Here is a 144179-nt window from a genome sequence, read left to right as displayed (position 1 = left end):
CAGGTATGACCTAAATCAAATCCCTTATGATTATACAGTGGAAGGGAGAAATAGATTTAAGGGCCTAGATCTGATAGATAGAGTGCCTGCTGAACTATGGACTGAGGTTCATGACATTGTATAGGAGACAGGGATCAAGACCATCCCCATGGAAAAGAAATGCAAAAAGCAAAATGCCTGTCTGAGGAGGCCTTACAAATAGCTGTGAAAAGAAGAGAAGCAAAAAGCAAAGGAGAAAAGGAAAGATATAAGCATCTGAATGCAGAGTTCCAAAGAATAGCAAGAAGAGATAAGAAAGGCTTCCTCAGTGATCAATGCAAAGAAATAGAGGAAAACAACAGAATGGGAAAGACTAGAGATCTCTTCAAGAAAATTAGAGATACCAAGGGAACATTTCATGCAAAGAGGGTCCCGATAAATGACCAAAATGGTATGGACCTAACAGAAGCAGAAGATATTAAGAAGAGGTGGCAAGAATACACAGAAGAACTGTACAAAAAAGATCTTCACGACCAAGATAATCACGATGGTGTGATCACTCACCTAGAGCCAGACATCCTGGAATGTGAAGTCAAGTGGGCCTTAGAAAGCATCTCTATGAACAAAGCTAGTGGAGGTGATGGAATTCCAGTTGAGCTATTTCAAATCCTAAAAGATGATGCGGTGAAAGTGCTGCACTCAATATGCCAGCAAATTTGGAAAACTCAGCAGTGGCCACAGGACTGGAAAAGGTCCGTTTTCATTCCAATCTCAAAGAAAGGCAATGCCAAAGAATGCTCAAATTACCGCACAATTGCACTCATCTCACACGCTAGTAAAGTAGTGCTCAAAATTCTCCAAGTCAGGCTTCAGCAATACATGAACGATGAACTTCCAGATGTTCAAGCTGGTTTTAGAAAAGGCAGAGGAACCAGAGATCAAATTGCCAACATTCGCTGGATCCTTGAAAAAGGAAGAGAATTCCAGAAAAACATCTATTTCTGCTTTATTGACTATGCCAAAGCCTTTGACTGTGTGGATCACAATAAACTGTGGAAAATTCTGAAAGAGATGGGAATACCAGACCACCTGACCTGCCTCTTGAGAAACGTATATGTCGGTCAGGAAGCAACAGTTAGAACTGGACATGGAACAACAGACTGGTTCCAAATAGGAAAAGGAGTTCGTCAAGGCTGTATATTGTCACCCTGCTTATTTAGCTTCTATGCAGAGTACATCATGAGAAACGCTGGGCTGGAAGAAGCACAAGCTGGAACCAAGATTGCCGGGAGAAATATCAATAACCTCAGGTATGCAGATGACACCACCCTTATGGCAGAAAGTGAAGAGGAACTAAAGAGCCTCTTGATGAAAGTGAAAGAGGAGAGTGAAAAAGTTGGCTTAAAGCTCAGCATTCAGAAAACAAAGATCATGGCATCTGGTCCCATCACTTCATGGGAAATAGATGGGGAAACATCGGAAACGGTGTCAGACTTTATTTTTTGGGGCTCCAAAATCACTGCAGATGGTGACTGTAGCCATGAAATTAAAAGACGCTTACTCCTTGGAAGGAAAGTTATGACCAACCTAGATAGCATATTCAAAAGCAGAGACATTACTTTGCCAACAAAGGTCCATCTAGTCAAGGCTATGGTTTTTCCAGTGGTCATGTATGGATGTGAGAGTTGGACTGTGAAGAAAGCTGAGCGCCGAAGAATTGATGCTTTTGAACTGTGATGTTGGAGAAGACTCTTGAGAGTCCTTTGGGCTGCAAGGAGATCCAATCAGTCCATTCTGAAGGAGATCAGCCCTGGGATTTCTTTGGAAGGAATGATGCTAAAGCTGAAACTCCAATACTTTGGCCACCTCATGTGAAGAGTTGACTCATTGGAAAAGACTCTGATGCTGGGAGGGATTGGGGGCAGGAGGAGAAGGGGACGCCCGAGGATGAGATGGCTGGATGGCATCACTGACTCAATGGATGTGCGTCTGAGTGAACTCCGGGAGTTGGTGATGGACAGGGAGGCCTGGCGTGCTGCAATTCATGGGGTCGCAAAGAGTCGGACACGACTGAGCTACTGAACGGAACTAAACTGAACTGAAGACCTAGTATTCGGGACCTGGTGGTGGACAAGACAACTTGCCAGTCCTCCTAGGAAATCAGCTTCTAGAGGAGGCAGGCAGACCCCTTGGGGCCAAAAGCTTCCAGTTAGAGAACTTACAGCTGGGCCCTCTTAGGGTGCTGCTTTGCCTGGGGCAGCCTGCCTCCAGTGAGTGGTCCACGAAGAGTGGACATGGTCTCCTTGCCTCCATTTGGGGCAATCCAGGCCATTCCAGAGTGCCCCATGGGACCGGCAGAGGCTTCTGTTACCACTAACCCTCTGTCCCACCCTGCCTGCTTGTCTCCTTCCAGCAATTGATCCCAATAACCCTCCTGCATGCAAACCTTCATCATAGTTTCTCAGGGAACTCTCCCCAAGGCTGCGATGGACACTAGGGTGGCAGTTGTGGAGGTGGGCCAGGAGGAGAGGTTGAAGATGTTGGAGGTAGAGCTATGAGACTTGGTGATGGATTAAACGTAAGTGGGGAGACAAGGCAGGGAATCAAGGATCCTCCTGGGTTTGGAGCCAGAGAAACTGGGCAGGTGATGCTGACAATTTCCTGAGACTCTGAGGAGAAACACTTGCTGTCGAAATTTTGCTGTGTGCCAAAAATAAGGGCTTCCAACTACAGTTTGTAAATTATTAAACACTTCCTTCATAATAACTATTAGTTTTTTGTGTTCTAAGCAGTTTAGATACATTAGGTATCTTAACTCATTTAATTCTCACAGCAGCGATGGAGCGTGAGTTTTATTTTCCTGTTCCTGAAATCCCTCAGATCTTTGTGTGGCAGCTTTCTCTCCCTCCAGCTCTGATCAACAGGCTGCACTGACCTTCTCTCCCTTCTTTGCATGACCTCAGGCCCTTTGCATGTGCTGCTCTCCGCCTGAAGTCCCCTTCCTCCCCCTCCCCCACCCTTCTGGCTATGACCTTCTTCAGATATTACTTCCTTAGTGCAGCTTCTCTTGTCCTCCGAGGTTAATGAAGCCATATTGTCCTGATTTCTTGGTACCCTAATACATTCCTATATTGATTAACTCTACGGTTTCCCTTTATTGAATAGCCCTATGATATTTAATGGGGCTTCCCTGCTGGCTCAGTTGATAAAGAATCTGCCTACAATACAGGAGATGTGGATTCAATCCTTGGGTCGGGAAGATCCCTTAGAGTAGAAAATGGCTACCCACTCCAGTATTCTTGCCTGGAAAATCCCATGGATAGAGGAGCCTGGTGGGCTACAGTCCATGGGGTTGCAAGCGTTGGACACAACTTAGCAACTAAACCACCACCACCACCATGATATTTATTTCTTTCTGGCTAACCCAGTAGTATCTTTTTGATGATTCGGTACAATTATAGTTAAATGACCATTTGTGTGAGGAATCTCTTCCCTGGTATATTTAAGCACCAGGAGAGCAGGTACTCCTTGCTCCAGTTCTGACCCCAGCACAGTGCTTGGCACATAATGGGCTCTCAAGAAATACTTGCTGAATGAGGCTATGAGATTCTGGTTTGTCCCAAGAGTTCAGGTCATTTTGTTGTAGAGCTGGGGGTGTGAATCCAGGACTGTTTGACTCCAGAGATCAAAATATGTCATCATTTGCTGACTGAAGTTGGGTGGGCTGTGCAATCCACCTGGTCAGTAATATCTGGACCAATCCAATCAGAACTCAGGAAGTCTTCCCAGGAACTGGATTAAAACTCGGGTTCCTGCAGAACCGCAGGAGAGTGATCATGTTCCCTTTACCCAGACAATTCTAAAGCAGGTTCCAATGTGGGGCTAAAGAACAGGGGTGGGATGGGGGAGACAGGAGGTGATAGAAACATATAGTCTCCCGATGTTGTTATTTAGTTGCTTAGTTGTGTCCGACTCTTTACGACCTCATGGACTGTAGCCCACCAGGCTCCTCTGTCCGTGGAATTCCTAGGCAAGAATACTGGAGTGGGTTGCCATTTCCTTCTCCTGGGGATCTTCCTGACCCAGGGCTCAAACCAGTGTCTCCTGGATTGGCAGGCAAATTCTTTACCGCTGAGTCACCAGGGAACCCCGAGACTGAGATGGGCTGGCTTTAATTGATGAGGTGTTTTCTCATGGATGAAGTATTTACTAGAAGGCCTTTTTATTTCAACCCTGATGGCAAATCTTTCTAAAATGGATTAGTCCACTTTCCTGCAATAATAAATATTAGTTACTAAATGAGATCTCATCTTTTAGTGATGAGAGAATCCTTTGTGGTCACTGAGACAATGTCTCTGCCCAAAAGTGAGATGGAGAGAGCCAGGTCCACAGAAGAGAATGCTCTGGGTCAATGAGCTGAGGATGAGCTCACTTTTATTTAATTAAAATAAAATTTTAATTAAATTTATTAAAAATAAATATAATAATTTATTTATTAAATAAATAAATATTAATTTATTTATTTTTGGCTGTGCTGGGTCTCTGTGGTTCTGCAGGCTTTCCTCTAGTTGCAGTGTGCAGGCTTCTCAGTGCGGTGGTTTCTCCCAGGCTCTAGAGCACAGGCTCAGTGGCTGTGGTGCACGGGCTTAGTTGCCCCATGGCATGTGGGGTCTTCCCGGAACAGGGATCGAACCTGTGTCTCCTACAGCGTCAGGCAGATTCTTTACCACTGAGCCACCAGGAAAGCCCTGTATTTTCTGCTTTGAATATTAAATGTCATCTTATTTTTGTCATTTGCCTCATTCTTATAAAAATTCAATGGAAAAAAACCCAAAACGCTTTCTGAGTAAGAGAGAATACTGGCACGGTGGTAATTCTGGTTGATTGAGATTATTTAAGACTCACTGAGGCCCCCTAGGGGGCTTCCTGCATAGCTCAGTGGTAAAGAATCCGCCTACAATGCAGGAGACTCAGAAGACATGGGTTTGATCCCTGGGTGGGGAAGATCCCCTGGAGGAAGGCATGACAACCCACTCCAGTATTCTTGCCTGGAAAATCCCACGGACAGCTACGGTCCTTGGGGTCGAAAAGAGTCGGACACAACTGAGCAACTAACATTTTCACTTCCACTTTCAAGTGAGGGACAAGAATCTGGGTCTTCTGGTTTGTTCCTGGCCCAGCTCTCTGGTACTTCATCCTCATGTCTGGGTGAAGGAGCCTTACAGGCATGATGACAACATCTTAGTAATGACCACGTCTTGAGCATCTGCTGTGTACCTGTGCCAAGGGCTTCACGTGCGTTCATTAGCTTCATTTCAGAAAACAAATTCTATGAAACCAGTACCATTTTATCCCTGTTTCCAGCTAAATTGATTAAAGATAGCAAGAGGTGGCAGGGGGCATGTCTTCAGTTCCGCCAGGCCTAGAGGGACCTTCAAATTCCAAGTTAGGGAGCCTGGAACTGGGTGCATCTCACTGAAGGAAACCAAGATGGCCTTTGCCCAGACTCCTTCAAGTCACGGATAAGTATACTCCAGAAGGAAATGAATTCAATTGAGCTAATTCAGATTTCATGCCATTTAATTTTAATAGGATGAATATTAGCCCATCAATAACACTTTTAAATGGCTGGACTATGAATATGTGCAATTTGATGTTGAACTGGGGATATTATTTCAACATCATTTAATCTGGTTCATCTCAGGGAAAATGAAGAAGGCATTTTTAGTGGTCACAGAGGTGGCTGACTGAAATAATAATAAACGTGGGGATGGATGAATAAAACACTGTCCGGAAACCAACAACCAGAACTTAAGCATATGTGAAGCGTCTAGAGGCTCAGCCCAAGGCAGGCATGTGACCCCTCCTCTTTTGCATCATTAACATCCCCGGGGCCAGACACAGAGCATGTATATTGGGGTTCTTGCCATAGGTCACCTTGCTGCTATTACAGCTCACTCTGCTTTCTCCCTCAGTACCCCATGGTCCCTGGGAGGGCAGGAGTCGCATCCCCACATCCTCTGGTGTCTTGTAGCCTCTCCTCCAGTGCCTTTGGATGAATTATTAATGCTGATGGCCAGTACTGCCACATGCAGCCCCTGCCTCTGCCCTCACATACATTCCTCCACCAGAGTCTCCATCAACCTGCAGGTCTGCCCAGACCTCACCCGCAACCCCCCTTCCCCAAGCAACAATCATACATAAACCAACTACATGCACACCCAGCTTTCACCAACCCTACACAGCATTTCCAGATAAATTCTGGGAGGTGTTCTAGGGCATTCCAAGGCGGTTAAGAAAGTTTGTGAAGTCCTGGGTTAAACTCAGTGAAATGTTTCTTTAGGGAAGACTTCTAGGAGCCTCTAACATGCTACCAAGTGCTGTAATTTTCCTAGAAGGACTTATGGCATTCAGCTTTTCTGTCCTAGTTTGGGTTCCCCGGAAACAGACGAAGATTTTCTGAGACAAAGATTTGGTAATTCATTCTGGATGTGATCCCAGGGAACATTGGTGGGGATAGAGGAGTCGAGATAGGAGAGAGAAGAAGGCAGTGAAAATAGGACTTCCCTGGTGGGAACTTCCCTGGTGGTCCAGTGGTTAAGGATTCACTTCCAATGCAGGATCCCCTGGAGGAGGGTATGGCAACCCACTCCAGTGTTCTTGCCTGGAGAATCCCATGGACAGGGGAGCCTAGTGGGCTACAGTCCATGGGGTCACAAAGAGTTGGACATGACTGAAGCTACTCAGCACTCATGCAGGGGACATGGGTTCGATCCCTGTTTGGGGAATTAATATTCCACATGCCACAGCAACAAAAGCTCCTGCATACTGCAACTAAGACCCGACACGAGTGAAGAAATAAATAAAGTCAAATTAATTCTAAAATAACAAAATAAATCAAATTACCTGTAATGGACTGAATGTCTGTATCCCCCAATGTATTTTTTGAAGCCCTAGCCCCTGTGTGGCTGTGTTAGGAGATAGGACCTTTATGGAAGTAATTAAGGTTAAATGAAGTCACAAGGGTGGGGTCCTGATCCAGTAGAATTAGTGCCCTTATAAGAAGAGACATCAGATGTACAGAAGACCTGAATACACATCTCTTCAAAGACAACAGACAGATGACCAGAAAGCACATGAAAAGATACTCACCATCACTAATTATCAGATAAATGCAAATCAAAACTACAGTTAGGTATCACCTTTCACACCAGTTGGAATGGCCATCATCAAAAAGTCTAAACAATAAATGCTCGAGGAGGTATGAAGAAAAGTAAACCCTTTTGCATTGTTGGTGGGAATGTAAATTGGTGCAACCACTGTGGAGAACAGTGTTTAAAACAAAAATAAAGAAGAGAGCAGACAGCCTGCTTGCTCTTTCCCTTGCACAGGTGTACTCGGTGGGGAAAGCCATGGGGGGTTTAGTAAGAAGGTCATGCAAGCCAGAAAGAGGGTCCTCACCAGAAACTGACCTCCGCCAGAACCTTGATCTTCCAGCCTCCAGAACTGTGGTGAGAAGAGATAACACTTTGCGGTTTCAGCCCCTGGTCCACGGCCACCTGAGCTAGTAGTATTACATTCCAGAGAGTACTGAGCTTAAATCTGCTGAGAGTCAGAGACAGACACGTACAGGAGACTTGGATAAACCACAAGGAGACAAACTGGGGAGGCTGAGTTTGTCACCTCTGAACACCAAGAGGATATAAAGTCAGCTTTGCATGCCGCAGGGCTCGGCATGCCTGGAACTGAGTGGGCGGCTTGGCCAGAGCAATTCCCACCTTCTCCCAGCTGTCACATGGTTTTTCCTCTTGCGGTGTGAGTCTGTGCCCTCATCTCCTCTTCTTATAAGGACACTAGCTGTATTGGATTAGAGTCCACCCTAATAACCTCATTAAAAAAAATCATTTATTTATTTTTGGATGCACTGGGTCTTTGCTGCTGCTCATTGGCTTTCTCTAGTTCCAGCGAGCGGGGCTACTCTCTAGTTGTGGTGCTCGGGCTTTTCTTGTTGCAGAGCACGGGCTCTAGGTGCAGGGGCTCAGTAGTGTGGCTCACTGGCTTAGCTGCCACGAGGCATGTGGGATCTTCCCCAGCTAGGGATCGAACCCGTGTCCCCTGCATTGGCAGGTGGACTCTTAACCACTAGACCATCAGGGAAGCACGAGAGCGTCTTTCTTTTTAGCACTGAGGGTACTCCATTATCTGGATAGACCACAGTTTACTTTTCCATTCACACATGGTAGGGGATCTTGGCTACTTCGAAGTTTGGGCAGTTATGGATTCTGGGTGTATTTCAATGGGAGAGTCAACAGAATTTCCTGACAGTCCGGGTGTTTGTGAGTGATAGCCCCAAAGAGGATGCTGAGGCACTTGGTCAATCCGGCTGCGAGAACAGGATTCCCGTGGATCCCCATTCACAAAGGGTGTCAGGGAGACGATGGAAAACAGTGGCCACAACTGTTAGTAACGGTAGCTGTCACTGACAGACCGTAGCTTTCTGCCAGGCTGGGATAAGCATACCGTGCGGTTTACACCAGCCCTAGGAATAGATGCTGTTAACACCCTCAGTTTTACAAATAGGGAACAAAGGCAAGTTGTTTACTGCTCCAGGGCGCACAAGTCTGCTCACACCTGGCTTCTGAGACTGTAAATATTTATATGATAGTTGGCCTTTTGACTGAATGCATCAGCCTGGTTAATATGTACCTGCGTGCTAAGCTGCTTCATTCATGTCCGATTTTTTGCAACCCCATGGATTATAGCCCACCAGGCTTCTTTGTCCATGGGATTCTCCAGGCAAGAATACTGGAGTGGGTTGCCATGCCCTTCTTCAGGGGATCTTCTGACCCAGGGATCGAACCTGTGTCTCCTGCAGCTCCTCCATTGTAGGCAGATTCTCTTCCGCTGAGCCACTGGGGAAGCCCCCTGGTTAATATAAATCTCCCCAAACCAGGGTGCATCTGCAGAGGAGTGACTGTCACTCTGTGAGGGTCATGGCTGGCTAGTCACTTCCCCTGAAGACAAGCTCCAACATGCTGGCAGCAGGGTTCTCTACTTCCTCTGAAGAGCTCGTGGTTCAGAGCCCGGCACAGAGTGGGTGTTCCATGAGCACAGGCCATCAGCTTGGAGAGGAGAGTAACAAAGCTTGGTAACCTGGGTGCCTAAATGAAAACTTGTACCTTCTGAAACTTGACCTGTACATTTTCCCTACTGAGTTGACAAAAAGTATTCAATCTCTTCTAGGCTCCCTTTGAGTGGATACAAAATTATCACATCCCTCAGTGCTTCTTAAGAGTTATCCTCAGGGGACTTCCTTGGTGGTCCAGTGGCTAAGACTCTGCACTTCCAATTCAGGGGGCCTGGGTTTGATCCCTGGTCAGGGAACTAGATCCCATATCCTGCAACTGAGTTCACAGGCCTCAACCAGAAAATTTTGCATGCTGTAAGGAAGATCAAAGATCCCATGCCCGCAGTGAAGACCCAGCATAGCCAAATAAATAAATAAGTGTTTTTTAAAAAGAGTCATCCTCCTAGATGTCCATCAGCAGATGAATGGATAAGAAAGCTGTGGTACATATACACAATGGAGTACTACTCAGCCATTAAAAAGAACACATTTGAATCAGTTCTAATGAGGTGGATGAAACTGGAACCTATAATACAGAGTGAAGTAAGCCAGAAAGAAAAACACCAATACAGTATACTAACGCATATATATGGAATTTAGAAAGATGGTAACAATAACCCTGTGTACGAGACAGCAAAAGAGACACTGATGTATAGAACAGTCTTATGGACTCTGTAGGAGAGGGAGAGGGTGGGAAGATTTGGGAGAATGGCATTGAAACATGTGTAATATCATGTATGAAACGAGTTGCCAGTCCAGGTTCGATGCACGATACTGGATGCTTGGGGCTGGTGCACTGGGACGACCCAGAGGGATGGTGTGGGGAGGGAGGAGGGAGGAGGGTTCAGGATGGGGAGCACATGTATACCTGTGGCAGATTCATTTTGATGTTTGGCAAAACTAATACAGTGTTTCAGGTTTAAAAATAAAATAAAATAAAAAGAGTCATCCTCCAACCAAATCTGTGCTCTGGCAGTTTCCACCCAGCTAGTGGAAATGAGAAAATTTAGAACACTGTGTTGAGTTTTCATAAAACAAGATGTATTTCATGTAAAAGCACAATCCTTAAAAAGAAAAAAAAAAAGCACTACCCTTTTGTTTGAGATATGTCCTTTTTCGAATGCCTAAAATTGTCTCTCTCTCCTTTTGAAATAATAATTAAAGTAATTAGAAGTGCACTTGCTTAAATGAACTTATGGAACAAAATAAAAGTCCCCAGGTCAGTCACTCTTTTTTGTTGTTGCTTCAGCCGGTGGGGAAACTTACCAACCCACGAAATGCCAGTTTCTGGGTATCACTGATTTTACATAATCGACGTAAACTCGGTTGACTATGAAGCAATCAGAAACGTAAGCCTTAGATAATCAAGGGTTAGGACAGGTCTAGTCTACTGCCAAGCAAAGTAAGCATTGATTACCTGCCCATACATGCCTGTGGGTTAGGCAGGCATCGTCCAGGGACGAAAACATAGAGCTGGTCATCCTCCTTTACTGTTAGCAAGACCACTGCTAGAGCACTTCCAGCCACATGTTGTCACATCCCATGTACACACCTTGCAGAATTTGGGGTGTAAATTGAGCATCCCCCATCTCTTTGACTTGCTGAAGGAGTCAAGGAGCGGCAAGATGCTTTACCTCCTACACAATCTCTTGCCGAAGTTATAGAAAAAAAAATGACCAAGAAGATAAGGAGTGAGAAGAAAGTAAATGTCACACACTGAGGGTGTCTGCTGCAGTGTCCCGTAACGGGGGTGAGGCGAACTGAGAACACAGCCTTGCGCGTTACTGAAGGCTGGGCCAGAGTGTGCGGCAATCTCTCTTGCCAGCTGGGAAGACGGTCTCAGTGTGCCAGCCTGGGGCTGCCTGAGGCCACGTTCATGGCTGCGCGGGAGATGCTGGTCTAGGAAAGGACAGTTCGAGGCTGGCAGAGATGGGCTGATGAAGGAACTCGGCACACAGGTCGGATCCTGTTCCTGGAGCTTCTCCTCCACTCTGAGTCTCTCAGGACCTTCCCCAGCCGTGCCAGACAGCAGCATCCATTTTAAATCAAGTTGGTCTGAATTGCATGTCTGCCCCCTGGCAACAGAAGTCCTGACAAATACACTGATAAACATAGAAATCTGGTCATGTTTAAATTCTTCTTTGTGTTACAAGCAGCCTTCCAAGGGGAAGGAGTAACAGCAGGACGGTGAATGCACGGCTGACCTTGGCCATTGGAGGAGCTGCCCTGGCCCCTGGCGCCCAGGTTTCACCATTGAGCTGTATCCAAGCCCCACATGAGTCTTCTGTTTCTTCCTTTAATGCTTTCCAGGTCTCAAAACTGCATAAACCTGCACATCTCTGCCACCCATCTATTACCCTTTCTCTTCTCAATCTTCCATTCTTTATTTTATTTATTTATTTATTTTATCTTTTTGTTGTTGTTGTTGTTGTTGTTGTTGCACCATGTGGCATCCTGGATCCTAGTTCCCCCACCAGGAACCGAACCCACATCCGCTGCATTGGGAGCGTGGAGTCTTAACCACTGGACCGCCAGGGAAGTCCTGCAAGCCTCCATTCTTTTTTCTTATTTCCTAAACACATTAAAGAGGGCGTGAAATCCCACGGCTGTAAGCCCTGTAGGTCAGGGCCAGACTCTGTATTATTGATGAGAGCAGTGGCTGGCTGGTGCTGTCACTCACTTTCCCTAAACCGCTCTGCTGAAGCGAGGCTCCTAAAATGTTGGCAGGTGGTTTGAACTGTGTCATACTGAAACAGCTATCTGTATGTTTAAGTGACTGTTCCTCGCCTTTTTCTAAAAACGCTTTGATTCACCGCCTAACAGTTGAGAGGAAGATGCATATCCCTACATTACCTCATTTGCTACCTGGTATTACTTCTGCTTTTTATGTGTCCGTCACCACCAGACTGTACCTGCCTGTGAGCAGAGACCACGGCTTACTGGATTTGCATGCCCAGCCCTCATCGTGCTTCTCCATGAGATACAAGCCATTCTTAAAATGCCACAGAACCTTGCTTCTTGATCCATGGGCCAGCAGCATCCGGATCACTGGCAAAGAGGACTGCCAATGCAGAATCTGGGCTCCGCCCCAGAACCACTGGTTTGCAGTTGAGACCTGGGGTGCAGAGAGAGCTGGGGTGATCTTGCAGAGGCAGGGGTTGATTGACAGGAGAGGGGAGGAGCGGGGAGGAGGGAGAATCCTGGTGGGTGAGCCTGAAGGGCAGGAGTAAGGAATGACAGTGAGTTCAGAGGGAAGATGGGGCGGCCAGAGGAGGATGCGTGTGCAGGAAGGAGTTAGTTCTAGGGTCCTATGCCCTGAAGACCACCTTTATTCACACAGAAACTATTCCCCCCACCTCAGGGTAGAGAAAGGTAGCTGGGGAAACCTTCACTGCTGATGGGGAAAGACCAGAGTATCATGCCTTTTCCTTCTCCCATTTTGAAAGAGAGACCATCTTTAAACTTAGGATCTCCCAGGTGCTCTGAATTTTACATCCAGAGGAGACAGGCTCATAAGAGCAAATAGCCATCAGGTTCTCAATCTTAGAAACTATTGAATGTGTTCAAATGAAAAGATAAACTAACATTACCACTTCAGTGCATCAATGAATTGGGTTTTGGCCGGCATCTGCTTCTGCAGGAAGTCTGTAAATGATTTCCATTGGAAAACACAGCTTGGGGAACACTTAATAAGTGCAATTTGATGATAATGATGATGATTCACGTAGCAGCACCCTATATCCTGTGAAGCAAATATTCCCAAGAAATAGTGATTAAAAAAAAAAAAGCTAGGTCCAGGACGCACCTAAGGAAGGGGGTCCCTTGGGGATCAGAACTGCAGTGTGGTCAACTGCAATTCCGAAAACAGCTGGCTGAATCAAAGACCCTGCTTCCCTAAACCTGCTCACCCCCGCCCCATCCCACCTGACCATCCTGAGTACCACCCTAGGCAGTTCTTTTGGGCGTGAAGGTAGCAGTTTAGGGAAAGGCATGGAGAAGCGGGCCCTGGAGACCGGGACGCCCCAGGGGGACCTCGGGAACGAAACGGGTCACGGGGCTCCGGGGCGGCGCTGTCCCGCCCCCGCGCCGTGAGAGCCCCGAGTGGGATGCGGGGCGGCGGCGGCCACCGTGACACTGCAGTTCCTGGAGTCCGGCTCCTCTCGCCCGCACCCGGCGGTGGGGGGCTCTCCCCGCCCGCGCGCCCAGCGCAGCCCCGACCCGTTGGGCGCGCGCCGGCCTCCCGGGGCTCCGGCGGCGGCGCGCGCGGGGGCGGTGGCGCGCGCGGGCGGGGAGAGCGAGCGGCCGGGCGGGGAGAGCCGGGCGCGCGAGCCGAGCCCGTCGCTCACCTGCCGCCGCTGCTCACCTGGCGCGGAACGCGCCCCCGCCCTCCCGGCCAGGCCCCGCGAGCGGCCACCGCCCCTCGCCCCGCGGGTCGGGCGCCGACATGCGACCCGGGTAGCGCTTTGGGAGCAGCGGAGGAGCCCTCCCCCCCGGCCTGGGCGCGCCAAGGTGACCCCCGCGATGTACCCGCGCCCTGTGGGTCCCCTCGCGTCCCCTCGCGTCCGCCGCGGTGCCTGGGCATCTGTCTGTCCGTCCGTGTCCACATCTCCATCGCGCGCGCCTTCCTTTGGTGGCTCTGCGGCGACTGCCCCGTGCGCACGGGGCGGCGGGGCGGGGTGAGGGGGAGCGGCCGGGACCCCCTTTGTTCTGGCTGGGGTGTGAATGTGCGCGCGCACCGGGCGCCTGGAGGGTGGGAGTTTTGAACGTTCCAGCGAGGATGGCAGCCCGACCCGGCTGGAGAGCTGTCGCCGCGGCGCGGTTCCCCCCCCCACCCCTCGCGGCAGCCCCGGTGCCAGGCGGCCGCTCGTTGGCGGCACGCGAGACACATTTTCACGTGTGTCCTCAGTACTTGAGCAAACAGACCGCCGCTGTCCCGCGTGTGCCTGCCCCGCTCGCGCACCTGTGTGCAAGTCCCTTCCCGGGTGTCCCCCAGCGCCAAAACGGCATTTTTGTTGTGGTGGTGATGGGTTTTAAGCCACGGAGACTTTGGCTTTTGTCGTATTTCTTACCACGTTGTGATTTGGGAAGCTTGTGGCATTTGGGGGCAGTGTCTAAGTAGGGCTGGCTCGCTGTTGGTGTGGTTTTTGCATGATGTGGGATTGTCGCCCTGCCCTATCTCAACACTAAACAGCCTGTCTTTTCGTTGAAGAGGACAGGGGTTAAAATGAATGAAGACCCGAAAGTCAATGTAAGCGGGCTGCCTCGGGAGTTTGTAGATGCCGGTGCCTCCGGGAACATCTCGGCGGAGGTCTCCTCCCAGGTCCCTGTCCTGCAGCCGGAGCCGGAGCTGGTGGTTAACCCCTGGGACATTGTCTTATGTACCTCGGGAACCCTCATCTCCTGCGAAAATGCCATCGTGGTCCTTATCATCTTCCATAACCCCAGCTTGCGGGCACCCATGTTTCTGCTGATAGGCAGCCTGGCGCTTGCAGACCTGCTGGCTGGCATCGGACTCATTGTCAATTTCGTGTTTGCCTACCTGCTTCAGTCAGAGGCCACCAAGCTGGTCACCATCGGACTCATCGTGGCCTCTTTCTCTGCCTCCGTCTGCAGCTTGCTGGCCATCACAGTTGACCGCTACCTCTCCCTGTATTACGCCCTGACCTACCACTCAGAGAGGACGGTCACGTTTACCTACGTCATGCTCTTCATGCTCTGGGGGACCTCCATCTGCCTGGGCCTGCTGCCGGTCCTGGGCTGGAACTGCCTGCGGGACGAGTCCACCTGCAGTGTGGTCAGGCCTCTCACCAAGAACAACGCTGCCATCCTGTCCGTCTCCTTCCTCTTCACCTTCGCACTCATGCTGCAGCTCTACATCCAGATCTGTAAGATCGTCATGCGGCACGCCCATCAGATCGCCCTGCAGCACCACTTCCTGGCCACCTCGCACTACGTGACCACCCGGAAGGGGATCTCCACCCTGGCCATCATCCTGGGGACCTTCGCTGCTTGCTGGATGCCTTTCACCCTCTACTCCTTGATCGCTGATTACACGTACCCCTCCATCTACACCTACGCCACCCTCCTGCCCGCCACCTACAACTCCATCATCAACCCCGTCATATATGCTTTCAGAAACCAGGAGATCCAGAAGGCCCTCTGCCTCGTGTGCTGTGGCTGCGTCCCGCCCAGCCTGTCCCAGAGAGCTCGGTCTCCCAGCGACGTGTAGCGGGCTTTCCACCTAGGAGGAGCCTGCGGGAATTTACCAAGCACTCCCACTGCCTGGCCGGACCGTTGAGACGCACTCCTTCCATCCTTTCTGCTGGAGTCTCTCTCGAGCCACAGGAGCACTCTGAAGCATTCACTTAGATGAGTTAAGTGATTGAAGTGAAAATAATGTCACCAGTGTTTTCACCTTTTTAAAAGCAATTGAGTTCTTTGCTCAATATTATTTTGTTTTATTTGGGATGGGGTTTTTTTTAAAGTATTTTATTTGAAGGCGGGGCTTATGCTTTTTTATTGTTTGGAGGATTGATATTGTCAGGGGAAAGGAAGGGGTGTAACATGGCCATGAAATTATAAAAGGTAAACTGGTCCCAGAGTTTTTACCTGGACTTTAAAATAAAACTGAATTATTGAGGAAATTGGAGAAAGTACTTTTTCCTGACCTTCTTTTTTAAAATGTCAAGGTAGATTTTTTTTAATGCCGCATGTATCAAATAGAATACAATCACTCTGAAGCCAATAGTCTATGTGATTATCTTATGGATTTTATTAACACAAACTGATTTTATTCACGTGAACTCAGTAGTGAATTACCAACACTGAAACGATAAACTCATTTTTACTCATTCTTTCTTTACTTTCAGCAGTTGCTGTTCACAAGAATTATTTTGGTATTTCTATGCCTGTTGTTAACTCTTTCTGCATGGCTCCCTATGTCAGCTAGACCACTAGTTTCAAATGTTGCCATGTAAATCCAGAACCAGATGAGTCACTTTTCAATACAGTTTTTCAATATGACCTTCTAAAATGAAATATGAAATGTGTTGTGGTTTACGTACAAAGTAGGATTGATTAGGTATAACACGGTGGTTTCCTAAGCTACAGTCTGTGTTCAGGAAACAAAAGAAAAAAATTAGCATGTTCAAATTAGATTAAATTGATTTTAGTATATTCTGAAAAAATGAATCAATGTGAAGCTATCACAAAATATAAAAAGCATCACTTTTCCTATCTAAGAATGTATTAATAGTTTTTCTTGGTTGAACCAAATAGAATGAAATACTGTAGGCCAAGTATTTCTGATTCATACACTGTCTGTGGTGTCAGTGCATTTGAAACAGGTGGTCTTCTATTTTACCAATTAAGCTTGTGAATAAATAACATGCATATCTGATTGTGATGTGTATCAGCTATATTCTGTACGTTTACAAGCAGAATGACCACGTGTCTGTTTATGAAAAGCTGAATTTGAATTCCTTTTCTTTTCACCAAAAAACAACTTAAATTCAATAAAAACTATATTTCCTGTTTTAAGAGAGCCAGGATTTAGTCCTGGAAATGACACAGAAAGATTCATTTTAAATATATCGTAAAACCGTTGTGTTTGACTGTCTTGTGTTAGCTCAGAGGATGCTTTGGACACAGAAAACCTTGCCTCCAGTTGCAGTGTGTTTGTAGTTGTGGCTGTACAACCAGTGGGAGAATTTCTGGACAGCCCATCAATGTAGCCCATTCAGAGGGTGGAAGACCAGTATTTCAGGGTCCCTGGGGAATCATTTGTAGTAAATTAACCTCTTTCATCTGTCCCAAACGTTATGTTCACAGTGGTCTGAGGCCCTTCTAGCAGCCTGCAGGGCTGATACCATCTCTCCAGGGCCCCTTCTAATGCAGCCCAGGTGTGGATCAATCCTGCCTGAGTCCATGTAAAGGAGAGGGGTGGAAACATTGCAGAAATGGGAAAGGATTTTCAATACACATCGCTGGATGACACATCTTAGCCTTTAAAAATCCAACACGTGACAGAGTTGGTAGGTTGAATGTGATGAGTCTGTTTTTCGTCACTTGAAAGTTAATCTCATCTCCATGGGAGAAGTGACTAAGGTAAGTTGGTTTCGACGTGGGCTGGGAAATATCCATAAAGAGGTTTGAAAGCAAAAAATGGTGTTTTTGTAGAAATAGTGTTTGCCATTTTCATATCTCTAAGAGTAATTATAACGATCATAATAAGTACTGTTTTTCACCACATTAAAATGTGCCGGGCCTCATGCTGGGTGCTTTACCTGCTCTGCTAGCTTCACAAAAACACACATTTACAGTTAAAGAAAATAGAGGCTCAGAGAGGCGAATAAATTTGTCTAAGGCCACAGAGCTTCAAGGGTAAAGCTGGGATCTGAATCCAGGTTTTCCAGAGTCCATGCCTGTCTCCCTTCTGCATGGGGCCGCCCTGATGCTGCCCTGAATACGAGGGAAATGATTTACAACATGTGTTATTGTTTAGTTGCTCAGTTGTGTCTAACTCTTTGCAACCCCATGGACTGTAGCCTGCCAGGCTGCTCTGTCCATGGGGATTCTCCAAGCAAGAACACTGGAGTGGGTTGTCATGCCCTTCTTCAGGGGATCTTCCTGACCCAGGGATCGAACCTGGGTCTCCTGCATTGCAGCTGGGTTCTTTACCGTCTGAGCCACCAAGGAAGCCACCTATGTTACTGTCACTAAAGTTTTAGTTCTATAGTTAAGACATAAAGCTTCCCTTTTAAAATTACATGGGATGGACTATCAATGTGGTCCTACCTAGGTGAAAGAGGCCTGTTTGTCTTTAGGTCTCTTCTTTCCTGAGCTTTTTTCCCATTTAGAGCCAAGTCCCCCACCTCCCCAGCGCCACCCCTTGCCCAGAGGCACACTGCAATGTTTTAATGCAAAGAGATAAGGGTACTCTTATTATACAGAGATTTCCCCTTCATTTACTATTTTAATCCTCCTATTATACCCTTACATCAGTACGTAATGGTCTTCTAAATACTAGTTAAGTGGCTGCTTTTGCCTCCTGTTTTTAAAATACCTGATTTCAGCTGAGATTTTTTTCAATCAACTGTAATATGTTCTTACGATTCATTTTCAGTTGTGAAGACTTCTGGATATTTATGTGGGGGGGCGTCTTCCCTCCTGGTACCTGGAGGCAGGGGGTGGGGTGATGGGGAGAGCACCTTTTTCAGAAACCTAAATGGAACGGCCTCATTCACGAAGGGAAAATTCCTCTGCTGACTTGGCAGGCAGGATTGATCTTGGAGTCCTGCAAAATTTAAAGCAGGATTTAAATATGTTTAAAAGAGAAAATGTCCCTCAAAGTTCAGTTGGTAAAGAATCTGCCTGCAATGCAGGAGACCCTTGTTCAATCCCTGGGTTGGGAAGATCTGCTGGAGAAGGGATAGGCTACCCACTTCAGTATTCTTAGGCTTCCCCTGAGGCTCAGCGGGTAAAGAATCTGCCTGCAATATGGGAGACCTGGTTTCAATTCCTGGGTTGGGAAGATCCCCTGGAGAAGAGAAAGGCTACCCACCCCAGTACTCTAGCCTGCAGAATTCTGCAGAGTTGGGCATGACTTTCACTTTCAGTGCCAATAAAAGTATTTTGGAGCCATAGTAAATGTTTTGTTTTTAGAGAATTGCTGAATTCATTATTAAAATAATGATTGATTTTATTTCTTGATAGCATATAGATCATTTATTAGGACAACTTATGATTTCAAATTTAAAATACATATTAAATAAGTGACTATGATGGTATTGTATTGAACATTTATGTTTCCACTTTGATCAAAGCCCAGTGTAATAAAGGAACAGATGGCCTTCTTGTCCCTTTTGAAGAATGGGATGATTATCAGATGGTTTTGCTATCTGATTGGAATCTTAAAATCTGATAAGGACTTTTAGAATCATCAAATTTAGTTTATATACATCAAGAAAGTAAAAACATAGTTTGAATTAGCAGACAGATATACTGTCCTCTGGCAGACAATGCAGAAAAAATCCTGATAATTTTGACTAGGGTGGCGCTAGTGGTAAAGAAGCCACCTGCCAATTCAGGGGACATAAGAGACGTGGGTTCAATCCCTGAGTAAGGGAGATGCCCTGGAGGAGGGCATGGCAACCCACTCCGGTATTCTTGCCTGGAGAATCCCATGGACAAAGGAGCCTGGAGGGCTACGACCCATAGGGTCGCAAAGAGTCAGACGCTACTGAAGCGACTTAGCACGCTCGCAATTTTGACTAGGGATCTTCAAATTTTAAATATTTGAAAGACATACAAATTATCTGAGACTTGTTAAAATGCAACTTCTCCTTCAATAGGTCTGGGCCATCACCCAATTTCCAGCAAGTTCCCAGGTGATACTGATGGTGATGCTGACGGTCTGCAGTCAATGCTTTGAGTCACAAGGATAACTGTCCCATCTCTAGCATCCTTTCAAAAAGTCTATAAACTTCTGATAAGAATGAATGCTTTAAAATATACATCAGTTCAGTTCAGTTCAGTCATTCAGTCGTATCCGAGTCTTTGTGACCCCATGAACCACAGCATGCCAGGCCTCCCTGTCCATCACCAACTCCTGGAGTCCACCCAAACCCATGTCCATTGAGTTGGTGATGCCATCCAGCCATCTCATCCTCTGTCATCCCCTTCTCCTCCTACCCTCAATCTTTCCCAGCATCAGTGTCTTTTCCAATGAGTCAGCTCTTAGCATCAGGCGGCCAAAGTATTGGAGTTTCAGCCTCAGCATCAGTCCTTCCAATGAACACCCAGGACTGATCTTTAGGATGGACTGGTTGGATCTGCTTGCAGTCCAAGGGACTCTCAAGAGTCTTCTCCAACACCACAGTTCAAAAGCATAAAATATACATACTTAAATATATATATAATTTATAGAAATGTATATAATAAAATATAAATATTAAATATAAATGCATAATATATTTTAATATTGTCAGAAGTTAATAATTAAGTAGTCTGTGTTTAATGCATATGAACTTTGAACTTTTTCTAGAATTTCTCAGTTCCTAGTAAAGATCTATAAGTATTTTTTCCATGCTAATGTTCTCACTTTTTAAAATTCAGATTATCATTACCTTAAGGTAATTCTTTCACAATCCTTATATAACAATGCAATGTGTGTGTGTACATATATGTGTGTGTATGTGTATATATATATATATATGATTATACACACCACAACCAAGGTTGTCACTGCCATTTATCCAAGGACAGCTTTCCCCATGACGTATGTGATTTGTGTTTGGGAGGCTATGGGTGCTTGCATGATTTCATTTTGAAATAACTGAGATGAAAACTTTTGTCCTCTGGGTTCTAAAATTCAACCAAACTCATCCTAAGGCATCCTTTTTCCAGCCAAGATAAATCGGAGAAATTGAAAAATATCTCACTGTGATTTTTGACATTTATCTGTAATCTTTTGTATCAAAAATGCTATAATGTTAATAGTGATGATGGTCCTTACATCCACTGTGCTACATTTCTGCCCAAGGAGGTAAGAACATTTTTTTTTAATCCAACAGAAGTATGTTAAAGTACAAAGTTGAAGTGGAATTTAATATATAACTTAAATATCTTCATTGTATTTATTTACAGAAGAAACCTAGGAATTTTTTACTCATAAAAGTTCAAATAATAGCATCAAAACACCAGTGAACAAACTTTGCATTGAAAGTAAGTTTGGAGCAGAAATGAAAACCCTAGTGCACAGAGTCCCTGGTAATTGACTGTCTGAACAGACAACTACAAGGAGTGTATTTTAAAAGGAAAAAAAACATCTTAACGGCATCCTCTGAAAGGTAACAGAAGTCAAGGTTACTGACTTGGGAAACTGAAAGGAAAAAACCTAAGGGAAAATTGGTTTGTTCCAACTACATCCTTACTCCTTCCAGAATCCTTTTGAAATAGGAACACATTTATTCTTGGGTACTATAGAGTCTAACAGCTGGAAGGAAATTTACAGAGTGGAATTTTCTATATGGAATCTAAACCATCTAAGTCAAGGTAGCTTTGGAAACTGAAGTGCCACACTTTTCGCTCAAAGCTTAGTGTGTTTTAGTATTCCTAATCACAGTCGGCCTTATGATGCTGTAATTTTGTTTACCATGGCCCAGCCCTGGAGATGTAGAGAATGCCTTCGTCACAGTCAACATTTATATATTGAAAATATTGATTAAACAGTATTCTCTTCTTCAAATGACATTATCCCAAAGAATTAAATCATTTTTCCTGGTTGATTTTATTTTATACCCTTTTGATTATTTTCCTGATCCTTTCCCCCACATCATCTACCATTTCTCTGCAGCCTCTTGTAGTCATCAAAACTGGGCTCCAGTGTCCCACTAAATTTGGAACTTCCTGGGGCAGAGTGATTAATTACCCTCTGCGTCTGCTGGCTCTGTAGCTGTGGGCTTTCAAGCATAGACCCCAGCCAGCAGCCTCAGCGTCTCCTGGGAACCTGTTAAAAACGCAGAGTCTCAGGCCTCACCCCAGAACTACTGACTCAGACACTTGGGGCATGAGACCCTGCAGTCGGACCTTTAACAAGCCCACCGCCCCCACCCCTGCCCCCACCTGGTGCACGTGACTAGAGTTAACTGAAAACACTAGTTTTGCAGTCCAGGTGCTACTCTAGGAACCCAGGGACCTCCCTCCCTCTGGATGTCCTCCCCCACCCCACAGGGGCTTCCGCTCTGCCCTACCACCCATCCCTCTCCCCGCAGCCCCCAGCAAACTCAGCCTTGTAAACAGGCACCGTGCATGCTTGGCGCGTGCCTGACAAGTCGCTTCAGTCGTGTCCGACTCTGTGACCCCATGGACTGTAGCCCGCCAGGCTCCTCTATCCACGGGATTCTCCAGGCAAGAATACTAGAGTGGGTTGCCATTTCCTTCTCCAGGGGGTCTTCCCGACCCAGGGATCAAACCTGCATCTCCTGCTTTGCAGGCAGATTCTTTACCAGTGAAATACCTGGGAAGACCAAAGGAGATATACTTCTTTGGTTAAGTTTAAAAAAAAAAAGAAAAAAAACTGCCAAACTCCTCATTAGGTAATTGCTTTAGTTCTGGAACAGGTGACAAATGCTGAGGAATCTCACACAGTACAGAAATAAGCTTCAGAAAAGCTTATTTCACTGTACCCAGCCCTTCTGTTTCTGTAAAGATGGTTTCTTCCATCTCTCAGAGTAGGTTTCTCCTCTAGCTACCAGCAGGCTCCTACTGATTTCCTCCAGGAAGCCCCCCTGGGTTGCAGAGGTTTGGGAAAGAAAACCTACCACTCAGGGTGCCCGCCTCTACCTGCAGACCTGCCAGAGTGACAGGGCTTGAGTCGGCAACACTGATCATAGATGTCGTTTCTATTGGAGTAAAAATAGGTGTATGATTGTAAGAGGGAAAGATGTCAATCAATGGTTATGTAGTCTTCCTGAATAAAATGGGAACACGGGCTCTGAACACACGCCACCTGGGTTCACATCACTTCCGATTACTGGCTTTGGGGTGTGTTGCTTAACCTCCCTGAACCTCCATCTCCTGCTTTTATGAAATGAGCATGACCCAAGGACCCACCACGCAGCACTGCAGGAGATGGGACACTGGAAGGGTCTAGCATACAGCGCTTTGCACAGACCTACTTGGGTGTTACTTTGCCTTAGTGTTTTTATTAGCACTGCTGCTAATAAAATGAGACTCACTCATTTTTCATCCCTTGAAGGTAGTATTTGAAAACTAGCCTAAAGCGGGGGTGGGGGGCTGTTTGCACCGGCAGATTCAGAGCCAATCCTACAAGCCTCCTTCTTCCATAGCCCCCGGTGCTCTACTCTGCACGTCTGGGAGTTCAACACATTTCTGAGCTCAAATCATCTGATGATTTACTGGCTTAATAAGCAACATTGCATTTCAGAAGTCATTGCATTTTCAACACAGGTTATATGATGTTTGCATGCCCCAGATATGAGCACAAAACAACTGGGCAATGCGATGCTTTGTCACAGCAGGGCCGGCAAGCTCAGAAGAAGGATTTGCAAAATGGAAATTGCAGAAATACAGTTAAATTGAAGAAACCTTCAAAATAAGCTAGCCAATAAAAACAGGATTTAAAAAAAAAAAAAAAAAAAACTGGGACAGCTGCTTTCTTAGTTCTCCTGAGGGAGAAAAGCACAGACTGGCTATTTTCCAGTCTGCAAAGTTTACAGGCTTTCTAAGAAGATGGTCTATATATTGGATAAGAGATTTCACTGAAAATGATGGATTTGGCAGTTCATTTCAGGATAGAAATCAGCTGCTTCACAGAACTTGAGACCCAAGAATAATAATCTTTGCCTCAACCAACATTGGGCTTCCTGGTGGCTCAGGGGTAAATAGTCTGCCTGCAACGCAAGAGATGTAGGAAATAGTCACTGGGTTGGGAAGATCCCCTGGAGGAGGAAATGGCAACCCACTCCAGTATTCTTCCCGGGATAATCCCATGGACAGAGGAGCCTAACGGGCTACAGTCCATAGAGACACAAAGAATCGGACTCAACTGAGCACACCCCAGCAAGCAACATCTAATAGAAGTATATTCAGTGGAGTGTGTGTGTGCATTAGGATGGACTGTAACCTATGTATTCTCATTTTAGGTTTTGAAACAGTTTGAAAAACAGTTGAGGATATATAAAACCAAGCTTGATTTTTCTGCATGAAATATGAAATAAAAAGGGATAGGACAAAGCTGACGCCTTCAACACATACTCAGTTTTTCCAAACATGTTTTTATATACTTTTAAAAGCATACAATTCAGTCATTAGTGAGTTATTCTTAATGTTTAATGTCAGTGGTACATATTTTGGATTGTATAATTTTGTTTGGTAAATATTTAGTATGAAACTATCAAATCTAGACAGTTACTATTAAAAGCTGTGTCAATGGTTACTTAAGAAAAGTAAAATAAGATAACCACCAGCTCTACTCGTGTTTATTTCTATGTAAATCTATTTTGATAGAAAAACTCTGGAGCAGGGCTGTCTGAGGGAAGTTTCTGTGATGATGGGAAAGTTGTGTGTGTGCTATTATTAGATACAGGAACTTGCAGCCTTGTGTGGCAACTGAGATTGGAAATGTGGCTAGTGAGACTGAGGAACTGATTTTTTTTTTTCATTTCATTTCAATTGATTTAAATTTTAAAAGCCATTTCTTGCTGCTAGCTACTGCACTGCACAGCAAATATACAGGTATGCACTGCTTTAGTCATGGAGACAACTACAGAAAAGCCTGGCTCCTGTCGGTCTGTGTGACTAAGGACTCAGGGCAGGAGATGCCCTGGATCCCAGGATGGACGTGGAGAAGGGTCACCTGGAAAGCTTCCTAGAGCACTTGGTGTCGGGGGCATGGGGTCGGCTTTACTGAGAGCCATTTCCTATGGGTCAGTCCCAAGGAGACCGATCGCATCTCACGGAGCCCAGACACACACCCCACACCAGCCCCAGACCACCAAGCCCAGCTTCCTGCCCCGTGTGATCCAGTTGCTGTGCCTAGCAGCGTTGCAGACCCTCTGTGTGGGGCCATCCTCCCGCCTCACCCCTTTGCAGGTGTGGATGCTGTGGTCTGGGTCAGAACTGAGCCCCAGGTTTGCCGGCTGCCACTCCGTCTCAGGCCACAGCCTGGGTCCACCACGCCGCCCCATCCTCAGCTTTCTCTTTAGACCGTGGTGGTGGATGTCAGGACCTTGAGCTGGTTGCTGGAAACACCCCCCGGGGCCAGGCGTCCTGTACGAAGGTGGTGGGCTGGTGCCTGCAGTGGGGGATGTGTGTCCGTGTCCTGGGGCTCCCACCTTGGGTGAGTCACTTCACTTCTCTAAGCCCACATGTCCTCTGTGAGAAGCTGTCCACGAGATCATGGGCATAGAGCCGTGTCCCTGTGGACTCACAAGGGGAGCTATCTTTATTATTCTGCAGGAAAATTCTGCTGAGCATTCGCATAAGCAAGTACCCTCTAACCTAATAAAAGTCAGATATTATTTCCCAAACAGGTAAACCAAGTCTACCAAGGGGAGGGGAGGGGTCCATGATCACAGGACATGGAGTGGGCTGGTCCAGTCCCGCTTTATTTTCCTCCATTATTCATGAATGCTTGTCTAAGTCCTCGCTCATATTGCTAACGGTGATGGTTGCCAACACTTACAGACCCAGCACGGTGCTAAGAGCTTCGCCTGCATTCTGTCTGACACCATGATTTTTTAATCTGCTGTTTTGTCACTTCATGTATGGCAAACACATTTCCTCAGGCAGGGCCTGGTTTATGACCATGTATATACTCTTTAATGACTATAGGTTTATATCAGATGAAAATACAGTTGTTATTTAACCAATCCTCTTTATATTGATTATCTGGCCAATTTCCAATTTTGTTACCGGAAACATGCTGCAAGGATTAGCCCTGAACGCACATTTGCCCACACCTACGATTTTTCTCTAAAATTCCTAGAAGATAGGTGTTCCCTCCTGGCCCAGTGGTTAGGACTTGATGCTTTCACTACCATGACCTGGGTTCAGTCCCTGGATGGGAAGCTGAGATCCCACAGCCACATGGCACAGCCAGAAATAAATAAATGAATAAAAATAACCACTGCCTAACTTATTATTGTTTTCCTTTCATTTGTATAAAATATAGTATGATGCTATTTGCAGCCTTAAATTAAAAATGAAAACTCTAGAAGAGGAATTACTGCATCAAAGTTCCAAACTGGCCTCCAGGTGAAAGTGTTAGTCGTTTAGTCTTGTCCAACTCTTTGCAACCCCATAGATTGTAGCCCGCCAGGCTCCTCTGTCCATGGGATCCTCCAGGCAAGAATACTGGAGTGGATAGCCATCCTCTTCTCCAGGGGACCTTCCTGACCCAGGGATCAAATCCGGGTCTCCTTGGTTGCAGGCAGATTCTTTACTGTCTGAGCCACCAGGGAAGCCCTCAGTAGTGATTCACAATCCAACCAGCATCACATGCAAACATCCTCAGTAGATGTGGTTCTATCCTAGGTGTGTCTGCGCAGACGGGGGAGGGCAGGATGCCCGGATGATTCTGCCTCGTGAGTGATGGCCTTGCAGGTGTGCCCTGATGGCACGATGGGCTCCATCTCAACTCAGAGGCACAGAGAGGAGAGATGTGAGGGGGCAGGCTCCACGAGGCAGGAGAGCTGGGACCACCTCCTCTCCCTTCTGTGCTGATTGCACTTCTATTAGTCCCTGCGCCCATCCGGGGACATCATCTTTGGAAATGGTTACAGATACAGTGAAATAAATTCAGTTTACAGTGTGATTAAAGGGTCAGGAAATGGAGTCAATGAGGAAAGAAGAAAAGAACTGGATTCTCTGTCCTGGAGGAAAGGAGGCCAGTTCATGACCTAATTACTACCTTGAGGTTATAAAGAACTTGAAAGAGAGTGTTTTGTTTTGTTTTTTTTTTCAGAATGGGTGGAGTATTGAATAAGGAGAATAGATCACATTAAAGTGGGATATTTTCCAGTTGGATATAACGGAAATGCTTTCTATGCATCATCTCACTGAATCTGATGATGACCTTTTGCTGAAGGCAAATCTCTACACGTATCATTGGTGCCTCGAGTCTACATTAAGGTGCTTGAAGAAATCACGTAACTTGCTAAAGGCCCACAGGTGCTCTTCCACTCTCCGGTGGATGCCCAAGCCCCTGGCACTATGCCTGGAAAGGGGTTTGTATTTACTGACCGTTGACTTGAGTGCTTGAACGCACTCCTACTGGATTCCTTGTCTGTAACCACTGGGATACAAGGTCCCCGATGTGCAGTCAACAGGTGATGCTCTCTAAAGCATCTCTGTAGCCCAGATATCTTGGTCCTGTCATCAGCTGTCTTCTAAGCATTCGCTTTCCCCATCATAAAGAGTGCCATCTCACTGCCAAGTCCCCCTGGGCAGGCCTCTTCTCCAAACCTAACCTCTGTCCTCCCCTGCCCCAACAGAGGGGGCTTCCCCGGCTCCTTCCCCCAGAGACGGCCTGCTCTCATCCTCTGTCTTGGCAGCTTTCAGCTCTGCCAGCGTGTCTCTGTCACAGGCAGTAGCTGGCACATAGGCCCGGGAGCCCAGTCTCTATCCCAAATCCTGATGAGCTTAAGGAAACTTTCACCCTCCCGCATGCAGGTCTCAGGCAGGGTAAAGTCTCCCAGCGACTGCTGAGACAATGATGTTTACTCCCAGTCATCTCATTTAATCACAGGTACTACTTGGTATGAGGCTTCCCAGGCGGCACTAGTGGTAAAGAACCCACCTGGCAATGCAGGAGACATAACAGACACGGATTCGATCCCTGGGTCGGGAAGATCCCCTGGAGGAGGGCATGGCAACCGACTCCAGCATTCTGGCCTGGAAAATCCCATGGACAGAGGAGCCTGGCGGGCTGCAGTCGATGGGGTCACAGAGAGTCTGACACGGCTAACGTGACTTAGCACGCACGCATGCACCTGGTATGAAGGTATAAGAACATTTCCTTCCCATGAGCCCACACCAACCTCCTGGCAAAACTCCTCTGGCCTCCCACAGTTGCGGGGACCCCAGCTCCACACCCCCACCCGGCGCAGCTCTAACCACCAGCCCAGCACTGGCCAGTAGGAGCCCTGGACCTCTAGCCTCTGACTATCTGCCAGTTTGTCCAAGAAGCACACGTGGTGGCCTGCCTGGAGCTGGGAGACCCTTCAAGCTCAGGAACCGCCTCCTTGGCTAGAAACAGGCCAACGAGCTACAAACAGTTTTGGGAGGAAGCGAAGGACTGGTGGGCAAGCAGCTGTCACATCACAACTTGCCTCTTCATCAGCAAGGACCAGCAGTTCTATTTTCTAAGGCATCTGCTTTGGCTGAAATTCAGGTGAGGGTGCGGGCTAGAACGTGGGCACACAGAAGTGCACGTGGGTGAGTAGTACACAGCATGTCCGCCGCCCTCACATCTCCCGGTGGAGATTTCCCTTGAGAGGACACACACTCGGGGAGCTCCCTGCCACCAAATCACACAGGACATGGTTGCACAGGCCCCCAGAGGCCCTCAGCCCACACTTGTTCCTGCTTTTCCTTTCTTTAATTTCTCTGGCAAAACCAAGGTTACCTGGGCTGAAGAGTCATATATTTTCTATGGTTTCTAAGAAGCGCCATATGAGATATGTCTTGAGATAACAATGGAATAGGGGTGGCTGATACTTGGGGTAGGACGTACTCTGGAGCCCTGCCACCCACAGGGAGGCTGCGACTCCTTCCGTGTCCATTTCACTCCAGGAAACACACCAGGATGCAAAGGAGGATGATAGCCACCCTGGAGATAACCTTGATTCTGTTTTAAAAGGGTTTGAAAGAGTAAATAATTCCAGCTGTAGCTCTTTCTTGTCAGTAACACTTGGCGGAGGACACACAGGGGGATGTTATGCTGTAACTAAGGATGTCTGAAAGATTCTCGACTACTCAGAGGGACAGAATCCACACGTCAGTGGGAACGAGACCATTTCAGGATGAAATGTGGGCTGGTGGTAGGCTGAGGCCAGAGGGGTGGGCACCTGCGGGTCAGACCCAGAGGCAGAAAAGCGAGCGGAGTTTCGGGAAAGGTGTGGGCTCATCGTGGTGGATGTCGACCCCTGTGCTGTCTCAAGCCCCACGTCCAGGAGGATGGGCGATGACGCTTTGCACTGAGGCACTGTCGGTGAGACCCTGTGCGTGTGAAAGTAAAACTGCTCGGGATGCTGTGACAAGGTTTATCCTCCAGTATCAGTTTTCTCCCTCTCTTAGTATTATACCCAAATTTTGTCTGCGATACAAGCCTGCCCAGAAGAAAAACTATACCTGCTTTCCTTGCACCTGGGGTGGCTCCTGGGATACAAGCAGGATTGGGGTCCACAACTACCTAGAAATGTCCTTAAAAGTAAGAAATACACCTTCCCCACCTTCTCTCTTCTAGCCAGCTGAATGCATATGCGATGGCTGGAGCTACAGCAGTTAACTTAGCTGAAATAGGAAATCCTTGTGCTGAGGATCAAGGTGGAAGGATCTGGATCTGCAACATGTGACATCCTATTCCAGTCTGTGCCAACTATACCCATTATACAGATTCCCCAGTTTACTGACAAACCACCCTCTGTTGATGGAGGAGGTGTTCAGGGGCAAGGGGATACACAAAGCCAGATATTTGGAGATGACTTCCAAATAGTAGGTCCTCAGTATGGTGCTGCATTATGTGAATTGGGGGAAAAAAGAAAACTGCATAGAATGAGCATTTGGGAAACAGCAAATATCCCTGACTCTTGGACAGATGAAAATAAAAGCGCAGGGCTGTGCAGGCAAACCAACTGCAGCTAAGGTAGGCTGGATGGTCTATTTAGGGGAAAATAAAGCAGAGTCAAAAATAGTCTCCTCCATCAGCAGGTCCCTGGCAGCGCAATCAGCCACCCACCCTTCCTTGACGGCCAGCTCCCCATAGCCCCAGGCGAGTGGTCCCTTGTTCAATCGTAATCGCTCACTGTCCCTTGGAACTGGGACTGCTCTGAGGTTTGTTTTTGCACAACAGGGAGCAGTCGCTGCCCTGCACATGCCCTCTGGGGAAACACTCTGCAGTGCCTTCACTCTGCCAGCCAGCCTTGCTTGAGGGCCAATAGCCAGTCCCTGGAGCCTTCTGAAGCGCCACGAGGGGCCCTGGCGGGGGCTGTGTGCAATCAGCACACAGTCTGGAGGCGCGCAGAGCCCTCAAACAGCTGAAGGGACCAAAGCCAGCAGGTGCCTCCCGGGCAGGCCTTCCCAGTAGCTCAGCCAAGGTGGCTGGCCTGGCCGGGTAAACTGAGGCAGAAGCTGGTGTGAGCAGGATGCATGCAGAAGGACCATGCTCCAGAGCCCCCTTTTGACCACTCAGGAGTGAGGATGCTCCTCCAGCCTTCCAGACTCCCAGGACCCTGTCAGACGGCATCCCTCCAACCAGCTGGATTTGGTACAAAAACTGACCTCTCTAAAGCACTTGGGTCTGGAGTGTAGCCGCAGACCAGCGACCCTCATGGGCAGCATGTCATGGTCTTGGGCTTTAGTAAAGACTGCAAGGCCCATGGCCTGGCTTCAGGACTTGGTCCATTTCACCTGCATTTTCAAATGTATTGGTGTAATTGCTTATTACCTTTTTGATGATTGGTGGGACTTTTAGAAAAATCCCCTTTGTACATTTTGACGTTGATTTTGTTACTTCCTTTTTCTTTAAACTGGGGTTGTAATTTTTGCCTTCTCAAAGAACCAGCCTTTGGCTTTCTCAGTCCTCTTTTGTATGCTTATTTTTCGACGTCTTTTCCTTGGCCTTTATCCTTATTATAAATGATACTTTCTTTGGCTTTATTTTCCTGTTCGTTTTCAAACTTGTTGAGATATACTCTTGGTGCTTTAATTTTTAGCATTTATTCTTGTCTAATAAATTCATTTGGGCTTCACAGGTATCTCAGTGGTAAAGAATCTGCCTGCCAACTAGGAGATGGGGGTTTGATCCCTGGGTCAGGAAGATCCCCTGGAGGAGGAAGTGGCAATCCACTCCAGTATTCTTGCCTGGAGAATCTCATGGACAGAGGAGCCTGGCCGGCTACGGTCCATGGGGTCGCAAAGAACTGGACACGGCTGAGGGACTAAACTGCAGCAACAGCAACAGAGTCATTGAAGGCCATAAATTTTCCTTCAGCCATGGCTTTGGCTGCATCCCAAATATTTTGATATGTAGTGTTTAAGAATAATTTAATTCAAAAATATTTTCTATTTTTTATTATGATTTATTCTTTGTCCCATATAGTATAATAATTTAATTCAAAAGTATTTTCTAATTTTTATTATTATTCTTCTTTGTCCCATATAGTTCCTTAGAAAAAATACTGCTTAATTGCCCATCAAATCCACTTATCTTTTTGTTATTGATTTTTAACCTAGTTGCATTGAAGTGAAAAAATATTCTCATCTTCCTTCTATTTTAGATGTGTCTCTTGTAAACGGCATATTGCTGGGTTGTGTTTATCCCATCTGGCAAACTTTGTATTAATTAGAACATTTATCATGTTTACAATTAATGATGTTGTGTATTATAGATTACTTTTATTATTTCATCCTATTATCTCATTATACAGTTTTTCATATTCTAGTGGTTACCATGGAGATTACAATAACACTCCAGACGTGCCAAAGTCCAGCATGAATTGGTTGTCTGCTTCTTTCTGCTGTGTCCTGCTTTCTGTCCCTTCTTCTGCCTTGGATTGTTGAATGCATTTTTTAAATTAATTTTCATTAGAGTACAGTTGCTTTACAATGTTGAGTCAGTGTCTTCTGTACAGCAAAGTGAATCAGCTATACATGTACATATAATGCCTTTTTTATGGATTTCCTTCCCATTTAGGTCACCACAGAGCACTGAGCAGAGTTCCCTGCGCTCTATGTCAGTTCTCAATAGTTAGCTAATTTATACATAGTATCAATAGTGTCTGTATGTCCCTCCCAATCTCCCAACCCATCCCACCGCCCTTCCCCCTTGGTGTCCATATGTTTGTTCTCTATGTCTGTACCGGTGTCCCGGCTGGGCCAGAGCTCAGGCTCAAAACACAGACTCCACTTGTCCAGCAAACGGAGTCTGTTTCCTCAAGACTGTCTTTGTTTACAATGACACCCGGACGTCTGCAGGCCCATGTGACATGTGTGGTGGGGGTGGCAGGTGGAGGTCAAGGTTCACTGAGCGATATCAAGCCTCCGGAGAGAAAATGCACCCTGGGGAGGAGGAGATGGGGCAGAACACAGAGCCCCTCTCCAGGTCAGGCCTCTCTAGGGAGCTGACACTTAGACCCCTGTCCTCTGCAAGACACCAGGCCACATGCATGGCCCCACCTGGGTGGGTGCGGGCTGAAGAGCTGGACTACTGGAGTCTCGGATGGGGGTCCCCTCCCCGAGGCGCCACCAGGGTGGTGGGGTCTCTTCTATCTGGGTGTCACTGACTGGGGGGAAATTGTAGGGCCTGACATGCAGACAGAAGAGAGTCTGACCCACCAGGTGGAACACTGGAGACCCTTCCAGTGCTCCACGGAAGGGGGGCCGCCCCTGGCCTCCTGTGTGCGGTACCAGAATCACCCAGGGCTGCAGCCCGAGGCCTGGAGTCAGCGTTTGTGTGATCGCTTTCTTACTCCCCAGCAGAGACTCCAGATCCCTGGGTGGTCTGTTTAAAAAAAAAAATCATCATCTAAACTAAAAGAAAAACCCATGTGGGGAGAGCTCATCCTCTAAGTGTGAAAGATAAGGGGATGGAAACTGCCAAGTCTAAGCTCCTCCACTTGATGCCACAGACATGCGGCGAGGTTCCAGCCAGACCTTCTGGGGAATCTGATCACGACCACGCTGAACGCCCTTCAGTCATTTTTCTGAAAGTCTCTGCCTCTTGCTCAGCTGCGACGGCTCTCAACGTGCCTGTGTAGTGGTCGCCCTGGTGAAGCTCGTTTCTGGAGAAGAAGATCCCCCTATGCTGCCCCTAGGTCATCCGCTCCCAGACTCCCCCACAGCTGTCCCCGGAATCTCACTGAGCGACCTGGGGACCCAGGGTACGTGTCTGTGGCACCTCAGAGATGCCAGCTCCTCCCAGAGGCCACAACCAGCCTGGGGTGAGGGGACAAAGAAGCCTATGGGTCCTGAGCCTAGGTGCTGGGAGGAGAGACCTTTCCCCCGGGGGAGGGGGTGAACGGACCCCAGATGTGGGGCTCGCAGGCTGACCTGGGGCCTCCCCCAGGCCTCTGTCCAGGGCCATCTCACCTCTGCTGCCTCTAGGCCTTCAGATCACAGGACCCTCGTCCTGGCCCCCTTCCTGTCCCACTCACCAGCTTCTAGAAGCTCAGGACACTGGTGAGCCTGCTTGCAAAGCCTGCCCACTCTCCCCAGGATGCTGGCTCGTGTGCCCGAAGAACCTTCCCCACTCCCTTGACCTGTGGGCCCATCGCAGACACCCGGGCCGGGCTTCAGACGAGAAGCGTCCAGCAGCTCGTGATTGTTACCTAAATGAAACACAACTGCAACGGGCGTGGAGCTGGGGGGCGCAGGGAGGCCCTCATGGAGTGTGCGTCCCCTGCTCAACGGAGTGAAAGAGTTTGCAGCCAGGCCACCCTGTGCTCTGCAGGGTGTCCATCCTCATCTCTGAGGAGGTCTGACGGGAAGGCCTGCCCTTGGCACTCCCCGGCTCTGCTGGGCACCAGGGGCTCCAGGACGGACAGAAGACCCCCCAGGACCCTCCAAGGAAGCTGCCAGTGTGCAGGCTTCTCCACTGAATTTGACCCCGGGTTTAGGGAACAGCACAGTGGAACCCCAGCTCTGGTCCCGCATGCCTGGCAGCTCGGGGCCGGTGGGACCCTAAGGACCTGGAATCCTCCTCCTGCATCTCAGCAGCGACGAGAGCGAGACTTCCACAGACTTCTGAACACGACTACGGTAGGGAACGTGACACGCCACCACCTCCACACGCTAGTTATTCCGTTTCTTTCTGCCAGCGCTGTTTATGACCCAGCAAATTGATTTCATGTCTTTGAATTGATTTCCAACGCACATTTCGAAAAGACTAGATTAAGGAACCCATACATCAGGAATCTGTTCATTCTTTCAGTGAATAATTTTGAGTCCCTCCCCGGTGGCGTGTGGGCTGGACACCTAATACGTAGTGCTGAGCTAAGGAGATAATGCCTGGCCTGGGGAAGTACACATGTTACAAGACTATGGGTGCTCAGTGCACAAGTACATTTATAACTGTGAATCGTATCAAGGGCTGTGAGAGGAAAGAGCAGGAGGACGGAATGACTTGGATGAAGTGGGCGGTGGGTGTGCTCTCCGGACAGAGGGAGCTCTGTGCACAAAGACCCTAAGAGAGAACTCCAGGAGCTCAAGGCTGAAAACCGAACACCAGTGGGCCCGAGGGCAGGGAGCCTGGCGGACACTGCAGATGACCAGTGACCACGGGCAGCAGGGGCGCCCCGTCCAGTGAGGAAGCCGCAGTCATGGGTGCCCTCGAGCGCTGGAACGTGTACTGAGATGTGTCCCACACGGAAAATATACTAGGATTTCTAAGACTCAGGGGGAAATAACCATGTCAACTAACTCAGCAACTTTTTAATTTCATTTTGAAATGATATTATGTTGAATATTCTGTATTGGGTTAACTAAAGTATATTATTCCTGGAGAAGGGAAACGCTACCTACTCTAGTATTCTTGCCTGGAAATCCCCATGGACAGAGGAGTCTGGCAGACTTTGGTCTATGGGGTCACAAACAGTTGGACACCACTGAGCAACTAGGCTCGAAATATATTATTAAAATTAATTTCAGTTTTTCAAAATTTGCAGTATGGCTATGAGAAACAGAAAGTTATACCTGTGGTTCACATCTGTGGTTTTCATTAGAATCTGCTGGAAGGTGCTGCAAATCACAGAGGTTTAATCAGGGCAGTTAGGAAGTTACTTGGCTGCTCTGCGAGAGCCAGATACAGGGCACAGGGTGACAAGGAGAGATGGTGGGAAGGGGTTGTCTCACCTGAGAAAGAGGGAGGGAGAGCATTGACCTGGATAAGGGGGGTGGTCCTGAGGATGGGCAGAAGGGGATGATGTCAGATGTGTTCGCAGGGCCCCCCACCAACCCACATACTCCTGAGCATCGAGAAAGAAGCCTTGGCCATTTCCTTCATCTTATGTTAAAATAGAGTTAAAGAGTTAGTCCCTCAGGTGTACCCGACTCTTTGTGACCCCATGGACTGAAGCCTGCCAGGCTCCCCTGTCCATGGGATTCTCCAGGCAAGGATACTGGAATGGGTTGCCATGCCCTCCCCCAGGGGATCTTCCCGACCCGGGGATGGAACCCAGGTCTCCTGCACTGCAGGCGGGTTCTTTACCATCCGGGCCATCACGTGTGTTGCACATAAGTGTTTGCCTACGCCCCTTAGTGGCATCATTAGCAGCTTCATTGTGTGTGTGTTTAGTCGCTTAGTTACGTCCGATTCTTTGCAAACCCATGAACTCTGACCCCCCAGGCTCCTCTGTCCAGGGGATTCTCCAGGCAAGAATACTGGAGTGGATTACCACTTCCTCCTCCAGGGGATCTGTTTGACCCAGGGATTGAACCTAAGTTCAAGCCACCTGTATTGCCGGCGGATTCTTTACCCCACTGAGCCATAGGGGAAGCCCAACATTATTAGTAGTATTATTTGTGTGTGTGTGTGATTAAAAGGCTACTTTATTTTCTTTCCCATCATCTCTTTGTGACTTATTTGGTGAACACAAACTTCCTGCCCTTGATAAAAACATTGAAGGCCCATGACTTTTTTGCAAGCACACGGCTGAAATCAAAAGCTGCCACCAATATTATGAGAGGAATACTGTACCAATTTCATTATTTTTTAAAAAAGATTTAAAAATCCAGTAAAACATTTTAAAGGGGTCCTTAAGGGCTTCCCTATGGCTCAGCTGGTAAAGAATCTGCCTGTGATGTGGGAGACCTGGGTTCAATCTCTGGGTTGGGAAGATCCCCTGGAGAAGGGAAAGACTACCCACTCCAGTATTCTGGCCTGGAAAATTCCATGGGGTCCCAAAGAGTCAGACATGACTGAGCGACTTTCACTAACTGTCCACAAGTTGGTATCATATTAGCAATATGAAGTGGTTTAACACTAGGACATCAAAAGATGTAATTCACCGCACTGATAGAATATGGAGAAAAATGAATGATCAGCCGAACACATGCAGAAAAAGCACTTTTAAGAATTCAGTATTCATTCTTGATAAAACATTTAGGAAACAGGACTACAGGGGATCGTCCTAATCTCACAGGATATCTTAGCAGCATTCTTAGAGGTATCATTACCATGTCCCTTTTGGCCCCCATGCCAACTAGAGCCAGTGCCTGTAAGATGTGGACAAATCCCTCATTCTAGCATTTTTATCAATAATGGGAACATTTATATTTTGAGCCAGAGGGCCAGGGAATCTAATATCCGATATCTTGATCATTCCTTCCAGAGTTGAGTTCATTGCACATGATCAATATCTAACATAACTTCGTCGGTTATTAAAGGTCTGCTTCTTTAAAAGCAACAATTGACCCTCTCCTGCAATGGATTCATGACGCCGGGGCCCTGGGAGCCCTGGGATGCTGGTCATTCTCTGATGATGATGGATTCCCTTCCCCTGCAGGTATATTCTTCTCTCTATAAAATTGCGATTCTTCTCTCTATAAAATGTGATTGGGACAAACACACGGATAATGTTTTGAAAAATGACCAAAGTTCAGCTTTCACAAGAGAATAAGATCTCAGTATAGCCAGTCTTTGTAAAGAAGAGACACAGACAGTGGTGTGGCTCAAAAGAACACCAGGGGTTAGGGCCAAGGAGGGGCCAGGCGCCCCGAAGACGAGTCTTGTTCCGTTGACAGTGCTGTTGAGGGGGCCACCTTTTCATATGGCCCCAGGAGTCACAACGCTGAGGTTCTCATCCACCTCCCACCCTGTGACACAGGCAGGTGAACTCAGGCCTCAAAACAACGTCCTCAGCCCCGTGCTACAGGTGGGAAAACCAAGTCCCCAAGACGTGGACTCACGCAGAGAACCTAGAAGATGGTTCCATATGCAGAGAGTCCAGTATAAACGGTAGTTATTCGAAAACTGGCAGCTGTCTAAGCGTGACACTTGAAATTAATTGGGCTGACTTCCGAAACTATCAGCAACGGTAGCAGGATACAAGGTTAACAGACAAAGTCAACCACTTTCCTATTTACCAGCACAACCTGGACACTGGGACTTTCAAAATCGTCTCCAGATGGCTCTTACATGCAGCCAGTGTTGGGAAGCCCGGCCCCAGGCCACTGAGGCACCCCCGAGCCACCGACCGAGGCCTGATGAGCAGGCGGCTTTAAATGATCATAGTATCAACTTTGCATGATGCTAAGAACAGTCAGCTCCCTTGCCACGCTGCCATCCTAATCATCATAAAATTGTAGTGCGTTGGCATAATTTGGAATCTTAATGAGAACCGCTTTCTTCATCTTAATTGGATTCCAAGTTACATTAATTCTTTATAAAAATCTCTCAATACATTATGCTTACTAAGTCAGAAATATTTTGTTAGCGCTGCATTTTAATCATGAGAGAAAGAGAGGGGGAAAAAAAAAAGAACAGAGCAGATAGCTCATTTTAAAATACTCTAAAAGGCGAGAGCAGTCCTGGCACACACCAGCACTGCAGACGTGAATTCAGCCCCAGCTCGTGTTGTAGAACAGAAACAAGACTTTTCAGCACAGCCACCCAGGAAGCAGCATGACTCGGACCACGACCTGCCCCATCAGGAGACATGCTCCTGCCCTGGCCACCTGAACCCTTTGAGCCTATGTCCTCAGATTTAAAAGAGAAGAAACCACTCTCACTACCTGTGTGTGGCAAGGAACTGGGTCAGGCGCCTGTGTTTGCAACTTGATGAGATAAATGATGAGACTTTCTTAACTCAGGCAAAACAGAGGCCCAAGCACACACATTGTGCAAAATTACACAACCAGGAGAGGCAGAGACAGGATTCAAAACACTGGGTACCTCTGAGTACAAAGTCTTCTTTCTTTTTTTTTTAATGTATAGAAACACAATATTTGGGCTTCCCAGGTGATGCTTAGTAAGCAGTGGTAAAGAACCTATCTGTCAATGCAGACGACAGTTTCGATCCCTGGGTTGGGAAGATCCCCTGGAGGAGGGCACGGCAACCCACTTCAGTATTCTTGCCTGGAGAACCCCATGGACAGAGGAGACTGGCGGGCTACAGTCCATGGGGTAGTAAAGAGTCGGACACGACTGAGCAACTGAGCACGCACACACAAGCTAACGTAAGCAAAATAAATAAATAAATAAATTGCATTCTCTAACAATGTAAAACTATCTCGGAATGAAAGAAATGTAGAAACAGACTACATTTGCTTTATTTAATTATCATAAAGATGAGATAAATAACAGTAAAATTTTTAAGTGTATAATACACTATTGACTCTAGGCACAAAGTCTTTCTGTTTACGCCACTCTGGTCTAATAATTCTGACTGAGATAAAAAGCCAGTTTAGACTCAAAGGCATCATGCTAGTTGAAATAGACCTGCCCATAGATTCCACTGATGTGAGGCTCAGGAAGATTATGGTGAATGAAGAGGCTTCTTAGACCTAAATCCATAACACGTGAGGGTGGGAACCAATTTCTTATTTTACTCGAACTGCCTTGGGTCACTCAACAGTAGGAGTCTAGGAGAGCCCAGGGGTGCCCTGCTCAGAGTACCCTCTCTTCCACAGTGTAACCTATCCCCCTGTGCCCCTTCCAGCTCTTCCTCCCTCCCTCTCTGGCTCCCAGGAGGGCCTTCAGGGTCTCAGAGCACAAATGCAGTGAAGTGATTTCCATCTCTTGCACCCAGCCTCCAACCCAGCCTGGTCCATGAGCCGAGGCAGCCTGAGCAGGCTGATCCAGCCTCCTCTGCTGGCCTTGGTTTCTCTGTTACAACGGCCTGGCAGCTCCAAACAGGGAACTTAGTGTACTTTTTGCAACTTCTTTTTCTGAGTCAGTGGCTCTCCCCCAGCTCCCTGGAGCAGAGAGGATGCTGAGGAGAAAGCTTCCAGGCCAGAGAGGTGCTCCCCCCAACCCCCGCCCCGGCTGTCTGGTTTGATGTTACAGCCACCTCCACTTACCATGAAGCTAGGTCCAAACCCCACTCCCCTCCAGGTCTCCTGAAGGATCCTTCACGCCCATCAGAGAGCAGACAGGGCCACCTCTTGACTCAGCATCCCGCCTCTGGGGTCCCACCCACGTCCAGGACTGACAGGAGGGGACAACTCAACCCCGGCTTCTTCCAGCAGGAGTGAGGACCTGGGCAGGACGCCCGCACCACCCTCCTCTCCCCGGATCCATCCAGGGCACTTCCCACGTGGAAGGAAAAACCCCTTTCCAGGCAGAAATAGCCTGGGGAAAGCAAACGTTTTAGGCCGGGTCACCCTGACTACCTGCTCTTAGAAGCTGGGCTGACGGGCTGGGAAGCCCTGAGCTCTGGGTCCGAGGGTAGGGGGGACCAGCTCTGCAGCAGTGCCCTCCTGGACTGGGCAGCGGATCACCTGAGGGCAAGGGGTGACTAGGCAGGTGGGAGGACTCCCCCGTGTCGAGGGACCCTGCGCCCGGTGACGCCTCATCCTGGTCCCAGAGCCGAGGCAGCACTGCCCCCTTGTGGACGTTTCCTGCACTGCAGCCACCTGGCTGCCCAAGGCCCGCGGGGCAGCCGCCTTGGACCGGGCCCGCACGGTCGCTGGATTCAGGTCCACCGATGCCCCCACTCAGGGCCAGGCACCATTCTCACCACGTTCCGGGCGAGGAATCCAACACTCAGAAGCCACCCGCGACCTACCCCGGGCCGTGCAGCCCGTGACGGGCCGACAGGGGCCTGGGAGCCCTGTGCCCTGTGGGCTTGCTCCTCCCCGGCCCCACACCGGACTGACCGCTGCAGCTCAAGCAGGATCTTTCAATCTCTGACTCTGCTCCCTCCTTCAGCAGTGTGCGGGCGGTTGTCTCTCGCCTCTCAGACCGCCTCTCGGGCCACTGGCCCATCCACATCCTCCCCCAGACCAGCCCCACCTGTGCCCCAGGCTCGGACAGGCCAGGCCCCCAGCCGCTTCCTCCCGGAACAGTGGTCGCTGTGCAGGCCAGAGCCAGCGCACACTCTGGCGAGGTTTGGTTTTGGTTTTCTTCTGTTTTGGTTTAGTCCGCGGGGGCGGACCTCGGGGAGGGGTCCCTGTCCTAGACCTGCGCTCCTTCACTGCCCTCTCTCGCCCACCGAGAAGCAGAGGCTGTTCTTTCATACCTCCTCCCTCTTCATTCCCCGGGGTCCTCTGAACCTCTGCTAGGAGTAATTATTTTTATCAAAATGCCTTTGTTCAGGGGAAAGTGAAATTGAAGTCGCTCAGTCGTGTCCGACGCTTTGCGACCCCATGGACTGTAGCCTACCATGCTCCTCCGTCCATGGGATTTCCCAGGCAAGAGTACTGGAGTGGGTTGCCATTTCCTTCTCCAGAGGATCTTCCTGATCCAGGGATCGAACCCAGGTCTGCCTCACTGTAGGCAGACGCTTTACCGTCTGAGCCACCAGGGAGGTCACCTGCTCAGGGGAAGGCGGGGTCAATTGAGAACGCGGGGTCAATTGAGAGAGTAGCACTGACGTATATACGCTACCATGTGTGAGAACGCTAGCTTTGGGGAAGCCGCAGTGTAACACGGGGAGCCCCGGCGGCGCTCTCTGATGACCTAGACGGGTGGGGTGTGGGAGGAAGGGAGGGAGGCTCAAGAGGGAGGCCATATATGTATAATTATTTGTTATAATTACTGATTTGTGTTGTTGTATACCAGAAACCAATATAGTAAAATATGTAAACAGAGTACAATGCAACCAATACACACAGTTAAAAAAAAAAAAAAAAAGCGTTAGTCGCTCGGTCATGTCTGACTCTTTGCAACCCCAAGGACTGTAGCCTGCCAGGCTCCTCTGTCCATGGGATTCTGCAGGCAAGAATCCTGGAGTGGGTTGCCATTTCCTCCTGCAGGGGATCTTCCGGAACCAGGGCTCAAACCCAGGTCTCCCTCTTTGCAGGCAGATTCTTTGCTGCCTGAGCCACCAAATATCCCTGTTCAAATAACCAGTGTAGTTACTGTTTCCAGTTGAACCCTGATAGCCTGCTGGCAGAGCTCAAGACTCAAGACTGGAGGCAGATCTCTGGCAGACCCCCCCATCCCAGGGCACAAAGGGGAGTGGGAGCAGGGGGGTGCGGTTGGGGGATGCTTGTGAAGATAAGAGTCAGTCACTCAACAACTAAACCAAGGGTGAAATAAAGATAATTTCAGATGAAAATAATGAGTTTTTCCATCAGCAAACCCTCACTGAAGAACATTTTTAAGTAATGTACTTCAGGAAAGAATGAAGTGATCCTAAAGGGAAGGTCTGAAATACAGGAAGAAAGGAGGAGCAAAAATAATGATGACTTTTGGGGTAGATCTAAAAAGACATGAAACAATGCTATCTTATGAGGTTGAAAAAAGAATCCATAAGTCAGATGGGGATGCTATGGACTGAATTGTGTCCCCAAAATTCACACGGAGAAGCCCTAATCCCACTGCGATGGTGTTCAGATGTGATTAAGTTATAAGAGGAGACCTTCGGGATGGAATGGGTGCTCTTATAAGAAAAGACCCTGGAGAGTTCTCCACCCTGCCCCGTGAGGGCATAGCAGGAAGGCGGCCATCTGCAAGCCGGGAGGAGGTGCCCCCCCGCCAGAATCTAGACATACTGGTACCCTGATGTTGAACTTCCAGCCTTTAGAACCGTGAGAAAATACATTTCTGCTGTCTAAACCACCGAGGCTGCAGTACTTCGTTATGGCAGCTGAGCTACTCCAGGGAAGTTGTTTTACACTGGAGATGCAGCAGCCCTCATCTTGTCCTGAAGGAGTGAGCAGACAGGACTGGCCGCCAGGCAGCTTGAACTTGTACATCTTCCCGAATGGACTGGCCACTAGGGTTCTGATTGGCCTGTGTGTGTCATAAAACAAATAAGTTCATTACCTCTGGGGAAATTATTGACCATTTTTAGACTTTGATAAATTAAGCTTTCATATTATAATGCTGAGTAATGACCCATTAAAAATTTTCCAATTAAAACACAAAAGTTGTCAGAAGGAGGGAAAAAATTCCAAATATTTGCTAACAAGAGGCATATCTAAAACATAAGAATACACAAGATTGAAAGTCAAAGGACAGAAAAAGATACACCAAGAAGATGTTCATTTAAAAAAATGCTACAGGAGCATTATAAATATTAGATAGAACAGATTTAAGGTAAAGACAATCATCACAAAGAAGCTCGTGTCATAACGACAAAGCTCATTCACTAGAATGATGTAAGATCTGGTTAAAAGAACAGATTCCAGGGACAGTCTGTTCAAATCCCAGCATGGCTACTTACGATATGTGGAGTCTACAGCAAATTACTTAGTCTCTGTATTTTTCAGTTTCCATACGTAAGTGGGCTACTAATAGTAACTACCTCATAGGACTGTTGGGCTTCTCTGGTGGCTCAGTGCTATAAAGAATCTGCCTAATAATGTAGGAGACTCAGGTTCTATCCCTGGGTCAGGAAGATCCTTGGAGAAGGAAATGGCACCCCATTCAGTATTCCTGCCTGGGAAATTCCATGGACAGAGGAGCCTGGCAAGCTGCAGTCCATGGGATCACGGAGTCAGACACAACTTAGTGGCTAAGCAACACAGAATGGTTAAGAGGATAAACAAGTTAGCATGTATGTAAAGCAATTAGAACAATGCCTGGCATGTATGTATATAGTAGGCATTCCATCCATAGGACTTGAAATTACAAACCCTAACAACATGAATCAACATATGTGAAGGTAAGTTTACTAGAACTACAAAATGTAAGAGACACCAGTCCAGATTCTCAGTGGGCTACTCCAGACACATCCTCTCAGTGATTTAAAAAATTCAGTGACAATATGGAAAAGTTGACAGTACAAAAACCTTAAATCAATGAACACATATAAAACACTGCATCCAATAACCTCCTATGAGTTATTTTCCAAAATTTGACATAATACTGTGTCATAAAGTAAATGTTAGCAAGTTTCATACAAAGCCTGCATGAAATCATGAAAAACATATTCTAGAACTAGACACAACAAAGCTAGAAATAAAAAACCAAAAAACCCTAGAAAGTCTTTATGTTTGGAAATTAACATTTCTAAATATTGGATTGGCCAAAAGCTATTTGAGTAACTTGCCCAAGGTCACGGGGCAGAGGCAGGATTGGAATTCCAGAAGCCCAATTCTAGGGCCCCATTCTTTGCTGTTTGCCTTACTTGTAGAAAAATAAGGTGAATTTTATGATGAACAGGAGTCTTTCATCTCTATATCACATGTGCAGCATATCGAAAGGACTTTATATATTTAAAAAATAATTGGTCAATGTTTTTAGGCTGGTGAACATTTGTTGTTGTTCAGTTGGCAAGTTGTGTCCAGCTCTTTTGCCACCCCATGGATTATGTAGCCCACCAGCCTCCTCTGTCCATGGGATTTCCCAGGCAAGAATACTGGAGTGGGTTGCCATTTCCTTCTCCAGAGGATCTTCCTGACCCAGGGATCGAATCGTTTCACATTAATGATTTATCTTGAAAATCATATTAATTCATTTAAAACACCCTCATATTTTGTACAGTGGCAGAGTATTCCATTGTGTATACATTAAATTCTACAATTTAATTTGTAATCTGTCGATAGAACAGGAGGCTGTCTCCAATGTCCTGTTATTTCAAACCATGCTGTGGGGAAAGATGTCATTTTGCAGTGTGAAAATAAGCTGGAAACATCTCTCTGTGCCAGCGACTGGAGTATGTTTCAGTTCCTAAAGGTGTGTAACAAATTACTCCAAATCTGAGTAACCTAAGGGGACATTTATTTTTGCTCACAAATCTGCAGTTTCAGCTGGCAGAACTCAGTGGGAACGGATGTCATTGCCCCAGCAATGGTGGGCTGTGGGGACCCCAGTCCTCACCAGGGGTCTCTCCCACTCCCGGGCGTGGCAGGCGATGCTGGGTGCCAGCTGGGACCAGACCTTAATGTGGCCCCTCTAGTGGGCTTCCTCACAACATGGAGGCTGACCCCAGAGGTGGGTTCTGAGCCAGCCTTCCTTGTCTTTGTGACCTCGGCTGGGAAGTCTGGCCTGCAGAGAAGCAGCCTCCAAAACCCCACCCGGCTCCGAGGGGAGGGAAATAGAATCCGCTCCTGACACTGGAAGGGAACGTGGGCCCAGAAATACTACTTCTGGGAAAGTCCTGCACAGAGATGGACTTGCTGGATCACAGGCATGTGCAGTCTTGATAGATGTTTGCTAATCGCCCTTGGGGGAATATGTCCCAGTTTCCTCCCAACGGTGGTGAGTGAGAAACACACCAGTTTGATGGAGGAATGAGAGATGGAAGCAAAAAAGAGGTGCGGGGAGGGGCCGCAGGAGCGCAGCTGTCCCACCACACAGCCGCTGGGGGGCGGCGCTTCCCCGGAGAAGCGCAGGGCGGTGCCCTCCGAGGCCGGAGGCCCCTGGTGACCGCAACGCGCTTTAAGAGCGAGGCCAGACGCTTTCTGCATCCTGTCCGCCCTGCGGGCTCACACCGCGTGGGTGCCTCGGTGGACGGAAGAGGAGAGGTGGGTCAGAGCCGTCCGTCTCCCGAGCTCTTTCAGTACAGCGCTGTCTGGTCTCCCTGGAGACCCCATCCAGGGACTCCAGCCCCACTATCCTCCACAGGACTCTGGGGTGATGCAGTTCCATTCAAGGCAGGTTTCCAGATGGCCTCAGGGTTAAGTGCCAGCGCCGGGCTCACTCAGTCCCCAGAGGAACAGGAGATGCTGCTGGGGTCAGAGGTCGTGCTGATGCTGAGCCCCAAGCAGTGGTCCTGCCCAGATGACTCCAGGGGTGATTGTCTCTGATTCCACCTTGCGGAACCCTCAGTCACTTCCGGGGACCCCAAGACCACAGCCCCTGGGACTGAGGCTCCTCCATGGCGCTGTGAGGCCCCGGGTATGGCATGGAGGGGTGCTGGTGGCAGCACCCGCTCAGCAGCTCTCTGTGCATGAGGTCTGAGATGCAGGTCCGCCTTGGGGTCATCATTCACACAGACCCACTCCCACCTCCAGCGCCCATGAGTCTGCCCCGAAAATGCCCACCTTCCCATCTCCCTGCCTGGCCTAGAGCACCGAGGGGGCCTGTCCACTGGCTGTGAGCATCTCTCACCAGCCAAAGGCCACCTGTGGGAGGGACCAGGCACCCGTACCAATCCCCAGGGAGGTCCAGGCCAGCTCCCTGCCTACACACCGCTCCTCAGACATCAGTGGGGCCCAAAGCAGGATGTCTTGACCATGAACCTTTGATGCCAGGATGGTTCCATTGTGCATAAACCTTCCAAACACCAGTGAAATGGGTGCGTGGACCCCCTACTCATCACCCTCCCCTCCACACACCATGTCCCTCTCCCCCAGGGCTCTGGGACTGGTGGAGTCGATTTGCTTGCAGTCCAAGCAGGCGACCAGCAGGTGGACCAACAGGGCTTCCCAGGTGGCGCTAGTAAAAATCTGCCTGCAAATGCAGGAGACGCAAGAGACGCGGGTTCAATCCCTGGGTCAGGAAGATCCCCTGGAGAACGGCATGGCAACCCACTCCAGCACCATTGCCTGGACAATCCCATGGACAGAGGAGCCTGGTGGGCCACAGTCCACGGGGTCACAAAGAGTTGGACACAACTGAGCGACTAAGCAACAAGGGGACCAGCTGGCCTGCCACCCACCATGAAGAGGCCGTGTTGTCATTTTGCCTGGGTGGACTCATCTACCTCTGGGGTGCATTGGGGCCCCGACTTTCACTTTCCACCTTGAAGTCCTGCCTCAGCTTTCTGGCAGAGCAGCGGCAGCAGTGGGGTCTACCAGCTGCCCACCGAGTCCTCTTGCAAATTCCTGCCAGTTCGCCTGGCCAAGAGAGCAGAGTCCCACTGGGACGCCTGGTTTGAACCTTGGTCCTGGGACCCCTGGGGAAAACAGGTGGCCTCACTTTTCTCACCTGTGAAATGGTCACACCCCACTGCAGAGAATCGCTGTGTTCAACCCAACGGCTTACACAGCTGTCCTAGTGTGGGGCCGGGCACGGGGAAGCTGGGGGTGGGGGTGGGGCCTGTTCCCATCACCCTGATTCTGTCCTGCTCTTATAGCTCCGGGCCCAGCACCTTCATCCCAGTGGGAGAGGCAGGTGTTCTGGCCACAGTCAGAGCAGAGAGGGGTCAGGCAGAGACTCAGGCCACGTGGACCGGGGGTCACGGGTGTCCCTTTAGCCACCCCCTCCACATGGTTTCTCCAGCTGAGGTGGACGGGCCCTTGGGGACACTCGATTGCTTCCCCTGTATCACCCTGCAGCGGGGGAGAGGAGCAGGCTGCTTGCCAGGCCCTGAGTGCCCGCCCCCCAGGGCCCCACCCCGCTGACTCTCTGCTGGACTACAGGGGACACTTGACCTCATCCCAACTCCCGTGCCAGTGGCCCCAGGCCATGGTGTGGGGCGGGGGTGTCCTCCTTATCACACCCTAGCAGGCCTCTTACTGCCCTCTGTTAGCATCCACTAAGGAGCCAGAATACAGGAAGCCCCGCCTCCAGTCTCCCTGCTCCGAGGAGGCCTCTATCCAACCTGCTTTTAGGATGGCTTCCTAGCCGTGGCCTTAGGATAGATGGTGTTGCTCCCTCCTTCCGGGCGAGGCTGGAGTGAGTTCCGTGGCATGGCCTGGCAGGGGTGGGCGGGCTCCAGCTGGCTCAGCCCCAGGCTCCCTGGGCCCCCAGGCTGAACACAGTATTCCTGATGAGCTGAGGGCCCACCAGTATGTAGATGAGTCTCTTTGGCCACTCATCTTAGCAGAGGGCAGATAACCATGTTATCAGGTGTGGGATCCAGCGGAGAATCTTTATTGTTTCCCATCTAAAGTGTTAGTTGCTCACTCGTCTGACTCTTTGCAATCCCATGGACTGTGTACTCCACCAGGCTCCGCTTGTCTATGAGCTTCTCCAGGCAAGAATATTGGAGTGGGTAACCATTCCCTTCTCCAGGGGAACTTCCTGACCCAAGGATTGAACCTGGGTCTCCTGCACCGCAGGCAGATTCTTTACCATTGCAGCCACCAGGGAAGCTCTTTCCCATTTAAAGTCAGTTACCAAATGGGAAGGGACACCCTAGGGCACCCCCCACCCTGGGACCAGCTAGGGGACCCACCTGCTTGGGTCAGTCCTGCACCTGCAGACCGACTGGACTTAGGGAGACGAAGCCGCTTACCCCACTTCCCACCCCACATGACAGACCCCCACCAGCCCCCACAGAAGCATCTTTTGTAAAACATGTGACTCTAGAAAACCAAGGCAGTGCTTGGCTTCCATTCCTGTTGCCGTCCCCCCAGGGCTGGGGGTTAGGGCCCCGTGCGCCTCATCATAAACTTGCCTCACATACCAGTTCTAAGGGCCGTGAAAGGGGGTGGGGCAACTTTTAAAAAATATATATATTTTTTTAATACACCTTTATCTTTTGTCTCCACCATGCAGGGTCTTAGTTCCCTGACCACGGTTTGAACCCATGACCCCTGTGGTGGAAGTGTGGCGTTCTAACCACTGGACCACCAGGGAAGTTCCAAGGGAACTTTTAAGAGCAGGGTGCTCACACCTCCAGGAGAGAAGTCCTGGGAGCTTGGGGCCAATTCACACCCTTAAGTATATCACACCAGCCCTGTCCCCACCCCAAGGACCCTACAGTGGTAGAATCGGAGCAGAGAATCAGACTCATCTCCCAGTCTAGCCAGGGCAGGACGAGGCTCTGTCCAGTGAGTGGTGTCAATGGGGACAGCCCCTGGACAAGTCAGGTCCTGGGATTTTGTCCTCCAAGGTATTGAAGCCAAGAGTTCAGAGGGGCTCCTAAATTACCTGCTCTGCCTAGAACCATAAACTCTCCCAGGTGCTGTGTGCAGCCAAGACCCATCACTACAAACAAACAAGGAGCTTGGGGGTGGGGGGGTGGTAATCAGCAGGCAGGTTTGGAGATGAGGGGACAGCCATCCTGCAGGAACATGGGGCTGGGCCACCAGATGTGAAGTTAGGATGGCCACTCTGCACCCCAGCCCTGGGGGTCCAAGATGAAGTTGCTTGGTGGGGGACTCTGCTCCCCCATGCACACCAGGGCTGCACCCTTCCCTCCATCGGGCACTAGTGGCAGACAGCCCCGGACTGTGGGGGGGTCTGAGCCCCACGTCGAATCCACTTGGTGCCTCAGTGGCCTGGCCTGGGTCACTGTCAGAATGTTTGGTTCTGATCAGTCCTGTAAGGGCAGGTGCTGAGCTCGTGTTTCTTGAACTCTGGTGTCCCCAAGAATCACTCACCTGGTGGGGTGAACTGCAATTCCAGGGTCACCTGCTTGAGGTTTGGGATGGAGCCCAGAAACCTGCATTTTTAACATGCATCCCCAGGTAACTGTGGTGCAGGTGGAGTGGGAACAACGCTGGGAGAAAACTCAGACTCGTGGCTGGTAAGACCCTGAAGGGGACGTGAAGGGCTCCTCCGGCAGCATCCAGGGACATCCTGGCTCAGACGCACTGGCTCCTTTATTAACTGCCTTGGGCCTCAGCGCCCCCAGTATTGCCTCAAGACCCGGTGGTGTGGCAGGGTCTGGACACAGAGGGGAGCAGAGCAGGGAGCTGCAAGCTGGCCACTGGAGGTTGGGGCAGTGCTCTGGAGGAATCCAGGGGCTCAGTAGTGACTCATTGCTCAGCGCGGCCTCAACGTAGCTGCCATTGAAAGTCTCTAACTTGCAAGTTAAACGAATGCCTAGGTTCCTGAAATGTTCAAAGACGTTTCAAAGCAGCTGAGAGGTAACACCCTAACTTAAATCAAGATCGCAGTCTTGATTCCAAGAGGGTCCATTTCAAGCCACCATCACCTGCGCCCACAAAAGGCAACGTGTGATCCACATAAATGCTGAGTTACAACTCCCGTCTGCAGGACGGGAAGGCTGCATCCTCTCAAATTGCCTGACTTTGATTTAAACCGGTTTGGAGCCAGAACTGCCAGATCGCAGCCTAGAATACTAAATGCTTTGAAATGTCACTTCATGGAAAGTACCACCACTTGGTAGGTTTTAAATTACTCTCAGGGGGCCTATTTTCTTCACGGTGAATCATCCACCAGTTCACCACCTCTAATCACGGTGCTGTGTTTGAAGCTAATTACTCAAATCACAAGCACGTAGATAAATGTAGTGGGGGACTTAGAAAGATGACATATGCAAATATTTACCACAGAGCTGCTGTGTTTTGGCACATACACGTCCAGCAGGTGTCAGCTCTGTGAAGAAAGTGTACTTTGAAAGCAAATCTTTCTCATCTAAGTCCTTGTCAAGACACCACTACAAGTTACTCGCACCTGCAAATACGTTAGTCTTCTCAGGCTTTGACGAACCGGTGTTAGCACTGCCTTTGCTGAATATACAATGAGAGCACAGGGCAAAGCGGAGTAACAGTGTGAAACCTTCTTGGTCTAAAGGTAAGAAAATCAGAGAGTGATGATGTCACGCAGTGATTCTCCAGCTTCTGAGTAGTAAAACCAGTATTTCAAATGAACCCCTAATAACAGAATTTACATTTCTAACAGTGAAAACCTTAAAGTGCTTTGGGGAGCATAAAAATTTGAGATTGGGGTTAGGGCTGGCAATTTATTAAAGTAATCTCAATTTCCACATTATTTATGTGCTGTGTTTTGCTTACAGCTTAGAGACTATCCTGATTCATCGACATAAGGAGATGCGAACAGCGAGTGTTTCAGAGCACGTTGTTCCTTAGTCACGGCCACGTATGACTCTCTGTGACCCCATGGACTGTAGCCCGCCAGGCTTCTCTGTCCATGGGATTCTCCAGGCAAGAATACTGGAGTGGGTTGCCATTTCCATCTCCAGGGGATCTTCCCTACCCAGGGATCAAACTTGCGTCTTCTGCATTGGCAGGTGGATTCTTTACCGCTGAGCCACCAGGGAAGCACAATATGCATGTAATTCCTCTACATCGTGTACATATAAAGGGATCACAAGCCTCACCGCAGGGTCCTTGCAAAAACAAGTTTGCTTGGTAGAAAAACTGAACCACTGGTCTTCTGTTATATTTTGGTATTTTAAAATGGTCTGCATTTTTTAAAATTACATTTAAAAATATTTTTTAAATAAACGTTGCATCAGATATTTACAGAATGAGGCTCCTGGGAATGGAGGATGAACCCATGCCAGGCCAGTTCTTTACAGAAAACAATTATAAGCTGGACAAACTACACCACACAACTATTCCAGGCACTGGAGAGCAGTCAGAAAGACACTAGAGAAAGCTGGTGCTTGAAAGGAGAGAAGTTTGGTGCATTTCCTGTTTTTTAACTGCCCTTTTTTTTTTTTTGGCATGAGGACAGGCTTCATCCTATCAGGCAGGGCAACTAAATTTGAATAGAAACCCTGCAGGGACTTTCCTGGCGGTTCAGTGGCTAAGATTCCAGGATGCTCTCAATGCAGGGGGCCTGGTTTGATCCCTAGTCAGGGAACTATATTCCACATGCGTCAACTAAGATCTGATAAAACCAAACTTAAAAAAAGAAAAGAAAAGGAACCCTGCAGCCTGCTGGCTCACTCCAAAGTCTATTGGCTTAAAGAATAAGAGAACCAAATTCAGAGTGACCAGAGTAGACAGAAAGTGAGGGGGGATCCAAGAAAGAAGAACTGGAGAGGGGGCCCAAACGTTCTGTGTAAAACTGCACATCTGTGGTTGAGCCTGCAACCAGGCATGCACCAGGAAAACTCCAGGCAGCCTGGCTAAGCTGAAAGAACCGAAAAGATTTCTGCTGTTACCCACTGTAAGGGGATTGAGGAAGCACTGGCAGTTTAATTCTAGCCACATTAACTCTCTTTTTAAAAAATTAGCACTTTTCAGAGGGACATAACAGAATCCAGAGTCTCTAAAATGTGTTATTCACCAAGTTTACGATACAATCCAATGCCGAGTAGTTTACGATCCACAACTACTAGGCATCATGCTCATCGTACTCATCAGTATCAATAGAGACTGATCCTGGAAATAGCCCGATGTTGGGGATTAGCAGGCAAGGGTTTTTTAAGAGGTAGTGTAACTACATACAAAGATACGAAGGAAAATGAGCTTTTAGTAAATGAGCAAGTAGGAAATCTCAGGAAAGAAACTATATTTTAAAAAAAGAACCATAAATTCTAGAATGGAAAAAAAAATGAATAAAAGATTAGATGAGCTTAAGAGCAAATTATAGATGACCGATAAAGACTCTGAAACTGAAGATGGATACATAAAAATCATCCAATCTGCAAAACAGAGAGAAAGAAACTTTTAAAATTGAAACAGTCCCAAGCAACTGTGGGCCCACACTAAAAGGTCTAACATATGTAGACAGGCAGACCTCAGAGACACTGCAGGTTTGGCCTCACATCCCTTGTAAGATGGTGAGTCATATGAATTTTCCCAGTGTTTTCCCAGTGTTTATGAAAGTCATGTTTACACATGCTGTAGTCTACTAAAGTGTGCAATAGAATTATGTCCACAAAAACAATGTACTTACCTTAATTTAAAAATATTTTATTGCTAAAAAATGCCAGAACAATTACAACAGTAACAACAAAGATCACTGATCACAAATCACTGTAACGCATCAGGAAAAAGTCTGAAATATTGAGAGAATTACCCAAGAGTGACGCAGAACATGAAGTGACCAAACGCTGCTGGAAAAATGGCAATAGCAGGCGCGCTTAAGGCAGGGGTGCCGCAGAGCCTCAACTTAAAAAAAATGGATCATCTGTAAAGAGCGATAAAGCAAAGTGTAAAACAAGGTCTGCCTGTAACAGAGGGGTAAGAAGGTAAGTGTGGAAAGGGGCAGAAAATATATTTGAAAAAATTATGCCCGAATAGTCCCCAAATTTCATGAAAGATATACATTTACAAATTCAAGATCGGTGAACCCCGAGCAGGATAAATACAAAGAAAATCCCAGCTAAGGATGTGACAGTATTTACCGTCGTCTCTTTAGATGAGACGCTCCCTGAGGGCAGAGACTGGCCTGTTTCTGTCTCTAGCAAGTAAGCGGCCTGCAGATGCCGATGGCTAACAGTCCCCTTTGTCAGCTAGGCGTCCGGCACAGTTCTGTGTTTCACACGGGTTATTGCATTTACCTTCTTCTTAAGCCTTCAAATATGTGTTGATGAAGACTCTCTTTCTGATGAAGCTCTGTAAATGATCATCAATCAATAAATATGCATGGACCCCTATGAAGCACCAGGCGCTGTTGCTTGACAAACAGGCTGTAACAGTAAATATGATGCCCCCCGCCTGCCCTGCTGAGGCCCAGCTGCTGGAGGATGCAACGTAAATAGAGTGGGAGCCAGGCATCTAGGGACAAGTGCTGGAAATACGGAGGAAATACGGAGTACCTGGCAAAATGCTTCATATTTCAAAAATTGCACACACTAACTTTTGGTAACAAAGTAACTCGGAAATCCACCATCTATCCAATCACTCCACAAGGAACTGCTTGTTGTGGAGGAGTCGGGGCCGAGCTGGGGCTCAGACACACAGATGACCGCAGTCCTCGCAGAACACAGCGCGTGGATAGCCAGCTCGGAGCAGCGGCCGCAGGAGCCTGGATGCCAGCCTGCTCCCCCTAAGGTGGCTGCTCTTGCCCCCTGACCTCAGCTGCCACAATCCCCTGCAGTGCTGCCCCCGTGTGCAATGCAGGTCCATCAGAAACCTTCCCCGGCCAGCAGCTGAGCTTCACTCTGTTCTCTCCCACAGGAAACAGGGAGAACGCCCCCTTTCAAAGGATCATTTTAAGGAGTAGACGGAAGCATCTCAGAAGCTATCAATGCTCCAGAATATTAGTCACTACGATTGAGACTAGATGTGGTTAAGATGCCAGAGTATCCTGGGTAGGTTGCTTCCTGCTCCGGGAATGGCGCTTTCAAACTATACCAGTCCTTTCCCAAGTCACTTGCAGAACCAACCTCAACTCTTGTCTACACAAAAACTGTAGAAATTTAAATGGCATCCGAGCAGTATCTTTTATTATCTAATAATGGAAAGTGAAAGTGAAGTTGTTCAGTCGTGTCTGACTCTTTGCGACCCCATGGGCTGTACCAGGCTCCTCCATCCATGGAATTTTCCAGGCACGAGTACTGGAGTGGGTTGCCATTTCCTTCTCCAGGGGATCTTCCAGACCCAGAGATAGAACCTAGGTCTCCCGCATCACACTCAGACACTTTACCATCTGAGCCACCAGGGAATAATGGAAAGGCTAATTAAAAACCCCACCAAGCCCCAATTTCTACCCCCACCCTAGAAGGTTAACCATACAACATTGCAATAAGCAAAACTGTTTAGGGTTAAAAGTGTAATTTTATTTAGATGTTGCTTGTACATAATCTATAGTAAGATATACAAACAGATAAAAATTGTTTACCAGGAGTTTTCTTTTTTTTTTAATACCACTTTAAATTCAGTGTACAACAGCATTGGTAATACTGCAAGGTGACAGACTCTTGTTTAGAAAACAAAAATTACTTGCTACTCTGGCTGATACATTCCCATGAGTCTTCAATGGATGAAAATGTATCATGAATTTCAGCTGCAAATTATTACAAAACTTTCACAATCTAGCCACGTGGTGCTCAGAAAAGATTTCAACATTCTAAAATTTTACTGAAATGAAAATGCTAATTCTCCAACAGTATATTTTTACTGAAGAAAAACATAAGTGACCAAATTTTATGGTTTTAGGGCTAAACAACAGAAAAGTGACTACATCATATGCGTGCAGTTAATGGGTAGTTCTGAGTCTTCTTCTCATCCCTCTGCCTGATCCATGACATGAGAAAAAGCTTGTAAGAAATTAGACTAAACAAAAAAATAACCTTACAACATAGAGCTTACTTTAAAATGTAAAATCCATAGATAGGAAGTATGCATTTAAATGTTTTTCTCCATTTGTCTCGTAAATATTTCTTGAAAATGAAAATGGACAGTTCAAAATAGTCACTTTTTCCTTTTCATGTGCTATTGTATTAGAAAAAGTCTGGATTTCATTTTTAGAATAAATCAGTGCTGAGAAAAATACTGCGAAAAATAATCTAAAATGGATTTTAGTCCTTTTCCATTCTCTTAGAGGCTACATAACACATCAGGGCAAAAGCGTTTTCACTGGTCAGAACATCAAGTTGAAAATAACTTGTTGATTAAACTACAGGAAGACAACCAATACTTAACAGGCTCATGAATATGTATAAAGTGCCACTAATTTTACTGTGATAAGATATAAATAGAAGAAATCCTGACACGGATAGTAGCTTTATGCATTCTCTCCATCCTGAGGACAGAAGGGACATTACAAAAAAAGAGACAAAGAAGATTTATCAAACATAGGTTCTAGAAGGACACAGGTGCTTCCGTATCCAAAAGTAACACTAAAGACAAAATACTGTAAAGAAAGACAAAATATGACCACAATTGGTAAAAGTCCCAAGAAAAATGCCAACATAGCTGGGCTCTGCACTGGAGAAAAAGAGAGAAATTAAAAGAGAGGAACTGAGGAGTTCATTGTAGCTACTCAGAGGCAACACAATGTGGTGAGGAGCACCAACAACCATGCGCCTGAACAGCTGGTTCTAGCTGAAAAGACTCAGACAACCTGGCCTGGGCGCTTGGAAACAAGGGTCATACAGATCTGAGGCTCTTCTTGAGTTCCAGCCCAGGGGACTCAAGGTCCGTCAGGCAGCCCTTACTGGATGACGGGACCTTCCACAGCCCGTGTGTGTCCCTCAGGGACAGAGACGTGATGGTGGAGCAGCAGCTTCCTGGGGAGAACTCAGCAACCACACCCCCCATCCCCGGCAGTCAGGGTCCTGCTGACATCCTACATCCACCCAAACATCTCTGTTTTAGCCACAGATTCCTTGATCACAACTGAGCATCACTAGGACCCGAGTTGCACACGGCAGAGAAGTCAGAACTGCTCGGGGGTAAAGTGTCTTTGTACATCTGTGAAGTTACACCTGAGATTAAAGCCTGGGGTGTTTTTTTCTTTCAAACAAACAGTTCACCTTCACCTAGCATTACAGAATCTAAGTTCTCATTCACAAGTTTCCTAGCAGTTTGTCTTGAACAGGAAGACCTGCTCGGGCTCACCTGTCACCACGTGGGAAGGGACAAGGAAGGGTCGACCCTCCCCTGGGGTACTTGGTCAAGGGTGGTGTGCCGACGACCGAGTGGAAGAGGAACCCGTGTGTTTCGAGGGCTGGGTCCCTATGTGGCCACAGCACCAGGGAAGGCAAAAAAGATGCGACAGTCTCCTCTCACCTAAATGAAGCTCTCAGAACTCAAGATCAGTTGGGGCCAGGTGCCACCTGGAGCCTTCTCTGTGGCTCCAAGGCCTCCACGTGGGCCCACCTGGGACGTGGTTCTGGGAGAGAGGTTGTACAGGCTCTGCTCCCAGGTCCGTGTGGGCTGGTTCCCCAGCTCCAGAGGCCGCCGACTGAGTGCAACCCCCGTCCCGACGATGCCAAAGGAAAAAGGGCTGTTCTCCCCTTTCCTTCCTACTGTGCTGCTGAAACCTCCTACAGAAACCACAAGCAAGCACTGACTCCATGAACGCCCGTGAGGGATCCTGCCTGAGAAGGGCCAATTTCACATTTCACAAGGTCAGCAGAGAAAATGAGGTTCTTCAACAGAGCCTCCAGATAGACAGAGGCCACCGGCCATGACAGTGCAAGCTCAGACAGCTGAGTCTCCTACTTGTCATATCTTTCTCTTGAGAACCAACTTCTTCTGAACACATTTAAAAAAAAAAAAAGTGGAAAACAATATCGCTTACTGATCGGAAGACACTGGTCTGTCGCACAGTCGTGAATCTCGCAGAGACCTGACAACAGGCAGCTTCACAAACACACAGCAAGTCTGCAGGATTTTCATGATTAAGGAGCGTGAACCCAAACAGCACTAAACGCGTTTGTGGCCGAGAGAAAGAAGCAAGAGGCTGTTTTCAGGACGGTGCAATAGTTACAGCATTATTTCCTCGTGTGCAGCACGGTTTGCTATGTTTAGTGGCACTTAAGTATTACACAGTAAATACTGAAAAAACCCAGAAGTTTTGGATGTGCAAAAGCAATCTCACATTATTGATACAAAAGTGGCTAAGCTACGGGATTATAATACCACTATCTGGGTGCTGGGACCACTGACATTGTCGACACGCTCCCCTCGGCCCGGCCCGGCCCGGCCTGCTGGGCGCCCGTCTCAGTCGGACCAGTCGTTCTCATCGAACTCCGAGTCGTCGTCCGAGTCGCTGTACTCGACGGCGATGCGCCGGGACAGGATGGTGGCCACGTCGTTGCCCACCGGCTCGCGCTTGGCCTCCTGCTCCCGCTGTTCCTGCACCTTCTTCAGCTGAATCCCTAGAGACACGAGACGCGGCTCAGAATGCAATCCCTCTGCTCACTCCGATTTAAAAAGAGATGGACCAACAAGCCTATTAGATTTTTTTTGGCCTACTGACGCTAGCATAAAACGTTTTAGAAACTGGATGGGAAATGCTTGGGAAATAGATGTTATAGGACCAAGAAAAAAAATAAAATGTATAGGAGTCATGACATTCCTTAAGTGATGTGTTGAAATGTAAGATAATCAGTTACGATTCCAGTGCACATGAGCACCAAGAAAGAACATTCTAGAGCAGCACAGCCCAACCAGGGAGCCACCGGCCACCAGAGGCTGTTTCAAGGTTTCCAGTGGCCCCCTGTACTGGGACAATTGTGCCAACATGAGTGTTTCCATCATGAAGACCATACTCCTGGTCGGCCTGCAGCTCACTGGCACATCAAACTAAAAATACGAAAAGGCTAAGACGTATCCTAGATATGAAAAACTAGTCTGAAAAACTAGATCACTGACAGGAGCTCATTTTCTTTAATTTATACTTTTGACCTTAGAGTAAGATGCAGTGAAAAAAAGAAGATCCAATTAATTGATGATCGTTTTTATAATCTATTCCTAGTCAAGTAAAGCTTGCCTGAATTCTCAGTGCTTTATCACCATGTTTACTTGGTGCTGAAAAAACACATCAGCTGTTAAAAAAAAAAAAAGAAAACCAAACGAGGCTCCTGTCACCCTCTCCTAAACGCCATCTGGTGGAGGTTGGAGCTGCTGGAAACCGAGGAGGCCATGGCTGGTGGGCGCTGTCCTGGGACGGGCACTCACCCATCCGGATGGCGGCGAGCAGGTCGCTGCGGGCGTCGCTGACGGGCGGCTGCACGGCCTCCTGCCTCTTGGCCTCAGCCCCCGGGGGAGCGTGCATTGGGGAGGAGGAGAGCGAGGAGCCGGCACCTGGAGGGCCGGGAGGGGGCGGCGGGGGGCCTGGGGGCGGCGGGGCTGTGACCACAAGCCCACCGGAGGGAGGGTGGGGAGGGCCAGTGTAGGCGGAGCCGGCGGAGGCCGGGAAGGGGGGCTGCAGGGGCATCTGGAGGGGGCAGACGAAAGCAGTTTGTGCGGAGGGAATCACGGGTGGGGGCGGGGGTGGCGGGGGTCCTGAGGGGCTGTAATACTCCGTGATCTGAGCCGGCAGCATCCTGGCAGAAACAGGAAGCAAAGAATCACTAGAGAGCAATGGCTGGTCCCATCCTCAGAGGGTCTCCCCCACCTCGGAGACAGCACCCCCACCCCTCAAGACGCTGCCCACGCTGTCATGTAACACTGCAGGACGCAAACAACCATGCTTTGGACCACAGGTCATCACAAGTCACTGTGATGGGATTCAAGATGGTCTGCTGACGTGCACCAAATGATAACCACTGGAAAAGGTGACGTCTGCAGAGCGCTGGACAGCTGACTGCGGCACAAAGAAGGCAGGACAAGGCATCATTACACGAGGCATCTCAGAAAAGGTGCTTGGAAATCTGTCTTATAAGGGTTCTGAGGCCAATCAGATTGGCAAATTCTGTATTTTACATCCCGTCCCCATGGAAATTCCCCAAAGCCCACAAAGCCCATCAGAACATCCAAAGCTTCGAAAACCCCTCCAGCCAAGAAACCTGCAGGGTTCTATTTAGCTGAGGGTTTTCCAAACCAACTGGACCACAAACTCACTCTGCCTGACACTTGGAGCCTCGGAACACTCTGTGGGAACCCTGGGTTACAGAGAACCAAATTGCAGGGACCGTCTAAGACACTGCGGTCGGAGAGAAAACCTCTGGGGGCTGAGGGATGTATGTTTAGAGCGCCACCCTCGCTGCTCCAGAGTGGAGAAAACCCTGTCTGTGGAAACATGTGTTCAACTCCCCTGGGTGCCAACTGGGAGGGACTAAACTCTTGAAAGACTGAGCTTAAGCCAAAAAGACCGCTTACCAAAATACAGGCAGTGCTTAACTTAATAAGCCCTTAACATGAGGATCTTTTTTTAGGAGATGTTTGAACCTTTCCCAAAAGACACAAAACAACAGGACCTGGAGGCAGAATGACATTTGGGTGCCCAGAGGCCAGGGCTACATGCATCCGCGTCTAAGAAGTCCTGTGTTGCTTATTATCGTTGTCTCCTTTGAGATTCGGATTCTCTGGAGCATTTGGGACCCGCTCACAAAACTGGCATGTTGTCCTTTGCCAAGGCCCTGGCTTGGTCATTCAAACACAAAGGTAATGTGTGTTCACGAACATAGACACAAACCTGAGGCTTATGTGTAATAAAAGGGGAGCGGTGTGACCCTGCCTTTCCTAACACAGAGTTTCTCATAACGGATGGTATCTGCACCCGCTCATTCCTGGCTGCATCCTAGCCTCCAGAGTTTGGCTCAGTGTTCAGTGTTAGTCCCTCGGTCATGTTCGACTCTTTGTGACCCCATGGACTATAGCCCACCAGGCTCCTCTGTCTATAGACTTCCCCAGGCAAGAATACTGGAGAGGGTTGCCATTTCCTTCTCCAGGTTATTCAGTGACAATTCCTCATCACCCACCCGCAAGACCCCCATGCAACGGTGAGCCCCAGAGTGAGCCCAAAATGGGGTATTTACCCGTAGTCGGCTGGGGCCATGGGTGCGGGGGCCTGGGGGCCCTCCGTGGCCTGCGGTGGGGGCGGTGGGGGCTGCTGGGGCCTGTTCAGGGCCAGGTGCCGGGCCGAGGCCGACGGGGGCCGGAACTCGTGCTCGGGGGCCTGGGCTGCTGGCCCGTGGGACGGCACGTCACCTGCTCCGTAGGAAGGGGTCCCAGGCTGCGGGTGCAGAGAGTGGTTGGGGGTGGCCGGGTACGAGTAATCCGTGACATCCGATGCATGGGACCTGCGGGCCAGAGCCAGGGGTGGGAGAAAGTGGCATCAGTTAAGAAGACTTCCCCCACCCCGGCCACCAGGCATCAGCGTACATTTAAATCAGAACACGGCCAAGGCACAGAAATCACACGCTTCTTCCCTGTACTATCAACAAGGTCGAGGCCCACAAGAGGTTCCAAGCACAATGCAATCATGACTTCAGCAGCAAAGCTCCAGGGTTACGTGGTTTCAGAGCCACAGCTATGAAGTGCGTGGTCAGACAGACGGACAAGCGACAGACAGCACAGCCCCCTTCACAGCATCTCAGCGGACACGTTTGTAAGACAGGAGCCTCCAAGACAGGGCGCTGAACTTGAAAACAGCATCCAAGGTGGAAGATTTCAGCGGCGATTAAACTGACAGCGTATAACTAGACCTTAACAAATGGCAGATGAATCGGGGGAAAAAAAAAATGAACGGTAAGAACAGAGAAAGAAGTCAAGAATGAGGTGAGTGGTAGTTTTCTTGAACAGGAGAGATGTATTTATGGCCAAAAGAGAGAGAAGGAACACAGTGCCTCAGGCAGAAGCCCTCTTGCTGCCTCCAAGGCTCGCAGGAGAGAGAAACTCTGAAAAGGGTGCACGCGTCTCCGTGTTAGTTGGCAGAGTTCAGAAGAATGCTGGGACCCTGGGGGTACCGCTGGGGGCGGGGAGGGCTGGGCAGCGCCGCAGGGCGTTAGTCACCCGGGTTATGGGACGTGTGGTCAGTACAGGGCAGAGCATCCTCTCGTGACGCTGAAGCAGGGGGCCATGGGGGCTGGGACCCGGAGCAAGCGGAACCACAAACCCGGCGGGCGTCCTGTGCTCTGCCGCGCCCCCCGCCTGCTGCAGCTTCCTCGCGTCACTCATGAACTCAATGCCCATCTTCCTTCTCTCCCACTCTTCTCTTCTGGTCCTGACTTTTCTCACACTTATTTGCTGGCTTCTGTTGGGATTCAGCTTGTGTCTCTCTCTCTGAAGGGAAGAGGCAAACACACGTCGGGTCTTTGGAATTCAGACAGCAGCTTCCCCGGGACATCACTGCGTAGAAAAGTTCTCTAAATGGCAAAAGACTACTGTTTTTGTTTTTTTTTTTCCTTTTTTCTTCCCTAATGTCAATATAAACATAATTTGTAACTCACTTCCTTTTTCCTTCATGTACAGTATGAACTGTACATTATGGTGTGCATATGACTGTCTTTTGAACTATGCCAACTGTTGGCAAGGGAGTTAAAAATATTTTCAGTGGGGGAAGAATCTGACCTGTTTTTAGTTTTAGCGTATTTTAAAAATGTAAATACCTGAAACTCTGGATTCCCTGATGATGGGGGCGTGGCCCCATGTGGGTAACTGTGTCATAGCCAGGGTACAACTTTCAAATGGAAACAAATTATCTAGAGGCTACGAGTGCTTCTGATGGGGCAAGGAGCCGGGGCTGGAAATATCCTGGCACGATTCAGAGCTCTGTTCTGTAAGGTTCGGGGTGATGGACGACCGAATGGAGGCAATGGAGGACAAAACTGGATGGAGGACAGAAGCGAGCAGGGCATGCCCAATGTCGGGAATTACAGCAGGAGAGCCTGGGGGGCAGGGCTCTGTGACGGTGGTGGGGTGGAGTGGAGAGGGGGCTGACTGGTCACTCGAGGTGTCACTGGCCCTGTTCAGGGGACACTGGTAGGCTGGACAAGAGATGAGGAGGAGGCTGACTGCTGAGCGAAAAGGACCCCCCAACAGGAAGGCAGAATCAGCCCCAGGAGACATGGCACCCGTGTGGGCCTGGGCGGGTGGTCCTGAAGCTGCAGGGGCACGAGGAGTTATCTGTTAGGGGAAAGAGAATGTGGAAGAGTGAAGAAAAGATGGGACAGGAGGAAGTGTCAGCAGTGGAGACTCAGTGCGAGAAGCAAATGAAGCCCTCGGGGTTCTGCGGGAGGGCAGGGTCGAGTGGCTGCGACGCAGGGTCAGGCAGCTGCAACACCCAGAACAGGGTGAGGAAGGGGGAAGCACAGGGGCCGGGGGGCACCCTGCTTCCCAACTGATGTGAGGAGCCAGGGACAAGTGTTTGATCAAGGCCCATCCTAAACGTATGCTTAGAATCAAACCATTCCTGATGATCTACAAAGAGAGTGAAAACTTATCATTAGTTTGTGTGATGAGCTGAAAATGTATTACTTACAAGAACAAATTATATACATACCATCAAACTTAATGCTCAAATTTCCCTCAGTTACCCTGAGTACATCCATTAAAAACCACGTTTCTAAATAACACTTAAAACAGGAATGTGTGAAAGTCGCTCAGTTGTGTTTGACTGTTTGCAATCCCATGGACTGTAGCCCACCAGGCTCCTCTGTCCACGGGATTCTCCAGCAAGAATACTGGAGTGGGTAGCCATTCCCTTCTCCAGGGACTCTTCCCAACCCAGGGATTGGCCCAGGTCTCCCACACTGCAGGCGACGATTCTTTGTTCTCTGAGCCACCAGAGAAGCCCAGGAATATGAGACATTATAAAATCAAAAGGTAAATAACACAGGGCAGACTTCAATTTCATTAAGTAAAAAATATACACATGTACAGAAAAAAGACCAAAAAAAGAAATACACTAAAATACAAAAACAGTGGTTTCTCTGGTAATAGGATTATGAATAATTTTTTCCAAATATAAAAATTTAATCTTATTTTATAATAAGAAAACTGTTATACTTTCATAAAATAAAAAGTATCCAAAATAATTTAAGGGCTATAATCCATCAATTTTATACCCAGCATGGCACGTCTAATCTCAGATTCCAGAATGAATATCGATTAATTCAACTGAAAGATTTTTAAAAACTCATTTTTCCATCTGTACCTACGGAAAGACTTATGTATGGATTATTACAAAGTATACGTTTTGCACGAATAAACAGTCACAGCTTAGCTGGAGAAAACCGAGCAGCAGATACGACATTCTGGGAGCTGTCAAGTTCACGTACTTCTCACCCAAAGAGCTATGAGCGGAAGTGTATCTTCAGTCTTACTTTCTACAGAGATAAACCGACACAAAGACTAGAACTTGAGGCTACAGCTCAGTTAAAGCTCCAGGAATTGTCAGATCATTACCTGATAACAGCTTGTACAGAAAAATCTAGACCCTGCGTCAGTCAGTGACCGGCAGCCCTTGTGGGGAAGTGTATTTATGGGAACTGTACCCACCGAGCACTAAGTATCTTCTGTACATTAGTCTGAGCTAAACACGGAGGTTAATACACATTTCTTAAAACACAGATTTATTGCAAGGTCCAGGTTACTGCTGATGTAAGAATCCTCTATTCACGTTTTTAAATGCCGATGGAAGAGCCCACCTTTACAGAAGCAGAAATACGAAATTAACTGTAAATTACAATTACTGGTCAGTTCTTCCTGTCCAGTGAAGCCCTTTCGGGATAGATGCTGCTTAGTGACCATGTCTTTCACATCTGCAAGAAAACAGTTTTACTGAATTGCTAACAACTCTTAAATTCCTAAGAGAATTCTCCTCCTGCAATTAGAATACGTAAGATTAGCGAACTGAAAGGGGCGGGGGGAAACTTTGTTCATCCCTTTTGGAAAGGTTATCAAAAAGAACAATGAAGTTATTCCTTGATCACATCAATCACTACCAATCATTTCAGATACCAAGTGGCAAAGGAAAAGCAAAATTCTAAGCAAAAGAGGCAGAGAAAGAATGAAATGATTATCAAAATGAAAATGCCAGTTATGGGCAGGTACTAAGCCCAAATTCAGAATCGAGGTTAAAATAGTACATCTAGATTAGTAGAATGATTAAGTGAAGTCACAGATGGAAAATGATGCAAAGTAACCCAACATCAAACAAAACTAAAGTATTATTTCAAACTCAAAACATATACAACACTCATCTTTAAGGAAAGTTTGGAAACACACTGTGGTCCATATAAACACAAAGCTGTGCTACATTTCCACTTACAGGGAAGTCAAGCCCCGCTCACCCTCACAATGCATGCATGCACGCCACACACACACAGACACACACACACACCTAGTGTCTGGGGACAAGGATCCTTCAGAAGACGCTCCGTGGTGTGCGCTCTGTGATAACCTGGTGTCGGGTCTAAGCTCTTTGTCATACGCCATCATATTCCATTCTTGGCGCCTGTTTCTGGCTTTTCTAACCTTTTTCACCTCCCGGGTTGTGCCATCTATACGCTTTTGCTCCTGACGTCCAAGGAGGAAGGCAAGCGTGCCGAGACAGAGGGAAGGAAAAGAGCAGGTTAGTGCGGTTGCCACGGCAGCAGTGAGCCTGGGGTGCAGACAGGGCGAGCCCCTTTCCATCACTCCCGGGTCGAGAACCTCCTAACACCCTCACCCAACTCAGACCCAACCAAGAAAACAGACACTTACTGATTTAACACCAACACGTAAAAGTTACTGTGCTGCAGTTTCAAGAGTTGCTTACCATCATTTTTGGTCAAGAATTCTCACCTCACTAAGATTTAGCTTCTTTTCAGTGTACGATACTTCTAGATCTATTTTATACACATGAAATACCTGCCTGCTCCAAACAGAGACATCGTTTCCCACCCTTATACTGCTCTGACTTGTTACTGTATAATTATCTGTCACAAAATAATTTTAAGTGTTCAGTTTCAAAAGGATTATTTCAGAATATTTGAGCGAACCCTGCAACTAGCTTAACACAAACTAAAAACAAGGTAAGAACTTACCTTCCCTCTCACTCCTGCTCCAGATCTACTTTGCCAGTAAAAATGTCTTCAATAAATAACTTGGGTTCTACGCAGGTGCTTTTTTAAAGGTGAGGACACTACTTCCATGTGTGTTTATATGTCCTTCCTGTTCCCCTCGTGAAATCTGATGATCTTCGGGAAACCGATCTATGAGCCTTTAAGTCCTACGCCCCCCTTACAGCCCCTCCACACATGGCTCTGCAATGAACAAATCCAGGTAACAAGATGTTCACTATGGCTGGGGCACCTGCCAAGCCTGGACGGTATGAATGGAAAACAAGAGAGGACAGGTGTCTGCCCTCATGGGGCTTGCGATCTCACCCAAGCTGAACTCCCAACTGTCAATGGAAAGGAACCATTAAAAACTACATTTTAAAATTTTAAATAAATGAAAAAAAAAATAATAAATAAAAATAAAATTTTAAATAAATGAAGATAATGCCTAATAACAATAGCGATAATCTTCACGACTGGAGGAGTCCTGTTAGGGGCATAAACTGGTCCAGTCCTGAGAGGGTCAAGAGCAAGAGGGTGGCACCTTTCAAAATTTTAAGCCCACACTGCACTGCTGGGAACTGACCCTGAAGAAACACCTGTACCTGAGTACAGGTACCCCCTCCAGTGCTGTATCAGGGACAGTTTAGAAGCAACCTAAATACTCATTAATTCATTAATTGGTATATAGCTCATGAAGTATCCAAACTTTGGAATATGATACAACTATTAAGAAGAACAAAGTACATCTTTATTATATCATGATATGGATATGTCTGTATCTATTGTACACCTGTATTATGAATGCACAACTGTTACCAGAGGGCAGTTATGCCTGGGAAAGGGAGACACTCACCCCCAAATTTTCTAAACACATGTGTTTACTTCAGGATGGGTTGGGCATTTTACAACTGGCGTGTATTGTCTGAATGCTTTTAAAATCAAGAGAAAGAAAAGGAGGGAGATTTCTCTGGATTCCAACATACCTCCTGCTTGAGAGTCACTGTCTTCGACTAATTAATAGCTATCACCCTTACTTTTAAGAGATGAATGCTGAGGGGGTAGGGACAAGTGTGGTGGTATCTGCCACTCTCTTTACAATGGCTCAGCCTCCAATCTACCCATCAATGCATGGCCGACACACACACACAAGCTGACTATGATGTAACACTGACCCTGACACATCTGCACCTGGCTACACCGCCCACATGAAGACCCCAAGGCTGTCCCCAGCTCCTTTTTACACCTGGATGATCTCAGCTGCTGCTATTTAGAACGCTGCTCCATCCTGAAGCCCCACCACCTCCACGCACACACTCAATCCGCTCAGCCAGCCTCTGCTATCTGCATCTCAGGGACAGACCTCCTCCCCTCTCCACATCCTCCCCGCACAGTCACCTCGCCTCCTGCTGCCACCCCCCACAAAGCCACCCGATCCCTCACTTTCCAGCTCTGCAACTTCAGGCTGACACCAACGTCGTTATTTGCACGACTTAAAAAAATGTTTTTACACCAGCAAACGAAGGAAATTTCATGCTCAGAAACAACGGATGTCTTCTTCCCAAATTTTCTAAACTAATTCTTCCTTCCCATGGGCTTGTCTGTTCCAAATAAGAGTGTGACTCCTGGGGTTTCTAGAATCCTGGGAAATGAAGGCTACCTTGCCTTGTTTTCTGTTCCTATAGAAAGCAGATTTTGTATTAAGAATGTCAAATTTCTTTCCCTCCTTATGAGTTCCAGAGGATGGCATGACTCTTTTTTAATGTTTGTTTCCCCACTCAACTCTCATCTCCATGAGGGTGATAGCCCTTTCTTTTACATCACAGCCTTTAGAAGGCATTCAAAAAAGAAACACTATACGAATGAATGAAGGAGAAATTCTCATCAGAATTTTATGTGTTTGAGGCACACAGGATGAGACAAAACCACCAAGGAAATGACAAATAATTCTGTACAGAGGGTAATCACACACAGTCGACAAGACTGCTTTCCCCTGAAGAACAGTGGCGGAAAAGTTAAATATTTTTGCCAAAATGAACACTGCTGCTTCGAGGGAATTCTGGGAGGCCATCTGAAAGGAGGCATGCTTTAAAGGAGAGAACTTGTAAAGTCTTGGGGTTCTGCCCTGGTGCCATGAAGAGGTTTGGGGATTCAGAGCCACAGGCCTTCAAATCTCCGTTCTTCTTTGGAGAGATCAGCATCTTCCCATTCTGCACTTCAGTCCTTAGCAGTATCTCTGCTTGAATATTGCTCCACTTGAACACCCAGCAACCCTTCCAAGATTCCCCATTAAATTGCTCCAACGGGATGTTCCAGGCAAGAATATTGGAGCAGGTTGCCATGCTGTTCTCCAGGGGATCTTCCCGACCCAGGGATCGAACCTGGGTCTCCTGCATTACAGGCGGATTCTTTATCATCTGAGCCCCCTGGGAAGCCCCGAGAAGAGCACACAGATGACAATCTGAGATATTCCCTCCCAGGATTTGAGGTAACGTTTCACACCTGCAGTCTGAGACTTCCGTGCTCCCTTTCTGAAATCCTGTCTTCCAGTCTCCAGTCCTCTTCCACCCTGAACTGTCACTCCTGCTGCGCCAGCCAACAACTAGTTGTCTCAAGCCTGCAGGGAGCCGGCCCACAGAATGCTAATAGGCTCTTAACTCACACACTGGGTGGTCATTTGTTAAAACATCATTCATATATAAAAGGCTTGGCAACTAATTGCCTTTGGAGAATTAACTGATTTTCAGTCATTTAAGTCTAATTTCTGGGCCCCAAAGAGACAATTTTCAAAATAGAAGTTCCTGAACCTGAGGGTGGGTTTGTTCCTCTAAGAGTGTTTGCAAGGCAGGCGCCTCAGTTCTCCTGCCTACGACCACCCCACCAAAGGGAAGCAGCTCATTTTCAGGAAATACTATCCTCTCAGTGTGCTGACCACACATGCTTTTCCATCCGATACAAACCTCTCTCACCAAGGTCTTAATTACAGTTAGGTGGCAGCCCAACAATTAATAATGTTAAAAATGCCAAAAGCAGATAATTCTAACTGATATGGAAGGTTGACTGCTTTATGAAATTTGAAAGTGCAAGAGAAAAGTTATAAAATGCAGTGACAAACAAAACTGAAATTTTTGCCACTACTTTTATGAAAGCAAAGCAAGTTTTAGAGAATAAATCAATAGAATTTATTGCCAGTAGTACTTTATTACTGTGTTAGATTGAATGGTATCTTCATGTGAAGAATGCAACCTCTAGAAAAACTTCAGCACAAAACCCAACATCTCAACTGTTTAAAAAAATGTACTGATCTTTAAATCTCTAATTTCTAAGCAAGCATCTCAATTACACGTTTATATGAACATTTCCCATACTTGAATTCTTTACCTTTTGACGTCTTTTCTCTTTCCTTTTGTCTTCTGTGTCCTGTAGCATTTTTTCTTTCCAGAGGTCAAAGAAATAGGAAGGATCAGTATAGAACTTCAGCCCATCCTTCTTATCATCTCTGTAAATCAATGTATTACAAGTCAGGTGGGAAAAAAAGGTTGTATATTTTCATATCAGAGAAGGCAGTGGCACCCCACTCCAGTACTCTTGCCTGGAAAATCCCATGGACGGAGGAGCCTGGAAGGCTGCAGTCCATGGGGTCGCTGAGGGTCGGACGAGACTGAGCGACTTTACTTTCACTTTTCACTTTCATGTGTTGGAGAAGGAAATGGCAACCCACTCCAGTGTTCTTGCCTGGAGAATCCCAGGGACAGGGGAGCCTGGTGGGCTGCCGTCTATGGGGTCGCACATATGGGGTGATTATTAATGTTCATTTAAACTCACGAGATAACATCTGCATGAGGAATCTGAACTATCCTATACTCTCTGAAGTCTCCCAATTTTCCTTATTTGAAAAAAATGTGTGAACATGCAGTAACAGCAGTTTTTTCTAGAATAATTAAGTAAAAACTACTCTTGCATATTTAGATTTAGAAAACTGTACCCCAAAATCACAATATGGCTCATAAACAGCAATATTTAATACCACAATTATTTCAAGGTATGTTCTGTTTATTCCAATGGGGGCTACATATAGAGAAGGATGGATCTCTTAGCACATATATGTTCACTTCTATTCTGGAGCAACAAGGCTATTTGGATAAAAATTAGCAAGCACTCTTTTTTTAAAAATCAGGTTTGCCCAACATCTATAATTCAATTAGGAAAGGAGCAGAATATTCACGGTGCATAAACGTAACTAGGATAGAAAGTGACGACCTAGATACTTTCCAAATGGAAAGTCTTAGTCACTCAGTCATGTCATGTTGTGACCCCTGGGACTGTAACCCGCCAGGTTCCTCTGTCCATGGAACTCTCCAGGCAAGAATACTGGAGTGGGTTGCCATTCCCTTCCCCAGGGTTTTAAATGGAAGTAACTCACAAAGAAAATTCACTTGCAGCTATTCAGTTTTCAAGAACTGCTATAATTACTATATATTAAAAACTATTTCAAGTTTTTATATGCTACTCATTCATCACAAAGTCAATAAAATGCAGCCAACATGGACATGGACCCAAAGTTGTAATATACATCAATAGACAGAAAAGCTCAAAATAATCATGTTAAGAAGTGAACACTCTATCTGCTAATGCTTTAAAAACAGTATGTGACCTATATATTACCTTCAAGAGGAAGCAAAACATTTTCACTTAAAGACAGCATTTCAATTAGTCATTTGAGGCATACAGAGAAAGAAAAAAAAAATCAGAGAAATAAGTATAGAAAAGAGTTTGTGGCCCAGTAGTCAAACAAAGTGACATGAATTACTTGAGGGAAACTAGTCTTGAAGTCCCCGCTATGCCAGGTTCTCTAAGCTTCTCAGCATCAAATGATAAGCCAGGCTCTCAGGAGGGTGATCTGGCAGTTCTCTGCCTGGAAGTCGCTAACAAACCAGCACAATCCACTCTGTACTTCAATTCTTTAGTTATTTAAAATCCTCTCTTCCCAATTTCCTAGTGACAAGCAACCTGCATTATTGGGATTTTACTGAAAACATTGTTGTGAAAAATACAAACTATTGCCCTAAGATACTACTAGGTTGTCAATATAGTTGAGGACATAGAAAAACTGAGCAGCAACTTGCTGCAATTTTAAAATGCATAAAATGCATCTTCTTTTTTCAAAAGTGGAGCTAATACTTTGATGAGGAGTTACTACTTAATGGAACAAATATGTATAATAACTTAAGAAAACGTTAACCTTGACACCAGAATATAAGCAGAAATATTCTGTTTATCGCAACTAAACACTTGCTTTTTCAGTCACACTGTACTTATTTAAAACTGCGTTGTCACTGTCATATTTAAATCCAATTGCAAAAGTTTGTGTTTTTTCCTACCCAAAATATTTCTGTATTAATAAAAAGTAGGTTTGAGTTGGCATGACTATTTTTAAACACACTATTAAAAGACATTTCTCTTTTCTATAAAACTGAATATACACAATATATATGAGCATCAATTTATTTTTATGCAATTAAAAATTTTAACCACCACAAATATTTAATCATGATCCTGATTAGTCAAATATGAGTGGTTCATTGAGTTTTCTGGGTTTCTTTTTTCCTTTATAACAAAATATTTAGTGAGGTTTCTTAGGAAAATTTTAGTAAGTTCTCTGGCTCTGGAATAAATAAAGCTGAAATTGCCCCCAGAAAAATGTCTGCTGAACAAAAGCAAATTCACAAGTTAAAACATTAGGCTTCCCACCCCATCTCACCTCTCTAGCTTGTCACAGAACCACGGTTTGAGTTCCCAGAGTCACATGACAAATTCCCACTGGCTATCTATTTTACATATAGTAGAGCGGGAGGCAGGAGGGAGGTACAAGAGGGATGGGAAATGTGTACACCTATGACAGATTCATGTTGATGTACGGCAGAAACCAACACAGTATTATAAAGCAATTATCCTTCAATTAAAAATAAATTTTTAAAATGTAAAAAAAAAACTTAGGTTTACAATACTACTATTAATCTTTAAGTTGAGTATCTAAAGACTCCAGAAACATACATTTGTTTCATAGAAAAATGTGGTATCCTGATCTTCTCCCATCACAGCTTCCATGGAATCCCTATTTCATTTCCTGGAGCATCTTTCTGTCCATGCTGAAGAAAGGCATGCAGTCTGAACGACTACTTTCCTAGCAGAGCTGCAATAAAGGACGGATCCAAACATCTCCTTTTGGACCCTGAGAAAGGACAGGAATTCAGACCAAGAGAACCCCTGGGCACTGCCTGAGAAGGGCCACCAGACCGAGGAGAGCAGTAACAGATGTGGAGGACTCAGCGAATTCAGGAAGGTGGGGGCACCACCCAGTGGAGCTAATCCTGGGGGGCTGCGAGGATCACCCCCACCAGTCTAAGCTCATCAGAGGCTGAGGAACAAGCTCTACAGGGGGTGAGAGATGGGGACGAACAGAGAATTACTGGGTAGGCCAAAAAGTTCGTTTGGGTTTTCCTGTAGCTGTTCCAAAAAACCCAAATGAACCTGTTAGCCAACCCAATACATGGAAACAGGAAAGAACTCAGTGATGTGCAGCAGGTCGGAGAGGCATTCTAAAGAGCATTTTAAGTGTCTTCATAGTAATTTTTGTACAATTTATTTTTCATTCTTTTTCTAGGAAGTTTGGTCCTGATAGAGTGTCCTACCAATTCAAATGAAAGGATACCTTCTTGATTCTATATTCACTCTTAGAAAACCTAACGCTGCAGAACACACGTTTCTGAATTAAATAACACATGTCTGCGGGGCTGAAATGCTGAGACAGGTACTTGGCTGCATTAGAGATGAATTATGCAACTCCTTTAAACTTGACTTTGAACGTGAGGATCAACACAATCACACACCATTACTATGTAATGTGCCGTCTTCTACCCAAGATATCTGCATCTGAAAGCTAACATCAGAGCTCACACTTCCCTTGGTAAGCTTATCTGTATTTTGAAATACTCAAACTTTAGAAATTCTGTAAATCACTAATGTCATCGTGGTTGTTTTTGTTGTTGAGTTGCTAAGAGTCGACTCTTTTGTGACCCCAAGGACTGTAGCCCCCCAGGCTCCTCTGTCCATGTAATTCTCCAGGCGAGAACCAACTGGAGTGGGTTGTCTTTTCCTTCTCCAGGGCATCTTCCTGACCCAGGGATCGAACCTGTGTCTCCTGCCTCTCTTGCATTGGCAGGAGGGTTCTTTACCATCTGTGCCAACTGGGAAGCCCAATTTCATCCTGGATAACACTGCAGTGATTATTCTCAAAGTCTGAAAAGATCTTTTCACCACACTGCCCACCTCCCTCAACTTACTTACCTGAGAAGCTCTGGGGACGCACCTGCACGTGGAAGACCTACCTGTACGGTGTAAGGATGTTCAGAGGAGGCGGTTTATCGCTCTGGTTGTAAATGTCAGCAACAGGATTAGGAATGCTGTTCTTTGAAACCACCTGCTGGTCTTGGACTGTGGAACTTTTGAAAGCCTTTTTCATGTTGATATCCTGTAGTGACACTGTTTAGAGAAAAGTCCCCCAAGTCGGGTTATGTGGAAATATTTTGAACCGTTTAGAAACAAGTATAATTTGATTCACAATCATAAACATCTCCTAGAATAGCCGAATACATAACATCTATTCTAGCAGAATAATAGTAACTACTATTGTTCATTTAAAATCATGCTTACTAGTATGCACAACCCCTCCCTCTGATAAACAACAGTAATCTCTATAAATCATGTCTTTCCTTCTTTTGTGGCAATATAATGATTTCATTGAGCCTAATTATGAGTGCACCATTCTTTACTTAAATAGCATTTCTCAGAAACCACACAGGAATAAAGTTATGAGTGTAATAGGTATGTAAACACAAAGGTTCGGGGTATCCAGGGGGAGGGGAACCATTCAAACAGTTAATACGTCTGCAAAAAATACACGAATGTAGAAAGTGCATTAAGTTTTTCTGACAGTAATATTAAGGAGAAATGGTAAAGCTTTTCAGCACACCTAGAGTCCTGAAAATTAAGCAGCATGATACAAATCTACACTAAGGAGTCTGAGAGAAGCAGGCTAATTACACTCATTTCTTGAGTCTGAACGGCATGCTGCATCTCAGGTATTAACTCATCTGACCTTGACATGACTTTTTGAGGTGGGTGTACAGGCGCATTCACCCACTGGACCAATGAGGCTGACGGTCAGGGGTGTTAAATGACCTTTCCAAGATTGCCCAAAGGAGTGGCAGGATCACATAGAGCATAGATTTTCTGACTTGGTCAAGGATTCTTCTATAGGAATATCCACCAAGGAAAGTCATAAGGGAGAATACTGATTGGGAAGGGAATGTAAGGCTATAAAATGTGCTGTAGACTCTCACGATGCTAACCTTTTCCAGGGTAAAGTTTATCACAAGCATCACAACTGCAAGAGTCAACAAAAAGCTGAATAAAGACAAGTATTTTTAAAATCATTTTTTATACCATTTGAAAAGTATATGATTGATTTAAAATATTAAACTCCTTGTCTGAATAGACCCAGTAGCTATTCAAACTTTTCCTTTTAAATAAAAGACACATTTTAAAATCAAATTAAAAAGAGCACATCTCTAACTTCCTACTTTCTGTTGGAAAAGTAAGAATGTTCATAACAAATATTAAAATCTCAATGTTCTACACTTGTTAAATTTTTAACTCACTAATCTAAATTTGACCTTTGAAACAGATCTGAAGATAAGAAAATATGTTTTTTTGAGTGATGAGAGATGAATTTCATAAATAACTACATTAAAAAAAACTTTCAGTTTTTATTAATACTGCTATTGAAGGCCTAGTAGAAAAATAAGATGCTAGGATCATTTTAATGCCAGGAGGGAAACTGTAACTGCCTATATAAAGGGAAAAATAATTTTTAATTTGAGTGTTTTCTTCAAAGTAAATATAAAATGGCACATCTTGATTTGGGGGGATAGTTTTTTTCAGTCTAATTTCAGTCTTTTATTTGAAAGAGACAAAAAGTGAAAATTTTTTTAAGGGATTGTTGAATTTTAATTTTTTTTGAAACTATCCCAATTTCAGGGAACGTCATCAAAATGACCATCAGTTAACTACACAGCACCTGTGGATATTTGTTTTAGAGGCCTGAAGCCCTTAATTTCTGGGCAATTAAGTCAGCAGGATCAGCTCAATTACTTACAATCGGTCCTAAGCGGGGCAGAGGGTACAGGGCTCTCTTAGCTGGACAGTATCTTTGGAGTGAATCTGTGATTTTTCCGGTAAGAAAGTATCTTTCCAATAACTACCAGTAACCTCCATTAGGACTTCTAACACTGAATGCATTCAGAGAGTCCTTTAAAACAAATACTGTGTGTGTCGTTTATTTAAAAATTGAGTGTGGTTCACAAGGTAGACCAGATGTGACTCTTAATTACTAAGCAACCCTGTGCTGTGGGTTTTTCCCCTTGCTTTTCTTCTAGGAAAAGACGAGATGAAGGATGAGTGCACGACCTCGAGGAAGCAGCAGGGTGACTCCCTCCCCGGCTCTCCAGGGATGACCTACCCTCTTCCACTGTGGAATCCAGCTGGGTGACCTTGACAGCGAGGCGATCAATCCTGTCCTGCAGAGAGTTTGCGCGGATGTAGAAGTTGTTGGCCTCGTTGAACAGCTCTCCGAATATGTCCTCAGCATGTTTGCCTGCAGAAGGCACCAACAGGCGGCCACCTGGTCAGAGGCCACACTCTCACCCAAGCCCAACGCCAACCTCCGCACATGTGGTTTTGTGCAAATCATCACAAAATGCATCACTATCAAAGGCCTGTAGGATTTTTCAAAATTTATTAGGAATACTCACACGTATCTGAAAGTGACCCAAAGTTGTAGGATTTTTAAATGACCCAGATAATACAGAATTTTTACTATGAGCTTTCCGACCTCACCAAGTTGCTTCCCGTTAAATTAAGCTTCTTTGGGAAAAAATTAGCTCTCATTTTGCATGCTCTGAGCATACACAGTTCAGGACCTGAACTTTCCTTTTACTTCCCAAGTAAACAAATTTGATTCAACACATCATGTTGGCTTCTAAATTCACGATTTTTAACCTCATTCACAATCAGCAATGTCAGCTACCTTATACAGTGCCTCACACTTCCAATGGCATTAAATTCTTCTAATTCATATTTCAAAATCTAGGTATACAATGCTAACTCTGGCCCTCCCTAAAAATCAATACGTTGAATTCTGAGTTAAATTTTTCTGTACAGATCATCTCTTCTTTCCCGTGAGTGAGAGACATACCTCCCATCTTCCTTAAAGTGTAATTAATAACATTTCTGAAAATTTCACAAGATCAGAATCAGTATCTGCTTTCACTCAATTTCCAAATCCTAACACCATTCCTTTACTCACTCAACAAACATTTAATAACTGCCTACTAAGCATGCAAGGTGCATTGGAGAAGGAAATGGCAACCCACTCCAGTGTTCTTGCCTGGAGAATCCCAGGGACGGGGGAGCCTGGTGGGCTGCCGTCTCTGGGGTCGCATAGAGTTGGAAACAACTGAAGCGACTTAGCAGCAGCAGCAGCAGCAGCAAGCATGCAAGGAGCATGAGTGCTAGATGCTACGGTATGAGTACGTTTACTTCTTTAAGAAACGGCTAAACCGTCCTCCAGAGCGGCTGGACCATCCTGCGTTCCCACCAGCAATGAACGAGAGCTCCTGTTGCTCCACCCTCGTTAGCGCCTGATGCTATCAGTGTTTTCTGTTTTGGCCGTTCTGATAGGTGTGTTTTATCTTGTTTTAAGCTGCGTTCCCCTGAAGACTGTGATGTGGAGCATCTTTTCATGGGCTTGTTTGCCATCTGCACATCTTCTCCAGTGAGAGGTCTGTTCGGATCTTTCGCCCATTTTTCAAACAAGTTGTTCATGCTTTTTATTGCTGAGTTTTAAGAGTTCTTTGGATATATTTTGGATAATGGTCCTTTATCAGATTATGTCTTTTGGAAACATCTTCTCCCAGTTGTTGGCCTTCGTCTCCACAATATCTTTTATAGAACATAAGTTTTTAATTTGGATAAAGTCCAGCTTATCAATTATTTCTTTCACTGTCATGCCTTTTTAGTACCGTTATCTAAAAAGTCACAGTCATATCCGAGGTCATCTAGATTTTCTCCTTTGCTATCTTTGAGGAATTTCATTGTTTTACATCTAGGTCTAGGATCCATTTTGACTTAATTTTTGTGAGGGGTATAAGATGCATTGTTTTTATCTGCATATTCTATCAACTTATCACTCAAAAGGGAAGAGAGCCTAAACCTTCCCGGAAGAAGAGTCACCTGGAGCGAGAATAACTGTAACCCTTTCACCGCGCTTTACAGCTTAAACGGTGCTCTCACACTCACTCTCCTTAGTCTTTGCTGTGAACCCTGAGACTATCACCTCCATGGGAGTTAAGAACCACCTGTGCCCACTGGGCGTCCCCAGCTGTCCCCACCTGGGACAGAGCCTTCTGGCACCACCTGTATGATGACTGAGAACTCACGAGCCAAACACGGAGCCACTGCTCCTGCCTTCCAGGTAACTAAGCTGAGCACCAGGTGGTCCGTCCAGACACCGTGCTGAGAAAGTGGGAGGAACAGATGAAACGAGAACGTAGGTCTCCTACCTTCTGATTTCCTGCCTTAGCGCATACTTCCCTCAGCTTTCTTGGCTAGAGATCAGCAACTTCCCATGAATTATCTCAGGTCATGAGACACTTGGAAATGTCCTGCTTACTTAATAAAATGGACTGAAATATTCTGCTGCTTCAATGGTTACTCCTAGATACTGGATAAGCATCTCTTAAGAATTGAAAATTTGTATAATTTCATGAATTCTAACAGTGTAACTGTCTTAATAACAGGAACGCTGTCTGAGGAAATAAGATTAAGAAAGGAATCAATGAACACCACTAAAAATGGGAGTGGGGACTTTGACTACGTATCTCAGCTGAGCAGTAAATCGTTTCTCCTGAAGCTGAAAACCTGCGATGCAGCTCTCTGGAGTCACCTGAAATACTGCCGCCAGTCCCCACTCACGCAATATACAAAATGGTTCCAAAAGGCGAACCTATTAAAAAAAAAGAGTCTTCAGACGAATTATGCATGCTTTTAAACACTGTAACTAGATGCGGCGTCCAATGGTAATGTTTGTTTGCTGCCTTTATTATGAACTTCCCGAGCAAGCCTTGTGTGTCTAATTACCTGATAGACATCTCCATGCTGGTGTCCTGTAAGAATCGCAATCCCTGGAGAAGTTCTCATAGGCATTCATGTTCCCATTAACTCAAACCCACACCTCTACGTGCAAAGGCATGGTCCGCCCGCGACGAAGCCCCAGAAAGAACAGAGTCACCCGTGACTGCTCTCTCCCTCCACGGGCAGACACCAAACCTCTCCTGCGCTCCACTCGCTGAGCTCCGGCCCTTCCCGTTTCTCTCCTGAATTACATCAACAGCTTTGTTTTCCCGGGTCCAGATTCGCCTTCCATCCTTAGATCTGCATGTCAGGATGCTGCTATCCCGACCCTTCACTGCTCCCATCACCTCAACACCAAACCCAAGGCTCTGAGCAGGCACGGGGACCCCGTGCACTTTCTCTCTGTCCTTTTTCTGGGCTCCAGCAGAACACACTGCCTAAACCCTCCCCACTTGCTCACAGATGCCGTTAGTCCTCTGCATGTTCAAACCCCTTCCATGCTGTCCCCTCACTCAGAAGAAGAGATGAAGGCCGGCAGTGACTCAGAAGGTTCTGCCGGGTCCAGCCCAGTGACCTCCAGGGCCCATCCCCTGCTGCCGTCTCCCTCCCACGTTCCTCGCCAACCACACGGCCCTGCGGATACTCAGACCTGCCCGCTCCTGCCCAGGCTTTCACATCTCCTGTACCTCCCACAGGGACCACTTCTGTCACCCAGGTCTAGACCCAAATGTCATCTTCCAAGGGAGATGTTCTCTAGCTAAATGGCAATCACCTCTCTGTATACACACTCACAGATGTAAACAAACCCACACACCCCCCGTCCCCTCCCTACTATGTTGTTCTCTGGGCACTCACCGCCACATAGTAAGTTATACACTTGTATTTAGTGATCCTGTTTCCGGCCTGCCTCCTTCCACAAGAACACACGATCCAGGAGAGGGGGACTCTATGCATTGCTGCATCAATCGCCAAGGTCTAGGGCGTGTCTGGCTTATTGTAGGTGCTCAAAAAGAGATTTGAAGAAACGAACAAAAATGCACATACTTAAAACCCATCCTTCGGGAAGCAGACTGGGGTCTGTGAGATCAGAGGCCCCTCCCTGTGTCCTCAGATACCCAGAGGACATCTTAGTCACAGGACGCATCCTACACCCCTCCTCTTGGCTTTTTTACACAAGTCCTGTAAGGGCGTGGGCCACGCCCGTGGTCTCTGCACTGATTGCGCTAGCCAGTGCTCAGCATCTCTTGAATAAAAACACATAACCTGCACCAGTGTTTTCTCATTCACAAGGACACAACCAACAAAGGCTCCCTGCTCAGGTACATTTGGGAAATGCTGGACTAGAAAGATTAAACATGTATATGCCTCAGGCATCTCAAAATCTTTAACATGCTCGCGTGTGTTGGGGTTCCGCAGGACAAGCACTGTGCACATCACATTTTCAAACTGACTGTTTTCTGAAACACCAGTAACGCCTTTCAGACTGTTTTCTGAAGCCCATTTGGGAAAACGCCTGCCCATTCAGCTGGACGACCTGTAGACAAAGCACCGTGTTCCAAATGGTTTGGATTCAAGTCTAGCAGCTGTGTTTTTGGAATGTCAGATGTAATCAAGATGGAACCAACTAATTTTTTTCTACTTGACCATTCATGGTTTAAAAAAAAAATTCCAGTGCAACTCCAAGAAAACCCCTTTCCCTTCAGCGCTGCAGAAATCTAATTAATAGCAACAGTGTGTACCACTGACAACTCAGGCATGGACAGCACAGCCTTTTCCCGAAGCAACTTGAATGTTCTCAAAACACACTCCGCAGATGCTAAACAGGCCAAAAAGGATCAATATCACGGACCCTCCACCTTCACTGCTTAATCCTATTTGAAAAAACACAACAGACACTCTACTCCCTTTGGAAGTTCTCGATTTATAAAAACAAACAGAAATTAAAGACTTGCAAACTTAATCTTCTACTAGCTGCTGGAAGCTGACAAGTGACTAAAGAGAAGAAAATAGGAGGAACTATATTTTCTGATGAACGAGAATAAAATGTTGCAACCACAGCACTCAGTTCTACGAACAGTAACTCGTTCGAAGAGCTTAATTTGACTCACTCTTCCAATGGCAAGTCCGATAATAGCTGAACCAAAGTAATTCTGAATTAAAGACCACGGAGAGGTAAGAGCCACTGATTCATTCTTAACTGACAAAGAACCAATTAGGGATTTATCTGTACCACACGAGTTTGAGTCCAAGCTCAAAAAATCTTGTTGGGAAGGAAAGGAGCAAGGAACGGGGCAACAGGCAGAGTGTGATCTCTCAATAAATGAGTATTTGGTAGGAAGGATGCAGACAGGTGTCAGGGGTGTGTGAAGCAGGCAAGAAGCGGGTAATCCCAGTCCTGGAACCACCGCCGTAAGCAGACAGGGCAGGAAGTGCCGGTGCAGAGGCAAAGCAGAGGGCTGAGACGGCAGAAGGGGATGTCTGGTTCTCCTGGAATAGCTTTTATTTTCCCAGTGAAATAAGCAAATCATTCGCTCACAATCTGGGATGGGGGGCTGCGGGGAGAAAAGATGTGAAACAGGCAGGAAACGAATTAGTGCAGGAATTACAGTGTGACTGCCGAGCAGCCCTGAATGCCCACCTGAGGAAGGCTGCCGATTTCATGTCCCTCTCCTTTTCTGACACGAGCACTTAAAGATACAAACTTCCCTCTGAGCACCTCTTTACATAAATCCCACAAATACGTTGGTGATTCTGTGTGTCCATTACCGGTGCAGTGAGAGTTTGCAATTTCCTTTTTGGGTTCTTCTTTGACCCAAGGATTAATTTAGAAGCTGCTGTTTGATTTTCCAATATGTGAGAACTATCTAGAAAGATTATTAGAATTATTTTCTCATTAACATCATGCTCTTGGTGGTATGAGTCTCTTCAAATGTATTATTTTATGGCCAAGCACATGCCCCATCTTAGAGAGGGAGCATTAAAAGAACATATATTCTGCAGGTGGGAGTTTTGTGTTCTACAAACATGGATGGAGTCAGCCTAGCTGGCAGTGTCGTTCAAACCTCCCATATCCTGGTAAGTTGTGATCCTTGGAATCTGTCTTTCCCAGTTCTGGGGCAGTGGTTTATCCTGTGACCTCAGTTCTCTGAAGATCTAAGAGAAGCTGCTGAGATCTTTTCTTGCGCAGGTGGGTGTGAGTTCCACGTCTGGAATGCCAGGCTGGGGTCATCTGTGGTTCCTGCTTCTTTCTGTAACTTCTCTTTTTCTTGATCGAGTGTCACGCTTTTCTCCCTTCCCATGACTCTCCTATTTTTGGCTGGATCATGTGTGTAAAAGGCTGGTAGAGAATGAAGCAGACATAGTAGACCTACCCTTATGAAAGGCCCTGCATCAAGGAGGTACACAGCTGAGACTGCTGATGATCACAGTCATGGACTGATAGAAGAGTGGTGTCATGGTCTGGACAATCTTAGAAAAAAACATTAAAAACCTTGAAAATCTTCCCTCAATGTTTTTAGGTGATAATAACAGTGCAGATCACAATGATCAGAGAGACACCTGTAAGTCACTTATGATACGTTACCGAAGGCCTATGAACTCATGAGATGGGAAGAACACAGCTAATAAAGGCAGAGAGGTTTGATGGCTGGCTCTCCACGTGAGCTAGGAAGAATTAGTTTGCGTTTAAATCCTGCCACGTTGCAGTCGGCCCAGGGCAGGGAGAGGTGAGAAACAACCCTGGTGTCATTACTTCTGTTGAGGAAACACTTCTGATGCTCCAGGTGAGTGATGGGTTAGGGAAAACAGTGATGGGTTAGGGAAAACACTTCAGTTTCCAACAGCCCTGTCTTTGTGAGGAGGGGATTCTTCTACTTGCCTCCAATTCTGTGGCCAACAGAGCCTTACTTTACACGTACAGGTACACAGGAATGCTTACCTCCTTCACTGGCTTTCTATTTTTATCCACAAGAAATGCAAACATGTATCTCAGTTTGAGGCAGTAAATTTTTAAAAAATTCATGCTGTTTCTTCTAGTCAACTCTGTCTAGTACATAAACACCTCTTCTCTTAAAGCACCCTTAACCTAGCCTGAACCTGCATGGTGATGAACTTGTGATCTATCTCTTGAATATATTATGTTTAATCTTCCCTTTTTCCCCTCAAATATTTCATTTGGCTAAAAACATCCAAGAAATCTATTCAGTGCATGCCTTCAAAACACTTAAAATCTCTCTTCTGACTAGAACTGCACTTGGTATAATCAATCAATTAACACAACCCTGAACTTCAGATCCAATTACATAAAGCAAATGTGTTACGCTGAAAGCCATCAAGGGAGTATTTTCATTCAATTTAGCATTTGCTTTGATATGAGACATAATACATAAAGAGTATTAATAAAAATATTAATCACTAATTTAAAAACTGAGAAGAAAACAGACTTTCCTTCTCATTTATACAAGTACTTAATGTAGAAATTAAATGGAAAATAGGTTTTGTAATAGTTTTTTTTTAAGAGACTCATGTTTAAAACTGATAGAGTCTCAAAATTTTTATACCATTGGTAAGGATGATCTTATCTCTGTGGGAGGAAGCTTGATGACATATAAGATGAAAGAAATCTTTTTAAAAAAAGAGAGAGATGCCAAAAAAGATTTGAGATGTCAGTACTAGTTTTATACAAGAATTATGACAGTGTCTCCCCAAACAAAGAAACATATATATGCCCAACAGCAAGATAATGGTTATTCATGGTATATCAATATAATACAGTAATCTCTAGCTATTAAAAATGTATCTTAGATGCTGAATATATACCGAGTATAGGCTACAAAACCAGATGTATGAGAAATCACTTTTAGAATGATATATATGAACCATTATCAATGACTTCCTGTGATTAATAAAAAAATTGTAATTTTTTCCTTTCATGTTATCCTGTGCTAAGTTCTCTATACTATTTTATTAGTACCATCAAATATAACCAAAAACTCTGGGCAGGGGGTATCTAAGGTCTAATTCCTTTCCTTGTGCCATCTTGGAGGCCTTCGTAAGAAAGGAAAAGAAAGCTATTACTGCAAGAACGTAGAGAGAGAAGTGGAAACTGGCTTGGGAGGCACAGAAATGGATTTGACACAAACGCTCTGTCTCCTTTTTAAAGCAAATTCTATTCGAATTACATTATAATGTCAGAAGGAATTTGACTGCAAGACACTAATTTTAATTGAGCAGCTAGGTGATAAGAACAAGAGCACTCAGATCATTAATCAAGGAAAATGATGAAAAAGCACTCTCGATTCAATGTTAATTGCTACATTAAACTGCCATTATTTGAAGGAAAAAAAATCAATACTCCATTGCTGGAAAACCAAGTAACACACTAATTTCCCCCCGCCCCCTCACTGAAGTAAAGTTGATTTACATATTATTTTCATTTCAGTTATATTACACAGTGATTCAATATTTTTACAGGCTATATACTGCATTAAAAGCTGCTACAAGATAATGGCTATAATTCCCTGTGCTGTATATAGAAGATTCTTGTTGCTTATCTGCTTTATACACAGTAGTTTGTATCTCTTAATCCCACGCCCCTATCTTGCCCCTCCCTCTGCCCACTGGTAACCACTAGCTTGTTTTCTGTATCTGTGAGTCTGTTTCTGGTTTGCAATATACATTCATTTTGTAGATTCCACATATAAGGGATGGCACAGTATGTCCTTCTCTGACACTTATTTCACCAAGTATAATACTCTTTTGGTCCATCCACATTGCTGCAAATGGCAGACTTTCATTCTTTTTTATGGCAAAGCAATATTCTACTGTGTCTATAGCCCGTTGTCTCTATCCATTGGTCGTCAATGGACAGTCAGGCTGCTTCCATGCTCAGTGGTTGTAAACAGTGCTGCTATGAACACTGGGGTTGTTGAAAAACTTTTTCAAGTTAGTATTTACATATTCTTCTGGATATAAATCCAGGAGTGGAATCACTGGGTCACATGGTAGTTCTGTTTGCATTCTGAGGGACTATTTGGTATCTTTTATCAACCCTGGGATTTCTTTGGAAGGAATGATGCTAAAGCTGAAACTCTGGTACTTTGGCTACCTCATGCGAAGAGTTGACTCATTAGAAAGGACCCTGATGCTGGGAGGGATTGGGGGCAGGAGGAGAAGGGGACGACAGAGGATGAGATGGCTGGATGGCATCACTGACTCGATGGACGTGAGTCTGAGTGAACTCCGGGAGTTGGTGATGGACAGGGAGGCCTGGTGTGCCGCGATTCATGGGGTCGCAAAGAGTCGGACACGACTGAGCAACTGATCTGATCTGATCCCCTCATGACGCTGAACTGTCCCCCTACAGATGTGAAGAGAACCAGAGAGACACCAGAGGTGCACCAGGCCCGAAAAGACCAAAGAGACGCCTTCTGGCCCCAGCTCTGTTCTTTCTCCCCTAGGCCCATGAGACCAGTGCTCCCTAGCCTTTTGGACACCAGGGGACCGATTATGTGGCAGACAATTTTTCCATGGATCAGAGTAAGGGGGCTGGTTTCCGGATGATCCGACACACTAGTTTCTTTGCTCTTTACCTCTAATTTAACATCACCACTGACCTGACAGCAGGTAGTGGTCTGCGGCCCAGGGGTTGGGGACCGTTGCACTAGAGAACTAGTGACTCCAGATTAAAGGACACCCCGGTGTTCAATGGGCCCACCTGGACAGCCCAGGGTAACCTGCTTCTTGTGAGGTGAGTTGACAAGCAGCCTCAACCCTCTGCCTGCTGAGTGACACAGCACACCCGTGGGTCCCAAGGGTGAAGATTCGGATACCCTAGGAGGGGCTGCCCTCAGTCTGCCCTAAGGGGACTCCACGGAACAGACAAGACCATGTGGGCAGCTCCGCTTACAAACAGGCCCCACAGACGCAACTGACACAACACTGCACACGGAACACGGCACGATTATTAAAAACCGTCATGGTTTATGCTGTTTTCTTCACTTAGACCCCATGCCCACAGACATTTCAGGCATAAAAACAAGAGACTGAAAAGCATTCTTACAGAAACACATAAAGGCACACAGAAACACGTTCACCCTTCAATAATCTACGTGGTATCCTCCTGTAACACGAATCTACACATTTTATCAACTGCTGCTAAGTCACTTCAGTCGTGTCCGACTCTGTGCGACCCCATAAACGGCAGCCCACCAGGCTCTGCCGTCCCTGGGATTCTCCAGGCAAGAACACTGGAGTGGGTTGTCATTTCCTTCTCCAATGCATGAAAGTGAAAAGTGAAAGTGAAGTTGCTCAGTCATGTCTGACTCTTCGCGACCCCATGGACTGCAGTCTACCAGGCTCCTCCGACCATGGGATTTTCCAGGCAAGAGTACTGGAGTGGGGTGCCATTGCCTTCTCCAATTTTATCAACAACCCCTACCAAAAATCAATTATAATTAGTTCAGACTCCAGAAGAAATCTATTTTGAAACACATTTTAAGTAATTTCCAGGTTACTCTGGCCTCAGCCAATGATTATAGGCATGGATATATAGCAAAAATATATCCATAACAACATAGTACAATTGTTTTAAAGAAAAAAAAAACAACTCATCTATTGTGTTTCTTCTTCAAAACAAATAAAAGTACTTGAGTTGTTGTTGTTGTTGTTTTTTTAAACCACTCTCCTGTGCTTGAGGCGACCAGGATGTGAAATTTCATGGAGGATTTTCTCATTATTAACAGAGGTTCTGAAAATTTAACTGTGAAAACCTGTCACCCAAAATGCAGTGTGAACCATCTAAACCGAAAAGGAGTGGGATGAAGTGAGAAAATAAGATCACGATGTGAATGTAAAAGTTAGGCAGAAAGACTGCAACTTCAAAAAGCTTTGGAGGAAAAGCATTTTCATGCACATATGAGTCTTAAGAAATGGAGTATGCCTTGTGTATCTCATACTAATGTTCAAAACTGGAAAAAAGGGAAGCCCTCTCCTTATGCTTGTGTTTGCTTATGTGTCTGTAACCCATGCGTGTGACGCGTACGTGGCACTGCATATGTGTCACACGGCTCACTGCTGACCTCCATTTGGAATCAGTACCTGCACTTTAACCTTTAGAAGGTTAAAATCAGCAAGTCTCACTGGATCCTCAGGCTGGATCCTCTGATTCATTTGAAATCTTATTCAATCAACAAACACGTATCGAGCCTCCACTCTATGACAGTCACAGCACAGTTCTCAATTCACTACATTAAAAAAAAAACACGATTAGTCCTGTGCAAGTGTAATAAATAACTCATTTTAAAAAAACAACTACCAATTATTTTATCCTTATGTATAATAAGCTTTTAAAAATGAACACTACTTTAAACTACTCATTTGGTCTTATTTGCTGCTACTGCTAAGTTGCTTCAGTTATGGCCGACTCTGTGCGACCCCATGGACTGCAGCCTACTGGATTCCTCCGTCCATGGGGTTTTCCAGCAAGAGTACTGGAGTGGGTTGCCATTGCCTTCTCCTTGGTCTTATCTGCTGCTGCTGCTAAGTCGCTTCAGTTGTGTCTGACTCTGTGCGACCCTAGAGATGGCCGCCCATGAGGCTCCCTGGGATTCTCCAGTCAAGAACACTGGAGTGGGTTGCCATTTCCTTCTCCAATGAGTGAAAGTGAAAAGTCAAAGTAAAGTCACTCAGTCATGTCCAACCCTTAGCGACCCCATGGACTACAGCCTACCAGGCTCCTCCATCCATGGGATTTTCCAGGCAAGAGTACTGAGTGGGGTGCCATTGCCTTCTCCGTTGGTCTTATCTAATCATCTGTAAATCGGTCAATTCCAACTTGATCACACCAAGCCAGTGTCAGCAGACCAGAGAGGGCAGATAGCTCATTTCACGCCGGGAAATTTTCAGGAGGGAGGAAGGCTCTTTCCTCCAAAGCCTCTTCTTTGGACAATCCCAGAACTACTGAACCGAAATCACTTGGCTAAAGTCATTAAAATTAATACGTCACTGGTAATCAGAAAGGAGGGAGCCCGAGGCGAGGGGACTCACTCAGACTGCTCAGCTGGCGGATGATGGCAGCCAGGGTGCTGTTGGTCACACACTCGAGCTCGCTGGTGATGCCCTCGGGCAGGGCCCCCCGGCACAGGTGCCGGGGCTCGATGTTCCTCTTCACTAAGGGCATGGCTCACGATCTGAAAATGAAAAAGATGGTTTCAGAAGCTCACAGTCCCAGTGTAACACGCCTGGAACTTCGACTCCCTGGAAAGTCGACTCTTGCCCAGGAATCCACTTTATCCTATCGCTTCTGTGTGAGCAAACTGTCTAAACATGCAACAGATGTCGAACTACTTATATAAACGTTACAGATTTCAAAGATGTACGGATAGCACATCCTACTTTTATAGAAAAATGATGTATGCACGATTTCTAGTTAGGCATGACAAAAATAAAATCCTTAAAATTATTTCCCATCTAATTTTGCTTACTGTACAATTAATCTAAACCCGAATTTTTCCTCTGATTTTACTCATTATGTAAGAAGATGCCTGCACATTGGCATTTAACTCCAGTAGTACTCTTCATTACAGTTCAAGTCAAATGATTAAAGAATTTCAGAATCATATCAATATGCTTTCCACTTTCAGGCAACTTTCCTATCTTCCAATAACTCATCTAATCTCTTTTTAAAATTCCATACAAAAAAATAAAATAAAATTCCATACAACGAAGCTCTTCAGTTATCCCATAGCATGATTAACTGGAATACCTTTTTTCTCAAAAAAAAAAAGAAAGAAATTATGGAAGCAACTCCACGGATGTTTAAAACAGTATGAAGTTCTCAGAACATCCCTTTCCGTGACCATCCCTGTCCATGTGAACCATCTGGAAGATGTCTTTTGGGTGAGCAGCCAACTGAGTGAGACAAACACAATTAGTCAGTTTTTCCAGATATCTTACTGCTGGTGGTTTTCAGTTGAATTTTGTTGTGATCAGAGGGCATGCTTTGTCTGATTTTAATTCTTTTAAATCTGTTTTGTTTTACAGCCCAGAAAATGATGTGTCTTGGTGAATGCCTCACACATGCTTCAAAAGATTGTGTATCAGCTGCAATGACTGATGCGGCTGCTGAGATGTTCTGTATCCTTAGTGGATTTTTAATACACTCATTTCATGAATTACTGAGGGGGTGTTGAAGTTGTCAGTGATCACTGTGGATCTGTCAATTTCTCTCTTGAGCTCCATCAGTTTGTGTTTATGTATTTTGAAGGTCTGCTGTTGAACATATACACAACATTTAAGATTCCTGTGTCTTCTTTTTTAATTTATTACCTTTGGTTGCCCTGGGTCTACACTGCTGCTCATGGGCTTTCTCTAGTTGTGGCAAATGGGGGCTCCTCTCTAGCTGTGTTATGTGGGCTTCTCACTGCAGCGGCTTTTCTTGTTGCAGAGCATGGGCTCCAGGTGCACGGGCTTCAGCAGTTGCAGCTCTCAGGCTCAGGAGTTGTAGCGCCTGGGCTTAGGGGCTCTGCGCCATGTGGGGTCTTAGTTCCTCAACCAGGGATCAGACCTGCATCCCCTGCACTGCCAAGAGATTCTTACCCCCTGGACCATCAGGGAAGTCCCCACTGTATATTCTCAGTGAAATGACCTCATTATCTTTCGGTGATGCTCCACTTTTTCTGGGAGATCACTGTGCTGACTTCCCGTGTTTGGATCTGTGATCACGTTGACAGGTATGCAGGAATTCTGTCCTCAGAATAAACATGATCCCAGCAGAAGTGGCCACACAGAGCCCGTGCTCTGACTCTGCCGTACTGTCCACTGTGAAGGGCAAGGTTGCCGCTGGTCCCCGGTTTTACAGCACTCCGCTTGCCAGCTGATGTCCCCAGGAGGTCACATGTCCGCAGTCAGAGGGGAAACCTGGGCTTCCCCAAGGCCCAGCCCGTTCCGTGACCTTCTACAGTGACACCGCCTGGCCTCTTCCTAGTTAAGTTTCAGATCAAAGTCATGACAAAGTGAGGGGCGAAGCAGGGGAAGGACCGTGGATGGTTCATCAGTCATGGTTCACTGGGATCAACGTCCAGGCTTTGCTACTACAACATGGTCCGTCCACTTCTGCAGGATGAGAGACAGAAAGGCACCAGGGTCCTGCCACTAATACCACATAGTCTTAACTGAGATGGGCCTCAGGTTCCTCTTCTGATCGACAGAGCTGCTGTTCTTGCAGGGTCCCAAGCTCTCATAGGCTTTCCTTCCTCCCAGTTAGATACACTTAGCTGGCCTCCAGAAACATCCACATTGGATTCGCCGGCACGCCAAACATCTGCACTTTGATTATACTTCAGCCAGTGGAAATGCAGAGAATAAACATCAAAAAATAAGACAAAAATCCCTTTCCTCAAGGAATTAAAGGTTCAGTGAGAGAGACAGGCATATAAATGAAGTTACAATCCAGGGTGACAAGCACTAGTTTAAGGTATTTCTCATTTCCTGGGAAGTTAAAACACTGGAAAGACTTCACTGGTGGGGAAGAGGGGATAGGGGCAGGGTTACACTGCATCGCCAACCCCATGCGTGGCACATGGAGGCCACTCAGTAAACATCAGGGGGGTGGAGGAGTGCAGTTCACAGCCATGGCTTAGAAGCAGATCAGAGGTACAGTGGTGAGCAGAGCTGCCTTCCAAGACTTAGAAGCAGCATCCCATTATTTTTAAAAAATCATCCAGTCTTTCCTCAAAACCCTCTACAACTAAATAGTAAGTATCTCTGGGTGGGGAAAGCAGAGTTCTGTCTATGGACTAACACAGTGATACATATGAAATGGTCGTTCACCTTTCCTTGACACGTGGACCCTTCAGGTGGATGCTAACACCCAGTTCTAACTGAAAAGGCAGAGAACGGAGGTCAAGGATGACATCTCTGCCCCTACGCGTTCACCACTGGCTCCTGTCTCATTGCTTGTCTGCTGTAAGAAGAAGCCCCAGAGCCATCAGTCATTAATCATGAAGGAGACGCAAGCTGGAACCACTAGGAGGTGGCGGGCACACCTGTTAGAATGGACGAAGGCAAAACCACTGGCCACACCGAATGTTTGGTAAGGATGTAGGCAGAGCGCAGTTCTCTGCTGAAGGGAATGGAAAATGACCCAGTCACTATGGCAGTCTGGCAGGTTCTTAAAAGATTAAACACACACTTCTCAGGATGACCCTAGGACCTACTCCATGCCTGGGAACTCATGCAAAAGTAAAAGCACACGCCCAAAAAAGACCTGTACACGAACGATCATACATCTTCATCTGTAAAAGCCAAAAACAACCCCAGAATAGAAACAAGCCCAAATTCATCAACAGGTGAGCAGATAAACAAACAGCACTTCTCAGCAACAGCGAGGAATGAATCACTGATCCGGGAAACAACGTGAACGGATCTGGGATGATCATGCTGAACCAAAGTCAGACCAAAAACAGCACAGCCAGAAGGACTCCATCTCCGTAACTATGATGCTGTGATTTACAGTAACAAATATATATATTTGGTCTTCATCTCCATTGATGGCACAGAGCTCCAAAAACTCTCAGAATTCCTAAGTGACAAGAACTATAAAGGTGTCTTTTGCCACAAACAAGCCAACCCTGTTGAACTACACCTGTGGATGTTAGTGAAGTGACTCCGGACCCTCCCTAAGGATGGGGGGCTGGTTACCAGGGGAACCAACCCAGTGAGTAGAAGGCTAGAAGCTTCAGTCCCACCCCCAAATCCCCGAAGAGAGGACAGGGGCTGGAGGCTGAATTCCCTCACGCATGGCTGATGTCCTAATGCACTGTGTTCGTCATGAAGTCTCCATACTCCCAAAAGGATGGGGTTCAAGGGCTCCCAGCTTCATGCACCAGATGCATTTACACGCCAGGAGGGTGGTGTGCCCCATGCTCACAGGGACAGAAGCTCCAGGGGCTCAGGACCCACAAGACTTCGCCCTTTGTTCTCATCATCAAACTGCTCATCATATCCTTCAAGGTCCTTCTAACAACCCTGCCATGAGTCTGGTGGGAAAACTGGCTTCCTGGGCTCTGGGCACCATGAAGCTCAGATGGGGCTGTGGGAACCTTAAAGTTACAGCTAGTCGGCCAAAGCGCAGGTGACAAAGGAAGCTGGTGGGGCGCGGGCAGGGGATCATGAAGGATGGACCCTTCACCTGTGGGGTGACTGCCCTCCACCAGACACATGTCAGAACTGAGGTCAACTGCATGCCTGGAGGCTGGTGTCGCCAAACTGCCTGCCATTGGAAAACCCACATGTCTGGTGTCAGACGAAGAAGCGCAGACACACACAAGAGTGCTTCCCTTTACAGTCACATTCTGGAAACACAAACCCATCTAAAGAGACACAGGGAAGATCGGAGGCTGCCTGGAGGTCGGGGAGCGACTGGGGAGGGTTGACCGAGGCCAGAGGAGCCGTCCGTGGTGACGGTATGTGAGCTCACGTCTGGTCTGTGCTGGTGGTTTCGTGGCCATGTGCACGGGTCAGAGTTCGTCAGACGGAACATCTCAAACACGCATCCCTTACTGTTGGTCAGTTACACCCAATAAAACTGCTTAAAACTGGATCCTGGATGAGAGATGCAGAGCAGAATACAAATTGGGAGATGCCTGGAAACGTATTCCCTATTTAGCTTCTGACATGATGGTCAGGTAGAAAGAATTACTGTCAGCCACAGACAAGAGACAAAAGACTACAACAGACCAAAAAAAACTACACACACAGAAAAAAGATAAATTTAGCAACTCATCGGGCGTGGCTCCAGAAGAGCAACACAAACGGCCATGGTTAATGGCTCGGTGAATCTGGTAGACAGAAACGCTAGCTCGGTTCCGAGGAAAAGTTTCCTCCTGCAGAGCTCCCTCCTCCTCAGGGGATGCGTTCCCCCCTCACCGGGCACAAGTCAGTACTGCAAAAAGGGTGAGCGCCGAGCAGAGGCAGCTGCTCTGCCGGGCCCTGCCTCCCTCCCGCACTGCAGCCGGACAAGCCAGACCACTGAGCCGAATCCGAGTTCTTCCACTAAACCCCAGTCCTCACCTACAACGTGGAAGCAACAACCCCTGCTGCTCACCTGCAAGGGCTGTGATGAGACTGCACACCAGCAAGGCCAGGAATGCCGAAAAGTGGACCCCAAACCCCCAGACACTCCTCCTGTGAAGGAATCGAGGCTTACTTGCCACACTAAAGAACTAGCCCCATCCCTCCCTCTCCTATTTAATTGGACAGGAAGGGGAGGACGGTTTATCAGCACCATGACCCGGCTGTGATCACACTGTGATGAGCAGGCCAGGCTCACGAGCTGCCTTCTGCCGTATTATTACTGCAGTATTCATTAGGATCCACAGTAAGCGTCTGTTACATGAACGCTCTTTTAAATAAAACTAAAATAGTAAACTTCTGATACGAAGTACAATAAACATGTGACCTACAGACACTTGACAAACACAAGATTAAGTTGAGTGGCCACTGCATTATTTTCCTAAGAACAACATGAAGAAGCTGAAACCATCGGGAGTGCTTTAAGACGTGTGAGGGAGATAGGGCTTTCCGAAAAACATGAATCTCCAAGAATTCTCAGGGACTCAGACTCTACTATGTGACCTATGACCTCAAGGTTTAATTCTCAGAAGGCTCTAGTTTTTGTTTCTGTTCACTCACTTGACCATAAATTGAGAGTCTTCCTGGAGATAAGTCAGCATCTCTTCTTCTTGTTAAGAAGATGCAGCTCTCCTTTTTCTCCACCCTACTCCTTTACAGCAACCAACTGAGAATGACGTTCGCCAAAGAAATTAACGAAAGTCCAAAATGCATTAAAAATAAATTTAAGGTCCTGGAGGAAATGAACTATAAGATACAAAAGCAGATCATTTGCCAATCGTGTAAAGAAAACACTATCGGCATAGCCTGAAACATCAACTTGTACCATATAAAATTACCATTTTTGTTGGTCAAAAATAGCCAAACGTTGGTGATTCATATGAATGACATAAAATAAGGTCAAAATAGCAGTAAATCTGTAGAACCTATCAACTGTTCCCCAGCACACGTGCTATGAATCTGTAGAGTCTCTGTATTTTTAGAAACCAAAAGCATCCTGATGGCAGTATTTTTGGCAACTAGAAGCTGTGCTCGTGAAAGAAAGTTAAGATAAACTGAACGGCTATTTTAGTTAACTACACTCAATTGTTTGCACCATGAAAGCAGGAAGAGATGTACTAGTGAAATATCTAAAATTTGCAACACTTGGTCTCAAAGAGCACACCCGGCATCTTGTTGGTTCCAACACAGTACGAAAGGTGGATTATGATCATCTCCAAAAGGATCATTCGGATTTCCAGGTGATGCAGAGTCCTGCCCCAAGGCCACAGAAGCTGAGCCCAGTACTAAGGTCATCTCCAGAACTGACTGGGCCCCTTGTAACTGTTGCCAAATAGCCCCCCTGATCCTTACCAGACAGTTTTCCTGACCTCAAATTAGGCAAAAATGCCCATCCCAGTACTCTCCCTATAGCACCCTAACCAATCACCTAATGCCACCCTTTCAGCAGAAATTTTCTTTGTCTTTAAGCTATACAAATTGGCTCAGTTCAGTCACTCAGTCGTGTCCGACTCTTTGCAATCCCATGGAATGTAGCATGCCAGGCTTCTCTGTCCATCACCAACTCCCGGAGCCTACTCAAACTCATGTCCATTGCATCGGTGATGCCAGCCAACCATCTCATCCTCTGTCATCCCCTTCTCCTCCCGCCTTCAATCTTTCCCAGCATCAGGGTCTTTTTACAATGAGTCATTTTTTTGCATCAGGTGGCTAAAGTATTTGAGTTTCAGCTTCAAAATCAGTCCTTATCCTTTAGGATGGACTGGTTGGATCTCCTTGCAGTCCAAGGGACTCTTAAGAGTTCACCAACACCACAGTTCAAAAGCATTCAATTAACACCCAAAAAGCACTGATTCTCCCTGGTCGGTCAGGAGGCCAGCCTACTGCACTCGCGGTGCCCACATGATCTCTGCTCTTTGTTCTCAATAAACTCACTCCTTTCTGAAATGATCTGTGCCTGGAACTTCTTTTCCAACCCACGTTCGGACAGGTCATTTTACAAAAAATCAACCAAAGAAACAAAATCATAAAGCTGATGATGGTAAACTGGTTACACATGATAAATGGGAACATGTTATCAATACATATATAAGCATTTTATATGTCATTGACACCCACTACAACTTTATAGGCTGGCAGATAAAGATAAACTTAACAGATTAAGAACTCAGGGCTCAAAAAGTAACTTATCCAGAGTGACATGACTAGTAAGTGCAAGAACTTCAACTCCAAACCAGCTGTGGCAGGTGCCAAAGTCTTAGTATGTTTCTGCAACTAACATCCTCCGTCAGCATCACCAAGTGAGGGTCCACGGTCTCCGAGGTGCTCTGAGGAAGGTTTTTCAATGTTTTCAGCAGTTTATCAAGATGGTGTGTGTGCGCTAAATTGCTTCAGTTGTGTCCCACTCTTTGCAACCCCATGGATTGTAGCCCGCCAGGCTCCTCTGTCCATGGGATTCTCCAGGCAAGAAAACTGGAGTGGGTTGCTGCACCCTCCTCCAGTGTATCCTATATTATTACACAAAACATGTCGGTATATTCTAAGACAGGACAGCAAGCATACAAAACAACTGTTAACTCCACCAAAGCTAAGTGACAGTTATAACAGAGTTAACAAATAATGCTGTTATACTCTCATAGAATTTGAGAGGACATCTAAGCATTGTTTCAGATAGCCTTTTTCTTTAAAAAGCAAAGGCTATTTAATGAAGTTGAAACCAATGCGTAACTTTTAAGTACTATACACAGCTTTCCAGTTACATTAACAGAAAGAAGAAAATGCCGAAATAAGACCTCCCAATAGATGATGCTGACTTTTACCTTTAAACTTAAAAGAAAATAGTAATTTAAACCCACAAGTGATATAAATGTATTGCCTTACTTTCGTGAGTTTCAGATCACAACCACAGAAACCAAAATGTAGTAGATAGTACGGGCTGGTATTCAACAGCGACTCCCAGCCCCTACCCTCCCTGCTGTATCAGAGGCTAGCGGGCAAACCCACATTTCTGAGGCCCCTGGCAAGGGGAACCCTGAATTTGCTTTCGACTCTTTCCCTATCCATATACCTTATATTTATTTTTCTTGTTTTGTTTCACTGACTAGGAAAATTCTGAAATAAATGCGCAAAATATACAGGGGAGAAAATGAGACCCAGTTTAATGAGTCAGAAACTGCATAGCCACATTTGTGGTTCACATAAAAATTAACCGGAAATGAATAGATCAAATTTCAGTTTTCCTCTTTCAAATTCTTACTGTTAACTAGGAACAAAAGCTTGATATATTGCCTGGCTGTTAATATTTATACATTAAACTATATTAATATTTAATATTTAGAAACACTAACATACTTTATCCTATTTCAAATTAACATTTTGAACTACAATGTTACAGAAATTAAATGGCTTTAATGATGAAATGCACACACTCTTACCGTGTAGCTGTTGACTTATGGGTTGCAGAAATGTCCCCTAGGTAGCATCACCACTGGCTCAGGTATCAGTAGTAACAGCAATCAAAATTAAAGCTAAAAAGGAAAAAATAAAATTTAATACCAGCAAGCAAAATGCATTCGAGTCTCCAAGAAAGTTTAAAATTCAAATTTCACATTTTGATTATTTCATCAAGGGAGCTCTAGTTCCAGAACTAGTTCTTTTTTAATTAGCAGGGAGCTAATAAGGAATGTGCATTCTGGTATGACTCCCACTCCTTTTCTTGGAATAAGCTCTGCAAGTAACTTCAAGGAGTTGAGTAAATAACAGCCAAAGGGAAGAAACACAAAAGCCCAGTAAATCACAGGTCTGTTCAGTGGAACTGCTCACACACACTGCAGGCTTGTGACCGCCCTCAATTAATGGAATACCAACCCTTTGCACAAGAACTCTTATTTCAAGTCCATAAAAATCTTGGTGATCACTTCAAAAATATTTCAATAGTACATATGGGGATAAAACAGTGACACAGACTCCATGTGGGCCGAACTGACCCTAGTGTTTCCAGGATGACTGAGAGTAACAGCAAGTCTGCAAAGTCACCTGAAGTTAAACACTGTTCACCAAATGCAGTACCAAAAACAGTATAGCTTCCCACCCAGAGTTACGGTTCACTGCGGAGAATACAGTTAAGAAAGGTATAGTGAACAAGCATTAATTCATCCAACAAAACTTTTCCAAGTACCTGTCGTAAGTTGGCCCCCCCTTTTCAACACTGCGGACACAAAAATCACTGAGAAGACACCTGCTCAACCCTGTGAGGGCGGCCGATGCTGGCAGATACAACACAGCACAGTAGATGCAGGAAAGGGCAGAGCGGCCCGGAAGTGGGTGGAGTGGAGCAAAAGCTTCCCGGGAGATCAGGGGCGGGTGGGGAGGGGTGAAGCTAGGAAAGGAGGCCCAGGAAAGGACAGGATGCAATGTCCTTAGGGAAGGCGAGCAGCCAGAAGTCTAGAAAGGCTGTGTTGTGAGCTGTATGTGGGCCGGCAGATAATGCACACCCAGAGTTAGGATCATCACCACCCTTTTGAAAGTGTGAAAAAAAAAATAGATCGTTCAATGACACTCTGATCCACACATGTCCTCCTAGTTTGCTTACTTAAAATTAACAGCAGCACATGACTTTCTTCCCCTTTCTCAGGAGCAGCTGTACGGCGGATGCTTGATTATGCAAAATTAAAAATGACTTTTCCCTAAGTCATTTGCATAAGTGATCATCCTATTTTCAAAGACAGAGAAGTATCTCTGGGTTTTAGATGATCCGGGCCAAACTTCCCCTGAACGAGATCACCTCCCAGCATGTATGTTTCACTTTGGATAAGGTTATTACATGTATCTGCTAGCCGTGCATAAGGGCAAGGCCAGTGTCCACATACATGTGTCCTGGGTGATGCTTTGTATTTACAGCCCTCAGTTACCTCTTCCTTCGGGAAACACAAGTGTGGATTTCCCCATTCATGTGAAAGGCTATGCAACTAATATTCTGTTATTAGTTATCTAGTGGTAAATGTCTCACTGAAGACTAAGCAGAATGCTAACATGTCACTCACATTTAACTCAACCTTCGTAAGGCAGGACAGAATCATGCTCCGTGCCGTTTCAATAAACAAAGAACGCTACCCACCATCCAACCAGCAGCCACGGCAGCTGCCCTGACAAGTCAGCCCTGAGGGGATTCAGAATGGAGAAAAACAGGATACTGGCCCTAAGCAGTTAAGACAGAGGATGAAGGACTACATTCCATTAGCCCAGATCCCCGCATCTTCCCCCACACACAAAAGCATTAAAATCATTATCTTGAGACGTCTGTCTTTTATGATTGCTACTGACCTTCTGATGTTCAACTACATGTTTGTTCATTTGGAGCAGTTCCTCAGAGAAACTGCGAGGCTATCTCCCAGGCTCTAGTCCTCAGTAGGGCACACCACCCCCACCACTAAATGAAATGTAACTCCCAACTTCCAGGCTACGTGGTTTTCTTTGGTTGACACAGGTAAACACCCTCATTAAAAAAAAGAGGAAACTGGGGATCGGAAGGTGTCTTGTCCAGACGACACGGCTTTGGAGAGGCAGAGTCTGGACAGGCGGTCTGGCCACCACCATTGCTCTCAGTTACCACATCACACAACGTGCATCAAAGGACCTCCTCAGGATGTGCACACATGCACTCTTCTTTCCTACTTAGTGGCCAACACTTCTAAGCTAAGTCAGGAGCTGTGAAGGGCTTGAAGAATTAACTCGGCTCTGTGAATGTGCTGCCTCACTTTACAAGGGAATGTGAATCTTTAACTCCTTGGAAGTTACAGGTGAAAACTGTGAAGTGTGAAATGTAGCGCCTCTATGGAGAGATGTCACACTAGCTCAGGGAAACACGGTTATATGCCCCACCATCAACGCGGTAGCTCAAAGGTCTATGTCCCTCGGTGAAGCCCTGGCCATGGTGCTGAACACGCCGCCCTGTAGCTACTCCTGGGAGCACAGCACCCTTCACCTCCTGCCAACAGGCGTGGGTCTGTGATGGTTCCCACCACGAATGCCTCTTTTCTTCTGGTTTCCATGCATCCAAATTTGCTCCAGCCTTCACAGTGCAACCTAGAGTAGCCTCCTTCACCCACCCGTTCCTCCCTCTGTCTGCTCAATAAACACTTAGCTGCTGGGGTGATGTGTCAGGCTTCATGTGTGTGTCCCCACCCTGTCAAGTCAAAGCCCATACTGCACCCACAAGAACCCCTTGGTACCCCAGAAGAAAAGTCCTATCGACGAGGAATCAGCATTCAATGTGACGACGGTATGTGTGTGACATCGAGAGCACGGGGGAGGAGTGACAGCCATGGGGGATGGGGGAGGAATTCACAACCTTGGTAACACCGCAGCCTTAATTCAGATGACAGACAACCAAGACCTACAATGAGACAGGGGAGAAGTTTTTAATGGGAATGAACTTGAGAGGCGTGGGCGCTGGGTGATGGAGCAGATGGGCACTGGGGTGTCTCAGGGGTAGGGGTGGGCCTGGGGCAGAGGCAGCACTGCCTGGCTCAGCTCCTCCATACACACCCCCGCCCCACATCAATGGACGCACTCCACAGATGGACACTGGTCCATGTACAGCCTGAGCCACAGACAGCACTTGAGTGATTGCTTGACCTTGACAAGTGTTACAGAGGAGCTGAGTTTTCCATTTTATTTCTTAATTAGCATTAAACAGCAATACATGGGGCTTTCCAGGTGGTGCTAGTGATAAAGAATCCGCCTGCCAATGCAGGAGACATAAGAGATGAGGGTTCAATCCCTGGGTCGGGAAGATCCCCTTCAGGAGAGCATGGCAACCCACTCCAGTATTCTTGCCTGGAGAATCCCATGGACAGAGGGGGTATAGTCCATGGGGTTGCAAAGAGTCAGACACAACTGAAGTGACTTAGCATTAGCATTATTTCGAAACTACAGCAAGTCATAATGTAAATCAAGGATAATCAACGGAGCCAGGGTAAATATCTGTCTAGAAAGATATGTCTTTTTCTAAAAAAAGGAGGCAGGGAAGAAAGAGGAGAGTGGCTTGATCCTGAGTTCAGGCCATTTCAGATACATTACAGGCCACTCATCTTCTAAGCGGTTCAGGTGAACTTGGTCTACACTGTTCTGTGAAAGACATGATTGAATTTACTTACGAAATAACGCATTTTGTTCTAAACAGCACTTTAAAAGGTCAATGATAATAAAGCTGTCCCTGGGATTTTGCCCTTTCCTCTTAGTTCCTACAACATCCAAAGTCAACATGAAAGAAGGAACTCTGTGATGTGAAAACATCTAACCTGAGAACAGGTTGTGTCTAAATAACTCACTGGTAATCTGCCAATAATTAACCTAATCTGATTGTAACAGGATTTGTTTACTATTTCGGTCCCTGCCATCCCGCCTAAGCTTCTGAATTCCAGTTTTCTGGAAATGGGGAGCTGAGTACATATGACATGCACACGTGGTCCAGGACAGTGGTTTCTGCACTGCATTCCAGGGCCACCTTCCTCCTCAGACTCCAGTCTAAGTTCCTCTCCATCCAGGAGATCACAGCATCAACCATCTTCACGCTGCACACAGCAAGCTCTACTTACAAGATGGTGAGCACCCCGGAACATGCAGACTCTATCATCTTCAGAGAAATGTCTCATCAGCATGTCTAACAGGAATGGTTTTAGCTAGAAGCGTGTGTCTAACAATATGATAAAACAGCAACCTCTGTGTTGCTCGGCCTGGCCTCTCAGGTTGGTTATCTGAGCTTCAGCTCCCGTGGCTGGAGTCATTTTACACCTCTCAGGTCAGGGCCGCTAGGGACACACTTAGCCAGCCCCACAGCCCAGCTCAACACGTAGGGAGCTCCTGTGTAGAAGTGCCGAGGGGTACACATGGTCCTGGTGCCCTGTGTGTGTGTGACACGGTCCTCATGCCCTGAGAGCTTCCCCTGGGGAGGAACAGGGTGTGTGTGTGTGTGTGTGAGAGAGAGAGAGAGACACACACACACACGGTCCTGGTGCCCTGAGAGCTTCCCCTGGGGAGAAACAGGGTGTGTGTGTGTGTGTGTGTGTGTGTGTGTGAGAGAGAGAGAGAGAGAGAGAGAGAGAGAGAGAGAGAGTGAGTGAGTCCTGGTGCCCTGAGAGCTTCCCCTGGGGAGGAACAGGGGTGTGTGTGTGTGTGTGTGTGTGTGTGTGTATGTGTACATGTAAGACATGGTCCTGGTGCTCTGAGAGCTTCCCCTCAGGAGGAATGGGGTGTGTGTGTGTGTGTGTGTGTGTGTACACATAAAACAAGCAGCAGGAGAGGCACTGCTGTATAAAACACAAAAATAATATCGGCTGACATTCAGAGCCCACTCCCAACTAGGCACACTCATTTAACAATTAACAAAACCACATTAATTATCTTATGAGGATGCAGATGAAGAAAAATTCTCCCAGTTTTAAGTATTTGTTCATTTAAAAAGTATGTATCACAGATTTATATGCTAGGATCATAAAAACAATAGTTTCACCCCCTTCATTTCATGATCAATGCTGCTGCTGCTGCTGCTAAGTCACTTCAGTTGTGTCCGACTCTGTGTGACCCCAGAGACGGCAGCCCACCAGGCTCCCCCGTCCCTGGGATTCTCCAGGCAAGAACACTGGAGTGGGTTGCCATTTCCTTCTCCAATGCATGAAAGTGAAAAGTGAAAGTGAAGTCGCTTAGTCGTATCCGACTCTTAGAGACCCCATGGACTGCAGCCCACCAGGCTCCTCCATCCATGGGATTTGCCAGGCAAGACTACATGATCAATAACTACCCAGTATAACAGGAAGACAAAATGATCAATTCTTGATACAATGCGGCTGGCTGTGCAGAGAGCCACGGCTGGCCCATACCTCTGGGCTAACAATCCCCAGCCAGAGACTCAAATAACCCAGATGGAGATCTGGGCCACATCAACGCCTCAGAATCCATTCAATCACTGAGCGTCTTCCTACGACATATAAGAAACACAGTCACGAATCAGGCGGAAACGAGGCCTGAAAGCTCTACGTGTCCAGAGCGACCCACACAGTGTCCTGGGAGGAGAGGACCAGCTGCCACAAACAAGACAAGACTTAGATGTGTGTGCGGAATAAAGTGACACCACAAGACTGATTCCTGTCCTCAGAGGTACAGGGATGATGCCAGGTCAATATAGACAAGTGCTCCGCCACCACCTAAATATGAAGGCATCATGAGGGGGTCAGAAAGTTCCCAGGTCCAGAGCCTGCTCATAAAACAAAGCATCTGTCCTCTCTGCCGAGGTCTGGGTAGCTACAGAAAATGCAGTGGCCAGAGTGGGAAGGGCCAGAGAGCCATCCACTGCTCAGTGCAGGCTCCCCTCTGGGTCACCCCACCCCTGGGTGCTTCTCCTGAACACTGCACAGGCAGAGGACACTGTAACCTCTCATTGTGAACACCTGTATTCGGTTCAAGCCTGCATCTTTATCACTTCAAACCCGTGCTCTCTGTCTGCCCTTGGAAACCAAAGAATCCACCTCAGCCACCCCTCACCTCTGCAAGTTTCCAAGGATCTGAAGGCAGGGGAGGGCTCCCAGCCCCTCTGGCCTTCCCCAGGTGCTCCAGTTTGCCCTTCACAGATGAACGTGTGTCAGAGGCACTGGGGGCCGCAGTGCACCCTCCCATTAATGAGGCCAGCCTGCCTGCTCCGTTGGCTTTTCCTTGGGGTCCCCACACGATGATCACCACACCACACCACCCCACCCCACAGGGTGGCATAGCGAATTCCTGGGCAGGCTCCACAGGTTTCCCTACCTGCCCCTCCTCCCCACCTGCATCTCCCACACCTGCCCTCCCACCTGTACACCCTCGGCCCCCCTCTGACATGAGTGATCACTTACATTGCTAGCTGCAGGTGGAGCCCACCCCCTCCTCTGTGCCCACCAAACCAGCTGGGCAATGCAAGATGGCATGGTGTGGTGGGCTCTGGAGCCAGAATCCAGCTCAGACTGGGCTCCCACTTACACCCTCTAGGGCAGGTTATTTAAGCTTAAATTCCCTGGAATACAAAAATGAGACCAAGAATCAAAGGAATGATCCCTGGGACAAGCTGGCCTCCCACATGGTAACATCGGCCCGAGAGCCTCCATCGCTGACCCGGCACTGGCCCTGCCTGGTCCCTGGGCACTGTGACTGCCCCCCGGGGCTGCGGGAGGATCACCTCATCCTTATACCCCCAGGGTTTTACACAGAAAGGAGCTCAGAGACCTCCTGAACCATCCTGGGTCCAGAACAAAACAAACAGTGAACCAGTAAATGAGCACACAAGAGTCTAAAACCACGATGATCGAAGAAGCCCGGATTTAGGTCTGGTCTTACGTCTGCCTGGTTATTCATTACCACAGCACAAGATACCCGAGCTGCTACTGCGAGACCAAAGAACTCAGGCTGAAAAAGTTTGGAAATTCACAGTAAACAATGAGTTTTCAAAGGAAAAGTGGATTTTCTAATTATTTGTTGCTTCTGCCAACTATGACTGTTAAGCATTTATAAATATATATATAATGTTTTTAGGGCTTCCCAGGTGGCGCTAGTGGTAAAGAATCTGCCTGCCAATGCAGGAGCCGTAAAAGACACGGGTCTGATCCCTGGGTCGGGCAGATCCCCTGGAGGAGGGCACGGCAACCCACTCGAGTATTGGAGAATCCAATGGACAGAGGAGCCTGCAAGCTACAGTCCATAGGGTTGCACAGAGTCAGACACGACTGAAGCGACTTAGCACATACACATATAACCTTTTTAACACTCACGGCAGAGAGGTCTGGCTGTGGGCAGCCACCTAAGTCCTAAAACTGCACTCTTCACTCCCAAAGATCTTTTAATTCCTGGTACCTGGCTCAATGCTTGGCACACAAGCAATGATCAAAAGGCATTTGTCAAATAAGTGAACTTTCCCAAATGCCTTGGTTAAAAAAAAAAAAAAATCATACTGCATCTTCATGACCTACTTCAGCCAGGTGCCTCGTGCCCTGGTGTCAGTCCTGCGGTCACCACCCCAAGGGCTGGGCTCCGCCCAGGGGAGCGGCAGGAGAATCTGGGTCAACAGAACCCCCGATTCAATGCAGCCCAACAGTTAATGAGCTCTTGCAGAAGGGGCATAAAAGACAAAGTAATAATAACTTGCACAGGATAAAATAAGGCTCCCAGCTCGAGCAGAGATTGCTGACTGGGAGCAAGTTTTCAGAGAGCTGTTTAGCAACGTTATGGAACAATCCACAACCATTAGATACAAATGTGGACCGGGACCAACTGGCAGCTGTGCGCCCCGTGCTTTCACAATATTCACAGGCAGCCGGAGAATGGAAAAAACAACCAAGCCGCAGGACCGAGGCAGGACACAGAGGGGCGGGCCTGACCATCGCGGAGGGCCCGAGGACAGGCAAACAGGGGGACGCCCGGGACCCCTGAGCGCTTCTTCCAGAACCCTGCAGATGACACAGTTTCCACAAGCTTACCCATTAAAGACATCCCAAGCACTTTTTTTTAAACGTCCCTTCTTAAAAAGGGGACACTGTGTCCTTGGCTGAGGTCCTGGCTCTCTCTTGTTTGTGACCCCTCGGGGATGACAGAACAACAGTTCTGGGCAGACCCTGAGGACAGCAGTCTGAACCCTGAGACAGAGTCAACTCAAGTAAAAAGATTTTCTTGCCTACACAATGTTATATTTTTCTCTGCTTTAATTACTGAATCCTGTAACTGGGATTCATCACTGATTCAAACAGATGCTAAAAATAGTCTGTTCTAGAATGTGCAATGAGAAGCATCGTGTGATTTTGCTACTAAATGGACTCTGTTTTTTTCACAGCTCAGTAACTTACTCTTCAGATATATTTCCTCTTTTTATTAACCAAAAATGTAAAACCCTCCAGATTCACATTAAACATTAATTTTCAGTACTAATTATGTATTTATAAGTTTGTAAGATCTCAGACATACACTAACCTTACTCAAAAGCAGTCTCTGACTCCTTCCCTCAGTGTCTAATCATGACCTTCATCAAACACCTCTGATTGCAAGAATACAACCTCATTTACATATGATGAATGAATTAAAACAGAGCTGTGATCCAACAGGCTCCTGCTGCAAAAAATTAATAACACCTTACATCTAAATCCATGGTGCCATTTACAAAGGGCTCTCACATAAATCGTCCCGTTCAATCTCTACAACGAGCATGATGCCAACAAGCAAGGCAGAAATTACCTAGCTTACCCGTGAGGAAATGGGCTCCAGGGGTGCACAGCATGGAAAGGTGGGAGGGGGAAGGGCCCTCCCTACATCCTCCTCACTGAAGTCCCACCTAGTATAACATTTCCTAAGCACCCCCAGGCCAGCCCGCTCACCTTCTCCTCCGGCTTCAACAGAACTCAGGATAAGCACCCAGGTAAACACCCAATGCCTCTTCTTCCCACTGAGGTTTCCCTCTGAATGCAGAGGCTCTGTCTTCTCACCTCAATGAGAAGCTCTGGAGTGTAAAAACAGAAGCTTACATTTCATGCTGTCTAGAATAACACCATGCACACCACAGAGGACACTGGACCAGTGTTACGACATCTCCTATAAAGAAACCGTCATGGAGACCAAGGTCCGACTTCACATCCCAACCCTGGCGTGACTCTTGGCTTTGGCCTCGCCTTCCTCACTGCAGCTATGTTAGAAAGTCCATCCAAGGCCATCATTAGTAAATATAAAGGAGGTTTCCTTCGCAATGATTCAAGTTGCTTTCACCCTTATAAATGGTCCCTGGCTTCTGACTGTGTGGTGGTTCTTGAGAACCTGGGAACCTGACCCACTGGGTGTCTCCATGGTGTCTATTTCCTTGCTATGACCCGCCTTGATTCCCATACGCCCCTGGCTTCTGTCCATTCCTTTAACTTCCAGCCCCACCTGGTTCTCTCAACCCTGACTTTCTCCCAACCCTGACCCTCACACGGACCAGTCGGCCCCTACAGGGACCCACAGAGTTTCTACAACTGCCAGAAAGCGTGGGTACTTCTTCACTTATACCTTGAGTCCTGCAGATCCAAGCTCCTTCAGGAGGACAGATGTAACTCAGATATGAGGGCAGTCACTCTGGCTTCCCCACAACAATATCCTTCCTCTTCAAACTCGGACTGAACAATATTACAGCCTCCCAAAGTACCACACAGTCAGCAATCAGCATACTGCCAGACACCAAACAGGCCATAACTAAATCAGGACTACTGTTTAGTTTCATTCAATATGCTGAATCTTAAATTTGGATGAAAAATATCACATAAATGCACAAAAATACTTAAGAAATCTGCACCTTATCAGATGGAAATAGTGGATATAAATGCACAGCAGAGGGCTGGGTTTTTCCCATCACCATGACAATTTTTATGTATTCCAGAATGAAAATCTATTTCAAAGCTTTCTGTCTACCACTAAACCTGACATAAAGATTTCACGAGCAATTCAACAAGTAACGTCAGTTCTTTTTCTCCCTAGGGACAGAGTATGGTCACAGCCGCTGTAACAAAGGGGTCCATAAACGCCGCCCCCCTCTCCCAAAGGGGACCTGTTCATGCAAACAAGACAGATACACGCAGCTATCACAGTTTACGATGAGTCCGCATGCAAGTCTCCCGAGCCCCCGGTCACACCCTGCAGTAGCCACGTCTGAAACACACTGAGGAGGAAAAACACAGCCCATGGGAGGAGACAGAAATAGTGGGGAATGATAACCACCCAGAAAGACAGGTGAAATTTCAGTTGCCTGGAAAGTAGCTCATCGCTAAAGAGGAAATGGGAAAGAACTGAGAGTGGCTCCCACACCCCCAACCTTCACTTGTCTCCACAGGGAACAGGGCAGGAGGAGCAGGTCGTGATGGAAAGGGAACACTTACCAGCCTGGAGGAGGAGACAGCACAGGGAGACCCCCAGAGCCCCAGTGAACAGAGCTGAGCCCAGAGTAAGACTGTCAGGGTCCGAAAGCACAGCCGTAACTGGGCGGGCGGAACAGAGACCTGGCAGGTGGGAGGCCAAGAGGATGAACACGGATGAGAAGAGACAGCTTCTGAGAGCAAGCGCCAGAAGAAAGGCGCTCCCCCAAAATGCCACTGGGGGTAGAAACTGTTATACTTCTGTTGTCAGTGTATGTTAAGAGCCTTAAATTATTTAAATGATTTCAACTAGCAATTCTTTATATATACGGAAGTGAAAGTGTAAGTCGCTCAGCCATGTCCGACTCTTTGTGACCCCATGGACTGTATAGCCCACCAGGCTCCTCTGTCCATGAGATTCTCCAGGGAAGAATACTGGAGTGGGCTGCCATGCCCTCCTCCAGGGGATCTTCCCGACTCAGGGAACGAACCCAGGTCTCCTGCAGTGGAGGCGGATTCTTTACCATCTGAGTTACAATGTGTCGCTATATATATGCTGCAGCTGCTGCTAAGTCACTTCAGTCGTGTCCGACTCTGTGTGACCCCATAGACGGAAGCCCACCAGGCTCCCCCGTCCCTGGGATTCTCCAGGCAAGAACACTGGAGTGGATTGCCATTTCCTTCTCCAATGCATGAAAGTGAAAAGTGAAAGTGAAGTCGCTCAGTCATATCCAACTCTTAGCGACGCCATGAACTGCAGCCCACCAGGCTTCTCTGTCCATGGGATTTTCCAGGCAAGAGTACTGGAGTGGGGTGCCATTGCCTTCTCCACACTATATATATAACTATATTCTAAAGGAGTAAACACAAATGTGGGCAAAGATTCGTGTGGGCAAAGATTCGTACATTAAGATGCTCCCCTTAGTGTTATTTAAAATAATAAAACACAGAAGAAATAGGACAAACAATTTAAAGCAAATTATGTAAGATTTGTAAAATAAATTATTAGGCAACCACCTATGTTGCATTTTAGAAGACTTCCAAATTACATAGTCAAAGTCTTATGACACAAGATTACATGGAAAGCATACAAAATAGTATCTACAGTATTAACTTATGAAAAAATTATTTGTTGGGTATCTACTATGTACTAGTGCCTAGATCCTAGGGACCTAGTAAAAAATGCAGTAAAAGATATAATACCTTGTTTTTGTGGAGCATGGATTCTACTGCTAAGCATCCCAGGAAGGGTAAATAAATAAATCTGCAAGAGAATCTCATGTGAAATAAATGCTAATGAGGCAAACGTTAACAGATGATATAAGAGTAGCAGCTATAAAAAAAAAAATCTGAAGTTGACTTAAAATGTAAAGCAAAAGCCAAAATGTAAAATAAAAACCAAGAGCGAATTTCAGGTGACTTAATTTCAGGTCTAGAAAAATAAAGGTGGCATTAAGACAACTGAAAAAGCGTCTGGGTCCTTTATGGTTTACCCTTCAGTATCCCCAGCAGGTGAACTTACAGGCTCTGACCTCTCTCAGCCTCAAACATAAAACTCAGGAAGTGCAGGAAGACAACCTGCCCACAGAGGCCTGGGCTCTGCCTGTGGCTCCCAACAGCCTGCTCCCCACCCAGAAGGTAGAGCAATTCTGTCAGCAGGGGAGCTGGATCTCGGTCTTTCCCGATCGGAAACTCTCTAAGGGCTGGTCACCTCACCCAGGTAAAAGCCACAAGCCTTACGACGACCTGAGAGAGGAGCCTGGCCTGTGTCCTCCCCTCCCTTCACCACGCTGCCCTCGTCTCTCCCGTCTGACTCTGGCCACCTCCCTGTCCTTCAGGGACTCCTCTTCCCCCAGGCCATCTGCCCCCTTCCGATGTGCACCTGTGTGTAACTGACTAAGTTTCCTCCTCCACTGCCCGCTTCTCCCATTAGTGTCAGCTCAGCAGGGGTGGGGCAAAGATTTTTTCACTGTCTGGTTCACTGATGAATCCCCAGTGCCCAGACAGCACACAACACATAACACGGGAGTCAATGGCCAGCCTGCTTTAAGTCCGTGTGGCGTTTCATCCCTACTTTTTATACAGAAGAAACTAGAGAATTATGAGACTATCGGATTTTAGATGTATTTATTTGGAACTTTTCCTCAGTGATCTCATCTAGATCTGCCTTGTACTTAGGTCTCAGCCAGATTACTTTCTACAAGTAGATTTTCAGGGGATATTTATGGTTTAACATCTACATTTAAAAATGATGAGATCTGTAGGAAGAAAGACATTTGATAAGAATCACCAACTTGTCAACTTATGCCTCCTTTTGGTTTTCCCCTCAAATAAAAAAGGTCAAAAATTTTCTAAAAAATGACTGAAGTGAAAGTAAACGTCATGTTACATCTTTTTACAGAGAGTGAGAGATGGCAATCTTACAATTCAAAACAGTAGTCAGAAGATGCACCCTTTTTCTTCTGAGTCTGATTAAATGGGGAAGAGAGATCTTCTCAGCAGAGGATCACAGATAAGAAAAGAGCAGGGTAGAAACCCAAGCGTTCCAGCCTCCAGCCAAGAACATCCGGACGGTGTCTTGCTGGCGAGGACGGACAAAGCATATTAATGAGAAATCCTGTTGTTAACGCTATTCAGATGTGGGCTCAGCACCAGCTTCCCCAAACGGAATGGGTTTCATTCACAGGGGAGGGAAAGTTACACACACGAGAACAAAGGCGTGTTTACATTCCCCATTCACTGCTGTAACCTGAGCTTATGAGGCCACCTTCACCCGCACTGGCGGAAATCCAGGAAGAGGTGGTGGTGGTCAGTCAAGGAACCAATTTGGGGACAGGACGCTGCCCTGCTCCAGCTCAGTGTGAGAGGCATGACAAGGGTGTTCACCAAGGCTAAAGTCTAAAGAATCATCTAGCCAAGCAGTGCGAGTCTAACCGCGTCCAAGATCATGCAGAGCACGAGGTCTAACACTGAGAGGAAGACGGTGCACTCCACCCCAGCCTTTCCCAACAAGACTGTTTTTAATATAACTGCAAAAGAAGTGCACATACACGTCTGCCCAGCTCTGTGGTGCTTTGGAGAAATAACCAAAGGGGAGATTTAAATACCAGATATATGCAAAATCATTCCCAAAGGATTTTTACTCTCGGCATTCAACCAATGTTGAATCAGCAAGACGCCTCCTACACAGGCATCTATGGACACCACCACACCAGGTCAATGTCTCTAACTTTCATGGAAGTTTGTCACTTGCGACACAGGTAACTGGCCATTCCATACAGTCCCTGCTGCCTGCTGTGTGGTCATGGCTACAGTCCTACTGATCACGATTGACCTGTTGGTCCCGGCGGTTCCCACCAGGCGCGCTCACTTCCTTCTGTGCTCTGCTGGCACCTGCCCGCTCCCTCTGCCCAAGCCAGTCCCGAGATGAACCACTCCTAGTGCTGTATCTGATGCCTGAAAGAACAAGCTGAAACTCTTTCCAAACGAATCCTCTCACAAAACAGAAGACTCCCTGCAGCCTGGGGATTCGTCTGAACAAAAACAGGGAACTAAGGGAACTAAGTCACGCTCCATCCAGTGATTAACAGAAGAGCAGGTGTGAAGGGGACTTGCCTGTGGCTCAGACAATAAAGAATCGGCCTGCAATGCAGGAGACCCGGGTTCAATCCCTGGGTCAGGAAGACCCTCTGGAGAAGGGAATGATAATCCACTCCAGTATTCTTGCCTGGAGAATTCCATGGACAGAGGAACCATGTCCATGGGGCTACAGTCCATGGGGTTGCAAAGAGTCGGACAAGATGAGCAACTAACACTGGGCATGAAGAAGTGCCTAACCTCACGTGACATCCATAACTGCAGAGAAGAGCCGCTATGCCATATGCTATTTTCATTTATATTAGCAAAGGTTAAGACACAAAAATCTACATGCTGGCCAGGGTGGGGGAACAGACACCCTGACACTTTACTGGCATACATATAAGCTATAAAGGAAGCTTTTTCAGATGGCAAAGGGTGCCCAAGATCAAATTAGAATCTAAGGAAAAAATATGTATTTCCCGGGTTTCCCTGGTGGTTCGGTGATTAAGAATCTGCTTTGCGATGCAGGGAACCTGTTCGACCCCTTGTCCGGGAAGATCCCACGTGCCCTGGGGCCACTAAGCCCATGTACCACAACTCCTGAGCCAGGGCCGCAACTACGGCAGCCCACAACTACTGAAACTCCCACACATAGAACCCAAACCAAGCTCCAAACCAAGAGAAGCCTCCGCAAGGAAAGCCGGCGCACCCCAACAAGAGTAGCGCCACTCACTCCAACTAGAGAAAGCCTTCATACAACAATGAAGACTGAGCACAGCCAAATATGAATAAACAAACAATTATTTAAAAATTATTTCCCAAAAGGCAATCTGTGATGGACAAAAGACACAGAAGTCAGTTTGGATAGAAACACGCAGGGTTAATTTGACACCACACACACACACACACACACACTCCCCAGCCGCAGTGTGACCAGGACGGACATGACCCACAGTGGGCTGGTTGGCTTCCCTCCCAGGACCTGGGATCTGAGACTCTGATTCTGGCTGACCCCCGTCATGTGTGCTCCAATGAAGGAAACTCACATCAAGGGCTTTGCCGACTGAAGTCCCACGTTCCTGGCATTTCCTCTTCCTACTTAGCACACAAACAGCATCTGGATCCAGTCAAGTGACTCCCAGTTTGAATTTTCCAAATGTAGGATTGTTGCTGCTGTTTTTTAGTTGCCCTGCCTTGCCTGACTCTTTGCAACCTCATGGACTGTAGCCTGCCAGGCTCCTCTGTCCATGGGATTCTCCAGGCAAGAATCCTAGAGTGGGCTGCCATTTCTTTCTCCAGGGGATTTTCCTGACCCAGGGACTGATCCCTCAGTCTCTGCAATGGCAGGCGGATTCTTTATCACTGAGCCCCCAGGGAAGCCATACTAAGATTATTTTCTTATGTTCTTGTTTTTGGTAAACCCCCTTCTTTAACCTTTCTAATTTCATGGTGGTGATTTAACAAGTTTATCTGATGACTATATTGACCCCTATGATTCCCGTTTCTTAGAGAGACTTGTGTCTGCTGTAACTAGATTCAACTCATCCCAAACCTCATCCTCCACTTCAGAATACCATTCTGATAGAATTATAGGATTTTTCGTGGCTCTTTTTTTTAGGTTTTTTTCTTTAAGTCCCATAACAATTTTAAAATCAATGAATCCCGAAAGTAATTTTCAAAAGGGGGCAAAAAAAAGAAATTGTCGTCTCCTCACTTTTAAAACTCACTTTAATGGTAACTGCTATTCACCGATAGATGAAGGCCAATCTTCTCCCATCATTTGTTCCATTATTTTCCAATCTGTTACAGACTCCTACAGAGTATAGATGTGATGTGCCCTTCAAAATGTAAACTCTGGCTCATCTGAGAATTAACATAGCCTTGATTGTCTCCTCCCATAATCATTCCATCCAAGGCTTTCTCCGGCCCTAACAACGAACGCTCAGAGAGGGAAGAAGACATATATATACTTATTTCAATCATAATAGTCAACTATGACAACACAAAGAATGCAAGCTTTCAAAGCACTTAATTCTGCTGAAGATGCAGTCGCGTTACATGCTTCGAAAATAACGCACTCCCCCATCCTGTTTTTAGAGAACTTTGAAAATCTAGACAATATGCTTCCTTTCAAAACACCAACTGCTTACAGAGGAAAAGAAAGAAACAGACAAATGATCTTGCCAAGAACCACTTCTGCAGTTTCTCTTGCTGGAGTAGCCCTTTCAGCGACGACAATGATGTAAATTCAATCCTTGATGGGGTTGATGATATACCACCTCTCGTATATCTAGAACTGAATTTTAGAACAAAAAAGAGCTTACAGGACTCCAATTCAGTTGTTTCCAACTTTTGCAAGGACGAGCACCCCACTTTGATGCTAAAAAATGTTAAGGCTTCTTACAATAGTTGTGTCTAGTGATTGAGAAAGTTAAAAAAAAAAAAGTGAGCACACAGCAATTCTTCAAAAGCACCTGCAAACAGTTGTAAAATAGTAAAACGTGAATCTGATTTTTTTTAATTACAAAGCCACTTAATGTCAGAACTAGATTTAAAATCAAGTCTCTAGGCTAACAATACAGATGGGGCCCTAAGAATCCAGAGTGTCACTCATCACAGAGGAAGGTTTTCGGTAAGCATGCCCTACAATCCTCTTAGGAACAAGACAAGCCGATTTTAAAGTTCTTACGGGAATACAACAGAGATGTGAAATTCTGAAAAAGAAGACCAAAGAGCTGATAGCATCCCCATCAGACACAAAGACACTACAGCTACAGTAATTAATCGTGTGCTGCTGACTTCTGAGTAAACACACCTATGACGGAGCAGATTAGAAAACGCAGAAAATGACAAATACATACACATCTAGGAACTCAGTCTAAAATGGGTGAGGCATTTCAAACCACTGGAGTCAAGATTATTATTAAATGCTACTGTATCAACCCATTAGGGGGTTAAAAATCCACTGAGTCTGAAGCCATCCTTTATAGCAAAAGAAATGTCAAATAAAGCCAACAAAGGACTGAAAGAAACAGAAGATTTTTTTTAATATGTATCTTGCAGTGGAGAAGGTCTTTCAAAAAAATGATTGAACAAAAAGCCAAATGTTAAATTACTTGAAAAAAATCAAATATTACGTCATTACTGAAAATCCTATGCATGCACTGTCAGTCATGTCCAACTCTTTGCTACCCCACGGACTGCAGCCCACCAGGTTCCTCTATCCGTGGGATTCTCCAGGGAAGAATACTGGAGAGGGCTGCTGTTTCCTTCTCCAGGGGATCTTCCTGACCCAGGGTCAAACCCCAGGTCTCCTGCATCTCCTTCGCTAGCAGGCAGATTTTTTACCACTGAGCCACAATCATTTGAAACATGATTGAACAACAGAAGCCAAATGTTAAACTACTTGGAGAAATCAAATATTACTTCATTATTAAAAATTCTATAAACAAAGCCAGAATTATGCACTAGACGAGGCCTCCTTCAGAACACGATTCCAACCAGCGAACACACCCAGGTTCTCTGCCACTGGTGCACAGCACTCCTGTCTGCTATACAACCCCAGATCACTCAGAAGATAGACAGCCTTAAAACAAAACCAAAAAAACACAAACCCTAAATCTCACACAAGCCATGGGAACAACATCAAAACTTTCTCTCTTGCCTGGGCCTGGGAAGTGAGGTTTCTAGAGCACCGTCCCCAGCTACAACCTCTACTCGCACTGGAAACCATCAGCCACACAGTAAATCTTTCATTAGGCATCTGGGGCCACCGTTGGACTTAACAAAACATACACATGGCAAAGCAACAAGCGTTGTTGTTGTTTTTTTCCCCAGAATAAGCCTGCTCTGGGGTGTACGGTCGGACGGTCCGCATGCAGACTCGGCAGTGAACACTTCCTGATTTATGATGTCCACAGACGCGACTCGGTACCTGCTGTAAGCTGTGACACCAAGCTCGAAGATGGAGAAGAACCAGCCCTCTGCCTTTGAGAAGCTTACCGTCTAACTTATCAGCCAAACTATACGCATCAATAGGAGCAACACGTGTCAGGTTTCAATCTTCTCACTTCCCCATATGACCAAATAAAGCAAAACAACTGTTATCTAATGTATTAGTTATAAGCAAATCACTTCTAACCATGTGTTTCTTTTAAACCAGTTCATGGCTTACCTAAGTGCCTCGGCCCCAAGCTAGAAGGCACCACAGAATAGCCTCTTAGCTGAGTGGGGGCTCCACTGGCATGGTAAACAGCTGGTGGGTGTGTGTGGGTGTGTGTGTGTGTATGTGTGTGGGACTCAGTTGTGTCTGACTCTTTGTGACATTGGCAGGGTAATGTAAACAGCTGTTCTGTGTGTGTGTATGTGTCAGTCACTCAGTCGTGTCCAACTCTTTGTGACCCCATGGACTGTGACCCACCAGGCTCCTCTGTCCACCGGATTCTCCAGGCAAGAATACTGCAGTGGGTTACCATTCCCTTCTCTAGGGGATCTTCCTGACTCGTACTGAACCCAGGTCTCCTGCATTGCAGCTGCTATTAGTATTTAAACTCAACCGTTATTCAGTATCACATAGGTCCTGAAACCATGGAATTTTTACTTCTTGTGAATTCTTTCCCCTTTATCCATATCCTGTTTTCCTCCAAGTTTTCATCCATTCATTCTCTTTGACATGAAAATAGCATTTGCTACAATTATGTATTTGCTCGCTTCTGTCGATTTTGCCAAGTTTTTTTTCCTTTTGTGCTTCCCATGCTATCACTTTGGAGGATATTAATGTATTTCATGATGGAAGCTCTGATTCAGAGGGAATTTGCTTCCCCCCACCCCACCATCACTCCCCAGAGAATGGGAGACATTTCTCCTTCGCGTCCTTGGCCAAACGCACCAGGCACCAGCCGTTGGAACTATCAAAGGAGAAACTCTTTTCATCTTTTTCGTTTACAAAGTCTTTGAAATAGTTCTGACTTTCTGTAAGGTCATCTGCAGGGCAATTCTGACTTTGCAAGAGATTCCCAAACCTCTTCTCCTATGTGTCCCTTCAGCAATCAAAGTCTAAAAAGATTCCTGAATGACTATTTCATGTGCTTCTTCGCTGCCCATGAACACTCCCCATAAAGCTGAAAAAGATTTTATAAGTTCCTTATTTTAATTTGAGGAAATGACTGAACTCAAGACAAAGCATCCTTTAATCTGGTAGTTATGAAGAGATGAATGAAATTATAAGTCAATTCCATTAAGCCGTCCTTAATAATTTCTGCAATAAATAATTCTTTGGTTAACAACCAGGACTCTCAATATACTGCAGTGAATATATTAAATGTAGATTAGGTTAACAGAGGCCATATAGTCTTAATTTCAGACCCCATGACTAGTTTCATAAAAATTATGTTCACTGCCTAGTACTGGAAATTAAAGTCACACTTCCACTCCAAAAATAAGTGCTCCAGAGAAGCACTCTTAGCAAATATTTCTTGTGAATTATAAGACAACTTCATTTGCCACAGTCAGGGATTTTCATAGTAAATATCTTTAAAATCCTGAGTGTTTCATTTGTATTCCAGCAGAAACCATCCAGCCCTCAAGAAAAAGGACTAGGAGAAGGCTTCCCATGGCAAATAGATGGGGAAACAGTGGAAACAGTGGCTGACTTTACTTTTCTGGGCTCCAAAATCACTGCAGATGGTGACTGCAGCAATGAAATTAAAAGACGCTTACTCCTTGGAAGGAAAAGTTATGACCAACCTAGACAGCATATTAAAAAGCAGAGACATTACTTTGCCAACAAAGGTCCATCTAGTCAAGGCTATGGTTTTTCCAGTGGTCATGTGTGGATGTGAGAGTTGGACTGTGAAGAAGGCTGAGTGCCGAAGAATTGATGCTTTTGAACTGTGGTGTTGGAGAAGACTCTTGAGAGTTCCTTGGACTGCAAGGAGATCCAACCAGTCCATCCTAAAGGAGATCAGTCCTGGGTGTTCATTGGAAGGACTGATGTTGAAGCTGAAACTCCAATACTTTGGCCACCTGATGCGAAGAGCTGACTCATTTGAAAAGACCCTGATGCTGGGAAAGATGGAAGGCAGGAGGAGAAGGGGATGACAGAGGATGAGATGGTTGGATGGCATCACTGACTTGATGGACATGGGTTTGGGTGGACTCCAGGAGTTGGTGATGGACAGGGAGGCCTGGCGTGCTGCGGTTCATGGGGTCGCAGAGAGTCGGACACGACTGAGTGACTGAACTGAACTGAACTCCCAGTCTGTTAATGTATGGGTCCTCTGTCATTCAGCCATGATGAAGTGCCTTTGTTATCATGCTCACTGGACCTCCATAATCCTGCAAAACCAAGGGTGTCTTTGCTTTGCTTTCCTGGAAGGGAGGGGAATGATAGGAGAGCACCAGAGGTATCACTTAAAAGTCAGAGATGTAAGGAAACAGGAGGCAAAAATGCATTATCTTACAGAAGGTCAGGGGCTTCCCTGGTGGTTCATCAGTAAAGAATCTGCCTGCCAGTGCAGGAGACAAGGTTCAGTCCCTGTGTGGGGAAGATCCCCTGGGGAAGGGAATGGCAACCCACTCCAGTATTCTTGCCTGGAGAATCCCATGAACAGAGAAGCCTGGTGGGCTACAGTCCACGGGATTGCAAAGAGTCAGACATGACTGAGCACATGGACCAGGAGGTCAGAGATTCACTGTGCTGAGCCCAAAATGAACTGCACTGAACTGAGTTCTCAGGACCTTCCTGACATCTCTTTCTGGTGAGCCGTGGCTTCTGCACACCCAACCTTTCCCAGCCACTGAGGGGTCAGCCATCCTCCTGATGCCTGTTACTACCTGCGGAAACTGAAATGGTCCTGACGCAGCCGCCCAACCACAAAGGCAAACTTGAAGAAAGCAAGAGAGACTCCGACAGACGGTCATGGCTCTAAGAAGGGACATCCTACTGATGTGATACAGACGAGGAATGGAGAGGCGGCCCAAAGCCACAGGACAGTGTGTTCTGGGCCATTTCCCCGAAAAACTGCCAAAGAAACAACAAAAGCAGGAAATAACAAATTCACAATTTAAAAAGCAAATACAAATACTTTTTAATAGAATGGGCTTCCCTGGTGGCTCAGACTATAAAGAATCTGCCTGCAATGCAAGAGATATGGGTTGTATCCTTGGGTCAAGAAGATCCCCTAAAGAAGGGCATGGCAACCCACTCCAGAATTCTTGCCTGGAGAATCCCATGGACAGAGGAGCTTCACATGCTGCTGTCCATGGGGTCGCAGTGTCGGACACAACTTAGCAACTGAACAACACAACAACAACAGCGAGAGGGTTAAAACAGCCTTGGTGGTGGTGGTGGTTTAGTTGCTAAGTCGTGTCCGACTCTTGCAACCCCATGGACTGCAGCCCGCCAGGTTCCTCTGTCCATGGGATTTTCCAGGCAAGAATACTGGAGTAGATTGCCATTTACTTCTCCAGGGGATCTTCCCGACCCAGGAATCGAACCCAGGTCTCCTGCATTGCAGGCAGATTCTTTACCGACTGGGCTACAAACTAGCCTTAGGATGTAGCGTTTACTGTTACTGCATGGGAAAGAAGGAAGGACAACAGATCAAAAAGTTTGGGTCAACTCAAACCTCTCTGGGTTTATATTTATTCAACTTTCCTAAAATGTGGCTTAACTCACTACTGTTCATATCCCCAGCACTTCAGAACTTCTGGGAACTTAAATTTAAATGAAACTTGCTGAATCTTATATATTTTAGTACTTGAGATAAGTCAAATTTCACTCAGTTCAGGAAAAGAAATCATATTCCATCCATCTAGATAAGGAAGGGTTTCTCATTTCACCAACAAACCAATGCTTGTAAAACAAACATAAGTTTTAAAAAAAAAAAAATCTGAAATTACCAGAAATAATTTGAGGCTGACACTAGAATTACGGGGCAGAAAAAAGTCAAGAAGGTGCCGAAATGTATTATATGAAATCCAACACTTCAGAAATAATATTTCAAAGCTAACTAAACCTACAAAAGCATATGAATCTAATGCTTGGCTGCTTTTATACAAAGCCCATTGAAAGGGATTCCATTCACTGAGGTTCTTTGAGATGTTCCTGATAGAAACAGAAACTGCACATATTTTTAAAATACATTATGCTATAGCACTTCTGAGGGGGGGAAAAACATGAAAGCCAACTTTTGGACACATTCATATTAATAAGAACCTATCCTAATAACTGCTCTAAAAGGAAAAACTGAAGAGGTTATTTTCAAGTGCCTTTCATACTGGAAACCCAAAAATACACAATAAGAAGTGACTGGAAATACATGCATCTCTAATTTTCAACAGCTAAGGCTTCCAAAAGGCAGTCAATCCAGAAATCATGTGTTTTTCGGGCAAGTTTTAGTTTCATTTTTCTCTGGGCTCATTCATTTGCTTCTGATGACCATGCATAATCAGTGGGCATGCTAACTGTTAGGAACGGCGTCTCCTGCTGGAAAAGGTCATCACAAGAATATGTGCTCAGATGTGTCCGACTCTGTACAACCCCATGAACTGCAGCCCGCCAGGCTCCTCTGTCCATGGGATTTTCCAGGCAAGAATACTGGAGTGGGTTGCTATGCCCTCCTCCAGGGGATTTTCCCGACCCAGGGACTGAACCCAAGTCTCCTGCATTGCAGGCAGATTCTTTACCACTGAGCCACTGGAGAAGCCCCTCACAAGGGTACACACCATCTCTAAAGATCATAGTGAGGGATGGATGCAGGGTGACCAGGATGCAAAGACAGTCACGTTTTTCTTTTTTTTTTTTTTTTTCATTTCCCTCCCCTAAAAGTTCAGAGACAAAATAAAAGTGGTAAAATAGGCAAGGTGATAATATAAATGAGATTTTGTTATATCTGGAAAACAAACCAAAATACAAATGTTCCCTCATAAAGAACTATTATTTTCAACCTATTTCCTATCTTTTGTACTTTGATTTAATGTTTGTCTGGAATCCATGAAACATTAAAATACTTGAATTTTATTTGATTATATCCAAAATTACTCAATAAAAGGGAAGCAAAAAATTATAGTTAAATAATTTGCTTATAATGGATCATCACCATCTTCCCCCTTCTCTAGCTTGGGTATTTTATTTACTTTTGTGTTTTAATCTAGTTTCTCTCTTCTTGCTATACAACAGTTTCACAGTAAAAAGACAGTTCCAGACAACTGTCATTCTAAAATTCTATAGTCCAAAACACATTTATAGATTGTTTTTCAACAGTTTTGAAGTTAAGTTCTACCTAGCTGGTAGAAGATTAACAAAACTGACACACCTTAGACTGACCATGAAACAAGGGGAGGAATCACAAATCGGTAAAGTCAGGAATGAAAGAACAGACATTGATCACTACTAAGGATTACAAGGGAATACTCTGAAGAAGGTTATGCCACTAGACAATTTAGATGAAAAGGGAAATTCCTAGAAACATATAAATTAACAAAACTGACTTAGAAAGAGAAAACCTGAATAAATGGACAGCAAGTTAAGAGACTGAATTAGTAATTAAAAATCTTCCCACAGAGAAAAGCTCAGGTCCAAATGACTTCACAGGTGACTATCTAAAAAGAAATACCAATCTTTCACAAATTCTGCTACAAGAGGAAACACTTCCTAACTCATTCTATGAACCAGTTTTATGCTGACACCAAAGCCTGACAAAACACCACAAGGAAACTATACATCAATATCCCTCATGATTAGATGCAAAAACCCTCAACACAATATTAACAAATCAAATCTAGAAACATATAGAGTTACATATCATGAACAAATTGGATTTATCCCAGGAATGCAAAGTTAGCTTAACCCCGCAAAATCAATTAGCACAGCATGTCATATTAATAAAGGACAAAACTACATGACTGTCTCAAAAGACATAGAAAAAGTCTTTCACAAAATCCAATACCTATTTGTGATTAAAAACTTCCAAACTAAGAACTGAAAAAATGTCTTCAACCTGATAAAGGGGATCTATGAAAACAACGAACATCATACTGAACGACAACGCTTTCCCCTTAAAATCAGGAAAAAGGCAAAAATGCCCACTCTTACCACTTCTATTCCATATTGGAATGCAAGTTCCACCAGGTACAGAAAGGCAAAAAAGAAAAAAGAGGAGATCATCCAGATGGGAAGAAGAAAACTGTCAGTCAGTTTCATGACTAGAGCATGTCATGATCCCACATGTGGAAAGTCCTAGGGAATCCACAGTGACACTGCTAAAACCAAAGGACAGGTTCTACAAGGTCACAGGACACAAACCAGCACAAAGCAACTGCGGTGCCATGAAACCCGAAGACCACTGCTCCTGGCAGGAAAGCAAGGACAAACCTAGACAGCGTGTTGAAAAGCAGAGACACTACTCTGCCAACAAAGGTCCATATAGTCAAGGCTGTGGTCTTCCCAGTGGTTGTGAGAGTTGGACCGTACTGAAGGCAGAACGCCAAAGAATTGATGCCTTTGAACTGTGGTGCTGGAGAAGATTCCCGAAAGTCCCTGGGACTGCAAGAAGATCAAACCTGTTAATCTTAAGGGAGATCAACCCTGAATATTCAGAAAGGACTGATGCTGAAGCTGAAGTTTCAGTATTTTGGTCATCTGATGCGAACAGATGACTCATTGGAAATGTCCCTGATGCTGCGAAAGATTGAGGGCAGAAGGAGAAGAGGGTGTCAGAGGATGCGATGGCTGGAAGACATCACCCATGCAATGAACATGAACTTGGGCAAACTCCAGGAGATGGTGAGGGACAGGGAGGCCTGGTGTGCTGCAGTCCATGGGGTTGCAAAGAGTCGGGCACGACTGAGTCACTGAAAAACAACAGGTGAAAATAAAGTTTTTCTTTTTAATTACATTAAAAACATTTAAAACAGACTCAAATGGCCTCTTCCTTTTCTTTTTCTACTTAAGTGTTTAAAACTTTTTTTCTTGGAAATATTTCATATCTACAAAAAGGCTCACAGCCCCCTAACAACTTTTAGAGAATTACCATGAAGTGGACAAACCCAGGTAATTCACGGAGATCATGAAGCAAGGCACTGCCAGCACCCTCAGATGTGCCCGCCATGCCCGCTCAGGTGTTAATCCTTTCTCATTCCCAAAGGAAATCACTTCCCTCACTAACACCTCTTTTTCATTTTAAGTGAAATCTCGCAGTTATGAATTCTGCTGTTTAGCATCTTCTGCCCAACATTAAATGTATGAGATTATCATTGTTATTGCATGGAACATAACGTTTTCCATTTCTGTCTCTGAATAATACATGAATTCACCACAATTTACTCAGTCACTCTACTGCTGATGAACATCTAGGCTGTTTACAACGGGCTATTACAGCAATGCTGTTGTGAACACCACCATACCTGCATCCTGGTAGGGTTGTGCATTTCTGCTGGATGTATGTACACCTAGAACAGAGACTCTGGCTCACATGGTACGTGGATAGTCAGCTTTAGTAAATAACGCCTGACAATTCTCCATGTTTGTGACAGTTTGCACACCCATGGGTCAGGGATACGAATGCCCACTGCCCCACTGCTCTGCACACTACATGCCTCTGTCTGGCCTTTTCCACTGTAGCCAATCTGATGACTCTACGGTGGCATCTCAGGATTAATTCTATCTGTGCTTCCTGATTCCTAATGAATTTAAGCTTCTTTTCATGTGTTCACTGGCCATCTGTAAGGCCATACCTGTACATTTGTAAAATACTTATTCAAATCTCTTATCCATTTTTCTTTTGGATCACATATCAATTCTCAAAAAGACCATACTTTCCAAACTTTCTGTATATAATACAATCAAATGTCTACACATTTTTGGTTCTGTTTCAGGGCTTTCTATACAGTTTCATTAATTTGTTTGCCTACACTTGTGCCAATATTGCACTGTCTAGAATATATGACTTTATAAACTCTTGATATCTGATAAGTCCTGCCATCTGTTCTTCTTCAAGGGTGTCTTGAAATTCTTTGCTCTCTACATTCATATAAATCCTAGAAACATATAAACATAGCCAATGTCCACACCCCCAAATTTTTTCAGGCTATGGACTAGAGTTGAAAGGAATCTATATCAATTTAGGGAGAAGTGACATCTCTGTAATATTAGTCTTTCATTCCATGAACATGGTATATTCCTTCTTTACTTACCTGTTTCTTGAATTTTCTAAATAATTTATGGTTTTCTACGTAAAGGTATTGCAAATTACTTGCAAGTTCTACTCTTGTATATTCAGATACTTACTGCTATTATAAATAGGACCTTTATTAACTTCATTTTCTAATTGTTTATGGCTATAGAGAATCTAGCAAGCGGGCTAAACACACATCTTAAGTCTAATAACTTACACATAATTTTTTGGATGTTTATACATACAAAATAGTTTTGTCTACATGTACTAAATTTTCTCCTCTTCCAACTCTTGTATATTTTCTTTTTCTTATCTTACTGCATGGGCAAGAACCCACAACATAATGCTGAATAAATGTGATAATAACAAGCATCCAGATCTCATTTCCAATTTCAGAAGGTCACTTTTTATTATTTCACCACCAATATGACATCTGCTGCACATTTTCTTACAGATACTCTTCCTAGTTTGCTTGAAAGTTTTTCATCACAAATAGATATTAAATTTAGTGTTTCCTGCATCTAATGGTGATTGTCTAGCTTTTCTGCCTGCATTAATATGGTGATATACACTGGATTCTGAATGCTAAACCAACACTGCATTCTAGAATAAACACAAATAGCACATGACATATTATCCTTTTACATTAACAGATCTAACTATTAATATTTAGGATTTAGCAAGCATGTTCATGAATGACACTGCCCTTTTTTTTCCTTGTAATATCCTTGACAATATTAGATGTTAAAATTATGCTGGCCTGGCAGGACTTCCAGGCTCAGAGGACTTTTGCCTACCTAATTCCAAATCTCCCCATTCTCCCTCCAAACCATCCATAAGAGTGAAAAATCCACCTATGACCATGCCTTCCAGCATTAATAGAGAAGGCAGAATACAACAGCCTTCAAATTACTTGTAAGTAGAGGAATAAACTGAATTCCAACAGAGCTTCCAACACACACCACCTCAAGCCAACGTGCTTCTCGTGCTGAGTCACTGACACCTTGCATTATTCAAATAAGTCCCTCGCATCTTAAACAACGACCTGGGAGGCTCAAGTGCCGCTGACAGTACAGGTATTGTTGTTTTAATTCCAAATCCTCATGGAGTTTTGATTCTCATTATTGATAACAGCTTTATTATTATGAGTATCTCCTATAAGTTAATTCAAGCCCTTATGTAATGGGGGAACAAGAGAGATAAGCCCCCACTGTTTGTGTCCAATAAAATCATCAAGTATCCCAATAAATATGTGGAGAGAGTACATATTCCATTTAAACAAAACTGTACTTGGAACTTTCACTTATACACAGTGGATCTAAGTTATTTCAGTGTCAAAAAAAAAGAAAAAAAAATGCTGAGTAAATATTAAAATATAGGGCAATATCATTTGTTTCAAATGAAATTTGACAATCATTAGCAACCAAATAGCTGAAGAAATAAAGCCACAAACTTCCAAACTGTGTAGCAGGAAATAGTAGCCACAGATATGGCTTAAAAGAAATTATCTTCTAAACTCTTTAATGCCTAATCCCTAATACAATTCTTTCAAATGATGCCCTAAGGTTTTGTCATGTCCGTAATTTTTTTTTTTTTTTGGAGAAGTAGAATGTCCAGGATGTTCCTGGACATCCTGGAGATGGAAGAAGTTTTTAACTAACCTATGTGATTGCAATGGACAAACAGTGCAAAAGATATGCATTTTTAATTAGGCTCAGGTAGGGACTTCACTAAGGTTGACAAGCCTGTAACCATTCAAAATTACAATGCCAATTTGTATAAAGAAGTAATGTTTTAATAATCTTCCTCCCTGGGATATCTCAAAGAACAATTTCCACTTCAGTCAAGCCTTTGGAAACAAAACTGTTTGCCGTGTGTAACTGAAATCCAAAGACAGGTGACTGGGGAGTTTGGGGGATTCTGTGTATTGCCGTTTTTTAAATCAATAATCAAGGTCGTTAACTCTAAAGGGTGTACAAAAATGGGAGACAAATCCTATGGAAAACCAAGAACGAAGATATGTTCTAAATCTACAGGGTCGGTTATAAAACAAATTAGTTTTCTATTACTATTGAAATAGATGAATGTCTTGTATTAGAAAATTACAATCATGGAACCAAAATTAAGATGTTACTTTGCAGAAATGGAAGGTGACTCTGTGGCTCCCTTTTCCAGGCTACGGACAGCCGCTCACAGGATGAGACCAATAGGAGCACACGCTGCTTCGTCTCTCTCCCTGCAACTTCCTGGTTAATGCCACCCCACTTTGGACTAGACGCTTGGCTCTCTGTTTAGGCCCTATTCCTTCCAGGCACCACAAGGAGTAATTTAAATCCCTGAGCCTCTCCAGAAGCATTCATTCTAGCCTGAGGAAAGAGTTACAATGTCAGGGCAAAGCGGAAATCTGCCCAGGTAATTCCCTAACCCAGCACTACATAAAGGAACAGGTGAAAACCAAAAAACAAGGTGTCATATACTATTTTGAGACGCTGAAAGAAAATAAGTGTGATGCTAGCAGGACAAAATGACTCCAATCAAGTTTTTAAAATTACTTAGTAGGGGTAGTGCTCTGCTTAAGTCATGAATCAAAACTGATGACATTCAGTCAATGAAAAAATATTTTTTGAGGCTCTTCTATGTGCAAGGCATACACTATTTCATTCATTTAGTGGATAAAATATGGCCACATGGGCTCTGGTTCACAGTCAATCACATCCATACCTTTACACTGCCAACAGAATTTCACTGAACTGTTGACAAGCACAAAACAGGGGCCGGCACTCAGGGAGAGGATGGTAGGAGATGAATTAAAATGGAACTGTTGCCATAGATAATAAAATCTTTGGGTTGGGACTCCCGTGGTGGTCCGGGGGCAAAGACTCCATGCTCCCAGTGCAGCGGGCCTAGGTTCAAGCCCTGGTCAGGGAACTAAAGACTCCACCCACCGCAACAAATATCAAAGACCCTACATGCTGCAACTAAGACCCGGGACAGCCAAAATAATGCAAATAAATATTAGGAAAAAAAAAAAAACTTTGGATAGCACTGGAACACAACTTTTAAGGTCCAATACTGTCAGAAGTACTCAGAGATCAAAGGTCAAGTTGGCTGGTGGAAGACAATGAGTGTTACCCCTTTGAGCTAAGGCTATGAGCTATCGTGGTGTTTACCTGAGGTCATCTGACAAAGCCAGACACATCTACCAAGACAGGCACCACCTGTCCGGTTCCTGCCCATCAGGAGTTTATAGATGATGGATGAAACAATTAACCCTCTGCCTCACCTCTCTGGCTTTAGAGGACAGGAGTTTGGCTGTATCAAACCTGTCACCACCAGTAACTATCATGATACATGGTAGGCATCCAAACACGAGGGGACCTTCTGAATAGAACCAGAAAGCAAAAACTAAAAGAAATTAAAATAAATAAAACATTGAAAAAGTTCAAGAATATGTAAATACAACTGAAAACATCTCTACATCAATTCCAAGACCATTGTTCCGGAAGGTGAGAGGGCACCCCAACAACAGGCATAAGGGGGAAAAAAATCTCATTTGTAAAATCTTGAGAAATGATCCCAGATGCTGAGCTCAGAGTCAAGGCTCAGAGGCTCTGCTGCTGCTGCTGCTGCTGCTAAGTCACTTCAGTCGTGTCCGACTCTGTGCGACCCCAGAGACAGCAGCCCACCAGGCTCCCCCGTCCCTGGGATTCTCCAGGCAAGAACACTGGAGTGGGTTGCCATTTCCTTCTCCAACGCATGAAAGTGAAAAGTGAAAGTGAAGTCGCTCAGTCATGTCCAATTCCTAGCGACCCCATGGACTGCAGCCTACCAGGCTCCTCCGTCCATGGGATTTTCCAGGCAAGAGTACTGGAGTGGGGTGCCATTGCCTTCTCCGTCAGAGACTCTAGCAGACCTAAAAAAGTGAGAAAATACCCTGGGGTGTTTGGGATATTTAAAACTTTTTTAAAAATAAAAAGTCAACAGAGGTGAAGAAGAGCTAACCCCAGAGACAGGAGGCATGGTCCAGGGAAAAAAACAGATCAGGGTGATTCCAAAGATCCAGAGTGAAATCTGAGTATGGAGAATATTCTAATCGAAGGATATCTATTAAGTTAAGGGGGGAGGGGCTCTGATTGGAAAAAAACAAGACTGGCCTTGAGGTCAGTGGCCAAGAAAGCACCGCCAGGAAGGGGCAACCAGAGAGTGGACGTCACAGACAATGTGACCCTCCAAGGACACGAGGACCCGGGAAAATGACAAGGCTGTGCACACAAATACCCACCCTTAGAAGAACCACCTGCTACAGGAAAAGCGTGCCTTAAGAGGAAAACAGCATCTTAAGAAGACTGCTTTTAACAAGAGAAACTTCTGACAGTATTGGACCTTAAAAGCTGTGCTCCAGTGCAATCCAAAGTTGTTTTTTTTTTTTTAATGTTTATTTTTATTTATTTATTTTGGCTGCGTCGGGTCTTAGTTGCAGCATGTAGGGTCTTTGATCTCTGTCGTGGCAGGCGGAGTCTTTACTTGCAGCATGTGAGTTCTAGTTCCTTGACCAGGGATTGAACCTGGGGCCCTGCACTGGGAGCATGGAGTCTTAGCCACTGGACCAGCACAGAAGTCCCAATCCAAAGATTTTACTATCTACTGCAACAGCTCCATTTTAGTTCATCTCATAACAATCCTCTCACTGAGTGCCGGTCCCCGTTTTGTGCTTGTCACAAAACACAAAACTCACCCTGGACTAGGGTTCCTCTCTAAGCAAAGGCCCTTCTCTCATCTTCAAAATCTAGCCTTCCCTGACTGGCTTCACCCCCTTAGCTCCATCACCCCTCAATCCACAGCAGTAAGGCTCCCTTGAGATGCCTCCTGCCAAAATCAGTAATTACATCCTACGGCTAAACCCAACAGAAACCTTGAAACCATCTTCCAACGACATGTCTGTCCAGCACCCTCTGCCCCTTGGTCCTTTAATATGCTCAAACCCCTCCAGTAAAAAAGAAGAAAATGCCCCCCTTTGCCTACCCTCCTCCATCACCCTTCAGCACCACACTTCTGGCCCCCACTTACAAGGAAGCCCCCTCACACACCGGCTGTCTCTCTCCTATTCCCGTCACCGTGTCACCCACTGCCATCACCTCTGTGATAATGACCTGGCTGCTATCATCCCCCTTGAATGACGTTTCACTGGATCATGGTTTCCCAGACACCACCCATGTCCCCAACTCCCATTCTTTCAGTCTCGACGTGGCAGCCTGCCTTTTAAATACGAGGACCCTGCAGAGTCCATTCTCCTCACTTCTCTTCTCGCTCTACACATGCTTCCTGAATAACCCAATCTACTCCACAGCCTCCGCTGTTAACAAAGGCAGAGGTTCCAGAACTTTCTCTGCTCACTGCACCCTCTTGACTGCACCAGAAAATACCCAGCGAGTAATGAAACCCTTAGCTACATGCAAGTAACAAGTATCTACTAGCACTTCCATTTGAAAACGGTGCACTTCTATTGAGAGAAAACGGGTATTTTATTTCACTGTTAAATAAACCATGAACAGCCCACGTGCCTGTGTGGAACAGCTCACAGTTTCTCACACCTGCAGTCAGATTGAATACCTCTCCCCCAACCCCTTCCCTAGCAAGCAGGGAAGTCCCAGCTTTGCAAAGACAACATCATCAGAAGGAATTTGGTAGAAACTCTGGTGGAAGCAGTCCTTGGGTGCTCAGGGTGGACAGGAGTTTGCACCACTGAGGGTCCTTCAACAATTTAATCCCCACAGTCTCCCTGCGAGTTCACTGTGGCAAGTAGTTTGGGAGCCAGTGCTGAGAACTCTCGAGTGCGTGTCTCCTAGTCCAGACACCTCCCAATATCCGGATCCCAGTGAAGCCACTGACCGATGCGCCCTGCAGGCACCTTGAACTTGACAAGGTCAGCATCTTCCCCAAGGGAATGGTTGCTACTTCCTGACTTGGTATCTAGGGACAGCAGAGCCATCCACCAACCAACACCCTGCATGGCCCTGTCCCCTCCCTCTCCCGACACACACACAACCCTGTCCTACTCCTCAACCTCCCCTCCCTCCAGCCTTGCCCCACTGCCCGTTCTCCAAGGACACACCTGACCATGAAGAAACAGGAGAGGACTAGGGCGCCGGTAAGAGGAGGAGAGGAGACTGCAGGCTTTCTACTCCACTGATCTCTAGAGTGATGTTAAATTTATTATACAATATGCATTATTTATGCAGTGCTGGTCTACAATATTCCAGTATTACCTACCTAAAATGACTTGGGGATAAAGAACCAGCCCTGAAGAGGAATGCAAAGGTCCAAATGCCAAGAGCATTTGGAAAAACCAGGTGCTGAGAAACAAGGATGGAAAAGAAAAGTTGAGCATTTGTGGTCTGTCCAGCCATGTGGAGGCACTCCCAAGAAAATATAAGGAATGACAGTCGCCTATGCCTGGAAAACACAATCTCGAATAGCTATCCTTCAGAGAAAGTTCTGGGCACTCTGAAGGACCATCAGCAATGGCCTAGGAGCTCAGATAACTCTGAACACTTGAAACAGGCAACTGTTTCAATCAAAATGTTCCAATAACCAAAAAGTTCCTTGCCACATGCAGGTCTCCACAGGAAGAAAGGTAAAGCCCACCTACAAGGACACACTGGGAAGAGGAGGGATGCGCTAATGCTGGCAGGACAGTTCAGCAAAGTGTGTTTTTCCACCTTTATATTCAGAATTTCGGAGAAGGCAACAGCAACCCACTCCATTACTCTTGCCTGGAAAATCCCATGGACAGAGGAGCCTGGTAGGCTGCAGTCCACGGGATCACTAAGAGTCAGACACGACTGACTTCACTTTCACTTTTCACTTTCATGCATTGGAGAAGGAAATGGCAACCCACTCCAGTGTTCTTGCCTGGAGAATCCCAGGGATGGGGGAGCCTGGTGGGCTGCCGTCTCTGGGGTCGCACAGAGTCGGACACAACTGAAGCGACTTAGCAGCAGCATTCAGAATTTGTAAAAATGGTGTAGAACATCATTGACTATTCGGTCAATAAATCTGAGACAGAGAGAGAAAACGATGCTATAATGCAACTTCAGGTCAGCAACCAGAAGGGCAGGAACAATTTTTTATAAGTAGATAGTTAGTTCTAGAACAAGCTTTTCACTGTGGTAAGAAAACAGAGACTACAGGTCAGATGGTAACTACATAAAGCCAACCAAACTTTCCAACCTAGTGAGCTCGAAACGTCTGAAAAGACACAGCTCTCATGAATATAAATTAAGAAGGTCTTTAAAAATGAAGAAAAATGAGTCTGACTGTGGCTGTTCTTAGAAAGGAGCCCAGACACACAATGAGAACTGCCTATGGGAAAGACCAGGCCAGCTTCCTTTTGTTTAACCTCTCAAGCAGATAAAAAGAACTAGCTTTCAAGAATCTCCGCATTGTTTCACGGCTAGAAAAGGAAAGTTGGGTGAAGCAGATACAAAAAGAAGTAACCAACCTTCAACGGAATTTGCCCTAGAGGCAAAAGAAATGTAAGTCAATTATAACACTTTGAACCTAATTTCGATAGAGAAGCAGACATTTTAAACTTTTGGCAAACCTCATTTTTTTTAAGATGCAAAACATTTCTAATGGCTGGCTCCTCCCCTTAAAAAAATGTGGATTCCAGTTCTTTAGTACCTCCTGCCCCACGAGACACTTCATTTGAAGCGCTTCAAAAGCTAAAGCAGACCTTTTAAAGTGTCAGCTTTTAAAAACTTAGTAATTATTGCTAGTAGTGACTGAGTATTTAAAATTCACCCCCAAATGAGAAAGAATTCCTATTCCGCCCAATAGCAGCTAAGAAATGAGATGTTCCATTCATCCCTTAAGCCCACGGCTGAGTTTCTTAATAATTAAGAACTCTGCTCTCCACCAGGGAACTCTCCCTTGCAGAGACTGAACCAAGAAGAAATCGCCATTGCCCGTGAGCCGGCACACCGAGCGAGGCAAAGGCTTTCCCCCCCTGCCGAAGCCCCGGGCCCCGCCGGGAGAGTCTCCCCGGAGGACGCATCCCTGCCCAGCGACCCCGCAGCCCCGCGGCCCCGCAGCGCGCCGCTCCCGGGCTGCCGACCCCTTCCCGGAGCCCAGCCCGAAGGTTAAGGCCAGGACCGTGACCTCGGGTTCCCGCAGCACCGGGGGAGGGCCGAGCCGAGCGGAGAGGGCCGGACGCCGGGCGGCGGGCACGCGGGGACCGGGCCAAGGTGCGGTGAGGGCGCGCGCAGCCCGGAGGGACGCGAGGTTCCCGGGCGCTGGGCAGCCCCGCGCTCGTGTGTGCGGCGCGGGCCGAGGCCCGGGCGCCAGCCCTGCGGCCGGGAGGCGCGTACCGGGGCCAAGGGCCGCGGAGCGACCGCGGGAAGCCGGCGGGGTGGATGCGCCGGGCCGCACTGGGCCCCGCCGATCGCCCAGGCGCCCGGGCGATGCAGCAAGTTCACTTGGCCGCGGGGCTGCGGGGGCCCGCCTCCGCCCGGCCCGGAGCCGGCAGGGATCGAGGCCGGGGACAGAGAGCTGGCCGGCCGCAGCGCGCACTCACCGGTCCGCGCCCCCAGCTCCATGGTCCCGCCGCGGCCGCCCCGCACCTCCCGCACAGCCCCGCACCGCCCCGCGCGCAGCGGCGCCGGCGACGCCGGCGACGCCGCCTCCGGCCCGGCCACGGCCGCGGCCACGCCCCCTCCCGGCGGGGGGCCCGGCGGAGCGGGGTGGGGCCCCGCGCCGGCTTCACCAACCAGGGCCCGCTCGTCGTCCGCGGCTCTTGGATTGGCGGGCGCCTCGGCCAATGGGAGTGCGGCAGGAGCGCGGCGTGTCTGCGCCGAGGGGCGGGGCATTGCGGAGGAGGCGGCTCTCAGCCTTGGTCCTCCGCCCCGAGCTTGGGGATGAGGCTCTGACCAGAGTCCCTCCCCCGGGGAGATGGACAGGTGAGGACGCTTTGGGCAGAGTTTAGTGTGGGGGCCGCGCATCCTTTCCACTTATGATGGGCGCACTGCAGTCCCTTCGGGTGTCCTCCCCTAACCGAACCTTGTCGGGCTTGGAGGGATCTTGCAGACAGAGATGCATTTACCTGCGTGCTGCAGAGTTGAGGGCTGGCCGCCCTGAGAGGATTAGAGCCGTGCCCGCGGTTGGTCTTATGCCCTTCTCAAATCCTTTACCGGCCTCCCTGCAGAGCCTTCTCATCTTCCTTTGCAGATGTTTTCCCTTATTCCCCCAACTCCAGTCTCCCTCTTTCCAAATGTGAGAGAATCCACAGTATCTATTAAACGCAGGGTACGCCTGAAACTACTCAGCCAAGCCCCGTGGCAGTGGGACTTGATGACTTAGGGATAAACTTAAGGAAAGAAAAGAAGGGGGGAGGAGAAGGGAGGAAAGGAAGACAAAAAAAGAGAGAGAGAGAAAGCCAATTATGTTCTCCCAGGTCTTGAAGGATGTGTGGATCATAACAAACAGTGGAAAACTCTTAAAGAGATGGGAATATCAGACCATCTTACCTGCCTTCTGAGAAACCTGTATGCCGGTCAAGAAGCAATAGTTAAAACCTTGTATGGAACAACTGACTGATTCAGGACTCAGAAAGGAATATGATAGACGTTTATTGTCACCCTGTTTTTTTAACTTATGTGCAGAGCACATCATGAGAAATGCAGGGCTGGATGAGTTAAAAGATGGAATCAAGTTTGCAAGGAGAGACAACAACAATTTCAGATATGCGGATGATACCACTCGAATGGCAGAAAACGAAAGGAACTAAAGAACCTCTTGATGAGGGTGAAGGAGACTGAAAAAGCAGGCTTAAAACTAAATATTAAAAAAACTAAGATCATGGCATCTGGCCCCATCATTTCATGGCAAATAAAAGGGGAAAAGGTGGAAGCAGTGACATATTTCCTCTGCTTGGGCTCTAAAATCACTGCGGATGGTGACTGCAGCCATGAAATTAGAAGACAATTGCTGCTTGGCAGGAAAGCTATGACCAACCTAGACAGTGTGTTAAAAAGCAAAGACATCACTTTGCCGACAAAGGTCCCTGTAGTCAAGGCTATGGTCTTTCCAGTAGTCACATACAGTTGTGAGAGCTGGACTGTAAAGAAGGCAGAGCGCCAAAAAATTGATGCTTTTGAACTGTGGTGCTGGAGAAGACTCTTGAGAGTCCCTGGACAGCAAAGAGATCAAACCAGTCAATTTTAAAAGAAATCAACCCTGAATACTCATTGTTAAGGGGAACTTCAGCTGAAGCTGAAGCTCCAATACTTTGGCCATCTGATGCAAAGAGCTGACTCATTGGAAAAGACCCTGATGCTGGGAAAGATTGAAGGCAGGAGGAGAACAGGGTGACAGAGGATGAGATGGTTGGATGGCAGCACCAATGCAATGGACATGAACTTGGGCAAAATCCAGGAGATGGTAGGGGACAGGGAAGTCTGGGAGAAGGAAATGGACACTCAATCCAGTATTCTTGCCCGGAGAATCCTGTGCACGGAAGAGCCTGGTGGGCTGCTGTCCATGAAGTCTCACAGAATCAGATACAACTGAAGCAACTTGGCATGCATGCATTGGAGAAGGAAATGGCAACCCACTCCAGTATTCTTGCCTGGAGAATACCAGGGACAGAGGAGCCTGGTGGGCTGCCATCTATGGGGTGGCACAGAGTCGGACACGACTTAGCAGCCACTTAGCAGCAGCAGCAGCAGGGAAGCCTGGAGTGCTACAGCCCATGGGGTTGCGAAGAGCCAGACATTACCTGGCGACTGAACAACAACAGCTTTATTCTTTTGATTTACCAGTAAGATCACTAAATCCCAAGCTCAAATCCCAATAAAGAGTTCTAGAACAACTAACTCAGGTTGTCTTTACAGACATGTGATAACTACCCACATCTCATCTTGCTGGTAACAGCAACTACATGCTAGGAAAAATACATAATAGTTGATAACAATTTTAGCAATGTTTGCAACACTGGAAATGCAGAAGAAAAAGCATGCACGCCTCTTTATGTGTAATCTATTAACCTACATTACTTCCAAAGGAAGGGTTTTTGAAGCTCAATTTAAGGTGACATATATTTAGTTTCCATATTATGGCAACATGAAATATTCTGGTCATTCATAAAGTAAACAGGATATTAGTGAATTATCATAGTGCTCTGTATTTGAAGTATTAATACCGAAGTGATAAATTTCTGCTCAATTCAAAGCTGAATTGGCATTCAAGTGAAAATGTTTTTTCTTCATTCTGTCTTCACTTACCCAGGAGAGTAACTTCCATGTCTATATTTAGGTCATTGATTTAGAATTCAAAAACATGAAGGCATAGATTACCCAGAGTGTATTTTCAGGGCTGCTAATCATATCTGCCTTGCTCCTCCTGGCTTCAGTGACCACCCCCCACCACTGTATATAAAGTGCTGCTACACTTAATTTACACCTTCTATTAGCTCTTAATTGTACTATCCTTATGTGTGCAGAGTTGTCTCCTAGAAGTTGGTCTGATCTCAAATTAGATGGTAAATCCCATGAGGGTAAGGCACTTACTTTCTACTCCTGTTTCCTCACTGCATAATGTCTAGAGCAGTGCTGGAACATCCAGTAAATATAAGCCTACCCTAGTGCTGTGTCCATAATGTAGAAAATTTTCTTCAAATATAGTACTTCTGTGATCCAGTCCTTCAGATAAAATTGCTCAGAGCATTTTCATTAAGGGGCTAATGCCTCACACTTAACAGAGCTTGAAAAATGTTGCCAAATCAGGAGTCAATTGGTTGCCTGTAACAGAAACTTGAGTCAAGTGTATAAGAGTGAGGAGGGGTGAGAGGGGGTGTTTCTTAACCATATAGTAGCAAGTCTGGAGTCAGCCTGGGGCTTCTGCCTCAGCTCCAGGGTGCCAGTGGGTGTCAGCTTCCTTCTCCCCATAGTCTCTGCTGTCCTTGACACGTGACTCTGTCTTTGTCTCACATGTGCCTGCTCCCCTCTGGACATTGTCTCGTACTCTGGAAAACGGTAGGGGGATGGGTAAAGGATGCAAGAGCAAAGAGATGACTACCAACTGAATCTTCCCCTTAACAATCTTTCTGGGAGGTCCAAACCACCACCTTCTGCCTGCTTCTGATTGGCCAGACATGTGTCACACTGACCACCCCTAGATGCCAAAGAACCTAAAATGCTAAGTAATGCAAGCCCCGGACCTTGTCGGCACTGGTGTTAGGGCTCTAATAGTGAGGGAAAAGGCGAACGTAGTTTCTGCCATGGTTACCCAGTCTCTTCCCTCACTCTTCTTTATTTATTCATGAGATGACCCACTTTTTAAAAAAAGTCATTCAAGTCTCCGTAAGAAAACAGACAGCCCAGTGTAAAACTGAGCAAAAGGTCTGAAGAGACTCCTCATCAAAACAGAGAGGGCAATATTCATGACATGTCAGAGACCTGTAAGTTAAACAATGAAATACTACAGCATACCTTCTAGAATGGCTAAAATCCAAAAAACTAATAATAGCAAACCTGGAAAGGATGCAGAGCACCTGGAGCGCTCATCCCCTACTGGTGGGAATGCAGAATGGTCCAGCTGTCTTGGAAGGCAGCGTGGTAACTTTACACAAAGCTAAGCAGAGTCTGGACACGTGATCCAACATGTGAGCCCCTTGGCATTTACCTAGACGAGTTGAAACAAAGGTCCCCATGAGAACCTGAATCCACACGTTTGTTTACATTCGCCAAACACTGGAAGCAACCAAGATGTCCTTCTGTAGGTTAATGGCTAAACAAACTGGTACATCCAGACAATGGGATGTTATTCAGTGATAAAAAAGAAATGAGCTATCAAGCCATGAAAAGATGGAGACAAATCTGAAACATATACAGTGTTGTTAAATGAGAGAAGCCAGGCTATATACGGTATGATTCTAACTATGTGACATTCTGGAAAAGGCAAAACTATGGAGACAGTAAAAAGGTCAGTCATTGACAGGGATTAGGAAGAGGCAGAACATAGGATTTTTAGGGTAGTGAGACTGCTCTGTATACTATAGTGGTAGACATATCATTATATATATATATATATATATATATATATATATATATGTATGTCAAAAGTCCATAGAATGTACAACCCAATGTATAACACAAAAGTGAAATATCCTGTAAACCACAGACTTTAATTAATAAAAATGTATCAGTATTGGTTCATTGTAACCATTCTAAAAGATATTATTAGTAGTAGAAATCATGTGAGGGGGTCGGTTGGGAAGGGGTGTGGGAGATGGATGTCTGGCCATCTATCTACAGCCCTCTATGAACTATCTGCCCAATTATCATGTGAATCTAAAACTGTGCTAAAGAATAAATCTATTAATCATTAAAAAAATAGGAACCATAGTTAACATAATGATGTCAACATAATGAAGCTATCATAATAAAAAGAAAAAATTTGCTTTGAAGGAGTCACCTTTGTTTTATTTATGGACTTTGAATGCATTCACAGACAAATTCTATTACCCTTCTGCTGCTGCTGCTGCTAAGTCGCTTCAGTCGTGTCTGACTCTGTGCGACCCCAGAGACGGCAGCCCACTAGGCTCCTCCGTCCCTGAGATTCTCAAGGCAAGAATACTGGAGTGGGTTGCCATTTCCTTCTCCGATGCAGGAAAGTGAAAAGTGAAAGTGAAGTCGTTCAGTCATGTCTGACTCCCGGCAATCCCATGGACCGCAGCCTACCAGGCTCCTCTGTCCATGGGATTCTCCAGGCAAGAGTACTGGAGTGGGGTGCCATTGCCTTCTCCTACTGCTAAATCTTAAAAAATTCTTCACATATACTTTTTTGTTATTTTAGATTTAGTTCTGGGTAAAAGATTCACCAATTGTCTGCCCGCTGCCACATTTTTTTTCAATCTTTATCAGTCTCTCTCTCCCTCGCTGAACCCCCTCCCATTTTATCTATCTCTGTCTATCTCTGTCTCTCTGTCAGCATGCATGACTTTTTTTCCATTCAACCACTGAAAGTGAATTGCAGACACCCAGACACTCTACCCTTAATACTTCAGCATGAACAGAAACATCTTGATTGTTCCTCAAGATGGGCTCATGGAGACTAGGCACCACTAACTACTCAAGACTTCATCATTTCCTTTTTTTCCCCTATAAATATTTGTCCAACCTAATATACAGTGCCCTTATCCCCAGGAACTGAAATCCTGCTGAAGCAGTAAAATTAAGTTTGGGAGCACTGGAGGTGATGATAAAGCATTGTGCTGAAGAGAATCCTGGTGATGTGAGGCAATCAGTCGTTCATGTTCCATGAAATGATGTGTGTAGAGCACGTGGTGCAGCCAGGGCTGTGCCCACCAGTGCGCTGAATGCACGCTGCCCGGTGTTATTATCAGGACAGCTGAACAAGCTCTCAAGTATATTCCTAATGAGATCCTCACAGCTATATTCTTCAAAGTTTTTGAAAGGTGCCATCTTTGTTCCTCTTTACCCTTGCTGGTCAAATTCTTGGATAAATTCCTAAAGTTAAAACTGTAGGCAGTTTTAGTGTCCTTTTTACTTTGAATCAGATGAATCTGAGAGTGAAAACACCCTGATTTTGTGAGACTCTTTATAAATGAGATACTTGCTTGGTGATGTGCTTTAAGTTCTCTTTATCATTATTAAGTCCTTAGTGAAAAAACAATTGTCATTCTTTTTACTTAATAGCACGTCATCTTACATAAAAATTACAAACTGTTTTGCATTAGGAAGTGAGTTCAGTCTCACTTTGTGCAAAGCCAAGGAATGAGAGTGGTTACTAATTAAAAGAACATGATTAGAATATGTAAGAAATCAAATTAGAAGAGCACAATAATTGTCAATACTTTTGACATGTTCATCTGTCCTTGTTCTCAGAATGAAGTGTAATAATGACTATAAATACCTCAGTTCTCAAGAGTTAATGTAGCTCCATACATAAATCTTTATAAACATGCTTCACTTACTCTAGCTTTCTGTTGAAGAATAGTATCTATTTTTGTCTTGACACTACAGTGAGATAAATACACACATCTACATGCCCACATCTCACAAGGATAAAATCTACCCCAGAAAAATGAAGCGCTTTATCTTACATTGGAATATTAGCTCAATTATCTTGTGAGAACAGGGAGGTATATTAATATCAACCTTATTTTCAAGTGAGGGGAATTGCGTATGGTGATAATAACTAACATGTATTGACAATTCATTATTTGCAGTGAGATATGCTTGTTATCCTTAACATTTATAACATCTTGTTCAGTACATGGAATTATGTCCATTTTACAGCTGGACATGGAGAAATGATGTTATTTACCTGGGGTGATATTTTAGTGCTAAAGCTGTTTTTCCAGTGAACCAGGACAATGGTGAAAATTGCCACGTGCACACACTCTTCCGAGACCATATCCAGTACTTCTGCCATCTGTCCCCTGCCCTTCTTTCCAAGTGCCACTATGTAAGCTGAGGTCACTGCCACCACCTTCTGTACTGTGACAGAAGTATTTCTAATACTGGTCCCCTGGCTCCAGTCCCTTTCTGTCTTCACACAATTTTGTGGGTGGTTTTTAAAATTCCTATGAATCTGATTGTATCTCTTCACTGCTCACAAACCTTCCAAGGCGCCTATCGTCTACAAGATTAAGTCAAATCATTTTCTGGCTCCAACCGGTTTTCCTAAAGCATCCTGCACGCGCCCACATGCCTGGGCTGTCTGATACCTGTGGTGTCCCCTTCTGCCCCTGGGAAGCTCGCCTTTCACAGGCAGCTCAATGTCACCCTCTCTGGAGCCTTCTGGCGCTTATTCACCTCCGCCTCTGTGCTCACCTGGGTACCCCTCCACCTTCCTTTCCTCCCGCAGCTACTTCACTGGCCCCCACCAGACAGGGAATCCTTAGAGGGCAGCAGCTCATTCTTATCTGTCTTGAATTCCAGGCCCCTCCACATGCTAGGCATTGAACTAATGCATGTTGAATGGATTTCATGACAGCAGAGGAGTAACTCACATCCGAGAGATCCATGGAGCACTTAAGGACAGAGGGCTCCGAGACACAGGGCTTAGACATTTCCATGGTGAGTGGGTGGAAAGTAGGCTTCCATCCCCCATGAAGGCCATGAAGCTGACGGCAGTGGGAGCAGGAAGGGTGAAGGTGTCGGGGTGGTGGGCAGCCTGGCCACGCATGGCCTGGGGCTCCCACCTGCTTCAGCGCTGCCCCAGCCCCACGGCTCTGGTCACCTTCTCCTGACCCTCATCTGCTAGCCTCGCAGTCTGACCTTGCTGCAGGGAAAGCACGTGGATCTGAAGTTACCTGGCTGCCAAATGTGTTCCTGAAAGAGAAGCACGGGCCATAACTAAACGCCATTTTTGTCTGCTCACTCTGGGCCCTGAAGCCTGCGAAGGCAGCAGGGATGGGCTGCAAAGGATGTGAGTTCTGGAATTAACCACTTGGGACCTGCACTCCTGAATCCCATTCACTCAGGGCAGTAACCATGTTTCTGAGGCCCAGTTGCCTCATATAAAATGTGCATAAAAGTGATTGTACCGGCTTCCCTGGTGGTCTGGTGGTTAAGAATCTGCCTTGCAAGACAAGGGACTCTGGTTTGATCCCTAGTCCAGGAAGATCCCACAAGCCAAGGGGCAACTGAGCCTATGCACCACGATTACTGAACCTGTGCTGTACTCTGGAGCCCCGGAGCCCCAGCTGGGGAAGCCCATGCACGTTAGAGCCCGTGCTCTGCACCGAGAGAAGCCCATGCAATGAGAAGCCCGCACACCTCAACTAAAGAGTAACCCCAGATCTCTGCAACTAGAGAAAGCCGACACTCAGCGCAACCAAAAATAAATAACTTAAAAAATGTACCCTAAGTATACATATGTCCCCTCCCTCTTGAACCTGCCTCCCCTATGTATACTCACAGCTGACTCAAGAAAACTTAAAACATAAAAATAAAATTTTTAAAAGTGGTTGTACCCTTGTCAGTGTTCAGGAAATGTTAATTATTCCTCTTCTCCACCTTCTCTATGTCCAGATGACACTTCATTTATCAGCTCTATTCCCTTCACCACCTGAAGGAATCCGGTCTTAAGTCAGTATTTTACAAACAATGCAGAAGAGTTACTTGGAAATGCCTGAACCAAACCTATGACGTGGACTCAAGTTAATGGTAAGTATTTAAACAAGCAGTAAATAGGGTACAGGATGGACCTGAGTTTTGCAATGAGGAGGTTTTTTGTTTTTTGTTTCTTTTATCAACCCTGTAGTTGATATTGCTGAGGGTACAGGCTGGTCCAATTAGACTCATAGGGAGTGTGTTAATCCCTAGCTGGGATGGGTGCTTCTTTTATTAATAGATCCACGTGCACTGTATTTTCGTATCATCACAAAAACTGAAGAGCGCTTGTTTCAAATTCAGTTATTAAACGACAGTCTTCATTTTACTGCTCAGGTTATTACTGTGACTAATTTGCTCCTGAAACAAGTTTACAGATCTCTTGTGCACTGCAGACTGCACAGTGACCAGCTAGAGCTGCTGGGGCCATTTTCAAATCTGTGAGGTTGAGTTAAATAAGACATTGGGTCCTTAACAGGAAGTAACTGGCTCCCAGGTGGATGCTACCTGAGGGATGTGCCTTCATTTCCAGATGCTCCCTTTGACCATCAGAGCTGGGAGTTTTCCCAGTTAACCATTGCAAACCCATTTATATGTGGGTTATGATGCAATGGCTTTTCCTATAAAATTTAAGGGCTTCCCTGGTGACTCAGACAGTAAAAAATCTGCCTGCCATGCAGGAGGCCCAAAAGATCTTAACAGATTTGGGAATTTTAAAAAAAATTATTTTTCCTTAGAAAAGCCCTTGAAAGTAAGATATTTGACAGATGAGGCATGGGAGGCTCAAGGAAGTTAAATATCTTGCCTGGGGTTACAGAGGACTTTTATTTTAATAAACCTCAGAAGGTGTCCTAATTGCCTTAGCTGCCAGTCTAGGTGGAAAGGCTGTTTTTCCCCTCTCTTTGTGATTCCCACATCACGTTCACTAGCCCTCACTACTCATAAACAATCATCAAGTCTTCTTAGTTACTGCAAAGCACTAATGATATTCAACAACCTTTCTAAAAGGAGACGTAAGTTGCAAGGTGTTCTGAAGGATGCCAAGCCAAGAGTGGTGTTCCTTCCTGCCCACGAGCGGCATCTCGGGAGGGAAACCCAGGCGTGTTATCAAATTCAAACCTTGTAAGTCAAGGAAGAAAGGTAGTTAGTTCTAGGGGAGAAGTCAGTTATAAATTAAATTCCATTGGAACATCGTAGAGGGGGATATAGATTCATTCGAGCAGAAGCATGGAAGAGATAACCTTTAAGTTGAACCTTCAAGGGTAGATGTCATTTTGGAAACAGCAGAGTTGGGAAGAAATGGGAGGAAGTGGTGGAGAAGCCAGAGAAGAGATTAGGACTTATCTCCATTGGGTCATTAAGGTCTTGCTAAGAAATTCAGACATCACTGCATAGATGGCGAGGACCCAGTGGAGGCGGTCGATCCATCCAGCCACATGTGAGAGCGGGCAAACTGGCCAGCAACCCAGGGAAGGGTTGAAAGGACAAGCACTTGTGCTTCGGGAGGACTTCTGTCCTGTGGAGGGGAGGTGGGTTGGAGAGGAGGGGTCGGAGGTGAGTTATTGAGTTCTCACAGCTGTGACAGGTAACAAGGATTCAGAGGTTACAGAGAGGAATGGGAGGTGGGAACAGAGAGGAATGGCGGGTGTGGGGCGTGGACAGTGGTCTGGCCCTCGGCGTTTAGCCCTGGTCTGGAAGGAGGAAGAGAGGAGGTTAAGATGTCAGGGACTGAGTCAAGGTTTCAAGTTTCTGGCTAAGCCAGGAGGATGTTATTATAAACAGAGGAGGCTGGAGAAAGGGCAGGCTGGAAGACATATCTGGAGTTTCACGGTGAACACTAAGGAAATTCACTGGGTCCTGTATAGATGGAAAAGATAGACATCTACAATCAAAAATACACTGGTGTAAGGACTCCCTGGAGGCCCCCTGCAGGGGCCGCAGGTTGGGTCCCTGGTTGGGGAATAAGGAAACTGCATGCCTTGCGGTGAGACCAAAAAAATAAATAACAAATAAAATCTATCTATACTGTTTATTCAGTAGTTCCTTTCTGCAAGAGGAAAAACAGAAATAAAGGCAATTTTTAAAAAATACATTGGTGCATAGATGAACAATGAAGTCCTACTATATAGCACAGGGAACTTGTATATGTGTAACTGAATGACTTTGCTGTACACCAGAAACTAACACAGCATTGTAAATCAACTGTACTTCAGTTAAACATATATATATGTATGTATATATTATATACAGGCACAGAGGTTGAATTTTTAGAATCTGAAAACCTGAACCATCTCTCTGCAAAGCTGAATATGAGGTCAGTGTGTGTTAAACCAAGTGATCTATTATGACAGCTATTAATAGAGTGAAACCTTACTCTCCAGGGGAAATCAAGCAATTTTAGATAGCGTCACTGATTGACACTGACGGAAGACTGAATGGCTACACCAAGCCTACACAGACTATCTTAATTCACCCAAACAAAGGCCCGTTCTCTGAGGTGTCCTTGCTGGTTTCTATTTTGTCACTTGTTCCAATGTGGACAAGAGTCAGGAGCGTTTTACTTGCACTTAATGAAAATGTTCAAAAATTAAAAGTCTCAGCTGCTGAGGAATTTGCAGTTTAGTCGAGAATATCAGGAGAAGCAAGCGGACTATGGCAGTCAGTGTGCACACACTTCCAGAAGGTTCTATGAGAAGCATCTTAAGCAGAGAGGCTGAAAAAGGGAAACTGATGTAAGACGCCTTCTTGAGGAGGAGACTCAGGATGAGCAGGAATCAGTAAGCTCGAGCAAAGAGCCACCTGTAGGCAAAGTTGAACCAAAAGCAAAGGTACCAGGGTGTATGGTGAATTCAGGTAAATATCACTGTTAACTCCGGACAGACCCAGAAAGCTGATGTACATAAAGTGTGTGTATGTGTGCACACCCATGTCAGTGTAGGCATAGGAGAGAGGTGTGGAAAGGTTATACAGAAATGAGGCAGGAGGCAAACTGAGGCAGGTCCTATTCATGTAGCCAAATTATTTACTTACACATTATATGATTACAAAGAAGGTTTAAAGGATGTCATAACATATATTCCACAAAACAAGGTAAAAAGACTAATGAGGAGGGCTTCCCTGGTGGTTCAGCGGTTAAGAATCTGCTTTGCAATGCAAGGGATACTGGTTTTTTCCCTGATCCGAGAAGATTCCACATGCCTTGGAGCAACTAAGCCCTTGGAGCAATTAAGCCCTTGGAGCAACTAAGCCTGTGCCCTAGAGCCCAGGAGCTGCAACTACCGAGACCAAGTGCCACAGCTACTGAAACCCGAGTGCCTGGAGCCCATTCTCCGCACCAAGAGAAGCCACCACAACGAGCAGCCCGCACACCACAACGAAGAGTAGTCCCCGCTAGCCGCAGCCAGAGGAAAACCACATGCAGCAACAAAGAGCCAGTGCAACCAGAAACAAATAAATAAATACATCTTAAAAAAAACTAACGAGGAAATTGAAGAAGAAACATATGAGGTCTGGACATTGTGAGATGAGGGTGAAATCACAGAGTAGTTAAAGGTGGACCGTTTATTTGGTTCTGAGTTTCCTAGCTGCCAACCTAAAGAAGAATGACTCACAAAGTTGATTAAATAAAAAGAATTCAGTGGCTCAGAAGAAACAGTGGAGCCTGGAATGTAGAAAGCGTTCCTGAAGGTTCACAGGGTAGATGTTTTGCTGATAGGAACATGGAGCTAGATAAGTAAAGATCTGAGGACAACCATCTTTGTAAGGCACCAAGCGGGATGAGAGGCTGAGGGGGCGGCTGCGTCAGGAACCAGGCCTCCCGCCCCCTCTTTGCCATCCAGGCTCCTCTCCTGCCATCTGGGATTAAATTAGCATGGGAGCCGGACACCCACATACACCCAGCAGAGGTGTTCTGGCTGGCCAGCATTGTGTTTTCATTATCGTTGCCTTTTGTTTTAACTCTTCTCCCACTATTACCAAGCCAATTCATTTGTAAAATTTTAAGATATAGAAATATATTTTCTATATAAAATACAGGGAAAAAAAAAAACAACTACAATCCTGATCAGAAATGAGCACTACTCATACCTGCTTTTTATCCTGGATATTAGCTCCAATGACAAATATACCAGCCCCCTGGTGTCTCATCCTCTTCTTACAAAGACATGGGTCATCTTGGATTAGGGTCCCACCCCAACGGGCTCATTCAACTTAACCCTCTCTTTAGTGACTGCATCTTCCAATACAGACACATTTTGAAGTACTGGGGTTTGGGACTTCAATACATGAAACTTGGGGGGACACAGCTTAGCACATGACAGCATAATTCATTAAGTCTAACTGGAAAACATTGGCTTCAGCTTACATTGTATTCAGCAGTTCCTAATCTCATATCTGCCCAAGTATATACAAAATATCTAAGATCTACCGCAGGCCTGCTTGTAACACCCTCCAATGGCAGAGTCTTTTAAGAAGGATATGATGGGGGTGGGGGGTTTACATCCAGCCCCAGGAAACTAAATTGAATTGGAGGGTGAGGGCAGTGCCAATCCCCAGCCCCAGGTCTAGAATGCTTGTTTTTTAAGGATTTGTTTCAGAACTAGCCTTTATGTCAATAACAATTGCTGGGATCTTAGAGAGTGATTCTGGCAGGCTTAAATATAGCTACAGTTAATGACTTATAGATTATTGCAGTATAACAGCCCTGTAAAAGCCGTTTCCCACTCAATTGTCAGTGGCAACCAGGAGAAGAGGTCAGGCTCAGCCAGGCTGGGCAAACCAACAGTGCCACACAGTCTTTCTGTAATTCCAGGTTTTTTGAAAGAGAGAGAATTGTCAGGCAGGGGCCGTTAAACATGGTTCTGATACCAGGACAGAGGACTTGAGGCCCCGAGGCTCTGGGACCGGGGGGCTCTCTTTGTTTAGTGCTTCCCCATCGCTCCACCTGGAGCCCACACACCGCCTCTCCTCCTTGTCCTAGAATTGGGTGTTTAGATCTGACATTTACAACTGCATGAATCTATTACTCCCCCCACCTCAGCCCCCATGCAACAGTGATAGTTTTTTGTTGCTGTTCAGTCACTCAGTTGTGTCCAGCTCTTTGCGACCCCATGAACTGCAGCAAGCCAGGCTTCCCGGTCCTTCACCATCTCCTGGAGCTTGCTCAAACTCATGTCCATTGAGTCGATGATGCCATCCAACCATCTCATCCTCTGTCATCCCCTTCTCCTCCTGCCTTCCATCTTTCCCAGCATCAGGGTCTTTTCTAAGGAGTCAGCTCTTTGCATCAGGTGGCCAAAGTATTGGAACTTCAGCTTCAGCATCAGTCCTTCCAATGAATATTCAGGACTGATTTCCTTTAGGATTGATTGGTTGGATCTCCTTGCAGTCCAAGGGACTCTCAAGAGTCTTCTCCAACACCATAGTTCAAAAGCATCAATTTTTTGGTGCTCAGTTTTCTTTACGGACCAACTCTGGACCAGATTCAAAACGAAGTCATTGTCTCTTTGAATGATCTCTATTGTATTTTTTCAATTCTAACTGGAGGCTAAAGGTCTTCTGAATCAATAAATAATCCACCTTCATTTCCAACAACTTTTCCCATTTGACCCACATAGTTTTCCAGATTTGCTTTCAAACTAAGCAAACATTCATCCATCCATCCACTCATCCATGCTTTACTTCCTCCCCTATGCACAGAGGGGTCCCAAGAGCCCAGGTGAAATGCTTCCAGAAAAACAAAGACCCAGGTCAAAGTCAGGGCAGATCCCTTCCCACCACCTCTGTATCACCCCAGCATGCCACTGCCTAGACATGACTCAGAGAAGTGGGGCTCAGGCCTCAACACAGGGACCCATGGGCCATGACGCCCCAAAGCCCTGTGCTACTCCCCTTCATGTCTTCATTTTCTTTGCCTACTTTACAGACTCCAACATTTTAGCCCAATTCAGAAATTCTTTATCCTGTTAAATCTGTAGGCTCCTCATGCTGTACTCTACTCGTTGCCTTCCCAAAAAGTGACACTAAATAAATGTCACAGGCCACCAATCTATAAGCATTTGCTGAGCACCTGGTCTACGCCCAGGGCAACAACAGCCCTTGCTGTTGGGTTTTAGCTTTCAATGGGCTTTGGGCAGGAGGAGGTGGGGAGGGCTGGTTACCCCAGATGAAACACACTCGATATGTGGCCTTGAACCCTCCTCCTCACATCAGTGTGTGAGGCTGACATAGCTTCAGGCAAAGAGGTGCCCACCTTGACAACTACTTCTCACTGGCAGGTTTTGTTTTTGTTTTGTTTTTTATTTTATTGAAGTATAGTTGATGTATAGTAATGTGTGAGCTTCTACTGTACAGCAAAGTGAGAAGTCATTCATGTATATAGCTTCCATTACGGTGCATCACTATATTCAGGATACTGAATAGAGGTCCCTGTGCTCTACAGCAGGACCTCGTTATTTACTTGTCCTACATGTAACAGCTTGTATCTGCTAATCCCAAACTCCCCATCCACCCCTCCCCCTTGGCAACCACAAGTCTCTCTCTGTACCTATCTGTTTCTGTTTCGTAGATAGGTGCATTTGTTCCACATTTTAGATTTCACCTATAAGTGATATCACATGGTCTTTCTCTTTCTGACTTCACTTAGTATGATAATCCCTAGGTCCACCCATGTTGCTACAAATGGCATTACTTCATTCTTTTTTATGGCTGAGTAGTATTCCACTGTAATGGCAACCCACTCCAGTGTTCTTGCCTGGAGAATCCCAGCGACCGGGGAGCCTGGTGGGCTGCCTTCTATGGGGTCGCACAGAGTCAGACACAACCAAAGCGACTTAGCAGCAGCAGCAGCAGCAGTATTCCACTGTATATATGTTCCACATTTTCTTCATTCGTCTGTCAATGGACATTTAGGTTGCTACCATGTCTTGGTTACTGTGAATAGTGCTGCTGTGGACATAGGGGTGCATGTATCTTTTCAAATCATAGTTTTGTCTGGATATACGCCCAGAAGTGGGATTGCTGGATCATACAATAGTTCTGTTTTTAGCTTTTTGAGGGTCCTCCATACTGTTCTCCATAGTGGTTGCACCAGTTTGCATTCCCACCAGCTTGCTTCCATGCCG

The 144179-nt window shown here is 46.0% G+C and overlaps 2 protein-coding genes and 1 long non-coding RNA gene across 10 annotated transcripts; 1 reads left to right on the top strand and 2 right to left on the bottom strand.

Annotated features, from left to right (window-relative positions):
- The first annotated feature begins 13484 nt into the window (after window positions 1-13484).
- GPR12 (G protein-coupled receptor 12) lies at window positions 13485-16645 on the top strand. 2 transcript variants are annotated; one of them, XM_044927300.2, is made up of 2 exons: window positions 13485-13615; window positions 14323-16645. In XM_044927300.2, exon 2 carries the CDS (start codon window positions 14331-14333, stop codon window positions 15333-15335), a length of 1005 nt encoding a protein of 334 aa, XP_044783235.1. In that variant the 5' UTR covers window positions 13485-13615; window positions 14323-14330; the 3' UTR covers window positions 15336-16645. The 2 variants fall into 2 exon arrangements, with proteins under 2 accessions (XP_044783235.1, XP_025118648.1); XM_025262863.3 differs by having other exon boundaries at window positions 13487-13615; window positions 14316-16645.
- Window positions 16646-51405: 34760 nt separating this feature from the next.
- On the bottom strand, window positions 51406-53026 carry LOC123328911. Its single transcript, XR_006543913.2, has 2 exons — window positions 51856-53026; window positions 51406-51638 (listed from the first exon to the last, which is right to left on the bottom strand). It is a non-coding gene; the product is annotated as an uncharacterized LOC123328911 (long non-coding RNA).
- Window positions 53027-53210: 184 nt separating this feature from the next.
- On the bottom strand, window positions 53211-128591 carry WASF3 (WASP family member 3). 7 transcript variants are annotated; one of them, XM_025262854.3, is made up of 10 exons: window positions 128496-128591; window positions 93708-93800; window positions 85189-85331; window positions 73472-73606; window positions 71280-71433; window positions 67273-67390; window positions 63192-63367; window positions 58885-59148; window positions 57083-57450; window positions 53211-56280 (listed from the first exon to the last, which is right to left on the bottom strand). In XM_025262854.3, exons 3-10 carry the CDS (start codon window positions 85319-85321, stop codon window positions 56123-56125), a joined length of 1506 nt encoding a protein of 501 aa, XP_025118639.2. In that variant the 5' UTR covers window positions 85322-85331; window positions 93708-93800; window positions 128496-128591; the 3' UTR covers window positions 53211-56122. The 7 variants fall into 7 exon arrangements, with proteins under 7 accessions (XP_025118639.2, XP_025118646.2, XP_025118640.2 ...); XM_025262861.3 differs by lacking the exon at window positions 63192-63367 and adding an exon at window positions 59964-60130; XM_025262855.3 differs by lacking the exon at window positions 128496-128591 and adding an exon at window positions 102771-102792.
- Window positions 128592-144179: the final 15588 nt, after the last annotated feature.

This window comes from Bubalus bubalis, chromosome 13 (genome assembly GCF_019923935.1).
Source record: "Bubalus bubalis isolate 160015118507 breed Murrah chromosome 13, NDDB_SH_1, whole genome shotgun sequence".
In the NCBI taxonomy this organism is placed as follows: domain Eukaryota; kingdom Metazoa; phylum Chordata; class Mammalia; order Artiodactyla; family Bovidae; genus Bubalus; species Bubalus bubalis.
This window is presented reverse-complemented; position numbering and strand designations above follow the sequence as displayed.

What these genes read in the sequence shown, in the direction of transcription:
- GPR12 (XM_044927300.2), top strand. Translation starts at nt 14,331, where the DNA reads ATGAATGAAGACCCGAAAGTCAATGTAAGCGGGCTGCCTCGGGAGTTT.
- WASF3 (XM_025262854.3), bottom strand. Translation starts at nt 85,321, where the DNA reads ATGCCCTTAGTGAAGAGGAACATCGAGCCCCGGCACCTGTGCCGGGGG. An exon ending in AACATCCTTACACCGTACAG is followed by an intron (nt 67,391 to 71,279) that starts GTAGGTCTTCCA and finishes ATTGATTTACAG; the next exon opens with AGATGATAAGAAGGATGGGC. An exon ending in TCCTTGTCCCCAGACACTAG is followed by an intron (nt 59,149 to 63,191) that starts GTGTGTGTGTGT and finishes TCTGGCCCGCAG; the next exon opens with GTCCCATGCATCGGATGTCA.